Below are 144,179 nucleotides of genomic sequence, written 5' to 3' on the forward strand. Positions count from 1 at the left end.
TTAACCAGGCCCGAGATGCAGACTCGCATTCAATGCCCGGGTTGAAGAATGAGGCAGTCGGGAAACAAACACAAGAGAGCTCTCTCGCGCCTGAAAGTCGTTTTAGCAAACACCGGACATCCAAACACATTTCGAAGAGAAGAAATGGGTACTATTATAGATATAATGTTCATCAGTGATACCTTAACTATTCAAGGTTATGTTAGCGAGAATTACATGCATAGGAATCATCAAGTGATTATCTTTTAAATGAGGACCACCATTAGATCAAAGCAGCGTAAAACTCCAGACATGGACGTCCAAAAAGCTGCTACAAGCTATAAATTTGTCAGAAAATGCAATGGATATGGCTACGCAGATTTTGGAACGGAGGCCGATAGCTTGTGACGTTTTTATGGTTTCTGGTTGAATACTGAAATCAATGAATATCGTAAAGTTTGCTGAAATGCGAGAAGGCGATATCAACGCCGCAATATGAGGAGCTACACAACTATACAAGGTTTCCAAGAAAAAACTCTAAACCGCTATAGCTAAGAGTAATCCTATGCACTTTAGGCAGCTCTGCAGGGAAGTCGACTGTGATGTCTGGGGTGGCGGAGTAAAGCGACGTCAGAGATAAGCGACGAATAGGTATTGAAAACAGAAAAGGACATCAAAAGCAAAAAGGGTCCCAATTTAGATGGCGTGCTGAGCATAGCTGTGAAATTCCTAGTAGGGATTGACTTTGGCACAAGTATTTACTGCCTGCTTGAAAGAAGGTATCTGACCCCCCCCCCCCCCCCGCGTCTCTGGTTTTAGGTAGATAGCGAACCAGCACAGGTCTAGCTGGAATTTTTTCTTCCTCATTGAGCTGTTTTCCATACTTGTAAATTTCCCCAGGTAATTGGATAATTTTTCAAAAACGACTTCTTAATTTCTTCAATAGCGGCAAAATTTAACTTCTGTGTGTAAAAGTAAACTGTTGTCAAGACAGCTTTGTGGAACATAACACTTTTTTACAAGGCCGCAGAAAGAAAATCCGGGCCCGGGGTGAAAATTATGCGGAAAGAGGGACTGGAATGAAAATTATACGGATATGGAGTGAAAATTATAGGCACCCTATTTCCCTTTTTTCACTTAAATTTCTATTCTGAGCCCTTAACAAACTTCGAGCCCGGGGGGAATCTCTCCTCTTAAACCCGCTGCTTGGAGTCCTGCGTCCGCATCCAATTGATGACGGGCCGGACCATTTGTGAAGCAACTTGCCTCTTCTCGTGTGGTCCACGGATTCTTCTTTTTGGGTTAAACACCTGAGTTTCTTGACTGACGGTTTCATAAAGGGCAGAGGCAACTCATCAGATGCTGCCTCGCCTTTGGAGGAAGTAAGTTCCCAGGTAGTCAGGTGCGTCATCAAGTGGATGCGGACTGAGGCATCCTCAAAAAAAAACTCACTTCGGCCTGGTCTAGGTTTGAACTTAGGACGGATTTTACTTCAACATAATTCGCACTCATGCCGTGTTTGCAATTATACATAAATGGAGCGATTACCACCTGTCGCCACTTTCAGGCACGCTTTTCCTAAGCTAGAGGTGAGACAGCGCCTGATAAGTTGCCGCTGCCTTAGACGAAACCGCCAGTAAGATTTTTGAAAAATTTTGGAAAATGCTAAATGCTTGGAAAATCTTCTATTGTAAAAATAAATTTTTCGAGAATAATTTTGGGAATATTGTTTCAGGCGCCACGGATGGCTTCTGTCAGCTACGTTATGTTTGTACACTGCTTTATATTCCAGTAAAGTTTTCGTGCTAGGATACCCCAAAGATTTTCCATGGGGTTAACGTCAGAAAAAAGTTCTGGCCAGTCTAAAAGGGCACAGCTTTTCTAGGAAGCTATTGTTTCATTGTTCCGGAGATATGAGCAGCAGCGCCATCTTGTTCAAATATGCAGCTATCCCCATAAATTTCTTCCAAAAAAATCGATTAGAGCTGAATCTAAAAGTTTAATGTACTTTTGGGAATTCACCCGACCATTGATTTTGCATATTGACCTCTTGCCACTAAATCCAATGGTGGCCCACGTCATCACTGTTCCAAAATTTCGACCTATGGAGTGAAAATCTATAGTCTTTTCAGGTGAAAAGAAGTTCAATTTTGATGGACCGGACGGTTCTAAATGTTATTGGCACGATTTACTTTCTGCTCGCAATCCACTTACGTTACATTTTTTTGCTTGACGGTAAATAGTTTTCATCAATTACAACGATATAAACAGGTAGGAAAGCCTCGAGACCGTTTACTACCACTTGGCAATTTGGCATATTTTTGACATAACGGTAAGAAGGAAACGACCGCATTTTTGTTAGTGGCGACTGGATTCTCCATTATGATAACGCCCCAGTACACTCTTTGAATTATGTTTTTAACAAAAAAAAATGTCGTACTGCTTCGGCACCGTACAGTCCCGACGTAGCCCTCTGTGTCTTTTAGTTGTTTCCAAATTTCAAAGGACATCAATTTAATGACAAAAAGACGATTGACGCTAATGCGACTGAAGGTCACAACTACAACAAGAACTAAATTTCAAGACTGCTTTACTGTAGGGAATATGTCATCCAATCAAATGGGGACTACGGTCTCGCAAAATAACGCTAGTATGGAGATATGAGACTTTGTCCGATACCTTTCGAACAGACCCCTTATATATAATACACTATTATTAACTTTATTTGAGCATATATCCCAATGGAGGATATTTTGAGGTCTAGATATCATACAGAGGCAACAATCAGATTTGGTAAAAAATATTTTACACCTCCCCTCCCTTGCATATATAAGGACTCCGATTATCTCTCTCTATTATCTGATCCAGAAAAAAAAACTTGGAGGAAATAAATGAGCAAATTTCAGTGTCGAAAATTCCAGAAGTTCAGACACATGGTTCATTCCACAACATAGATTCCTTGTTTTGGTACCTGCTGCAGCTGGCGCATATTAACACCAAAAGTTTGATTCTATGGATCCCGCTTCCTCATTACAGGATGGACAGGTATCATCTTGAGGGATTCGTATTCTGATCTAATTCTCAGCTAGTAAATTACGGCTATTTAGAATGTCCACAATTTTGCAAGTCTTCAGGTTTGTTGCCTGTTGATGTGTCTAGCAACACTAAGTCTCTGACAGCTGCCCTTGTCATAGATTTCATTTCCCTACACTGCACAGTGACCATCGCGTTATCCCCTTTCAAAGTTGCAGTTTCTACCTTCGGAAGCAAGGAATGAAGAGCAGACTCACTGGGCGCGAGCCTCTGCAAGTTTCTAGCGGCGTACCACCTAAAACCATCATTTGGAGAATAATCCTGTATAGATACGGAACCTTTTTCTACGCTGACTCAAAGAACATTTCACAGCGCATAAACCGGAGAGTCATTAGATAGTAGAGTGTAATTTAATGAGGAAACACAAACGTACATATGGAATCACATTAACTTAGTGAAGTGATTGCCAAGGCATGGCTCAAAGCTACGTATGTTGGAACTACTGTCAGTAGCTTCAGACAGAGTTACCAGAATTATTCGATTTGACTGGAAAACGAAACCAGGATACGTTTCACCACTTTGGAAACGGGAACTTTTGAAAGAACAACGTTGGTAGCTTAGAAGAGTTATTTCAGCAAAAAACTGTTCTTCCAACAATTCTGGGGTTCTCAGCACTTGACAACTCCTATGCCAAATATTTTTGAAGCCCATACGTAATAATAAAAATTCAAAGAATACACAACGTCAGCAGCTTCAACAGTACATCGGTGAAATATCACCGATTTTCATTACACCAGCACTTTTACGGGAGTACTTCCTTTTTCCGGTGCTGGTGTTTTGAACTCTATTTACGAGGTCGGAAAGAATAAAACAAAGCAAGATATTTGTCCAAGAAGTTAAAAGACGGTTGTAAAATTAACCGACGACAATTGGAGCGATAACGACGATCAACCTTTCCGCGTAGTTCAGAACAATAATGATGACAGCAATAACAAAGCTATTCAACTGCGTTTTGGGTTAAATGGAAACAATCGCCACATGAAACATTCACCATGTATAGGAAGAAATTTAAGCCTTGTTTACGAAGAAAATTGTCGAAAAACAACAAGGATCTAAAAAGAAATGAATGCAGCATCTTTGACAGTCAGCAGGCGTCTATACTAGGGTAGCTAGATACGCCGATGATGATGACAAAGGAAATTACTTATTTTACAAGTTTTGTTAACACATACGAGATTTTTATTTCTTAGTTTGTGATTTACACTTCTCAAATTCCCAAGTTGCACCATCTGTTCATCGACTTTAAAGCCGCCTATGATAGCATAGCCAGGGTAAAACTGTACACGGCCATGAGAGAATTCGGTATCCTGACGAAATTAATAAGGCTGACTCGGCTGAGACTGACCATTGTGCGAGGCCAGATAAAAGCAACAGGATCACTCTCAAGACCATTCAACATCAACAACGGTCTACGACAAGGGGATGCCCTATTATGCGTCCTCTTTAACCTGGCCCTCAAGAAAGTGATCCGTGATGCTGAGGTAAATGCAAGAGGTACGATCCTCTTCAAGTCCACCCAACTACTGGCCTATGCTAAAGATATCGACATCATGGGAAGAAGGACCCGAGACGTACAAACGGCTTTCATCCAGATCGAGCAGGCGGCGCGAGATCTTGGGCTGCACAGCAATAAAGGCAAGACAAAATATATGGTGGCAACGTCAGCACCGAAGACGAACCAACCAACAACATCAAACCGCACTGGTCAAACGGGAAGAATAAGGATAGGAGAATACAACTTTGAGACCGTTGAGAATTTCTCCTATCTAGGGTCGAAAATCACAACCAATAACAGCTACGATGATGAAATCCGCGCACGGTTGTTGTCAGCCAACAGAGCCTATTTCAGCTTACAAAAACGTCTCAAAGCTCTTACTGTACAAGACTATGATCTTGCCAGTCCTCATGTATTCCTCGGAAACTTGGTTTCTTAGCAAGAAAAATTGCGAACTCTTGGCCGCGTTCGAGAGAAGAATCCTCCGAAGAATTGTTGGCCCCCTACATGAGGATGGACGATTCCGTAGACTACACAATGACGAAATCTATGAGCGATACCATGACCGTCCGGTTGTGGATAAAATCCGGCTCAATAGGTTACGGTGGGCGGGTCACTTAATCCGTATGGATGAGGACGATCTAGCCCGGAAAGTCTATAAGGGCAATATCTATGGTAGAAAAAGAAGACGAGGCAGAACCTGCCTAAGATGGAGCGATGGCGTAGGCCAGGACGCCAGACAGCTTTTAGGGATATCGAATTGGTGGACCTCGGCGCAAAACCGGGATGTCTGGAGTTCCTTATTAAGGCAGGCCTAGACCGGATACCGGTTGTTGCGCTGTTGATGATGACGATTCGCCGACAGACGATTTCAACTGGACCATGTTACCAGCTCTCCTCAGATTATTCTCACACTTCTTTTTAATCAGCGCTCTTTGGGAAACGAACCCGATTCTTTGCTGGAACGCTGGTCAAAGCGTGACACTGACTTAGCCATCTAAAATTTCAACAATACCCTTTATTTGACACCATTGTCTAGAAAACCAAATTAACCGGTTAACGGCTATTACAAGTCCTCATCATCTAGGAATATAAGCAAAAAGCGAAAGAAACCTGGTACCTGCATGGTAAATAAATTGTTCCATTAGGGTTAAAGATCAATTAATCACGACATCAAGAAGCCTCTAAAAAGTATGAATAAGGAAATCTAGCGAATCAAGCAGAGTTATCTCAGAGGTGGGAAACTTGTAGGAATCCAAAAATAGCAAATCAACATTCGTTGAAAAGGGATATTTCACTCGCGACCCATTTGAAAATATTTTCACACCTAATCCAATAAAAACAAAGCACAAATTCTGCAGATTTACCTTTATTTGCAAAAATGAGTAACTGCTCGAATTATCAATTATCTTAAAATGCAATTACAAATAGTGTCGTCGGTTCCCTTCCCATGCCATTAAAAATCTAACGAAAGTTTTTAACGCGATTATGGGTATTGGTTTCTTTCCGAATGTGTCGAATTTCAATAATTATTATCATTGCAAAACCGTAATAATTACTGAGATCCAACGCAGATATCATTGTACAGTTCGATGAGTCTAGTTTCGTTTGTCCCTAACCAAAAACAAAATAATGCACCAATTTGGCTTCCGAGAAAAGCATGACAAACCAGATCAAACTTTTAACTAATGCAAATATTGCACGTCTATCTCCCTCGACATTGCTCAAACTTTTAATGGCATAAACCAAAAGAGGTTATTGTACAAAGTTACAAAACTTCTACTAGGAAACTTGTATAGTCTTGAAGTCTTATAGAGAAAAGTGGTTGGTTTGACTGAAACACAAAAACTTTTTATCAAAAGATCATCTTATCAAAGCTTGTGGTTCCAAGAAAGCGTTTTGTATCCAGTTTTGTATCTGATATTCGTTTTCGATTCGCTCGGGGACAACACAGCCATCCTTAACTCAGCAGTCTAGAGAAAGTCACCACATCTTTGAAACTTTATCTTAAAAAAACTAGAGCAATGGAGAATATGTACTAATAGAATCAAAAGCTGAATCGAAAAATGGGCGGTCTCTCAGCCTCCACTGCGATCAACGTTTTGCTTGGGAGAGACTCATCGAAGCTAAAACAAAGCGTGTCCCCCAACTATGCACTTGAAATTCTAGCTAACCCCTAACCAGACACTACAAATTGAACCAACCTGAACCTGCGAAATTCATTTGCGGAAGGCAATCAAAATTTCTAATATCGAATTACTCTAGACATCCGCAATCCGACAATACGGAATATCTAAACAAATTGAAAAATGTCAACAAATATTTAAAAATCAATAAAATATTCTTTACAGGAATTTGTTATATAACCATCATTGACATTATAATATTAAAGTAGAATACCGCTCAAGGCGTTGAAAATTCTGAGCACAAGGAAGAATTTATATCTTTTTACCCAATACGGTTTGAGCTTTGAAAGCCGAAGATGCAATAATAAAGGAAGTTGTTGTAAATGCATTCCCAATGTCTTCATATGATAAGGAAGAGTAAGCCTACCAGCCTACCCCCAGTGTACCAGACTACGATATCAATTTAGTCAACACCACACCCCCTTTTCCGCAAAACAAGCAAATGTTTTATAAAGGCAATTTTATCCACACCAAATGTCTTAACTTTGGTAACAAAATTAGATTATGTACGTTGTTGTTATTCTACTATCTAGAGGTTAGAACTTTCCTTGACAAATAAATTCAATCGACATCTAATGCTACGAAATAACCCTTCTGTCTCCACAAGAACTTTGAAGTAGATGACCTAAAAAATCAGAACGCGCCCATATAGCGAAAACGTGATTTTTAAACGTGCTGATTGATAGCCTTCATTTCAGGACCCAAACAGCGTTTACATCGTAATCGTATTGTAAAAACTTCCCTTGAATAAACCATTTCCAAAATATACAAAATTCCCAAGAGAACGACATTCCTCGCCATCTTCCTCTTTAACTGCTTACCATTTCGTGATCAATTATATGTAAATCAGGTAACACTGTCCGCGAAATATTCCAGTGAGCTTATTCGACTAAATCGCGCCTGGTCTTTGCGCATGCAATTCCACAGAAAAACAACTTCTCGGTCAAAAGTCTTTGTCCACAAGCTGAAAATTATTGCAACCATTTTCCTTCCACTGATCCTGTTTTAGCTACAACTGGAACTGCAGCAAAAACTGCACTCCAGAAGGTGCAGGACACCTTCTCCCCAAGGTCCTGTTTGCATGCAAACCACGCGTCCAGGTTGTTCGCCGGGGATGGTAGAAACACCGTCCCATGCTCCCCCCTTCAGACTGCAACCCATATCGACCCATCCCATCCAGCTCTAAGCGGTCTCATAAATCCCCATTGAACCGACATGTCGGCTGCTCACCCTGGACCAATCAAAAAGGCATTCCAGGATGATTAGGGCGACGCATGCGTGCTCTCTACATTCATTGGCCCGTGCATACGCCATGCTGTCGACGTAATGGGAGGGGGCATCTTCTTCACCCCAGCGGGTGGTGTTGTGCGAGTAGCACATTTTAAAAGTATGGTGATCTCGCTTCCGCGCGTGCACGCGTACGTTGAATTGTGTGTTGGTCGGTGGGACGAACTGGTTCGACCGGATGCTGGGCCGATGGGTGGGTGGTTCGCATCGACCGAATTGAATCGGAAAAGCGAAGGCGAACAAAGGGGCGCGCACGGACCAGCGTCGAATGAGCGCGTTGACGTGACTGACGCGGACGGCAGTCGTTAGTCGATCGGCGGACGTTGGCGTGTTTCCATTGAACGTTGTTGTTGTCACGTGTTTTCGATGTATCGACGTCATAGTGTTCTTAGATTCATCCAGAAATCGATAAGCAAATTCAGGTGCGCTGCACTGTTTGAATAGAGCTTGCTGGTTCGGATTGTGCAATTTTCACCTGAAAATGATATTTACCATCCTCAACGCAGACTGTAAAACCTTACTTCTGTGATTTTGCGTGCACCGGAATATTTCTGTTAATCTTCCGGTCAAAGGGTTTTTCACCAGAACGTGCCTTTAACCGGAGCTATGAATATTTCGTGCAATAATTGTGACCAAAATACCATTAAGCAAAAAACAGAAGCTTCCCGATGAATACTGGGCCAACAGTGGTTGCAAAACTTTCGTGCGTGTCAGGTGACGCTTTAAACTCACCTTTTGTGTCCCTAATTGAATTGAATTGACCCGGTTAATTACAATAGTGGTGGTGGTAGTGGCTGTGGAGCTTGTTCGCTCGTTGCTTGTGCGGTAGTGATTTTGGTGGACCACAGACCCGTCGGCCGGTGTTCACTACCCCAGTTTTACCCTACCCCTGTCTGGCCTCTGGCATATATGGTAATGGCAGAGATCGGTGGCCATTTGGCACACCAATTACCCCTACACAATCACAATCAACATCAGAGTGGATTAGTGCAACCGTCGTTGGTTATGAACCATCACCTGGACGTGGATTGTCATGGTCACGAGATTCATCCTAGTAAGTTTGGAAATTTATTTTGAATAGTTTTCGGCATTTCGAGGTCACATGTAGCAGACTAAATTCTTAGAGACATAAAAGATAGGATTAGAGGAATAAAAGTGTAATAACAAAGTTACTCTCAAAATCAGGTGACGTCACCATAAAAGAGTTGAAAGACTTATCACCCTTCACCTTTTAGCCATATATACGTATTTATTACTAGCACACAGAGTGCATCGAGCTTTGATTCTGTTAGCTGTTAGTACACTAGTTCAATCGAACACTGGGAGGATTTAAATACAATTTAAATTTTTCTACAACAATGCAGGATTCTTTTCGATTCGCGACTCTTTTCTAACTCACCTCTCTTTTCCTGGGTAATTGAAAGAAGATTTGGATCCAATAGACAAATTTGTCGATAAAGCCGGTAGTAATAAGATTGAAATGCCAGTAACAGAATCATAAATGCTGGTCGGTAAATTTAAGGGAGACAGGATGACTGACAATTTTGATTTTCTTCGATGTACCAACATCAACAAAATAACAGTTTTCAAAAATAGATGCTTTTATAAGTTAATACTTTTTGATCCACAATAAAGTAATTCTGATCGTTATATTTAAACTTCAAAGAAAAGTGGTTACGTTTTTTATATATTCCACTGGCTTCGTTTTAAAATGTAGCTTTTCAGAAGATTCTTCAGAAATTAATAAAATCAATTTCTTGAAATTTTAAGAGTTGACATAATAGATACACTTCGTTTGGAATTTTGTTGATATTATCAGTACAACTTAAGATCTTTTCACCGGTGAATGTACAACTTTTTACGGAGAACCAACTGACTAAGTCAATCCGTTGATCGTTTAAAACTTGGAAGCCTCCTCCCGCTTCTTTTGAACCCCGGCATAATGCTCTGGATTCAAAGTTTTGAACCCCCAATGGAATTTTTCCTGTGGCAGAACTATTTGACTAGACTATTAATGCAAATATACAGGAATCTGAGTTTTCTAGAATTCCTACTGATCCTCTTAGTGGTTCTGCTCGTCTGGCTTATCATTAGTATAAAAGAATAAGAATCTTGGTGGTATTTTGCCAAAAATTAGTTATTTTGCCAAAAATTAGTTCTTCAAAGAATTGGAGCTTGCAGCGGTGGAACCCGGATTTACCCATACTAAGAATTAGAAATATTTTCAAGTACATTTCCAATCGATACGTTTTGTATTAAACCAATTTCTTCCAAATCAGTGGCACTTTTGTGGATTATCTTTTCGAAGCGAAAACGCGGCGACCGGTGCGACCGTCCGAATATTTGCCGCTGAATCGAATTCTGTGAACGACTTAATTTTACTAAGATATGTTTTCCTTGGTTGAAACCGCTCTGTCGGATAGTGCAAGATAGATCAACATTCCCTTTTATCGTCTTTCTTTGTTCGCCCAGAAGGTAAAAAGGAAAACACAATGCTATTTAAATATTATTATTCGTTCTATTATGTAATACCTTATTTCTGTCATTGTTAGTTGGAAACCATCAAGTAAAGGTTTCTCTTATAAATGTGATATGTTCTGTGTAAAATATCAATATTGGAAACAAATCGCCCAGATAGGACCTTTTTTCCAAATATAAGTATCCAATGCCATTGATGCCCACCAAAGGACTTCGAAAAAATTTTGCAAGTTTAATAGAATGAGTCTGTGCTTTGAAACATTTGTTTAATTTTATGTAATCATACTGAAGACTGAAAGAAAATCCATAGAATGACGCTGATCACAGATAGAGTTTTGCTAGGAAGTCGATCCGCAAATTTCGATTAGATAAATTTTTGGGTTCGTACCTTTGACATCGTTTCCAACCAGTGTCTATAATTTTTTTTCCAATAAATATCCACATTGTTTCACTTTCCACAAAATTGATTTGTGCACTGAAACGAGTGATCTTCCGAGCACTGTGTACAAAAATCTTTCCCACATCTATGATTTTGTTCTCCGATTCCAACAAAAAAAAAATCAATTCTGATGTTTAGTATCAATGCGACCGATAGCATCATCGACAAGTAAAGGAACGGAAAGACACTTATTGATTTTCTCTTTGAAAGCTTTTTGGGCGATTGATCTTAAAAGCTCGAAGCGGATTGGTTGATATTGTGTACCGTAACTACAGCTTCCGGGATAATAACTGCTTTTTTTTTTGGTATTAACAGTCACCATTGCACCCAAACTACTCTCCACTTCGGCGTATCGATGAGACATAATCCCATTCGCTGTATACTTGGACGTAAACCATAGCTTTTTTATGGGGATGTACTGTAATAATATCCTGTTGCACCGTTTTGCAAGAGATGTTCGGCGCACAGGGGTTGTTTCTCATTGCTTTAATTCTGTGATAGTTCTTAGTGATATGATAGTCACAGTATTTTCTGAGAAAATCAGGGACTGCTTGGGTAGTACAGATGAAAAATTTGAACATGAATAGCACCAAATATCTACCTAAAACGGCACTATCTTCTTCTTGTTTAGCCTTTGTCTCGTTCAATAGGAAGGTCGGCTCGTCCCGATCGATTGCGTCACATTTCTCGGTTATAGATCTAATCTGGGCGAAGTCGAGAGGCTTTCAAATCACTAGTCGGCCTCTCGGTCGTTTCCCTTCGATTACACACCAATATTAGCAAGTATGTTCAAGATAGCGCAAATTATACGACCATACCATCGGAGATGCCTCTCTCGAAATTTTCCACGATCGGTGTAACCCCATATCAATCGCGGATATCCTCATTTTGATGTCCCGATCATGACGAGTTACGCTATTGACCCAACGCAAAATCTTTGTCTTCATTACCGCGAGGTGCCGTTCTCTTTGACAGTCGGTAAGCACTCAGAGCCATACAGGGTAATACGGTTGATGACGTTGTGGTAAATGTTGGGCTCGAGTTGATACGTTGGTCACAAAGAATGCCAATTGTGGAACGCCACTTCATCCAAGTTCCGCTGATTCCTAAAGCAATTTCAAAATACAATTCATCCTTGGCTGACAGCACTGATTCAAAACTCGCTCAGCTCTTGGTAGGTCGTTATTACTGACAGTGATAATACTTGTTTCATTAGGGCCGGTCGGTAAACATTGCGTTTTGTTTGATGCTGCATTAGGCAATCATTACACCTTCGAACAAGTTGCTCGAGATAAAATTTGTTATAAGATACTAGACAAATATTATTCATATATAGCACATGCCATAATTTGAACCTCACTCTTGCGGTTGAGCAACTTAGCCCAGCGGATGAGTTCCTCTGGCATTTGGTGTTGCTACAAAGCATACCAGATGAGTTTGTGTAGCACACGGTCAAACACCTTCTCTATATTCAATAATGCAATGTAGAGGAGGCGATGCTTGACATGGCAATTCTCCATGAGTAACCACGCAGCGTGCGTCAGTAGTTCCGCAGTTCTTAACAAACCCGGCTTTTCCTTTCTTTTCCCATATAGGAATGGTCTTTTTTGCCAGTCAGATGGTATTCTACCCTCTTCAGTAATTAAAGATCTCAATGAGCCAACGTGTTGGCTCCTAGCATTTCGCTTCCCATAGCTCAGCTGTAATGTTCTCAGGTGTTGCTGCTTCCCCCAATTTCATTTGTTTGACTGCCTACTCCAATTCTGTGGCGACGACAAGTGGAATTGCTGCCAATGTCTTCAGATGCTTGTGAAATTGGTGGATAAGCAATTTCCTCCATTTAAATCTACTCGAAGTGTTCCCGGCATCTGTCCTTCCTAACTCTTCGATCGGTAAGCAAATAACCGTTTTCATCATTAACACATCTGTATCGGCTTTTGGCGAGTCGATACAAATCTCGTTTTCTGATTGAGAGCCCGTTCGCCGACCAAGCTCTTCGTTATTTATTGCTTTAGGCTGGAATATCCTGCTGACACTTCGTAGACATGAACTGTTGGATTGGAGCTTTCGCCAGTAACTTTCCATATACTCCTCGCATATAATAGTACAATGAGACCACTCGCGTGGATCTGCCTCAAATTGATGTTAGTGTTGAAATAGTTGCATTCCAAATTTGTGTCAATGCGTCCGGCGACATCAAGTTCGGTGTTGTCTTCCGGTGAAATAATCCTTACTAAATACACTAATTGACTAAAATTTTCGATGTTCTGCCCATTAATACCAATAGGAAGAATGCGATGACCAGTGAAACAACAACTCTGCTTACCTCCTTTCCGAGGCCATTTCACCAAGGTCCATGACTCCATCAAAGAGCCAGAAGATGTCATCAGCATAAATAGCCCATTGAACAGTCTATTGAATTCCTCAACTTTCTCCATTTAAGGCAGCATGACGAACAAACGACGAACGATAACGAAGAGAATAAGCATCGGTGACAAGATGAAATTCTGATGAACTTCGCGCTGCAAAATTCAGAGCAGAAGCCCGCTTCCTCCCTGTCGATCGAGATCGAGATAATAGTCCCTTTTGGGGCCGATGTCAGCGCCTTTTTTGTTATACACATTCAGAACTCAACTGCTCAATCTACTGTTGATGCTATATGGTGAATCTGATTAGATGCTCGTAGCTGGTTAGTCGAAACCCAATTTGTGGCACGCCCTGTGCTCGAATGGTTTGTTATCGTTGACGCGACGGTGAAAGCTACAGAAACTCACAAAATCCTCCATCACATATCCGACCAAGGTACTGTCAGAGTCCATCTTGGCATTCAGAACACCCATCAGGATCACAATGTCACTTTTGGGAAGCCTCTCCTTAAATGCTTGTAATTCTCGACTAGGTCGGAAGTTTCGATGTCAGCGTTCGGGATGTTAGGTATAAAAATGATATAGAGGGTTGGAGCGAAAGCGGATTCTTTCCATATTCCCGAGTTTACTAGCAGAGCGGAAATTTCATTTCTCTCGTTAATAAAGAAGTCCTTATCCTCAATTCTAATCATCTGGATGAGAAACTCATTTTCTATTAAGTTATAAATGAGTCCGTTTATCCATATGGAGCCGCTAGCCTTTCCTAAATACAATGCACATGCTATCGTTGTGACGTTAAACCGGGCGTTTATGATGCCTTGGGCGTCGCTTAGAGCGCTCTATATTCCGTGTTTAAACTAGAATCCAAACTGGAGGTTAGGAATAACCATAAACCAGATCGGGTTTGTCAAGAACAGCAAAACTACTAAACTAAACTACGCTAAGTGGAGAAATACCCCGAGAAGTGGGAAAGTGGACGGTGAGAAAGTAACCACTTCTTAGATGGTTATTAATAAATTCAGAACATGCAGGAAGCTCGATTAAAATTGTGGGATGATTCTTGATGACGAAATAAGAAATTTCGTCAAGCCCAACCATTTAGATTTTTGGTGAGACGTCTGGGTTGTGTTAAACTAGTAAAATCGTAACCCCGTGGATTTGTCGAAGTATTCTTTTGGAAGAAAGCGAGTTGACGAAAAATTAAAATTATATTTATATGACGGAATCTATCCAAATCTGCAGTGGTCCACAGCAGCAAGACTAGTGAGATTTCCTTAAATCCCCATTCCGGATAGTGTGTGTCTGGTGAAGTTAACATTATGCCAACTCTTTACATGACTCTCTGAATCGCAGCAGTGTGATGTGCCCACTTAGGTTCTTGGGTATTCTCTATGGGAAATACACTGAATACAGCTGTCTACGATGAAATCGTTCTGGGCAATGTGCCTAACTTTCGCTGAGGCGATTGGATTACTCGCTGTTATTAGGCGTGGATAACTCCTTTTCCATGCCCTCCTCTTGGTCACAGCCAGAGGAGCCTTTCACTTTCGCCGCTTACTCTGTGACAGTGCGATGATTGAGTTGATTGAGTGTCAGCATCTCAATCTCGTAGCACTGCTTTTGAATCCCGGTCGTCATAGGTGTGTTCGTTCGTCTTTTGTAACATATCCGATGCTGTTGATTTATCAGTTGCACAGCATTAAATGTGAATAGGGAAAAAGGAATAATAAAACAAAAGCGACTGTGTTGATGCACGAAAGAATGAAAAGCAGTCAGACCCTTGCTTTGTGGCATTTGGAGCCCTAAAACGAATTATTCATTCTCTAAATTTAAAACAATCGTATATAAGAAAAAACTACAGAGCACGATTGGGAGACAAAATCTGGCATACGTACGTAAAAGTTCCTGCTGCAGTCTATGCCTCGGATAAGTGAACAGGTTTTCGGCAAAGCCTTTTAGAAATCGTTATTCCTGGTGGTGAAAAAATGGTTTTGTACAGAGAAGCTCAAGTTAATACTTACTGAGTAGACGAGACAACCTACATACTTCCCTGATTGATTGAAGTAGAATGACTAGCGCCTAATGATATTTTATAATTCATTGTATTAGAACCCAACTAGAAATTCAAGTTCGATTTTCTTTAGGTGGGAGTTCTGTTGGAATTGTCATCAAGTGGATGCCGGATTCAGGATTTCCTCAATTCCTAAACAAATTTCGGTTAAATTCCTTTTTACAATTCGTCAATTTCGATTATGGTTGTCTACAAACAGGATAGTGATATTGCCTGTTCCGGTTTTCTTATATGCGTCATGGTTTTGTTTGTATTCACGTATGCCAATTTCGACTACAGGTTGCGGAAGCCACTGATTGCCCATTTTTAAAGAACAGCGTCCTTCTAGCCATTTTTGCATTTAAGTACTCTAGTGCTCTCTCGCTCTAGAGTTTTTTGCTACATCAGAATCTGTTAGAAGATCTTTTTTGAGATTTTGGCTATAAGTCCTAACGGATGGGCATTTCAAATAGGAACATAATGTTATGTACGACCAATACTCTTGTTCGAAGTTCGTAAAAAAATTATGAACATTAACCTTGAATTAGCAGCATTTCGTCTCTACTTGCCTTACTGCCAAAAATTGGGTAATTTTTGATCTATCACTTTGAAAATAAATTCCAAATTACTTTTTCTACACATATAGTCTGATTTTACCAACTCGAGTCACTCGGGATATTCCTGGGAAAATCCGTTGATCTTCAGCAAACATAACTTTGGTGAAAGAAGTTTAATGACGTTATCAATTTTATACAGAATGAATCAAAATCTCTATAGGCTACTCTCAAAGCTTTATTAAGACCATACCCAATAGAATTTTCAAGACGGCAAATTGTTTAAACAGGTCAAACAGGTCTTATAATTATTTGGCAGTTACTTCTCAAAGCGAATTTGTAATTATTTAAATTATAACGAAAAGTAAATTCTAGAAACTATTTGATCTGTTTTTGAATTAGCTTTTTCAACAGATAATAATCACTGCGTGACTTATTTTCATTTTTTTTTTTTTTTGAAGGAATTAAACAATCATGTTGTCTTGAACAACAATAAATGAAATATAAAAGCCGCCCATCTTATGTGGTGTGAAACTTAAAAATTTGTAGCTTACTGCACTGATTCTGTTACTGTCAAAACAGCATCATTGTAGAAGTACCAGCGCCTGTGTGAATTTATTAGATAACGCAATTGCTTAGCAATTGTCATAAATAAAGACTATTCTATTGCTGAAATCATCTAACAATATTACTTATTTTTATTAAAATTTAACTCAATAAAACTTGATTTTGCCAATAATGCAGAATACACACAATCAATCTTCTCTGTTTGAAAGTTTATGGAACACAACTTCACTCAAATAACAAATTTAATTAGTAAGTTTGTTAATAGTTTTGATTCAATTTTCTATATAAAGATTCAAACTGTTTGCTAATGTCTTGTGAATATTATCAAAAGTGCACTTCAATTTTGTTGCTTGCAGCGTATGCATGTGCCGCTACCGCTATATACATTCCTAATAAACCATTCACACGTTGATCTAAAAGTTGCACGCGCTGTGAGAGAAACAGCACTTTCTTCGCATTCATTCATTAATTTATTAGAGTAACTATCTGCAACTTATTGATTCTAAATGACAATAATATTCCTCCTGAAACGATTAAAGTAAAGGGTAAGGAGAAAATTAAACCGACTTTTCCCCGAAAAAAACTTTTGTTTCGCTGAGCACGAAATTCCATTCCTTTCTGCTTGGAAAAATTGTATATCTTACCAAAACAACTATTATGATATTCAACTTTTAGTACTAGTATCAGGACTAAACTAAAAGCTAATAGTAGGATTTCCAATAAATTTTATGTTTTGTGCTAGAACTGTAATATTCTACGGATCCGGGTTCACGTGTTCGTGGATGTACCAAAACCGCTTCGTGTCTCTGTCGGTGTTGTTATGGACACGATCACACGGGACATCCAATGTCCAGCGTTATGAAATTGCTTCACGTATTAGCGCAACCTGGATGAAGTGGTGTTTCACAAGTGGTGTTCTATATTATCGACATATCAATGGACGTCTAAAATTTAAAATTTGCCGTAGTATCGTCTGCCCTGTTGCCCTATATGGTTCTCTCTCTCTATTGGCTAACTATAAAAGGCAAAGAAACGGCATCTCGTGGTAATGAAAACAAAAATATTGCATCGATGTAGCGGCGTAACACGTCTTGATGACATCCGAAATGAGGATATCCACGATCGATATGGGGTTCCAAGGATTGTGGAACGATTGCGCCAAGTTTAGTCTGAACTTCGAAGTCGATGTTAAGCAATCAAAAGGCTGGCTAAAATAGCGATAGCTTGATACGCTGGATGGGGTTTTGAAAGCCTTGCGAGTGCATCCCGACCAAGCCTTTGACAAAACAAAATGGTGTAACTAATAACAACGAGTCAACTCTGCTTCTGAACAGGACAAAGGTTACAGAAAAAATTATTATTAACTTTATTTGAACAGATATCGTAATGAAGGACCCCGCATTCCTCGCCTGTGCAAGCATTGTCACAACTAATATATGCTTGGAAAAATAATAGTCGACACCTTCCATTTGATATCACATATCGGTATAATCGGTGAATCGGTTTTTACACTCATCTTTTAGGTATATGAACACTCCACCCCCCTCCTTGTAGGGGCAGCAATGTGATTCACCGCATGTATGGGAGTTCACACAATAGGAATAACCGTTTCTAAGGAAATGTGTATGACGTACAGACAGACAGACAGTGAACCAATTTTAATAATGCAAATCACATAAAAAGAAAAGCTAATTTATCATTGTAAAAATATTGTAAAAATAACTCAGATTTTTCGAAAAGCGTTCTCACATTATCAAGTTCCTAAGAAAAATGAAAACATGTGAAAGTTCAAGATACTACCTTCAATATTGTAAAAAAAAATTGTTTATGGCGCCTAAATAATTACTACGTCATTCATTTTCGATCACGTTAGCCAGTAAAAATTGAAGAACTTAAGATCGAATGGTCTGATTGCTATTCACTTTCATCTCATTCGTTCTGTGATGCCTTAAGAGGCTGATCATCAACCTTTCATTCCGAATACCTAAATATTTATAATAGTCAAAATGAAAGGTTTCTCTAAACGTTCAGACATAAACATTCCATGCGTCTACACATCTATACTCACACTCCTCTTCAACAAAAAACAAAACTATTTATAAACAAACCGGGGGCCAAGCGAAATTAGATGAATGCATCAATTTAATGAATTGATAAGGAGTTCATTCCATTGTGTGCTCACGTACATATATGTATATGTACTTATGTATGCACATATATAATAGTATAATAATGAGCATATTCATAAGCTTTAATCAATCGATTAAATATTTAAAAAGGTTTGTTTCATGAAATCAACAGATTTAATATATTTAGATGAAATGCAAGTCTTCTCCCTATATTGCCTATGCAAATTTCTGTCAATTTATGCAGATATCTTCAAATATCACCATCGGCATTTTTTAATACACTGCTGGAAAATATAGCTAAGAACAAAGGTTTGAAGTTTATGAAATCAATCAAGCAACATGCACATTTTGACAACGGCATTAACAATAATTGCGAGCAATTACGTTGATAATACATAATTAAAGTAAATAGTAATCTATTAAGATGGCACCCCAATGTGATTTATTGCAGGAAATTTGAAAGGAAACTATGAAATCGCACACATATACAGTGATTAACACAAATTTGCGTGAAGTTTAAAAGAGGCTCCCCATAGATGTAAGGAGTCAATAACTCCTAATGAATTACGGGGTATCAAATGAAAAGTCTCAAATAGTACTTTGATAGGTAGAGGGAAGAGCGGAAAAGTGCACACTCAAAGTGAGGCAGAATTCATTTTCGGAAATGACCCACCCCACAAATCTGATAAAAAACAGCATAACGCGCATAATACCATAGAAAAAATATGTTGACGACATAAGAGTAACATTCGAAAGTTGTATGTGTGTATGAAGGAGTTAGTTTCCCCATTCCTTTTTAAGGTTTTATTTGTAAAACAAAACCTCATTAAAATCGGTTCAATGTTTGCCTGTATGTCACACGCACGTTTCTCAGAAACGGCTATACCGATTGACATAACATTTGGTGAGAAAGTGAGAACTGTAACGCCCACACATGCAGTGACATCCTTCTTCATTGTCTTTAAGGAGAGGTCTTCATGCATCCAGGGGTGTAAAGTTTTTTGTCACCGAATATAGTCATATTGGATATCAAATGGAAGGTCTCGATTAGTACTTTTCGAAACTAGTCTAAGTTTTGACATTTTTTAGAAAGGCAGCGAGGGTGGGGGGTTGAAAGTGATGATTACTTTAATGGACCCATTCTCAGAAACTATCCAACCGAATATTCTGGGAAAATCGTGAACCTGCCTCTTTATGGTATTCAGGCTTCGAATACTTTCCACATCGATATCTACTTAAATAAAGATAATAATAGTATATTACTATGTTTTTGGGAAATTGACTAGAAGGCCCCTTAAGGTTATCCTAGAGTTATAAAAATTTGCAGTAATATGGACTATAGTATGAAGCATGATATCCCCAATCCAACAAAATCGTACTATAAAAAAGATAAAGTTATAGTAGCTCAAAGTTGTGTTTTCCGGGTAAATTAACTGCAACCCAAAATACTAAATTTCAATGTCCCATTAAAGTGAATAGCATTCGGTTGATGATACTTTAATTAAGTTGATCTATGCTATGCTAACGCAGAGAGTGTGATGAGATGGGTTTCGATCGCTACCTAACAGCACGAGCAACGAAACGGTGCTCAAGGAGGTGCACTATTGGCACTTCTGTAGAGTATGCTGATCGACTCACTACTATGCGAACTACAAAAGTTGGCAGCACACCCTCAACCTTACGCTGATGACGTGACTGTGCCAGTTATTGATCGGTATGTCGGAAGGGTGTGTAGAAATATGCAAATAAATAAATAAATCCAAATAAAACCACTTTGGTATTATTTACAAAAAGGAGAAAACTGGATGGACTTTACCCCCAGAGATGAGGGGTATAACAACTCTATAAAAAAATGAAATATCTGGGAATCACTCTAGATAAAAAGCTTCTTTGGAATAAATATGTAGAGGTAAAGATGAAACGAGCTCTCACAAACTATGAGCAGAGGCCTTATGTAGTAATGTACGTTACTATCATGGGGCTGATGTTCAGATATATTTATTCAAACTACTGAAATGAGAGCAGCTCATAAACTAATTCGCTCAGATCGATGGGAAAACAACTGAAGGTGGGGGCACACAGATTAAGAAGAGTTATTGGGAGAACTGAATCCAATTCTAACAATGATATTTGACACTCGGGTGTTGGTAGAAGATATGAAGTTATCCTGAAACGTAGGGAAAGCTGAGAAGTCCTAGAGCAATATGTGGCGGGATATACAGAAGTCTTCTACACAGATGTCTCAAAAACAAAACAGGGTTCCGGAGCTGGAGTCTACCTTTTCCTTTAAATAATATGCAACGGTTTTTCTGGCTGAAGAGTCTGAGCGATCCTGAAGGGAAAAAATCTTAATGATTTACGAGTGGTTGAAGGGCAAGCGCATCGCAATATCAAAAAATCATTCAGAAATGTAGAAATCGATTGAATTTTATTTCTAGATTCAATCCGGTTGTTACTCTGGATACGTGGCCGCTGTGGTGTAGAGGGAAATAAAATATAAGATATTTTTGCAAAAGATTTAAGGTTTAACTTCCCCATGCCGGGACCAGTAATTGGCGTATCACTACCATTGGCTAAGTCTGTCTTCAAAAACTGGAAACCAGCTTCCAATAATCATAGGTGGTAGAGCCTAAGTGCTGCTAGACACACCAGTCTGACTGGCCATAATTCACAAGCTGGACAATAGGAATTGCACAAGATGATACGAGTCCCTCCTGTGATGAGAAAGCGGAATCCACGAAGCATTTTCTAAGTGAATGTCCCGTCTATGGACCCATCAGATATCAGATCTTTGGTGTTAATGTGCTCCACTTACAATGGATAGCATCACATCTACTAACGGAAATCCTGCCATACATGAACAAATCCAGGATCTTACGTTAAACGGTGGAGTTGAGTACACAAGCCACTGCGGTCTGAGTACTCAGAGGCTATACTTCTCCCATACCTTAAACACATACGCACACATGAACACGTGGAACTGCCATGCACTCAAGGTTGCTTGCATAAGAAAACACAAAAAACTTTTATTCCTGAGGAGTCCAAGGTCGAAAAGGGTTCTTAAGGCTCGGGAATTAGTTCGTCTCTTGAAAGAAAACATCCTTAATTAATATTACTCCTTCTCCTTCTTTTTAAGGTTTTATGTTAAACAAAACCTTATTAAAATCTGTTTACTGTCTGTCACACCCACTTTTCTGAGAAACAGTTGTATCGACTGATACAAAATTTGGTGGGAAGGTAGAAACTGTGTTATATAGTTCTATGTAGAACTTAAGGGGTCTCCATACATGCAAAGCGCTGGTGTACAGTTTTTCTCCACCAAATATAGTAATATGGGGTATCAAATGAAAGATCTTGATGAATGCTTTTCAATACAGTCTTGATATTTAAGGGGAGAGTGCGTGAGCTGGAAAGTAAACATTTGTTTCATGGACCCATGCTCAGAATCTACCCAACCCGCAAATCTGGAAAAAGATCCCAAAGCTATCTCTGCACGGTGCCTAGGCTTCAACATACCCTCCATATCGAAATTGTTCAAATAAAGTTAATAATATTATTTAATTTTATAATATTATTTTACTTTTCGTGTACCCCCCCCGGGGGTACACCAGCGCTTTGCATGTATGGAGACCCCTTAAGTTCTACATAGAACTATATAACACAGTTTCTACCTTAAGGGGGTTAAGGTCATGTTAGAATCATAAAATTTTACAGTAAAATAGGCTGTATAGGATCTCCCAATAAGGATTGATGGACATTGCGCTATTACTAACAAAGTTGTAGTAGGTTAAAGTTGTCGCTTCAGTGCAAATTCTACGACTTTGAATGTCAATATCACGCTAAATTGAATATTCTAACGTAATACATTACATGCTAGGTACAAATGGAACAAATATCCACAAATATTCTTATATAAGAAATACACGAAACCTTTCATACCTGAAGCGTGTAGCTACCGGTTTCACGACTTCCTTACATATACATATATTTTTTCGTGATCTTTGTTTTTTTTTTTAATTTAGTTTAACTCTTTTTAATTGGACCAATTAAGCAGATATCATTCTGTATGAAGACAGCCTTCTTCTGCTGTCATCCTCCCGTCTTATAGCGGGAACTACTTGTCTAAGTCAAGTTCGCCGTCTAAACTTGGTCGAGGTGAAGTCTAGAGGTTATTAAATCACTATGAAGTGTATCAAGTTACGTCTAATCGAAGTCCTCATTTTGGTTATGGTTACCACATAATTCAGGTTGACGCCTGCGAGTCCAATACCGCGGGGCAGCATTCCGCAGGATGAATAACATTAGCAGATTTTGAGGACTGATTTTTAAGGTTTTCTGTAAAACAAAGCCTTATTAAAATCGATTCAATGTCTGTCTGTCTATCACAGCCAATTTACTCGAAAACGGCTGAATCAATTGTCACATGATGAGGTGTGGTTTATGAATCTCTTTATATATAGCGCGAAAGGGAGTGTAAATTTTTTTTCGCAGAATACGCTCCCATGGGGCGCCAAATGGAAGGACTCGATTAGTACTACTCGAAAATGATTTTATATCTAATATTGGATGAATGAAGGGTAAAAATGTGGGCATCAAAAAGTCAAGCAACTCTCGTTCTCAGAATCTATCCAACCGAAAGGCCTGAAAAAATTGCGGTGATGCATCTATACCAAATCTAGGCCTCAAAATACATCCCGTTTCGATATCTGCAGAAGTTCATAAAAGTATATTACCATATTTTGGAAATGTACCTGAAAATCCGCCTAAAGTTCATCCTAGAAGTACAAAATTTGCATCAGTGGAGGGGACAATATAGGACATAGTTTGAAGGCAATCCAAATTGTAAATTTATTATTCTCTAAGACGATGCAGGACTGAAGTGTGGTAATTTGATGTCATACGATTTCTTTTAAATCATACTTTTCAGTCTACAGTTTCAAAAGGTCATGTTGAATTTAAGTCCGTTTTAAGTCGATCAGACTGCTTCGGAGCATCATTTTTGACAATGCAATTTACTTGCGCGGCAGTTATTAGACTATTTGTGGTAATAGTTGTCAGTAAACATGATATCCGAATGGTGAAGGACCTTCAACTTTCCCACAACTAGGATTTCATTAACTTTAGAAAAGGTTCGCATACGTGATTTCATATCGCTCAGCTGCTTCCATTTTTTTTAAACTCTACTATATATTGTGCTCTTCTTGAAGTGTCTCTCATTCGTTATCAAGAGTGGTCCAAATTCTCAAGTTTCCATGACAGCTATCAAATTTTATGAGTTAATTTTCACGGAGAAGTGGAATATGAATTAAATAGTGCTTATTACCAAGCGAGCCTGGATTTGCATCCCTACTTTTGAGATTTGGGAGACAAAATTTTGGATCAACTCTAAATAAACGCATTATTGAAAAGCCTCATGTCATGAAAATTCGTTGATATTAACTGGGTGCTACACGTTATATCGTGAAAAAGTTAGAAAATTTGGTGGTTTGAGTACTAATAAATATTTATAGGTAACCTATCAATTGCACTTCCAAGTTATCCAATGGAAGTTGAAAGTTCATCAAACAGGATTTAGATTATTGAAAATTGTGTTACTTGAAGTTTTTTCAGGTTTGGTTTAAAACGTTACCTTATTCAAATCGGGTTATTGTCTGTTTGTTCGTCACAGGCACTTTTATCTGGAACGGCTGCACCGGTTTAAGCAAAATTTGGTGGACATATGGCAACTATGAAATCCCACGTATATGTATGAATGAGTGACGTAAATTAACGTGAAACTTACGGGGGGGGGGGGGGGGGGGCGGGTTATTTTAAAACAGGCAAAAATATGACATTCTTTAAGACTTTATGTTTTAAATATATATTGTACTGAATTAGGAAATTTTCAATTTTTGCTTGACTCTTAAAAACATAAAATTCGCACATGCTTCAAGATTTAATTTTTGTCCCAAACAATTTAATTTAAATATGTGTAGTTTCTATTTGAACCTATGAAATGTTAAAAATTTTCAACATTCATTAGAAATCATGAAAAGTGCTTATTTTCCAGTAAAAATTCAGAATATTATGCTTTAAAAAAATATCTTCTTTTAATAATATAATATATACAAAAGGTGTATATTTTTTTAATTATCCTGCAGACCAACTTGAAAAACACTATTTTGAAAAAAAAACACGCTTAAAGTTTCAATAACGGTGGTTGCCAGTGGTAGGCTAATGGGACAATATTTATTTTTATTTTCCGAACTGTCAAAATCTCGGTAGATGCCGGATTTTGCCTAATACTAGCATTAAGTGTGCATTTAGGCTCGGACGATCCTACCTACTTAAAAGATAAAGGGGCTCTGGTGGTGGTGGCCGGTAGGTAGATTGATGGCAGAATCGTGGAGGACTCCCTGCAACATCGAGAACGTCTACAGAATGGTGAACTTCTTAATGATTTGAACCAGACTGTGAATTATTTCAATTTTGATTGAGATTTTTACTGTTATTGTTGTGAATAAAATTCTTTTTATTTTCTTTTTTGCTTTTGCTTATAAAATTTATTACTTTTCCATATAACCTTCAACCCTAATAAAATAGTTTTTCCCATTCTATTGGAACAAAAACGTCGGTTGATTGATTCCTGGTGCAGTTTCGCGAAAGATTGAAATTTGTTGCTAGAAGTTTTTTAATTCCGCCCTTAACTGATGTTGAATTCCTCAGCTACTTTCATTTTTGAGATGACGGGTCTCCTCGATTTTAATGTTGGTTAGACTCTTCCCTGGCGATCGTGGCTCTGGTTCCAGTTCGTTTCACATTCCATTGAAAATTCTTAGTATCATACAAGTGCCTGTTATTATATTATATTAATAAAAATCCTTCAAATATTCAAATTTTTCGATGTAAGCTTTGGATGTATTATGCATATTTGGATCATTGCACTTGATAGACGTACCTCTGAGTATTTGAACATACTTCATTTCAATGCCGTCCATTTATTTGACATTGAAAATTGTCCCGACAACAAAATCAACCTCACGCTATGAGACATGTAAATATTATGGCATTGCAATATCACCAGACCATTAAACAACCTTTTGTTTTACTTTTAATACATTAATTTCGGTGATTAATGCAAAACTAAATCTTTTCATCTGCGTACAAAGCCACACTGCGACACGACGACTTGGTTGACTGATTCCCGCGAGCTTTGCACTTTCGGCTAATCACCTCTCACTGGTCGAGTCATAATTATAATTAACCATCTTCGTTAACTGATGGATTATAAATGGAGGTCTTTGTGTCAAAAAATGCAATCAGATCTCATTAGCTTGAGATTTTGATGATCCAGAGCTGTTTGCGCATAGGCGGCAATTACGTACTCAGGTAGCGCACAGGTGAATCTTAAAAACGATCATAAAGTCGTCGCCGTACTTCACTACTGCTATTACGGGAAAAGACCGCACGGAACCATTGCAGCTACTATGCTAAATAACAGTCTTGAGTGGTCAAAGAGACAAAGAGGTAAGTGCATCGACATTTACTGCTGCGCAGGTTAATATGAGTAATGACATCCGTTTTTATGTTTAATTAAATTTTGTAAAGTATTCTTTGTTGGCATTCTGTCGGTACTTTGTTCTGGGTGAAGCAGAGTCTTCCTCTTCGTATGTGACCTTCACTGTCTTTTATTCTTACGGTTGTACATCAATAGGGATGGCAGGTAAGATATATAGAAATTATCAGGATTTGACTTGAGAGCACTTGTTCTGAGTTGAGTATGCTTCACACTCTTCCTATTCTGCATAAATAGTCCATCTGTTTTGAACTGAACAAACATACTTAAACTGAAAACTGCATGATCCTGTTTTCGAAAACTCTTGCAAAGAATTCAGACTTTCAGTCGACTTAAATTCGGTAGCCAACGAATAATCTCTGATTAGCAAACAAATTCAAAGCGAAACTGGTAGCAGTCATAACACTCATAAAGTCTATCAACCGTGAGGCGCTCAAGAAAAATGATAAATATCATTTACTAATTGGCCATCGTAACAAATTAATTAGTTTTGGGAAACGGGAGACTCGGGTAACATTTCAAAGGTGCCACACCCATGGAGAGTAATGCTCATAAGAAATGGCTCCCTGCGGATATCACCTGCTGTGATCTAACACCTTGAGGCGTTTCAGGTGCTGTGAAATATTGTCGGCAGGTAACCGCGCCAGCACAAGTATGACCGCCTGCCATGTGCTCTAGAGATTTCATTGATGATGTGGACGATGATGATGATAATGACGATGATGATAGTGCTTGACAACATTTAATACTACTACGAAATGGTTGCTTGAGAACTATGTTTTTTATTCAACTTTTTAAACTTTCAATGTTTTGTGACATAATTTGATTGATTTTGGCTCAGTTTCTAAGCGTTGCTCGGACATTTGTGTCACAGATTTGGCCACATTAGATGTATCGCCACCTTTTTAAGGGCATTCATCTCTGACTATTCAACACTTCAATTTGTTTCCTATTTCCAAAGTTTTTATCTGAAACACAATTTTCCCGCTCGATTGCCTCGACCATCAAATCTCGATGGTATATGAGCGTGTTGTCTAATGATAGCGCTGTCTCGTAACATTGCATGTAACCTTTTGAGCTCGGCCTGATCATCGTCTTGGTCATACCATATTCTTCTCTATATTGTATGTCGCCGTGTCGGGCCTATTTTGATGGCGCCTCAAGACCAAAATCTTATCTTGACGCGACAATTTTTTTTCTTCATTCTTTGATTCCATATACATACCTTCCTGTGACTCCGGTAACTATACGACGTGGCTCACTTGTTACACACGAAGAGACTGTAACCAAACCGATATACCAGCAACCATGGACACAACTGAGTTGTATAAATTTTCGTAGATAGTCAATATGGCCATTGAAAAATGCACAGAGATCTCAAGAAAAAAGTTTTATCACATACTGACCACATTATGTCCAGACGGCGAGCCTCGCCCTACTGTATAGATATTTTATGAGGGTCAGGATTGTACGAGTGCGGTACGCTAGAGAGACAAGAAGAAGGTGCATATTTTAGTCTGATATATGCTAGTCAAAAGAGTGGAATTGTTGAGGAAATATTCGAGGTGCCTTACATAAAAAATAACACAAAATTCAAGGTACTAGTATAGTAAAAAAAATGGAGCGATTTGAAACAATGCCGCGACTTCAGAGGTAATTTGAATTTGTGATAAGATTGCCTCAAATTAGTGGCGACAATTCCCAGACATTGAGATTTTCCTAGGTCTTATTGGTTCAGATTTTAGTTTCTTTTGGAATCAAATTTTATGTCCGTGAAAAGATTCACAACAAAGGTGACCAACACTAGAAATTCGAAGTATTGATATTCAGTTATTTATTTCATGCTTCATTAGCTGCATTAATTCTTCATTCGGGAAAGGTTTTTGGATTTCTGTATCTACGGGAAAGATTGACGTTATTGCATATTAAACGATGCCCATTTTTCTTCGCAAGAGGAAACTTCAATAGATACACTACGTGTAAGACGGTTCGACATAGATATCTGCCGTCTACAAAATAATTGGCTCACCTGAAACTAACTAAACTTCGGTATCCCAACGAAATTGATAAGATTGACTAGGATGACCCTGACCAATGTGCGAGGCCAGATAAAAGCAGGAGGATCACTCTCAAGACTATTCGACATCAACAACGGTCTAAGACAAGGGGATGTCCTATCATGCAACCTCTTCAACCTGGCCCTGGAGAAAGTGATTCGCGTTACTGGTCTATGCTGACCATATTGACATCATGGGAAGAACTACCCGAGATGTACAAGTTGTCTTCATTCTGATCGTGCAGACTGCGCGAGATCTTGAGCTGCACATCAATGAAGGCACGACAAAATACATGGTGGCAACGTCAACACCAAAAGCTAACCAACCAACAACATCAAACCGCGCTGGTCAAACGGGAATAATAAAAACAGGAGACTACAACTTTGAGACCGTTGGTAATTCCTCCTATATAGGATCGAAAATCACAACCGATAACAGCTACGAAAATAAAATCCGCGCACGGTTGTTGGCAGGCAACAGAACCTATTTTAGCTTACAAGAACTATTCATCTCTTACTGTACAAGACAATGATGTTGCCAGTCTTCATGTACTCCTTGGAGACTTAGTTTCTTAGCAAGAAAAATTACGAGCTCTTGGCCGGGTTCGACAGAAGAATGCTCCGAAATTTTTTTGGCCGCCTACTTGAGGATGGACGATTTCGACCGTCAGGTTGTGGATAAAATCCGGCTGAATAGGATACGGTGGGCGGATCACTTTATCCGTATGGATGAGGTTGATCCAGCGCGAAAAGTCGATGGAACGATGGCGTAGGTCAGGACACCAGACAGCTTTTAGGGTTATAGAATTGGTGGACATTGGCGCAAAACGGGGATTTCTAGACTTTCTTATTAAGGCAGGCCTAGTCCGAATACCGATTGCAGCGCCATTAATGATGATGAAAAATCAGACTGAAGCATAGTCACGCGGCGGTAGAATGCAACCCTGTCAGATTCTGCATTGGACTTGAAAATCTTTTGAAATTTTACCTCGATGCAGCACATTTTCACTATCGTCAAGGCTCGGGAAATGAGATTTTCTTTTTATTTTAATTTAGAGAAAACCAACCTATCATCATGATCAATCGCGTCGAAGCAACATGGTCCTTTGATGACAGTTTTTGGTTTTTTCGGAATGTCTTTGTTTCGTAGAGCTCTCCAGATGTACTCCATTTTTAGAACCGATAAAGAACAGGTGAAGCGGTGTGTTAAACCCTACACGTACAGGAGGATTCAGCCTACTTTTTGTCGATCTGGAGTGCTCCACGCAGCAAAGAGCATGCAAATATTCCTCCGATCTTAGCAAACATTCTCTTCTCCTAGTCTTTGGAACAGATCTCAGATTTTTAGATGTATGCAAGAGGCAGTTCCCCAATTCAAGTGCGTCGGATCTCCTCTGTTTTAGCACATCGACAACAAAGATGATGGAGCAGCTTGTATTCACATTCCTCATTGCCATGTGTTCCCCTCACACTTTGTTACGATAATGGCGTTCAATCGGCGCTCAACCATATCCGCAGCGAACAATAGAGGTTTCAGCAATCAAGATCCTGTGAGAAGCCAGCCCCCAAACCGGCGGTAGTTATCACCATCAGTCTAACACCATATTCGCGTTTACTACCATTAAACTTATAGTGCCGAAAGAGGAAGAGGGGTCACTCCAGATTCACATCACCTCACCCCGTTTAGATTCAGAATCTGAAGCAATATCGTTGAAATTCGGAATCTAAAGGTGACCATTCTGGAGACATTCAATGTCGTTATCGTGGAGCGATCTTGAATTCCAAGAACCAACCATAAACCGTTTTCGATAACCGTGGACTCAGTTATTATATAAAGAGTTCACATTTCGAGGACGTTTCCCAATTTTCAAATTGCAAGCCATAAATTTCTAGCCTTTCTAGTCGCCTAATCGACAACCAGGAAATGTATTTTTAGGGAAAGTTTCTGCTCCAAAATTTGATAAAAACATACTTCTTTAAGATTTTTTTTGCAAAACCTCTTATATGTATTTATCAGCAACAATTTTCTTGCATGTCATTAAGAATATAATGAAATATAGAAAAAAAAATTTGTTTAACAGTTTTAACCCCTCTCGACCGTTGTAGAGTGCGTGTCCCACACACTTTTCTCAGGAACGGTTACACCTACTATCATGAAATTTGGTAAAAGGTTTGAAACTGTGAACCCCTCACATGGAGGGTCCCTATACACGCAAAAGAGGAGTTTAACATTTTCTGGCATGAAATGAAAGGTAGTACTTTTCGAAGCAAATAACAACAAAGATATAGTAGGTCAAAGTTGCCTCTTCGTCGTCAAATTACTACTTGCTAAGAGATAAAATGTCAATACCACATTGAATTGAATATCGAGTAGATTCCACTTATAAACACTATAAGCTATGCATAAATTGAGCCATTGCGAACTCAAATATCTTTACATAAAAAATCAATAAAGCCTTTTGTACCTGACACACCGAAATTTCCCACTTGTTCTAACGTTATTTTAGTTTTGTGGGTGCAATTCTCTACAAACAAAAATAGGGCAATGGGCACTCATTAAATTTTTAGAGGTTTATTGTCTAGTTTTCATGACAAGGAATTTAAGTTTTTTTTCGTTTATAAAATTCGATCGAATAGGATTCCCAGAAAAACGTCGTTCCAATTTGATAAACGTAGTTTTGAGAAAAATGCCTTTAAAGTTTTCTTTATTAAAGTTTTTCTGTATGCACTGCACTGTATGATTAGACTTTTTTCAATTGTAAACGGTCATTCTTGGCCAATATTGAAAGTTCCCACTCTCTGTCAAAGCCATGCTTTTCCCTTCAGAATTCTACTCCTTTTTAATTACTCGCTGCTTCTCCTGTTTACTTGCGCGACACGGTACTCGTGGATTCTCTTTGACTAAGCCGTTGCCGTTGGGTCAAATTTATGGTCAGATATGTTCTTGATCCTTCATGAAAAGCGCAAGTTACAGTCGAGGAGGTTACTTCTACATCTTTATCTGGCAGCGATTACCTTGACTTTCTATAAAATGAGCACGACCCTGAGGTATAACTTTTGTTTGCAAACAAAACTTTATTAAAATCGGTTCAATGTCTGTCTGTCTGTCTGTCTGTCACACGCACTTTTCTCAAAAACGGCTACACCGATTGGCACGAAATTTGATGAGAAGGTGGAAACTTTGAACGCTCAGGCATGCATGAGATCCTTCTACTTTGAGGTTAAGGGAGGAGGCCCCCATACATGCAAAACGGGGGGTAAACAATTTTTTTCACTGAATATAGTCTGATTGGGTGTCAAATGAAAGGGGGATTAGTACTTTTTGACGCCGGTTAGTTTTGTCATTTGTTGGAAAGACGGGGAGTGGGAGTGGCGAAAAGTGATGATTTCTTTAACGGACTCATTCTCAGAAACTACCCAACCGAAAAGTCATGAAGCTGCTCCTATGTGGTGTCCAGTCCTCAAAATACTCTCCATATTGATATCTGCTCGAATTAAGTTAATAATAGTACATTACCATATTTTTTTTTGGGGAAAATTGAGTAGAACCCCTCCTTACGTTTATCCCAGAATTATAAAAGTGTGTAGTAGTATAGAATATGAAGCATTTTATCCTCAAGTTTGATCAAAATCATACTATCACTAACAAAGGTTCAAATTTGAGTATCAATGGAAACCGACTTCTATTCAAACCGCTAGCTTTTTCTTCACAGGTTTTATAAACTTTGTATATTTGTGGATATCAGAGAACTCAGCAGTTGCTGTGTAACATCCGTGAAAAAGCACGTGCTCAATTTTATTGGAAATTAGTTGAAAGCTCGAAAGCGGTGAAAAAAAAATGTACACCCCCCTTTTGCATATGTGGGGACCTCCCTTATATCTCAACGTAGAAGTATATCACTCACCGCATGTGTGGGCGTTCACAATTCCCACCTTCTCACCAAATTTCGTGTCAATCGGTATAGCCGTTTCTGATAAGTGCGTGTGAGAAGCAGACACACAGACAAACGGACATTGAACCAATTTTAATAAGGTTTTCTTTTGCAAGCAAAACCTTAAAAAAGGAAAAATAGACTTTTGGAGAATTCTGAAACAGAAAATTCCCTCAAACGAAAACCCATTGGGGTTAAAGATCTCCCAAATTATTGCCTTCAAATGTTAGGATATCCGTCCTTTATTATACAGCATGTCCAGTCAGGAAACGTAAATCTGAGATTTCGACAGCAGCTATTGGTCAATATCATAACTTTTTTCCCAATCCGACTAAATTCTTTTTTCTAATTTTTTGACAATGGGTGCTTTGGCGACCAGCACTTGACATAATTTGTTTTGGTTCGTATAATTTTATTTAAACATCTAATTATGCACTTTGAATTCAAATTCGATTTCATGAGACGACATTCTGTTTATTATTTCCTATCCAATATAGAGAGTATTTCTTGCCTCATTGCTAATGAATTGCTCCCAGCGAACTACAGTATTAAATTTTACTATTATCTCCTCTAATTGTACTTCAACGAAAATATCTTGCGCTATTTAGATTGAAGTTAGTTATAAAATCCAATAAAGACCATCTATTTTACCTTGCTTATGTATGGATAGACACGTAAAAATCCTTAACAACTCTCTAATCATATCTACGTAAATACTATGTCAATGTTCTCAGTTAATCTTCTTACCGCCATACTGACTAAGAGGATGTGTAGGCTCACACCTCGTCATTTGATATACTCAGAAACTTTGTTACGGTGGCGGCTGGTAATCATCACGAAAGGCACACGGCTAATTCACGTAAATTAAAATTGAAAAGAAAATGAAAACGAACACTGGGGCTGTGCATACTTACACACGTGCAGATGTGGAAATTAGCAATGTTTAAAACCTAACTGTTCGCCCCTGCTGTTGGCCTGTGCAATTTTCACGTCTGGTTCTTATTAACTTATTCAAATCCGTCATTTATACGTTAGTTGCCGAGTAGTTGATTCCACATGAGATACTCGAATTTATGTGTGGAAATATTGCGTGACATTCAAAGATGGCTGGTGTTTGTAATTAAGTGTTTGAGTGGGCTCTTACAGAGAATTATAAAGCAATTTTATTTATGTATCTATATATATATACATGTATATGTATATCGAATACGCAAGGCTCAACAATAGGTACTGATAGACAACTTCTAGAATTTCAGAAGGAATGTATTAAAATTAGTACTATTTCTACTACTATTAGTACTATTCATATCCATATATTGAATTGTCATTTGTCCAGCAGTTCCTTCTTCAGCTGAATCGATGCCAGACCCATACCTTCTTGTCAGAATCATACAAACAGCGTTTTCATTCATAAAATTCTCTGGCAAATAAAACTCTTTTCAAGGCGCCGTGCAGATATTTCTACCTTAAGCCTGAGGACTGAGGTGTTCACACTAAAAGGCGTAAAAGTAGCCAAGAAAAATCCAAGACGGTCTCACCAAAATCCCTGCTACCACCAACAGGTATGTACATATATATACGCTGTAAGAGCCTCAGACCCAATACCTCGTCCGGGTAATTGGATTATAGTAGATAAAAGTGCTGGAAAGACAATCAAGGTTTGGCATCGGCAATTGGTGAGCATTTTTCGGGTTTTAACTTCTCTAATGACCCACATCGTAAATGCACTTCGGAACTAGACACGTAGATCTTGTAATTGTCATAAAGTAGACGGCAACGGCCAAGAGCCAGTCGACCAGTTTTATGATTTTTCGGCTGATTTCCTTTAAGACTGGATGGGTAGTATGTAGTACTAAAAGTAAGACCTTGAGTGGATTTGTGGTTAATTCGGTGATAAAAGCTGCTTGTTTATTTACATGACTCATACGCACAGGTATTTATGGGATGGAACTTGTACGCGACATTCTGCTGTAACTCAATGAAAAATATAGACGAGCACGAAGCCGTTGCCTGTAATGAATATAGCGGTATGTAGGCATTTTTCATGTCCTATAATTTGCTGTCTTCAAAATTAGAAACAAAATCCAGACTTGTTTCTGCTGAAAATATTACGCCACCAAAACTGGTATACCAGGTCGTTGTTCAGCCAAAATGCCAAATGATCGAAACTAATAACTTTGATTTATTGATTACCTTGAGCTGAAATATCTTGAAATCTTTCTATTGTGCAGTATTCATTGAGTAATTACTTGCTAGAAGATACATAGCATTCATAAATGCGTATCCTCCGGTTCTCATGAGCACATGTTCGTTTTTGGAGTATTATATTTAAAGAATGTGCATATATTTTTCTTGATTATTGTTACATTGGTAAATCATAGGCTTGTAGATGCGAAGAATGGTACACAGCGACTCACAAGGATAGATTACTTTTAATTTGTAATTGCATTTATGGTGTCAGAATAATTTCCATCATGCGTTCCATAATATTTCCAACATGTGTTAGGTGAATTTGTTTATCCTTTCTAACTTTTTTCTGTAGATATACAGTTCTTGTGTACGAGTATTTTCCTCAGATGGGACAGATTTTAGTTGTTTCAGAAATAGGTGGATTATGGCCCAGGCCCATTGAAAAGGAGAGAAGAAGAGCGCTTTTCCCCCGGGTCGAACTAGAAACATTTCAACAAAATTAGAGTAATTGTGCATTGTCGGGAGTAGGGCATAATTTTTACCTTGAACCTAGAATTTCTTACTATGATCTGGTATTATACCCCAAATAGGTGAGACACCATTTCGATTTTCTCGGGGTGAAAACATAGGAAGTAGTGGCCCGTTAGAAGCCCTACTAGAGTTTTTAAGTTTCCCACATTCAATCAGGTTTCTCGCCAAAAGTCCGGCAGATCTTTAGCGAATGATTTTTCTGACCTTTTTTTATTTTTGAATATATGTGGGGGAATATATCTGGGGCCAAAAAATTAGCAACACCCGTCGTATTATTGTTTTTGAATAATATTATTCAAAATCAAATGTTTGCTTATGGAAAATTATTTTTTTTATCGTAGGAATTAGTCTTGCATGACGAAGATAATTCTATCATCGCAAATACTCTAGCTTTATCTCCGCAGATAGAATTTAATGCCCTTCACTCGAAGACCTGAAGCAAGAGGACAACCAACAAAAATGTCAAAGACAGGCAAACATCTCTTTTGCCGTCAAAAATGTTCGCTCTAGTCTCCAACAGACTTACTAGAAAAGTTCCACTTATGAAGGAAATACGCCTAAAATATTACAAATTAAGCATGATGATGGTATAGTAAGATGTAGGGTTGTTTTCCTTGTCCAATGATAAGTCGAAGTACTCCTTCGTTAAGAACAACCAGTGCCTTTCCAAGGGCTACGTCAATATCAATTGCAGCTATGTTAGGTACAGCCATTTAAAAACGGACTACACATATATGTATAGAATGTGGAATTTACGCTGCTTCTAAATTGCAGCGGCTTCACTGGCTCGAAAGATTTCTCCAGAAGTCTGTTGCATGATTCAGTCTAAGTTGTTTTATCAATTTGAGTAGGTGAGATTTTCATAAAATCGCTTTGGGGTTTTCAAAGAACAAGGTGATTTCTGTTCTTCGCTGAGTCCTCTTGTGATACCTGCTGTTCTGATTAGAATATACTCCAAGTGTATGCATCACGAGAATGTCAGTGCTTGCGATATTATTGTATCTGATGACGTCCGCAGCACATTTGTACTCCCTCGGTGGTGGGTTTACAAGCTCTTCTATTGTGATGCAACCAATTTCTTTTCTCGACTTTTCAGTTCGTTAATTGAGTCGACACAATTATTGCTGTTGTTTGCTCTAAAATGTTGATTGTCATCATCATCAACGGAGCAACAACCGGTATCCGGTCTAGGCTGACTTTAGTAAGGAACACCCCGGTTTTCCGCCGAGGTCCACCAATTCGATATTTCTAAAAGCTGTTTGGTGTGCTGACCTACGCCATCGCTCCATCTCAGGCAGGGTTTGCCTCATCTTCTTTTTCTACCGCAGATACTGCCCTTATAGACTTTTCGGGCTGGATCATCCTCATCCACCGCAACCTACGGAATCGTCCATCCTCATGTAGGGGGCCAAACATTCTTCGGAGGATTCTTCTCTCGAACGCGGCCAAGAGTTTGCAGTTTTTCTGGCCAAGAACCCAAATCTCCGAGGAATACATAAAGCTTGGCAGGATCACAGTCTTGTACAGTAAAAGATTTGACCTTATGGTAAGACGTTTCAAGCGAAACAGTTTTTGTACGCTGAAATAGGCTCTGTTGGCTACCAACAACCATCGTCATAGCTGTTATCGGTTGTGATTTTCGACCTTAGATAGGGGGCGTTTTTAACGGTCTCAAAGTTGTAGTCTCCTATCTTTATTGTTCCCGTTTGACCAGTGTGATTCGATGTTGTTGACTCATTGTTCTTTGGCCCTGACGTTGCCACCATATACTTCTTCTTGCCTTCATTAATGCGCAGACCGAAATCTCGCGCTGCCTGCTCGATCTGGTTGAAGGTAGACTATACATCTCGGGTTGTTCTCCCCATAGTATCAAAATCGTCAGCATAAGCCAGTAGTTGGATAGACTTAAAGAGGATGATGCCTCTTGCATTGACATCTACATCCCCTTCTCTTAGACCATTGTTGATGTTGAATGGTCTCGAGGGTGATCCTGTTTTATCTGGCCTCTCACACTGGTCAGGGATATCGAATTCTCTCATGGTCGTGTACATTTTTACCCTGACTATGCTGTCATAGCCGGCCTTGAAGCCGATGAAAGAATGATACAAGTGATGTCCTTATTTGAACAGTTTTTCCATTGCTTACCGCAGAGAGAAAATCTGATGTGTTGCTGATTTGCCTGAAGTGAAGCCTCAGCGGGACCGCCAACTGTTGATTGAGCAGTCGAATAATTTTAGCCGACGCAACGTAAACAAGCTGTAAATCTCTGGCACAGTAATTCCACAAGCGGTTATCCAAAATTCTATCAACGGCACCACAAATCTTAATGTTGCTACAGTAAACTTCAGTTTCTGGATCTTTGGCCTGGTGTCTGGCAGAACCACTGTATATTCTGTGAATGCGACATAGAATTCGAAATGCGATGAAAGCCTCATTATAGTCAATATCCCCAATTGCTAAGTTTCTGAATATTGATTCCATAAAGTGCCGTATTCGAAATGCTTCTTTGATTTGTCCGACTACTTGATGATTCTGCAACGAACTTACGTGAAGCTTCATAGAAGACCTGTTGTCTAGTTAAAAGGGCAACACAATTCACTATCACTATTAATTGGTAACGTGGACGGCTTGAGGACAGAAACTGGCTTTGATCCTAACATTGTTATATTCAGTTTGTTGCTTTTTATAGACATAATTAAAACCAATCTGCAGTTGTTTGAAATTCTCTTAACTCTGGTGTATATTGACTTTAGAGTCATCTCAAAGTGCTTCCAGGGGTTAAATTTAAAAAGCCAAAATCCTTGGAGTGAAATTCAAAAATCAAAAACTAGCGCCCATTTTGGAGTCGATGCCAGGTTGCACATATTGAAAAGATAAATTGGTTCTCACATCGTGAAATCATGCCTTATCCATCTGACACTGGGTTCTAGTTTGCACCCGCAAAGCTCGCCATAGTCGAGAGACTCATCTTATGACCTTAACTTGAAAAAGCCGCACAGCCAATTTAGTTAACAAGAAGTCGGAAGTCGCCGTTTTAGGTGCGAAAAGTTTTATGGATTTTTATGTTAAAATATTTGGGTACACAATGCTAACGATATTCAATTCGAAGTGGTACTGACATTTTAGGGAGTGAGGTAGCGTTTCTACCAAACTTTCGAGAATGATGCTCTATATGCTCTTCTCTTACTGCATTTTACTACTTGCAGTATAATGCATTTTATGGAATTAGCATGAACTTGAGGAGGGTTAGGAGTAAATTTACGAAGTAAAATTATATATTTTTATTAGTTTTACTTGAGCAAATATAATAAACAAGAGGCCTGCAGGCCATGTGCATGGACATTTTTCAGATTTAGTTGAGTTAGGTATTTTCTGAGAGTGGGTCCTAGAAATAATTGACTCTTTTGAAACCTCGCATTCCTCCTCTTTACAACTAATGTTAAAACAATCTGCTTCGAAAAGTACTGATCGAGACCTTTCATTTGATACCTCACATGGCTATATTCGATGAAAAAAACAAAATCCTCTTTTGGTGTCTATGAAAACCTTAAAAAAGTACTGCCTATATGAAACCTCTTTTTCTTTCCACGGGAAAAAGAACAATTTTCTTTAATATGTTGGAACTGTCAAGATCAAAAACGATATATTTCATTAAATGCTAATAAAACTAGTTGAAATGGAATCAGTCTTAATAAAATGTGGAATCATATTTTATAATTGCCAACTCGAATGGTATAGCAAACTAGGGCTACTCTTCCTTTATATTTCAGCACAATTTTAAAATAATGTTATGCAGTATTCCAGGAACTCGAGCTATTCCCTGAGGCAGAAAATAAAGCACGTTTTCTTTAAAAAACATTTTGATCTAATTCCATCCTTAAAATTGGTCGGGCATTTGTGCAATGAGGGCGACCTTTAAAGTGGATTTTTTTATCGGATGATTTTACAACATTTTTATCAGTTTTACCCGTAGGAAGCAGCCAGGTTGAGTTTTAGGACAGGAATTCTACTACTACTACTCTTGGGGTGTCCAAATAAACATTTTATAATAACATCCTTGCATACTTTGAATAGTTAAGTTTTTCTGGGCAAAAAACAGTACTTTCTGGCTTCACAGTTGAGATCAACCACTTTAAAAATAAGAAACACAACCACGAAATAGTTCACATCACCTGAAACTGCCTTAGTTTACTGACTCGTTGGGCGACGCTCCTAGCAAGAGAACGCAGTATTACGTAAATTTTTGCAAATTATGAGCATGTCTTTGATATTCCTCTTAAGGGGGTCATCCCGCGTGAAGGCCGTTTTTTGGCCTTTTTTAGAAATTTTTTGTGAAGAACTGGATATAGCTACAAATACGATTTTTTCACCATAGATTTATTTTATCTTGAGCGTGCATAGCAATTTTTCCACCCCGATCGCATAGTTTGTTCTGGAAATAGAGGACAGGGGTGTATACATTTCCAAAAAAAGTGTTTTTCTACTGGCACGCTAGAGGGGGCTGTGATTATCTTAAAGAAAAAAAGTAAAGGGCATTTTAACGTACAGACTTAACTACAGTCTGCAAACTAGGATTATTAAAAAATATTAAAAGCTAAATTTTTGGTGCCATGTTAAACTTTTTTTTATGAATTTTAGTGTTTTTTCAAGGCCTTTTCAATGAATAAAAAAGAAACTACTGAACGAATCGCAATTATCCTAGTTTGCGGACCGTAGAAATATGTTCTGAATTAGTCGTGAAAATTTCAAAGAATTTCGTTGGATAGATTTTGGGCTATGGTGGCAGCCGATTTTCAACAGCCAGTTTCGAGAAAAACGCATTTAAAAAGTAGAATGCGATTTTTAGCCATAAAACCTTAATTGACCATTAATTTGCTAGATTTAAATCTAACTATATCCATAAACTTTAGGTTTCTTGAAAAAACATATACAGTCTTGGCTTCAATTTTTAGCGAATCCTTTTAGCGAAGTCATTCGAACGTCATTAGGATCGATAAATACCAGCTTTATTACGACGATCGACATAAATCTGGCATGTGACTTATCACGTGTTTAACACTATAATTTCCGAACGACTCCGAATAACAAAAAATCACCTTGCCCATATATTCTACACTATATCTAGATATAATTGATGCCAAAAAAAATTCGGTTCCGCGAATGCGACACACGGGATGACTCCCTTAAACATATGATATCTATAAACCACATCAGGTACCGTGCATTATTCCATCACAGATTGTGCAATATTAATGTGGCCATGGTACAGAGGTTTGGAATAAAAACACTTCAGTCATATGATAAATACAGAATCTTGATGAAATGGTCTTCTGCTTCCTCAGCTTGTCATCAATAATCTAATTTTGCGAGTGATAACTCCAAGTCATCAAGTTTTTTTTGGCGACATTTCGCCACGAGTAATGTGACTCAAGTCCGAGGCGAATGATATGTTTGCAACGACACAGAACTGATCAACATTTTCCAATGAAGGAATCAATCACTTAGAAAGGTAGCTCTTCCGTTGCAGCAGGATAGAAGTGTGACTCAAACATTCCCTTGGAATTAGTAGGTCCAGACACCGATGATCTCTTTGAGTGATTGCTCACAATATGACTCATTTTGTGTAAACACAAAACCTTATTAAAATCGGTTTACTGTCTGTCTGTCCGTCTGTCCGTCTGTCTGTCTGTACGTCACACGCATTTTTCTCGGAGACGGTTATAGCCATTGACACCAAATTTGGTAGAAAGGTGGGAACTGTGAACGCTCACGCATACAGTTAATTACATCCTTTTACGTCGAATTTAAGGGGGGGTCCCCAAACATGCAAAAGGGGGGTGTAAAATTTTTTTTCGTCAAATATAGTCATGTGGGGTATCAAATTAAAGGTCTTGATTAGTACTTTTCAAAGCCGATCTTAGTTTTGACATTCATTGGAAGGGTGGGGAGTGCGGGGGGTTGAAAGTGATCACTTCTTTAAGGAGGCCATTCTCAGAAACTACCAAACCGAAAAATCTGAAAAAAATCAGGAGGCTGTCACTATATGAAATACCTTCCATGCCGATATCTGTTTAAATAAAGTTAATAATAGTATATTACTACAATTTTTTGTAATTGGTAAGAAACCCCCCTTAAGTTCATCCTAGTACCATTTTGTAGTGATATAGCCTATAATATAGAGCATGATCTTACCAAGTTTGGTGGAAATCGCACTATTATTAACAAAGTTATAATACCTCAAATTTGTTGCTTCTTTGAAAATTGAAGACTATGAATGTCAATATCAGCCGAAAGTGGAACTCTTACATAATATATGGATATATTACGTGCTACGTACTAGGAAATACACAAAACCTTTCGTACCTGAAGCGTCCAGCTTCCGGTTTCCCGACTTGTAATTTATTAGTTAGAGGAAACGCAATTGAAATTCTGTTTAAATCTAACTATATTCAGAGCTCTTCTTCATATTGGGATGTTTGACTGCAATCATGAAATCACTTATGCTCACGGAAAACTAGTGGGTAAAATCGTACTTCACAAGTTGCCCCAAGTCAAACAAGGATACTATCTGAAATAAATGATCGTTTTGAACGAGTAGCTTGGATATTTTTATTCATTTTTTTCATCAAAAATCGAGTTACCAATTAAATTTGGAGAGAAGCACATTTTCCAAGTGTAAGTTGTATTAACACAAGTAGACAGAAGGGAGCAATCGTTATTTTGGAATGGACTCCTGAGGTATTCCGGATTTTGGAATTTGGTCGACCGCCGGTTTAGCTTGAATACTGATTTCCATTTACCCCGCAGAACTTATACTTGCAGAAACGATAAAACTGATCCTGAGCCTGCTGTATTTGGTATTTGGTTTAATAGTAGCTTATGCTAAACGTCGTTAAAAAATTGATGAAATGATGATGGTTTGAAGGATGCAAAACTTAAGCATTTCGATTTTCGTACTTCTTGCGTCGAACTCAAAATTCTGTACGATGGTACCTTTTCTTTGCTAAGTTTTCGTTGGCCTGTTATGTAAAGGTTCTGTATACACAATCCTTTTATATGAACTTATTTTTAATAGGATACTATCTTGGCAGTGCCGATTAAACCACAGATAAGGAAGCACCGGTCTTGTATAAAGGCAAGCAGTGTTTTATTACCGGTGATTAAATTACTATCAAACAAGTATTTGCAAAATTTCCCATTTTATTGATGTTGATCGAAAGAGCGATAAGTGTATCCGACTGTGTTTAATTGCCGTCGTTTGAGCTACTGTTTTTCAATTTGAAATAACCACCTTTATAGCTGCATATCATCCCAAAAACATGATCAGATGAAACTTTTGAGGCTCAACACAATAATAAATTAAATTCAAAACTTTACAAAAAAAACCAATCCATCGTAGGTTGGAATTTTTGATAAACTCCTACACTACACGAAATTTTTTATTTTCGGCATTAAAATCATGTAGTACTTAACTGAAACAATATTGGAATGATTGCGTTCCTACCTCTTGGACAAATTCTGTACATATCACTTTCAGATTAGGCCGGTTCGCATGAATTTATTGATCGACATTTGTTGAGTATATGTATGTATCTTCTGCGACACAATTTGACATAGCGTACATACATATTATATATGACCCGTGAAATTGTATGAGATGAAATCGAGCTAGGCCTGGGCGTCGTGAAACGTTTACTTGCAAATTAAATGATAGTGACCACTCGAAATGACAAAATTATTTGTCAAAGATACTGTCATTGTTGTAGTCTGGCACTCTAAAATGCGATTGCCCGTCAAGATAGTAATCCATTATGTCTGATTGTCGCGCGAAAGATCTGGCATTCATTGCGGATTGCCCGATCTATTGAGTTGATTGTGTTTTATACAAACTTTTCGTTGACTAGATCTTAGACAGTCTCACATTCCGATTTGCATATATGCAAATATCATGAGCAACCTGTATTTTATTTTTAAATATGATAGTATATTAAGGTGAAATTTGAGTGGTGTTACCGGTGTTCGGACTACAAGCAGATACTTTGGCTCAGATTTAGCCAAGAAGGCTAGGCATTGAACGATTGCACTCGCTGCACCAACTGGATCAAAGCATGACACCTTCATCGTACTATTGTTGATATTCTGATGATTTTTTTCATTTGCACCTCATCTAAAGTTATAGTTATCAATGGGTCGTTTTCACGCTGCCAAATAATTCTATCTTCTTCCTAACTTTCCATTCTGTCTTTCTTCCTTCTACTGTTCCGTGACGTACAGTTCGTGCTTCCCTTCGGGTATTAAATAAATACAAATACATACCAATAAAAAGACGCATTTGAAGATTATCCGAAATATGATCATAACACAACATTTGAGATGTTTTCAACGAAACAAATTTCCAGGTGAGATGCCTGCTCACAACAGTTCAGTAGGTGTGAAATTCTTACCGTTCTGGACCTGATTACAAATTCTGTCTTTGAATTTCAGAAATAAAACATGCGACCGACAAAAAGAACTACAAAAAAACCGACGATAAATGAACTTGTGATGTGTCGATGTGATGTGATGAGATGCACAGACTTAAATCTTTTTCCATGAGTGATTATCTCATGTACCGCAAAATCGTGTTTTCACCAAAAAACGAGCATTTAGATGGTTTACTGACCGGAGGTAATTTCAGTTCTTTTGGTTTCATATTTAACAATCTTTTATGAGGGCCATATAACTTCCACGCAGACTCCCTGGTGGGTATTTTAAGATGCAAGTGAAATTAATCTCCGCAGCGAGGTGTGAATATCGCACATTTATAAGCTGCTTTTTGAATATTTTATAAGTTGCCACCGAATTACATCATTTCAAAATACCTAGACATTTGGTATGGTCCTGATTTTAAATCGGGTTTAATTTCAAGAAAACTAAAAATTTCTTCTTTTTATGTGTACTCTTACGTTACTGAATGAATTCTGTTTCTGACAAATAAAAATTGAAGCATGTGTCCAATGCTCATTGGCGTGTAAGCTGTAATCTTAATGCATAGCGGCAATAACAAAATATTCGTTGCTGCTGAAAGTGAAATTAAACAATATAACCCTCCCCTTTTTCGATAGAACTAATATTACAACATTCCAAGCTAAAAACACCATGATCCTAGTAAAGAATAAGTCCTTTGGAAAAAAAACATCACCGACGGAAATTGAGCAGATATATATATACATATATAAACGCTATATATCGTATACGTCCCTAGTCACAGGGGGAAAGAAAGCCAAGAAGGGATTGAAAGTTTCGAAGTTTTTCGGAGCCTAGAATAAAACTGTCAATGAAAAAAGACAATAGAGACCGTATAATTTTTACCCTGGGTTCAGTCTTACGTATAATTTTCAACCCACATTTTCTCTCTACGACCTTGACACGGCCTCAGTTTTCTGACGTCTGCACACTGGATAAAGTTCGGTAAAGAACGAAAAAGAACTGGGAAAATTTAATAATTAGTAGGACAATGGACAGTTTCAGTAGTAAAATGAAGAAAGTTTTGGGCAGCCGCAAAAGCCTTCTCTAAATTCAGGAACGCAATATAGAGACGATGATGTTTTTCCATGAGTGCGTCAGTAGTTTCGCAGTTCTTGACAAAGTCAGCTCATTTGATTGTAGTTGAAAAATGTCGCAAATGCGGTTGTCAAGAATGCACTAAAAACTCCTTATGGTATGGAATAACAGCCAAATTGAACGGTGATTTGAACATGCCGTCAGACTCTACTTCTTTTTCAATATTGAAAGGATGGTGTTTCCTTGCCAGTCAGATGTTTTACTCTAACTAATAGCGCAATTGAAGAACTCAGTGAGTCAATCTGCTTGGTGTGCTTCACTTTTTAATACTCAACTCCAATGTCGTGCTTTCTTGCCAATCATATTGTCCTTTTTTGTCAATAAACCAGTCGAAAAACTCGTTGAGCCAGGATGTTTGAATTGCTCCATCTGTCATAGTACTTGCTAAAGCGGTAGATGAAGAAAATCTTCCGTTGAAATTTGCTCAAAATATTTTTTGTTTTGTGGAGTATTTACTCGCCTTAGCAAAACTGCCGGAAGTATGTCTTGTTTCAGTGTAAAAGTGATATAATGGTACCTTATATTTATTCATTTTTATCTTGTAGTCACAAGTTACACTGCATTTTCACCGACTTAAAAGTAGAATATGGTTTTGGAGCCTCAGTTCTGTCGGATATATACAACATATCTGAATCGTATGGTCTTCCAGAGTTTAACAGAGGTGTGCTCCTACTTCTAAGCGAAATATAGTCAAGCCGTCATCGATGCTGGAGAGTTAGCTATGATATGCTCCCAGCTCGTGATTCAATACAAAGGACAAGTGGTTGTCTCTGATTTGGGTTTGCGAACACAGGAATAAGAGGGGAACTAGCCGGTGGACGAGTTAGCTAAAAGGGGTTCCACTCTTAACTGATCGCCGGCGGGCATTTTAAGAGTACATCATTTTGAACCAATACAAATGATCCTATCCAGTATGATGCTGTGAATTTTGGCGCAAATCCTACTACCACTGACGAAATTATAGAAAGTCAACGATTTTCGTGTGAATTCATTGTCCTTTAAGACATCAACGATTTCAAATTAAAGTCAATATATAGTTGACATAAATGCACGTCTACCACACCTGGGCGCCATCGCTGTCGGTTCCTGACAATGAGTTTAAACTGCCCAAAGACAGTTCGAGAAGCTAGCACATCTTCTAATATCTCGCACTTTTCAGCCCTAGGGTGGCACACTCTTCGGCCATCCTAGGGCAGTGACATAACTCGCAATCGAGTTGCCGCCCTTTCCGCTGTGATCTACTCGCTGCTACTTTCGCCTTCTAACTAACATGTCGAGAGTAATCTGGTCCATAAGCTGGGGAAGTTCTTCATTTCTTATTGTCACCCGCCAAGGGCTCTGATCACACGACGCAGATATAAGTTCATGAAAACTTAGAGCTTCCTAAAAAGAATTGTGGGCACTTCCTATATAGTATTTCCATTTAGCAGCACAAATAGAAGGTTGGCTTGGTACTTGGTACTGGCGTTGAAATAACTACATTTCCAAAATTTTGGGCAAAACATATGATATAATATGATATAATAAGTCCGGTGGTTCGCCGCCCTCGATATCCTGCCCACTACTGCAAATAAGAGGGGCGCAATGACAATGGCACGTTAGACTGAGAACCTTTATTTTGGGTTCTTTAGAATTTATCGTCAGTTTGACTTTGCGTGAACCTTTCCCCAAATCCAGACCTATTTAACGACTGTCCATGCATAGAACATAGCCTGGCTCATTAAAGGATACAATTTAACTGGATAGTTGCAAATTTCTGGACAACTAGGGGTCTACAGTAAATTAACTCAATTAACTTGTTGAAGAGATATCGATATGAAGCCTTTGCTGATGCCTAAATTCCACACATGGGAGTTTCATGGTTTTTTTCACATTCTTCGGTTGGCAACGACTTCTTGATTTATAATTCCGTATTATTATATAAAATAGTCATATCTCCGTGAAACAGGTTTTGCTTCTGTCTATCTATAAAAATATTTGAGACAGATTTTCTCACGTTGATTTACTTGGCTTTTTTGCCGAATTATTTGATTGGGCTAGACAAGTTTTCTACGAAAATTGGCAAAAGTTCTTAGAAACGGTTTGAGTGGATGCCTATAAATGTATAATTTAAAGTTATCAATTGTTTTTACACCTTTCGCTTTGCCTACAAGCATAATTATAAAAGTCTCCTCTTTTATGTTGTGTGGAAATTGGCGAAAACAAATGACCTAAGAGCAACAATAAAACTAGTCGGAAACCGGAAGCTAAGCGGTTCCGGCATGAAAGAATTTATGTATTTTACATATGAGGGTATTTCGATGCACAACGCTTTGTGCGTAGCTAGTAGGCCCCAGTTCATCATGTGATGCTACTAATTGCAAGATTATTTCATATTCCTTTTTAACAAGAAAATAATACCAGGTCGTTTTTAAATTTTAATATGATTTTAATGGAATCTTAGAATATTCAAAAAGGAATTTCCTCATTAATTTATCTACGTTTTTTTATGGCCAAAGTGGATTCCTTGAAAGAAATATGATGCCGTTTGCAGATCAACTTTTTTGTTGGTCTGAATTAAAAAAAAAGTCTGTGGCATAAAAACGGTGCACCACAACGCTAATTAGGATTTTCTCCAAACTTTATAGTATCACGCTTGATACTATAGTCTGTACGGTGGAATCTCAAAAATTCGTGCTTCGATTAATTGTATTATATTTCCGCCTAATTCGTACAAATTTGCAGGTTTCTGAGTTAATTTTCTTTATTTTGCACTCCCGATAATTAGTAATCGATGTAACCACTTCTGGGTGTGATAAATAGACAGACGAATAATGAAACCATTTTAATCAGGATTTTTTTTCCACAAAAAAAGGTAAAGGTAGCACATGACCCTTTGGAGTACAATTAGTTCAGACGAAAAAGGCAACTGTGTCATACTGTAACTTCAAGGAGTTCATGCTTTGGTAATTCAGTAATCCTGGGATGAATTTAAGGATTTCCCAGTAAATTTATACTACCATTAAATTTATTTTTGCAGGGATCAAAATAAGATGTATTTCGGAATTTAGATTTTATATAGGGGTGATTATTCAGATTTTTCTGAGCAGCACTCTACTACTTCCATGCTGCCCCCCACTAAAGTGCTAGCAACTTGTGACCAAGCTTAACCTAGGTAATTAAACGAGGGCCGCTTTTCTCTTGCAATCTCTCTTATGCTAATCGGAGTCCTTTCAATGATTGTGAAAGAAATAATTGGCCAATAATTTACTGTTTGTAAGAATACTTTCACCGTATGGCAGTGATCATCGTAATTGCTGTATTTGACTGATCCAGTATGTTAGATTGATGGAAATTTTAGTAACTTTCTTTAGGGAAATACCGGGATTGGATGTATTTGGAGATATATACCTAGATTTTATATAGTTGTATCATTCAAGCAGGCTGACATTGAATGTTTAAAACCTTAAAAATATATTCGTATTGTTGTTTGGTATCCAAAAATTATCTAAGATGCTACTGTAGAATGTATGGCATGGTGTGAATTATTTGGGCAATTATAGAATGTATGAGCAGCAGTACAACAGGTACAATTTGCGCCCCTTTTACTTTTCCAGATAAACTGTGTAGGTTATGAATTCTGTAAACGCAGAAGAAATCCTGGAGGACTTGACTAGAAAGTAAAACTATTTTTTCCTTATAGAATTTCGTAGTAACATTATGCTTGTTTTAAGTCGAAATAATTCGAAAATTCAAATTATCATTCGAGCGATGATAATAATATTCCATAATGGTAATCTCCGATTGTATATTTTCGTTTTAATTCCCAAAAATGACTTAAGATTTGCAATAAAAAATCTGATTGGACATCTAGGAAAATCTAGGAAGTTGACGTCTCGTCTAAGAGGTACTTTAGTCAGGTATTAGTGGAGAATTCTGTTTTCATTACAAAATAAATGAGTTTTTATTGCTATATTTGACACTACTATTCTGCACATGAATCTTCGAGTATGTGAAGTAAGTTGACCGAGAAACCAATCTCTCAGCTTGAAACAATGAAATATAATACATATAGGCAATAATAACAAGTTATTTTCAACCGCCAGTAGAGCAGATGCACTAGCACACAGCTTTATGAACATATATACATATTTTAGCTAGACTTGCTCGATTTAAACATGTTTTTATTGCGGTGAACTTGAATATCTTTATTCTGCATAAAATAGTAAAAACAAAGACATACAGTTTCAGCTTGCTCTTCTAAAAATGAATAAATAACGAGAGCAAACATAGCAAGGCTCAGGCATCGTCGGTTTCTTTGAAATTTTAATGAATCCACAAACGAATCGATATCTGAACTATCCGCGGTGAAATTTTTGGTACTTTTTTGATAAAGCTGAAATTCGTCTCGACTTTCCTAATTTTTTTTTTTTTGTGGTTGCTTGAACTATATTCAAGATACTGCAAACTATTACAATGTATTTACCATGAATCTGTAGGTGTTAGCTATTCGTGCATTGGAATATTTATTCCAATATACGAGTCTGTATGTATTTCATAAATAATTCAGGAGCAATTCATAGCAACAAATTTGCTTGTACGATGGGTCATTGATATATTAAACAAAAGCCAATGTTCCTTTCTTTCAATCTTACAAATTACAACCTGTGGTAGAAGGAATCCGGTGAGTAGTTTATGTTAAATATACATTTTTGAACGATGCGCTAATTTATAGCCTTTGTGTGGCAGCCGATACAAGAAAACCTATCGTATGCAAAGACCCGCGTTGATCGCTTCTGCCTCCTCGTACATTTTATTGGATTCAGTCCACTTGTATTTTATTGATGGTATGGACCGGTAGAATAACATTTAGCATACTCGTAAAGAAAGAAAAGAATTTGTAATTCGCCATCCATGTGCTGGAAAAAAATTCCTGGGCTCGTGTATTTTTCACGTGTTCATAATGAAGCACAAAACGAGTGGGCGAGCAGGAGGTCCACACAATTTCTACTTTTTAAAATTTCCGTTCGTTGTTCTTCTCCCCTCTTAATAATAGTATTATTATCATTTTTGTACTATGATTGCAACCGTTTGCAAAAATATAAGCATTATATAATAGCAAGACAAATGTAAGACTCATTCAACAATGAGATTGGGGTCAGACGCTTTTGCTATCAGCAAGACCAATCATCTACTGGTATCGTGATTCCTGACTATAAGAACGGTATCCGATTGGAAGGAGGAAATAAAAAAATGAACAAATGGCCCGATTATGATATATTTTTGCGACTTTTCAGACATGAGCTGTTGACGAACTGCCGTGGTCTCTCGATCTGCGTTTGTTTAATTTCTTGTACTTTCACAACTGCTGTGTTTGTTGAACAGCGGGATGTTCAAACAGGGAGTGACATAGTGTCGGGATATAATTTTTTCAAGAACTATCCTTGCTGTAAACCTGAATATGAAGGGCAGCGTTTCATCTGCGCCTTATGAGAGAAATGCTTCAGCGTAATAGAACTCCAATCATTAGCGATGTATTATATTTTAACATAAAACAACAGAAAATCTGAAATTCATTAAATGTTCTCCCACTATCTGCTTATGCTGTAAGTTCCTATTTCAAAATTTTATTATAAGCACTCTTCTTCTATAAACATTACAATTCGAAAATGACATTAATCTTTCATAGACACGTTGTGCTACAAGAACCCTCCCCTGAATGCACAGGAGATATCGTAAATAGGTTCAGATAGCCTAGCAGCTACTACTAATTGTCTAATTTCGATTACTTTTCAATTTTCTTGGATTTTTTGGTCACATCGATAGAAATTTTCATTTATTTGAGCTCCACATGCAGTTTATTCACAGCATTTTCTGCGACTTACACTACCTCCCTTTGTTATCCGTTAAATGAAAGATGCAGTAGGGTTAAAAAAAAGTGGAAGCAACTCATTGATATGAAATTCAAAGGTTATAAAAAAAAGCAAATATTTTTTGGTTTCTTTTTTTTTGTATTTTTAAGTTAATAATGTTTCTGATTGAAATTTTAAAAACTTTTTAATTTGTGATAATCAAAAAAACATTTAAATTGCCTTCGTAAAATAAATCAAAAATCGAGGAGGTAAAAAAAGGGGACAAGTTTATTAAATCCACATAAATAATAGATTTCAAACTTTGGATTTTTTTTTCTATTAATATATATGTACTTGCATAGCCCTTTGTCTTTAGCATAGGCTGGAATCTGCAGGGCATCGAGTTTACGGGATTAATTAGGACATCAATCGGGGTCTGCACACATTCCCTGTGATACAAACGTTAATTTCGTCGTTTCAGAAAATATCCTAGTACGAACACGTCGATTTAGTCCTTCCCAAAAATTCAAAATGGGGTTTAGATCCGATATCTGGGATGGCCATACAATTCGTTTATTTTTTTGGGTCAATCTATCTTGAAAGATCAGTTAATTTGTCATGAGTGTACCGGAACTTACTTTGTCCAAAAATATGACAGTAAATTTGGAGAAGGGAGTGTAATTTTTTTTCACCGAAGATAGTCATGTGGGGTATCAAACGAAAAGTCTCGGGTAGCGCTTTCCGAAGCCTGTCTTAATTTTGGCATTTAATGAAAAAGTAGGGACTGTGGGACCTCGAAATTGATCATTTCTTCAACGGATCCATTCTCAGAAACTACCCAACCGAAAAATCTAAAGCTGCTACTATATGGTGCCTAGGCTCATACCGATATCTATCCAATAGTAGTGTATTTCCCCAATTTCTAGTAATTGGCTGCAAAACCATTCTTAATTTAATTTGATTTAGAATTTAATTAGAATTAGAATTTAATTTAGAACCACGGCTATAATATAGAGAAAAATCCAATCCAAAAATCAAATCCAACTTTGGTGGAAATCGCACTATTAATAACAAAGTCATAATATGTTAAATTTGTAGCTTCTTTGCAAATTCAAGACTTTGAGTATCAATATCACACGAAAGAGGATATTCTGACATAGTATATGCACATATTACGTGCTAGGCACATCTACTTCAACTTGTCTACTTCAACTTCAATATTTTTCTATATTATATACCATAGTGCGCTGTGCCCTTTAAAGTTCCTCCCCTTGGCAATGTGGCCAATGAATTTGTGGTAAAGAATGCAAGTTCCTAATTTAATCCAAGCTCATTTCATCGCACTTTTTTTCTACATAGCGATCAATTGAAGTTCACCTACAATCATGTAGAAATTTAGAATAATTTTCAATATTTTTTAGTGTTTAACGAAGTAAAAACAAAGAACAAACTGATAGGTGTTCCAACCACAATCCTTATATTTCAAAGACGACAAATTGTTGTAGAAAATGTAACTGCCGACGGCATAACTTGATCGAATATCGTCACCTATACACATTCACTTTAGTTTATACATACATATATTACATACATTGAATGATCTTCCCGCGTTGTGCGTTTGATCCGAGCGGATCATGAATATGTTAGATTGTCACCAGTCTGACGTAGATAAAATGATACTGATCTTAATCACATCCCTTTTCTGTTCGACAAGTTTTTTTATTAAAGGTGATCAGCGCTTGTTTTCGTACGCCGAAAAGGAGAGTGAAATCAAAGAATTCGAGCCGATCCAAAGAAGTACGTGGACATATGCACAATAATATGATAGTGAAGATCATCCAAACTCCGGGCTACGGAAAAGAAACAATACCTGAATGATCGTATGAATAATCCCGATGAGTTTTACATAATGATTGCAGACAAGAGTTGCCATGCTACTTAGTAAGTTTCAAATACAAACTGCATAGGCTTTCCTGACGTCTTTTAAAAATATAATAGACACTAATAATAGGCTATCATTTCCGTGCTTTACATTGGACTTATGTGCGAAGTACCATTATACAGTAAATCATTGAATTACCATCTTCAATCTACGAGGTATAGAAAAGGAAATACGGTAACTCTCCTGTCAATGAAATCTGGGAACGAAACGTTTGCTTCTTTCAGAACGATAGGCAAAATCTCCAATGGCTGCATGTAGCATAATCTATAAGGGATCATTAAGGAAGTTTTAATACGGCGGCGCCGCCATTCTATTTCAGCACCTCTCTGAAGGAAGATCACCTTGTTTTTAACTTTTCGGTGTTTCCTTTTCATGGCAATCGATTTTTTTATGTTAGAAATGCTTTCAGTATAAAGACTTTTGTATTCCTATATATTTCAAGGCAGAGAAATGGTCACACGGAAATCACGAATCAACAAGATACCGGCCTCTTTGAAATAAATTAAAGTAATTAATTAAAGAATTTCATTTTTTTTATAGTGGGCTACAATATCACAGTGCTTTTATTCAATTGATTTAGAAATGAATTGTTTAACGTTAATTATTGGAAGGTCAGCAAGAAGCGTCAAAACCTTGCAGGCCATCAGACACTTGTTGAAGAAAATGGTACTTGTTCGAAGTTATTGAACGCCAATGCACATAAAAACGTTGAATTCTTCAAAACTCTTCTTATAGCTCCAATCGAAGTATATATGACGGATGGATTTCTAAATGGGTGGCTACTGAAACTAAATTAAATTATTTAAAAAAAAAAACCTTCAACTTCCCCGTAACTTTTCACCTACATTCACATATACGTTGACTCGTCCCCAAAATTCTTAAGATCAAATGACCCGCCAAATCAGTTAACGAGCCAATTTCAAACCTTCCAATTTTATAGATCTCATTAATATAAATTTGTCTCAAAGAAACTTAAAAAGAGAAGGAGACACAAGCAGAGATGCTACACACGACATAGTTACTCCACATGTACACCCGGTTTCGGCTCCTTTCTATGTAAAATAGAAACGAAAGAAAATCGAAGGAAATTAATTAACAGAACGAAGTCGATTCCAGGCATCTTCTTGCATTGAATAATTGAACTGAAGGTGAGATCATCCACGAAACTAAAACAAATAAAGCCGATTGGAATGTTAAATTTTGGGGCTGGTAGTAGTATATTTAGGTATCGTTGGATCTTTAATTAAATTATTAAATTAGGCTCTCAAATGATTCATTATATACTATTTATTATTCATTGCACTCGTGATGGATTTCTGGTTGGGCGATCGCATCGCATTTACATATTGTAAATGTTGGCTGAAAGATTATCTTATTGTATCAAAGAGTACTCACTATTGCAGTTAGTTAGCGATCCTCTGAAGGTAGAGAAAGGAAGAAGCCTTGCTCGATGTTAAAAGTAAACTTTTACATACATTCCTTCCTATCCTTCCTCACAAGAAAAAAAAAGAGAGTTTATACATTTCATCATACTCTCTCTCTTAAAATGATTCCGTAAACTCGCCAAAAGATTTAGGCTTTCTAAATTTACGTTGGTAAGATATAGTACATTTTTGAGGGACGATTCATTCATAGGATTATTGATGATATTCAATAGAGTCTCTGTCTTATTTCCACTGATGATGGAAATCAGTTCTAGACCGTTTCTGAAGAAAAACTGTTTTTTTTTTTAGATTATAAGTATTTTAGATTTCCACCAAATTCAAACGCATTGAAAAATCCGCGCTATGTTGTGTAATGTCAGAAGTCAAGTCAAGAAACTTCAGTAGACCAGCAGCTGGCAGTTGCTCATGAAAATATCAAAACGTCAAAGTAATTTCGGTGGTGAAATCTCAAGAAGGACGGTAAAACATGTGCCTTGCTGCACAAATAGCTCCACCAAAACCTCACTGTTAGGTTTAGATTGGGAGAATCATTTCAATATGAGTTAACATTTTATCAACTTAAACTGCGTTTTTAATTAATTATATAATTAATTAATTATATATAAATTATATATATAATTAATTATATATAAACGCAGTCATGTTTGAATTATACCACAGAGAGATCCCGCAAAATATTCAACCTGCTCAAGATTCGAACCCCACTCAATGCGAATCCATTTTTTTGCCGCTCATCCAAAAACTTACATTTTTTCGCACCCCAGTTAAGGCGTGAGTGAAGTTTCTTGTGTTCGGGCGTTATTGTCGCCGAAACAAACATTGTCTTTGCGCATTAACTACACTTTCCTCACTGCATTGTCTCTATAACTTTTAAGCTAAGACCTATAAATCAATTATGTAGCATTTGCTTTAATTTAACTTCTCATACTGTAATGTAATGTTTGAAACCATTCGTGGAAACATATATTCGCGTCAACTAATGTGCATTAGAAAACATACTGACCTTTCCGTTTTTGCACTTTTAGTTTCGCGGATGTTGCATTTGTTGGAAGCTGCTATATAGTTTGATACTACCAATGCCGAAACGTAAAGTTAAATTAGCGTAACATTTTCCCTCCTTTCTGTTAAAACTAATTGATTACTTCAAATTAGCAAACACTAAACCGTATGTTTTGACGTAGCTAAGATTCCAATTGCTCGCGCAGTCACTTTTTTATTTATTGCCTTGTGAGAATTCGATTTTTAAACCATTATATGTAATTAATAAATTAACGTTCCGAATCTGTTTTTTTCAACGGATATGCTAATTGGACAGGTGAAAGTACCGACATAAAAACATAGCATGGAGTCCATTCTAACGAGCTTATCAACCAAAGATGTGATTAGGGCATCTGAAACGTATATGCCATTTCCAATATGAAGCAGATTATTTGGGTAACATTCCCAATGAATATTCTAAAATTCTACAAAGTCCAAACGGTAACTTCATCTTCGATGTTGGCAAATATTAAATCTATATTGCAGTCTTCTAACTAAAGAGGAATCCTTTCTCATATTTGAAATTCGGGGAATAATGCAACTACCAAAAGAGAAGTTAATTCTCTCATGAGAGGCAAAGATCCGAAAGGGCTAAAATTATTTTCCACAAACGTAAGGTCCTGACAAAAGTCACACCAAAGAGTTTTATCAGCAAACGAAACAGTAGATGTGAGGTGGCAGGTAATACCGACAAAGAGAAATAGATTGGCCATGCGAACGACATCAGAATGCCAGGAGGATAATTCTCAAGTTATTCTTGAAAAATAATCTGATGAGATTGAGGCGAAACAGAAATAGAGAGAATTTATAGAATTACAGCATTACAACCACGAGATGCCAACCTATTAGAAAATGTTTTAAAGTTCCAAATAGCTGAAAATATCTCAAAAACAATAAATCAGTTCTCTTTTCGGCGAAATTAGGAAAAATTAGGTGCAAAGTTTCGTCATATATTTAATTTAGATTTAGAAAAATTCAGTGTAATGAGAAAATAAAAAGTGGATTACCTTGGTTGTACTCGATCATGGTTTTTTTGAAAGTTATTAACTTCATCGGATGATGAGGTATTGATTCCAAGGAGAGTCCCAGAATAGCCACTGAACTTGAACATACGTTACACTCACCCTGGGAATATGCAGTACCAGTGTTGAAGAACCACAGAGGACACAGGCAAGTCAAGACCCAGCTAAACCTAGTTGAAATGATTGCAATTAATTTTATCTGCTCGTTTTCTCATTGCTCTATAGGGACGTATCAAATCAACGCTTTGAAATTCTATCTGTACTTCACGAGTTCCATTTAGTTTTCACAGACCAAAGTGTATATGTGCTTTTTTAGAAAAGTGAAAGCATTCTTTTTTGAGTTCTATGATAATTTTGTCATAAGATGTGCCTGAATGAATGCCTCAAATCCAAAATCCATTGCTATTGCTATCGCACCCAATGTGGCGAATTTATGGTCATATAATCCGCGCCGCTTTGCAATTAAGCTGGAACTATAATGGACATATCCAAGTGTCGAAATTTTCACGAACGTAAAATAGAGATTCGTCTAAATTCAATTTCGCCCATAATGACTCGCTTGAATACTTCTCATTTTGAGTTGACGTTTCGGACATCTCGTTTCTCACTTGCTTACATTCTGTCATAGTTCGATTGCTACCAAATTGCCTACGCTTAACGGACTGTTAACAAAACTAGCGGAGGAAAACATAATTCTAACAAAACAGCATAATTCTATTATAGGCAGTCCCATTTAATTCTCATTGACCGATATATATATATATATATAGTACAGTATATTACCATTATATGTAGTTCCGGCTTTAGTCAAGAAATACTTTAATCGGTCCAAGCCTATGACCTCTGCACAATGGGAAAGAAGACAACGATTGAATTTAGCTTAGAGATACTTAATCAAGTGTCGCGTCTACTACTAAAGGACATACTACTGTGATCAAAAAGTAAGGTGAGTGTGTTTATAAAATGTAAATTCTTTATCTATTCTTCCAAATCAATTTCATTCCCTTCAAAGTAATCCCCGTCCGATAAAACGCACTTTTGCCAATGCTTTCCAGTCCTATAAACAGTGGGAATAGTCTTTTTTCGGTATAGCCTTCAAGACCTTGTTGGATTCGGTTTTCATCTCCTCAATCGTGTCAAAACGGCGTCCCCGCATTGGCCTTTTGAGTTTGCCGAATAGCCAGAAGTCGCACGGAGCCAAATCAGGCGAATACAGCGGTTGCGGAATGATGTGAGTCGAGTTTTCGGCAAAAAAGTCGCGAAGAACCAAAAAATCAATCCAAAAATTGAGCGATTTTGGCACCAATCGAGACTTGACACAATGGTTTGGGCTGAGCCAAATTATATTCCAACACTATCAACCAGGCCTCTAATTGTCAATAGGTGATTTTCAAGCACCATCTATTTGATTTTTTGGACGTGCCCTTCGTCGGTAGACGCTGATGATCGTCCAGAGCGCGGTTCGTCTTAAACGTATTCTCGGCCCACCTTGAACTCGTTGTACCACTTATAAACAATTTTTTTGTGCGATCCTTTGATCACCAAAAGCCTTCCGCAACATTTTCAAAGTGTCCGCACAAGAATATTCGTTCCGCAAACAAAATTTGATGCAAGTTCTTGGTTCAACAAAATCATTCATTGTAAAAATCGAAATTCACTTTTGGTTGTTTACAAAAACACATGTAACTCGGAGATAATTAAACCTTTTGACAAACAGACGGCAAAGGTTGTATCGACTTGCCTTCCTAATGCCCGGGAGTTTTAATTTCAATTTCACCTTACTTTTTGATCACAGTAGTACCTTAGAAAAACTTTCGATGATGGCCGAAAATTTCTGTTAAGTTCACTTTAAAGGTAGAAACGAAATATGAGCTTGTCTGACAGAGCATGTGAAGCGACTGGGCTACTTGGGTGCAACAAGATAGGAAGGGACACGATGAACAGCATTGCCGCATCTATGAAGTTAAGATAGAATTGAGTACTATTTAAAGGTGTTGTTTATCAAATTATACTTTTTTTTCCCACTGCTAACTTTTATAATCCTTTCTTCAAAATAATGTAGGTTCGATTAAATCCACCCTTTTTTTAAGAGTTTATGTACAGCGAAACCTTACTAAAATCTTCTGTCTTTCTGTTCGTCTGTCAGTGTGTCTTGATTTTGGAACTGTGATCCATCACGCATGCGAGGAATTGACTTATTTTACTTTGATTTTAGAAGGTGGGAGGTAAAAGATCTTATTTATGCATTCCAATGCAAGTCTAAGTTTTGATATTGATTGTAAAGGCAGGGGAGTAGCGGTCGGAAAAATGCAGATACCCTTAAGTCATCGTAGAAGTACAAAATTGCGTTTTTATACGCTAATGAACAGTTCACTTCATACTGAAAAATTCCAAGAAAATTTTGCTATTATTAACAAAGTTTTAGTAGGTCAAAGCCTCTTTCGTGTAAATTGACTGCAACCGAAAATGTAAAATGTTATTAAGTGAATAATTTGACAAATGCATGCGCATTGTGAAATCAGTTCAAAAAATGAACTTTCAATTCTCTTCCCAATGAACGCATTATTTATGTAAGCTTTCATACAAATAACTCTTTAAAATCGATACATTTTCCCGTCCCCTATGTTTGTTAACAGACACCGTTTACTGCGTTGAAATCATTAAAAAAAGTGAAGAAAACTAGATTATACTATCGCAAAATTTTACATGGCGGCATGTAAGCTAACAAGATCTCCAAAAAGGCCTAGAAAATCGTTAAGTTGCAGTTTCGTCTGATGTTAGCATTTTGAAACGATGATGCTGCACATCTGGACCTCAAGCGTTGAAAGAAAAAGTCGAACTGTATTCTCTTCTCTAGTTAATCTCGGGAGAATTAACCAAAATCCCAGATCAGTGCGAAAAGATGGCAACATGAGACATGTTCAAGCATTTTGTCTTGAAGATTGCGAGCAGCGATTTTCCGACAATTGTTGCACTTACCATCGTTTGCTACAACATCAAGGTTTCTTAAGTTGCATTACTAGTTTTATTTCAGATTATCTAGTATTTCAAAGTGTTTGTAACATGAAGCTATATCTTAGCCACATATAACGTGCGTAGTACACTCAGGAATCGGGAAGTGTGCAGGTGATTGAAAAATAAAAGTGAAAATTTGCAGATCATGTTGTAGTTGTTGGATTTTATGTTTCAAAATGATGTGCAATGTCTTGAATGTTTCAGACGGAGCGCGAAGTCATAGTTCAGGAAATGTTGAAGTGATGCTATATGAGTATAATCGAGAATGTTTTGTATTGGAAGGGGTGGTTTATGAGGTTACGTATGCGATATTTAAAATTATGAAGTAGGGGACTAGCACTTAAAGAGCCTCAGTGTAATTATTTGCTGCGGCTTTAGCTCTCTAGTCAGGTTACCCGAAAAATCTGTTCTTCTTGACCCTACTGGGAAAATAAATTTCATTTCTTACGAATCATTTCATGTCAATATCAAATTTTAGCTTCCAAGCATTTGTTTTCCTGTAAAATGAGCCTGACTTCCACTAGCAATGATATTCAGTTTATTTATCCTACTCTACCATGGTTGAGACACAGTCGTACAGCTTATGCTACTGTAAATTCCTTACATCCATGGGTCCATATTTCGTAGTTACTCATTGATTATATTCTATCGCTTCATTATTTTTACTCATATCTTCATATCAATCGCAAATATCAAAATCAAATCGGCGAAGTTCAAATTTAGATACACATAAAAAGACCGTGCACAATAACTGACTTCAGGATCTTTGGCACAGAGGAGTAATTCCATCTTATCATGTCCCGTCTGCTTGCAAAAAAAGAAAGGAATAATCAAATAAGGGAATTGAAAAACTCTTCAACAGATATAATAAAAATGGCGAACTTCTGCATGATCATCGTCCACTCTTTAAAGATTTCCGACAAGATAAGGTGGAAAATGGTTACGTGGAGTCTGATCGCGGTTTTGTTCACCATTTCAATCCTCTTTTTTAACATGAGTGCTGCTGCCGTTGCTGCTATTTGAAAAGGTTCACTAATACCTTTCAGGTTTCACCATCTTATTGTATGTGCTGTTTTTGTTGCTGCCGTATTTTATTTTCAAAATCTATGGTTTATGGTCTTGGGTGAATTGTATTTCTTTGTTTCAATGGTCTTGTTTATGAGAGTTCATAAAAATGGCGTATTATTTAATAATTTACTTTTGACTAGTTTCATCAACCCCCTTCGCAAAATCTGGCTATAATATTGTGTAATACATTTTTCAGGACCTAGCTTTCAAAACTTATTGTAAAGGAAATAGAACGACAAACCAATAGCGTATTGCCAAATAGTTAACCACCTACTACTCCAAAACAAAAACACTCTATTTGGAAACCTAGCCTTTATTATACGAATTATGTTTTTAGTTATCTCAAGACTCCAGAAAGTATTATTATTTGATATTCCTAAAGGCAAGTTGCATGATGGGATCATGCTCCCACCTTACATTCGAATGCACATTATAAAAATATGTGAAAAAGCCAAATAAACTGCAATAAATACAAAATATCATCTGCCTCATCCTTACATTTTCATGCAAATGATAAATTGGCTACCGGTGCTGGCCATTTCACCCATTGGTAAGTTAATTGGCAATTTGCCTTTTGGTTTTCGAAGTTGATTTGCACGATTCGGACTTCATACTGGTTCGGTCAGTATCTTTAATCGCCAGTTATTCTCATCGCTTTCTTTTTTTACAGCCATGCGCATAGGTAATTAATTTTATTCGCCTCTAACAATAAACATGCCAAGAGTTTTTCAATGCATTCTCCTATTCTTTTCAAGTAGACGAGACAATTTTTACATATTTAATAAGGGGCATGTGAACCTGATTTATATTATATTGTGGGAAGATTAAAGTCTTGCAAGTACTATTACAGGTTTGCGAAGTCGCTTCAAATATAAGCAATGAATTTTCAATAACAATATTTGGAGTTCTTAAGCTAACTTCTTAATCGTAGATATGTATTTGATCGCATCTACACTAGACTCTGTTTTAGGAATAACGGGAGATCTAAAATTTGAATGAATTTCCTTGCACAAGTGCCTCGCGCAGTAGTAGTTGAGGTACTGGTTTAAGAGTATTCGATCGTGTTGCAGTTGACAACATTAGAACAAAATTGGATATTTTTTACGAGCATTTGAAAAAGAAAGTTGTAAGCTGTCGTGTTGTTTTTGAAAAGAATATCACAAAGAAATGAAAATTTTCTATTTAAATAAATAAAATTTCCAATGTTTGAATAAGTCATTTATTTTGTGAGTATCTAACTAGATATTAAGCATAAATATTCTCTTCTTTCAGGTAAGTACTGGAGTAACATTGCAATGTTTTTGTTCGAGTAACAACACACCCTTCGTGCGTAAGTAAGCTTAGAATTGATTTGACGTCTTCGAGATAATTTCCTATGTCAAAGCCCAAGTTGGCATCAATTTATTGATTCCATTAATCGGTTAATTAATCGACTGATATTTTAATAAATTAATTTGGATTATTTGGATAAATTAATTTGGACTAGTGCATTGATTAATTTGTGCATTGTTCAAGCACTTAATTCGGAATCTGTTTATTTTACATACATTACTTTTACTGCCTACTACCACGTTTTTCGGAAATGGTTACATTTAACGACATAAAAATAGGTACTTGGTGTCACTTTACGTTAAATATTGAATTTAATCCACTGATTTTAATTTGTATAAATTTGATGCATGCTTGGATGTTCATCAAGCGTCATACATGCGACGTGGGTGATTAAAAAAGCTTCGGAGAGAATCTAATGTATTCTTTTGTTCTTAATTATCGAATTCGCTTATACTCTGATGGATACAACGTATTTACATAAATCTTTGTGATTATCTTTTGAATTTAGTTTCTTTTAATTTTTAATTTTTATTTATCAACCGCTTCGTTTAACTTATCCTATATATAATATGTATGTGAAACAACGTTATTCTTTTTGAGATTTTAAATAAATTAAATCCTAATTGAAGTCGATTTGCTGCCTGCCTAAATGTCCGTTTATCCGTCTGTCTGTCACCGCAATTTATACGGAGCAATATGTGGTTTAAACTATTGGCATTAAATTTGGTTCGCTCTTGTAGTGAATGGCGTGTAGAAGTTTTTAACCTAATAGAATATATAATGTATATTTTGCGATTCAGATTTAAGTTTTGATATAATTTGTAAAGGAGGGGAGCTACAATGGTTAAGAATTGTAGATGTGAATTTAGGACTCATTCTCATAAACGACTCATCAGAAGAATTTTGACAAAGTCATGATGCTGCCCGTATGTCATCTAGGCCAAAAAATTTACTGGAATCCCCCTTAAGTTAATCGTAGAAGTACACTGATATAGGCTAGGGTAGTTAAAAGATATTCCTATTATCAACAGTAGGTACACGCAAATTAACTGCAATCTAACATAGGACATGTGGCACGCCAATATCGGACTAAAGTACATTCTCCGACATATTGAATGCATGTACATTACGAACTATATAAGCCTAAAAATTCTTATATACAAGTCAAGGAATCCGAAGTTGGGCGCTTCAGGTATGAAAGGTTTTGTCTATTTCTTTTATTAAAACATTTAAGTGCACATTTGCACTAACTGAGACTTTCATTTGATACCCCACATGACTGGGTGGAAAAGAATTTACACACTCCATTTGCATGTATGCCCCCCCCCCCCCTTAATGCGTGTGACAGGCAGATAGACAGACAGTAAGCCGATTTTAATAAGGTTTTGCTTTACACAAAACCTTAAAGAGCTACCCTTTTGTCTGAATCGCCGAACTTTCAGTTTACGATTTGTTATTTGCTAGACTTTTCAATTTTCTGGTGGTATGCAAGTGGTATGCAATATTTATATGAAAATTTATATTCCAAATTTATTCGTTTCAAAAGTTTTGCTTCTTTACGCCCCGTATATTAAATTAACAAACGAAAGGAACTAAAGGCAACTGAGGTTTTTTTATGGGAAAATTGTTTAAAAAGAGCTTTCATTGAGAGTAACACTGCCTTTTAACCGTTGTTTCCAAAATATCTTTCATGAACCTTTACGGTTAATGCTAGGCAGAACAAAGTTTCACGTTGTCTGTTTAGTTGTAATTGGGATCAATTGTTAAATAATTTCAATTTAGTTCTACGTTTGTTTTTTTCTTTGGTTTAAATAAAACGGTACACCGAATTCAGTTAGTCATTAATATTAATTGAACTCGATTTCATAAAACCATTACACATTAAAAGAATACTTCGATTCGGATAATCAATGAATTTTGTTCGAAAAGAAAGCATGCTGTGCGTACTTGCCGGTGGTCGAGATAGAAGAAACCGGCTTATCTCCATGCGGTCTTTTCCTGTCTCAACCAACGGCACCTTCTCACCGCTAGTCCTCCACACCCGTGGCGAGTTCTAAAGAGTGGAGAGTTCGGCGCGCCATCTATTTGCTCGCATTCGCAACATTCGAAATACATTTCGAATGCTGCGAATCCTGCCGCGCCACAGCCTCTCTACTATTCTTGGTTGAGCAGTTCCCATGCGACCTAATCATCGGCCATTGCGGGGTAGTAGATTCCATTATATGGGATAACTTGTAATTGAATTGTCGCAAAATGTGCCCTACGACTTCTACCTCCTTCTTCTTGTGAACAGGAAGCGGTTCTACGTTTAATTTTATTTCCGGCTAGAGAACCCTGACACGGAACTTTAGAGCTTCCGCGTAAAAATAGTAGTCACTTTTCATGTACTATTTTCATATAGTTGAAATAGTTTTAACTTGACATTAATGTTCGGTTAATTACATTTTCAAATTATGACAAAGGTCGAACGCTAACGAAATATAAAAATTCCTCGGCGCCCTCGATATTCTGTCTATTAATGAAGAAAGGCAAAGTACAATGACCTAAAATATTGAAAAGGATAAACCTTTCCACGTTCTCCAATGAAAATAGCGTGAAGGATCTCTTTCTCATCTCAAATCCCTCCGCTGGATGCAACCGGTTACTATTAGTCATTTCACCTGACCGAGGTGATATGTACTGCAGCGCGAAGTTTATTAAGTCATCGGGGCTCCAGCAAGTCGTTTTTGGTCCTTTCGCAGCAAACAGAGAGTAAAAGGGTGTAGGGTGTTTATCTGTCCTGACATAAAGCTTTGGAAGTGGTGGCAAAATTCGAATTATGAGAGACTCTTTAAAAGTTGGCGTTGAATCAACTTTTTTTTTGGGTCTAGTTAACACATTTCCACTGACTTGACGCTTGCATCAATGTGGTTATTATCTGAATCCTCCTTTTCCTCCCGCTTTTTGTTCAGGACTGGTTGCATTACATATTAATGCTAGTCAACGTTAAACACTAAAACCATGCTCAACTTCAATTATGTTTGCGAAATCGAAATTAGAACAATAGTAGTTTTATTCAAAAGTGTATAGCTTTCGTACGGCAAAGATGATTTCAATAATTCAACCAGGTACACAGATATATAGCATATATGTATGTTATATATTATATAAAAATATTCGGAAAAGTAGTCTTTGATAACGTAAAAGTCCTCTTTTTGGAGTAAGGTAAGTGAATGTGTTTAAACATAACTTGTTGGACTCCCGCCCCCCAACTAAAAACCTCCCTATCATCAGAGAGCTAGCTTGGAACCGTTTGACACATTACTTCGGGCTAGCCCTCCCGCTCTCCCGACTTTGGGAGCCTTCAAGTCAGGGAATCCCTTTCAACAACGAGAGGGGAGGGGAGGAAGGGAGTTGTTAATTCAGGGAACTCCTTACTATCCAGTCCCTACGCCGATCGTAATAAGAAGACCCCGATTCCAGCTGTCAGCGCTCTTCAGCATCTCTCTGACAATGTTGTCTGGAGAGAGCTCCCTTGTGTCTGCATAAAGCTGCTGACGAAAGACTTCATTGCAGAACACACAATGAGGAGATTGCGCCTTCTTAATCCTGTGCAGGTAAAACTGAAAACCTCCATACCTGCTTAGAAGTTGGGTAAGGAAATAATCAATCCCATCGTGCGTTTGATTCAGCCATGGATCTAAATTGTCGATGAGCCGCGTAGTTCATCTTGGCTCATTTCGTTAAAAGAGGTGCAACTCGGTAAGGATGCGTTGGCGTTGTTCACGGACAAGCACCTCTCTTAAGTTCTCGCCCTTACGGTGGTAGATAGCTTTGCACTCCTCGGCAAGGAGGGCAACGGGGATCACTCCTGCGATCACCATCGCGGCCGGTTCGGAGACAGTGCGATAAGCAGTCTCGTAAGCAAGGTGCTTACGATGCATTTCCTTGTCAAGGGCATCAGTCCATACCTTCGCACCATAGAGCAGAACCGACTGTGTGGCTTCCATAAGGAGACGTCTCCTAGTAGACATAGGGCCCCTAACATACGTCATTAGCCGACTCAAGGCCGGGACTCCAGCTGCACCTCTGCCCGCTTCTGCTTTGATTTGCTCGAAGAAGCTCATCTTCAAGCCCTGCAGTAAACCAAGGTATTAAACCGCTGGTTTTGACTCTAGTCAACTCGACGATCGAAAAAGGGCGCAGGGTCGGGATTCTCCTTCTGGTGAAGATGACTACTTCGGTATTTTCCAGCGCAAAGCTGAAACAGTGAGCAACCGCGAGAAACCTGTTCAACAGTACGTCCGGCAACAAGCGCCGCAACGTCATCTGCATAACCGACCAGTCGCGACTCTTTGGGCATGTCGAGTTTCAGCGGACTATCGTAGGAAGCGTTCCAGAGGTCCCCGAATGGATCCCTGTGCTACTCCCGATGTGATTTTCATCCTCCTCTGGCCCTCTAGCGTCTCACAGAGCAAGAGGTGGTCTTTCAGATAGTCCCTCAATATCTGCAAGAGATAGCTTGGCTCGTGGAATGAGTTTTCTAATGTGCCTGCATATCTATCCATCTTACGGATTAGGACCTGGCACCTTCTTGTTTTTCATAGTGAGAACCGCTTCTTCGAGCTCTCTCATTGTAAAAAAGGAGCAATCTTCGAAGCTTTCCGCGCTATTGACATCAACCCGCATACAATGCGATCTATCTGGTCGGTACTGAGTACGCAGGGCCTCCGCAGAGCCCCACTTTTTCGGGTGACAAGCTTATAGCCAAGTCCCCACGGGTCCTCATTCACCTCGTTGACAAGGTTCTGCCAGCCGCGAACTTTGCTTTCATTTATTATCCTGGTTGGCGTGCAAACGTTGTGCCAAACGGCGGAGCTTATGACACTCCCTCCGTACGTCAGCAATTTCTGCCGTCCACGAGTACATAGAAGGCTTGTCGCGACTGCGGCATCGAAGCCCCACACGCCGTCGGCGTATTGGTGATCACTTGCCGAGAAGTCTTCTAGGACTCGCCATCCGTCCGCCGATGATGAACGTAAAAGTATTAGGTACTACGCTTACGGCTCCCTATGGATTAAGAATTCCCCAAAGATTGAGATTATCTTAACATCTAAAGACAACGAATTTATTAGCTGATATGTTTTTAGTTTTACCCATATATTTTTAGCCTTCTAAGTACAATTTTTCTTATAAATTAAATCTTACTTCAAAAATCTTGTGAAGCGTTAAGTACTTCTTTATAATAATGCAAACAGTCACTCCCATAAATTATTAGCATTTTATAGTTTAAATTTGTTCACATTTCTTTTATGCCCTGGCTATAAAATATTAAATGGAATGGATTTAAACTCATAATAATTTGCCAAAATGAAAACGACAGTAGATTTGGTGAAAATTACCAAAATTTTTATTGCAATTTTATCATAACAGGTTTTATATCAACTTTATGAGTTCCTTGTTGTTGCTATTTTTTTCTGACGGTATCAATTTATTCACGTCGCCTTAAATAATTTTCTTGACAGGATCTCAAGACATAAAATAAGCACAAGGAAGGCAAACACCACATGATTTATGTACCCTTGAATTGAATTTTTGGATTTTCGGTGAAAATGCAATTTGTTTAATGAGAGGATACGCCAAGATGTTTGACATTTCTGGAAGATATCGTGAATTAAGGTCGTTGAGATTTAGTGGTTATGGGCGTGAGTCCATTGATTTGATTTAGCGTCTATCATGGAATTTTGAAATGAAATATTGGGGTACTAACTTGGGAGACTTTACTTTGCATTGCGCATTATACGCAAAAATAATTTCAATTCATCTTGTACTGTAGAACAAATCAATGAAACTTCTAAATATCCTCTTAAACTTTTCTTAATTTACAATAAAACTAAAGGAGCTGGTATTGAAGAATCTAGCACTTTTTATTGGTTTCGTGACAGCAGTGATTATATTCTTTCAAGGAATATTATTATTGTGCATAAAAAACACGTCTGTCGGTGCCTCCTTTGTGAAAAATTTTAAACTCTACGGAAATTCCAATTTTGATCACTTTTATTGAGTTTGATAGACATCGTGCTATTATATTGCAGTGCCAATTGACCAAGCCAATCATTCAATAATACAGGTGTTCCATTAACCACAAATATTCAATAATTATTTCTGAAAATTTGGCTAAACCGCAATCTGATAAAAGCCCACCATCACCTCACTCCATTATTTATGCTGATCGGCTATCAATCGTCCTCAGAATTCCTATCTCTACCGCCTTTGTATCCCTCGTTCATTGTAATTGTATACTCCAAAAAAAATGTTTGACATTGAATTTTCAAGTAGCTCCTCTGATAATGGTCAGGATTCCTGGAAGATGAAACCGTTCAGGTTTTTACGACCTTTAATGTTTCACCTGTTCAATATAGAAGTGAGTTTTAGAAAACGTCAAGAAAGCCTTGTTTGCATGTAACCGTGATGAAATGGCTCAACTTAATTTGCTGGGTATGGGGTGGAACCCGATCGTTTAATGAAGTAAGGCAGCATTTATGTGGTGCTTCTGGATTACGTCTTCAGTTGAATTTCGAGGACCCTGCTGTGTATGAAGCACGTGTCGAAAATTGCTGCTGCATACGATTGATTTATGATTATGAGGAAGAGGTGGTGTTGCAGAGAATATGGTACGAGATAATATCAAAATAATACGTTTCCAACAAATTTGATTAGTCATAAACGATTTTGACCCCCTACAACTTGTAATTTGGTGCTTGAGAATGTATGTATATTTTTTGAAAATTTTTTTATATTATGAAGTCTCAGCCTTAGAAAGTATAACTTTATGAAATAATTGCTGCTAAATTTTGAATGAATCTGCTAAATGGCTCAACTCAATTATATGTATGTATGTATTGGAATTTCATGTGAGTACAATATGTACATAAAATGCATATACGTATGTTGTTGAATATGAAATATCAAAATAATTGCCTGTGAAGTGATATACTATACTATATAGATGTCATTCCAATTTTATAGCATTTTGTTGAAAATTCTGATTTTCTTGTAGCTAAACTATAATTGTAATAATAACAAATGAAAAGTTTTCATTTATTCGTCGAAAAGTGAATAACTTTACTTGCAGCAGAGAGAACAGTCCCTTTGAAGGCCCGGTTAGCTATTTAATGTCTGCCTTCCGGTGATAAATATAGCTGAATAACAAAAGCAGATCATGTTGAAATTAAGGGATTGAGCCTCTTAATTCATATTTGAAGGACATTTGTCCCATTTGCCCCTAGCTCGTAATGTTTTCGCACTTCTTTTGTTAGACTATTCACTTTAATAGTATCACAGTCTTAGAATGCAACAAATTTACACAAAAGTGACAACTTTGACCTATTATAAATCTGTTAGCAGTATATAGTATATATAGTATATGTATATGTCAGAACATATAGGGGGCCAATATAGACTCGGATCACTATCTCGTTGTCATGGTGCTCCGAGTTCGAATAACAATACCACCTAGAATCCCCTCTGACAATCAGGTGAGAGTGAACACTGACACCACAACACAGCCCTCCGCGACACCTATAAGAAGGAAATGGATGCCGCAATAACCGCAGTCAACAGAGGACCTGGAGATGAAGCATATACAAATGATCTTCACAACCACCTGAAGAACGTTATTATGGATACGGCCACAAATATACTTGGCCCCAGCCGCAAATAGAGTCGGAACAGCTGGTTTGATGATGAATGTAAGCTAGCAACGGAACGGAAGAATGCCGCATACCGAGTAATGTTGTATTCTCAAAGAACGCGGGCACGCGCGGAGAATTATCACGAACTCCGTCGAGCGGAGAAGCGACTTCACAGACGGAAAAAGGAAGCCAGGGAGAACTAACAAGTATGTGAACTAGAGAAGCAGCGCACCAGGCGCGCAAGTTTTACCAACAAGTCAGCAGGATGAAGCCTTATAAACCTCGATGCTCATCCGCCGAGACAAAGAGGGAAATCTGATTTCCGACAGAATGGGCATATTGGAGCGATGGGTTGAGTACTTTGATGAGCTACTGAACAACCAAAACATCGGCGAGTTGGAGGTCCCGCCAACTGAAGACGACGGACAAATACTGCCACCATCAAGTTTAGGAGAAACAGTCCGTGCAATTTATCAGCTTAAAAATCATATGTCGCCAGGAGCCGATGGAATTACAGCCGAATTGGTTAAATATGGAGGCGACCAGTTACACTGACTGACTTCATCAACTTGTGCTCAAGGTATGGGAGAGCGAATCAATGCCTGACGATTGGCAACGAGGCATTATCTGTCTTATACATAAAAAGGGAGATATCACACAGTGCAGCAATTACAGAGGTATCACGTTGCTGAGTACCATCTCCGCTATCCTTGCTAGGCCGGATAGCCCCATACGCCCAGAACATCGTTGGCGCATACCAAAGAGGGTTCACTTCAGGCAAATCAGCAACAGATCAGATTTTCTCTCTGCAGCAAGCGATGGAAAAAACTGTTGGAATATGGACAACAATTGCACCATCTATTCATCGACCTTAAAGCCGCCTATGATAGCATATCCAGGGTAAAACTGTACACGGCCATGAGAGAATTCGGTATTTCGACGAAATTGATAAGACTAACTGACTAGCTGACTCTGACCAATGTGCGAGGCCAGATAAAAGCAGCAGTATCTCTCTCAAGACCATTCGACATCAATAACGGTCTACGATAAAGGGATACCCCATCATGCGTCTTCTTTAAGCTGGCCCTGGAGAAAGTGATACGTGATGCTGATGTAAATGCAAGAGGAACGATCCTTAAGTCCACCCAACTACTGGCCTATGCTGACGATATCGACATCATGGGAAGAACCACCCAAGACGTACAAACTGCCTTCATTCAGATCGAGCAGGCGGAGCGAGATCTTGGGCTGCACATCAATGAAGGCAAGACAAAATATATGGTGGCAACGTCAGTACCGAAGAATAAGGATAGGAGAGTACAACTTTGAGACCGTTGATAATTTCTCCTATCTAGGGTCGAAAATCACAACCGATAACAACTACGATGGTGAAATCCGCGCACGGTTGTTGTCAGCCAACAGAGCCTATTTGAGCTTACAAAAGCTGTTCCGCTCGAAACGTTTCACCATAAGGTCAAACTTCTTACTGTACAAGACTTTTATATTGCCAGTCCTGATGTATTCCTCGGAAACTTGGGTTCTCAGCAAGAAAAATTGCGAACTCTTGGCCGCGTTCGAGAGAAGAATCCTCCGAAGAATTTTTGGCCCCCTACATGAGGATGGACGATTCCGTAGACTACACAATGACGAAATCGATGAGCGATACCATGACCGTTCGGTTGTGGATAAAATCCGGCTCAATAGGTTACGGTGGGCGAGCCACTTAATCCGTATGGATGAGGATGATCCCCACCGGGCAATATCTATGGTAGAAAAAGAAGACGAGGCAGACCCTGCTTAAGATGGAACGATGGCGTAGGCCAGGGCGCCAGACAGCTTTTAGGGATATCGAATTGGTGGACCTCGGCGCAAAACCGGGATGTCTGGAGTTCCTTATTAAGGCAGGCCTAGATCGGATACCAGTTGTTGCGCCGTTGATGCTGATGGTTAGTAGTAGTATGATTTCCACTAAATCTGTTAGTATCGTGAACTATAGAATAGCCTATATTATTACAACTTGATGATTCTACGATAAACTTAAGGTGGATTCCCAGTCAATTTATACAATTATTAACTTTATTTAAATAGGTAAGAATGCAGAGAATTTAGAGGACTAGACATCAAACGCCTGGACCAACATACTTTCTTCAGATTTTTGGGCTGGGTAGTTTATGAGAGCGCGTCCTTAGAGTAAATGATCCTTTTCGGACTCCTGTACTCCTCCCCTTTGCAATCAATGTCAAAACTACGAGCTTCTGAAAGTACTATTCGAGACCTTTTATTTGGTACCCCATTCTCCTTTTGCATACATTGGGACCCCCTTTAACTCAACGTGTAACTATGTTACTCACTGCATGCCAAGCGATTCATCGATGCCAGTTTTCTACCAAACTTCATATCAATAGGATTAACCGTTTCTGAGATATATGGTATATAAACGGACAGACAGATAGTAAACCGATTTGAATAAAGTTTTGTTTTACACAAAACCTTAACAAAAAGGAGTAGCACATAGGATAAACTATGAATTTATTCGGGTAAGTCAAATCTTACTCTAATCTTTGAAGGCGAAATTCGCTTATCCGGGTCGCGATTGACGCATACCTGTGTGACTTTTCTGCTGATTTTCCTGATTTTGAATTTTTGCAATCACTGCCGCAGCCGTAGGTTTTGTTGTCATTTATACAGTGCTTTTGCATTTTCAAAAATCATCATTTCTTCGAATGCTAAAGGATATGAATGTCTTACTCAAGTTACATGTTCAAGGGTAAACAAAAAGGAAAAATATGATCTAATGCTTGTTTGCTATATGATATTACTTCTTTTTTGTGGATGGAGTTGGAATTCTTAAAAATCACTACTGCCAGGTTGCAGCAATGTATGGGATTTTCATCCACTAAAACCACTCCTACTTCCACTGTGAATTTTTACTTCGCGGGGAGGATTCTGCTTTACAACAACACGATTAAGTCATGTGTCCGTCGCTATTTCCGGACCCAGTTACTGTTGTGTTTATCGTACTCCAATTTGCTTCCGATCTAAGCATCTCCACAAGATTATGGGGTCCGATAATTATGTTGGGAGCGTCGCTTACCCTCCCTTTTTCAATTGCGAATTTCGGACAATGAAACGTAACATGTTCCGGATACTCGGGAGTGGAGGCGGATTCAGGACAGTCCGGGGACTCGTCCAATCTCAAGCAGCGGGAATACTTCCTGTATTCACCATATCTCGTAAGTGAATGTGTCCAGCGGCCTTTCCCGGAATTATCCCATCGTTGCCGCCATCTCCTGTACAGCGCCTTTCTAGTGGCTTATCGTAAATCCGCAGTCACATCGGGCGGATTGTCCCTCCTTCTCCGGTAGAAACGGTGTGCCTCATTCGCTAGAAGATTCAATGAAATCATTCCTGCGATGACACCCATTGCCTCACTACTGTCCTATATGCGCTGCACATCCTCAGCGGAATTGGCCTGTATAGCAGGATGGATGTCACCACCCCTGCGATAAGCAGCCGGCGACTAGATTTTGGCCCTCTAATATTAACCATCGTCCTTGCTAGAGATGAACTAGCTTTTGCTTTTTTTTCTCGTTCATTACCTCCAGGTACCTAATGATCGTATTGAGTTTAGAGTATTGTTCTTCCTGCGATTTTGTCCGCAAAGTCCAGTTTAACCGTGGTTTCATTCCACACAATATGAAGCCTTGGGCATCACCTGCTGTTACACATATATGTATGATAGTACTTATGAGAAAGAATGACGTATTTTGCGTAGAAGTGGATCGTGTTGTCCGCATAGAAGTAGCAGCAATTAATACTATGGATGAAGAATCTTAATGGTGTGTAGAAAGTCGAGTGAATTAGTTAGCAGTTTTTAGAGTTGAATGTGGAGTACATCAATTGCAAAGCATAGATAAGGTTCGAGATTTGTGTAAAACAAAACCTTATTAGAATCGAGTCGATGTCTATCTGTCTGTCTGTTACATACAAGTACCGGCATTTTTGTTTAGTTTAAGGGGGAGTTCCGCGTACATATGAGTGGAGGGTGTAAATTTATTTTTCACAGATTGTGGCCACGTGGTGTATCAAATGAAAGGGTTCAATTAGTACTTTTTTAAACTGGTCCCATATTTGATATGAAACGTAGGGAAGTGAGGGCTCAAAATATGACCCTCAAAAAGTGTAAGAGTTCTCGTTCTCAGAACCTATCCAACCGAAAAATCTGAGAAAAACACAGTGGTGTATTTAAACGAAATCGTGGCCTCAAAATCTATCTCGTTCCGATATCTACACAAATAAAGTGAACAATTGTATATAAGCATATTTGAAAAATTTTGCCGGAAACCCCCCTTGAGTTCTTTCCAGAAGCATAAAATTTAGTGATGGAATTTTTGGGAAATTTGAAGGAAATCCATCTATTATGACCGAAGTTATAGGAAGGTGAAACTTTTATATTTTGTGTAAATTTCGAGCATTCTAAAACGTGTATGACGTCATCATAACATTTCAGTTCGTCAATACCACAACAAAGTGAACTCACGGAAATAGGAAATCGCAGGGAAACATTACGTTTTAGTTTTTTAATCATTTACATATAGATCAATATCAATTACTCCAGACAGACATGTATATATTTATATGTATGTAAATGAAGCTTTGGGGCAGTGCCTAATTCAGATATATATGTTTGCGCATTAAACAAGCGGTATTCAATATACGTACTTTATATGTACATTAGCAATCCCTCTATTCTTAAACGAAGTTTTGTGTTAGCCACGGTCGGCTTAGGCTTAAAATTTTACAAGGTTTTGTGTTCAATATAATTCATACACAGGTCGTGTTTTTGAATTAATATAAGGGAACAAATATCACCTTGTATCCACTTCGGTCACGCTGCTCCCAGAGCAGAGGTGAGGCACCGTCTGATGAGTTGCATATCATATTTTGCAACTTGGGTGCTTGCCTAAGGATGAGGGTTCCGTGAACCACATCCGAGAAAGCATGTTGCTTTCCAACTGGTCCGGTAAGTGGATGGACTTAGGAATTCCTCGATTCTTAAACAAAACTTTCGTCTAACATAATAAATAAAACACCAATGACTAACTTCTTAGGTCATAAGTACAGCGCCTGCTTTAATTCCTTTTCTGTCTTACAGGAGGTGTATTGAACCTACCTAGAAATTTCATAACTTCAAATTCAATCAATATCGACTGAAAAATTAGGCAACTCTAATAGAACTTCCAAACCCCTAAATGTTTAATATAAAAAAACTTTCAGTTGTTTTTCTTTTGCATTTATTCGATGTGCTTGTATTCGCCTCCACATCCTATCATTTCAACGGGGAAAAGTTTAAAATGAATATTATTTATGGGGATATGTCACTATTCATTTTGTTCTAAAGCAATATTTTATCCAACATTAGCAATGTATCAAATGACAATGTCCACACATAAATTGTAAGTTTTTAAAAATGTTGACAGTTAAATCATATTTTTATTTTGTTTCTCGAAACAGTTAAGAATAGTTTACATTTCAATAAAAGTACAACAATGAGCGTGTTTCTAACACTGACGTAACTTGTCAAAACAAATTTGGAAAATATAGAACAAATTTTGAACTCCAATGATATAAAAATATACACGATTTTATATTATGTTTTATGATATGCAAGAATTCGGAAATTCTAGACAAATAATCATTTATGAATAAAAGAGGAACATGTTGGAGTGAAGATTGCCTAATTTTTCTTTTAATAGTAACTTTTTTTCATTTGGAAAAAAACTTTATGTAATACATTTTCATTTAAATAATTATGGACTATTGCAAGATGTTGGCTCTGTTTTAGAACTGATTACTATATTTAGGTATTATATTAAAGTCTAAAGTCTTTTAATGGGCATCCTGAGATACGACAGGATTGGGAGCTACTCAACACCAGAGTGGCTTTACCTCTTTGCACGTTTTGCCGATTATTCCTTCCTCCACCAGGGACGGACTACGAAAATTATATTGAGCCATTTAATGACTAATGATATAGTAAATTGTATGCCAAAGGCGAGGACGATCTTTCTTCCTTGCTAGACATCACCATCCGGTAAACTTGAACGTAGTAGATAGATCTTTCTATTGTAGGTACCTCTTAATGTTTCCAATTTTTTATTCCGACTTCTGTATGAACCTTATATCTTACAGTCTGTTCTCATTGCAAATAGTATGAGGCTGAATCAAAATCAGATCAGACTATGCTTTTTATTTATCAAGACTAAACTTTTTAGTTGTTCTCTATATAGACTTATGCACGTTCGAGTATCCCAGCAGTTTCGCATCTTCCTTTCTCATAGAATGATCAGCCGATGCGGGACCCTATCTTCATTCACAAAACATGCCACTTAAAGAAACATCAGACAGAGTATGTAAAGATGTCATTCATCTCCAGGATAGTACCAAGCATTGCCAGTAGTTTTAAGAAGGATAAAGTAAAGGAAATGTGCAGTTTATTAATATATGGTTTTGTAAGTCAAATTCGGATTTTTCTCAACCAATTCAGAATTTTCCAAACTAATCTCAGGAATTTCCAAACTAATTTCCGACTATTCGCAATCAGTTCCAGAATTTTCCATTTCAAATTCAGAATTTTCCATTTCCTGCATTTGTAACCAGAGTGGCTCTACACTATTATGTGTAGTATCGGTTTGAGGGAAAACACTAGCGTTTGGGAACCATTGCAGAAGGGTAAAGATCACGTATCGATTAGTGGCGCTAAGGATTCCAATAAATCTTTTGGTCTTTCCATATAAACAGCGCATACGAAAAAAGAAGAAGGAATCTACCTGAAAAGGATTCAGTATACCGAGGAGGATCAAGGCAATAATTAGTGAAGTGACAGTAATGGTGGGATGATTTCCAGATGGGGCGCTGAATCCAGGCACTGATTCCCCATATTTAGGAGTGGATTCAGCGAGGACACGGGAAAATGAACTAGCATTTGACACAATCCTTATGAGGGCATGATGATTACAGGAAGTTTATATACCGTTTCAGGTTGGATGATTTTCTTTTCTATTCTAAATGTGGTTCCATGAATGTTCTACTAACCGTGATTTTGCTCAGATAGGAGAAGCTTAGGAGTCAGCTTAACCCCGTAGAACATTGCCGGAGAAATGCCGATATCAGAAGAAAATTTGTTTGCAATGAATTCCATAATAAGGATTCAGGTAGGACTTTTCAAGGGGGCGTGCTCAATGAAGGCGCAGAATGGATTGCGTAATCGCTTAAAACGCAGTCTCCGACGCGAGGTAATGGGTTATGGAGGTTTTGCGGAGAAGAAAGAAGGAGAAATTGAGCGGAAATTAGTGAGTGAAAATATCATGAAAAGTAGACAGTAAACCGAAAATTGAAAGGAATAACCTGACGACATTTTTTACACAAGCGCGACCATCTAAAAAACGTGATATCTACTAGCAAACCACATGTGGTATCTACTAGCAGCCAAGACCCGATTAGGAAGCGTCAAGGATCCCAAGAAGAAAAACGTATTCTATCAGATAACCTATGCCAACTGTGAAATATCATATATAGGACAAACTAGAAGCTTAATAGCAACAAGGTTCAATGAACATATAAAGGAAGAAAATCTGGCCAAAGCAAAAAAAAAGAACCAACACATGTCCTCAAATCATTGGTAGCCAGAGACATCATCGAGGAAAGAAATGTAATAACAGAGGATAACCTAAAGGTAATTATACAGGTTAATGACTTCCGCGAATTGGATAGTTTCATCATCCACAAGTTACGGGAAAAAAAGGAATTAAGAGTGATTTGGAAAACGTCAACAGTTGGCATGTTCGGGTTAAACTCACTGATATCTTTTTCTTAATTGCTTCGCTTATTCTCGTTAGTTGTGGACAGTAAACACCCGAATCAATAGTTTGGCTAATCTGGAGTAGCTCGTAGTGGATGACTTCTTTATAGTCCCACCATACACAGATCATCACCTTCTGATTTGTCTATCCTGGCTTTACGTATGTTTCTGCATCTGCTGATCGCATTGTCCATGGCTGTTTTCGCTGTAATCCATTTCTTACCCCCAGTGGGCACTCTTTTCAACAGTTGCTTGTTTTTTGTCGTTTTCAGCAGCTGCACGAGGAAATTGGGTCGGTTAAATTCTTTGCATTCAGTTCATGTTGCACCTACTTATCGAGCTTCTTGACCAATCTATCGTAATGCAAATGGTCTAAAACAGTTACATGATGTTTATTTACCTCCTGAGCAGCCTCACGATTGATTGCATGTTTATTTCCAAGGCCTTCTTCCATTATTTCGTCAACTTTTCCCATAATTGGCCGTCCAGGGCGAGGTATACATTTGCCATTGAAATTTCCTAAAGGAAATCTCTTGAACCATCGTTGTGCTACACGTCTTGTTACAGCATCATCTCCATAAACTGAACAATTTTTTTCACGGTCCTCCGATATATTCTTGTCTTTCAGGATGAAAAACGAATTTTTTCGTTCGGAACAACTCCAATCAAGCGTTTGAGATCAAAACGATGTACTTTTCATTTGCAAAATATTCTACGAATTGTCACGTTGTCGAAATCAGTGCAACGGTACCATAAAAAATACAGTTCAGCCCCATCTGTCGACAAAATACGACATTACCTTTTTTACAACCTAATAATATAGTAAACGATTAACTCTTGATAATCAGAATGATCAATATAGTGTAACCTAACTGTAATTGGAAACAATTAATAATTAAAAATAATAATAATTAAAAAATCAGTCGGCAGAAAACTTTAGGGTGAAACCTGCCAACAGCTATTTGTATATAAATCTGCGTGAAACTTACATAAACTAATCTACATAGTGGGAGTATAGTGCTGAAAAACGATAGCCATGGCAATTCTTCGGAAAAGGAGGAAAATATTTTCTTGATTTTCCTCTCAAATGTGAAACCTCATAAAATTAAAAAAGAGAAATGATGGAGCGGAGATATTCGGAGTAAAGAGAAATATTGTATTATACACAAAAAATCAAATATTGGGTTGGGGAAAAAGAAATATCGTATTTTGTCAATAGATGGCGACACTTAAACACATCTTGTGTTGTACTTATCGCATCGGGTCATACTATACGGCGATTTTAAGACGACAATCTGTGCTGCAAGTGCCTCTTTGACAGTTTTGTGATCGTATGTTTCAGCCTCAAGTTATAACGCGTCAAAGATGGAGTCCACCAAGCAATAAATTCGTCATATTTCACGTTTTTACTACCTGAGAGGTAAAAATGCAACGAAGGCGGCCGAAAAAATTTGTGAAGTTTATGGGCCCGATACTGTAACGATTCGCACAGCACAGCGTTGGTTCGATCGATTTCATTCTGGTGTAGTGGATGTCGACCATACACCCCGTACTGGTAGGCCTAAACGTCGTAGAAACCGATAAAATCGTCGAAATCATCCAAGTAGACCGGCATGTGAGCATTCGCTCTATTGGCCAGGAACTGGGTATATACCATAAAATCGTTTGGAACCATTTGCAGAAGATTGGATTCCAAAAAAGGCTGGATGTTTGGGTGCCACACGAGTTAACACAAAAAAACTCTTGGACCGAATCAACGCCTGCGATGCACTGCTGGAACGGAACGAATTCGACCCTTTTTTGAATCGGATGGTGATTGGTGATGAAAAGTGGATCACGTACGACAACCGCAAGCGAAAAAGAAGCGCGGCGAGCCGGGACAAACCATCGCCAAGCCCGATTGACGGCCAGGAAGATTTTGCTGTTTGTTTGGTGGGATTGGAAGGAAATCATCCACTATGAGCTACCGTTTGAAGCAGGCGATTGACAAGAATTGGTCAAAAGGAATGGCATTGTGTTCCACCAGGACAACGCTCGGCCTCACACATTTTTGATAACCCGACAGAAGCTACGGGAGCTCGGATGGGATGTCCTATTGTACTTACCGTATAGTTCGGACCTGGTACCAAGTAATTACCATCTCCTCCGGTCCATGCAAAACGTTCTTGGTGCTACTAAGTTGACCTGCGAAAACTGGCTGTCTGAGTTTTTTGCAAATAATGAGGGGGGTTTGATAAGGGGGGGGGGGGGGGGGGGATAATGAAGTTGCCTTCTAAATGGCAACAAGTTTGCGAACAAAACGGTACATTTTTAACTTAAATCAGATAATTCTAACTATATTAAATAAACCGTCAAATTTCAATCACAAATACGACATTTCTTTTTCCCAACCCTCTTTTCATGAATGGTCTGGAAAATCGGTGCTATAAATTGAAAATGAATCAGAAGAACGGGATTTCAGAAGAAATGTTCAATATTTTTTGTGTAAAAAGGGAACCTTATTAAAATTGATTTATTGTCTGTCTGTCCGTTTGTCAAATAGACTCTTCTCGGAAATGAGACGATTTGGATATATGCACGCTGGATAATTAGAGAACAAATGGTGTAAAATTAAGAAAAGAACTATTACAAAAGTGTAATATAGAGGTTACCACAAGGACGGTACAAGGACTCTAAACAAATACTGATATTCATCTAGGATGGAGCTAAAAAACTTAAAAGAAAAGAATTTGCTTTTCTACACGAAGACGATGAAGTTTTATTTATAGGTGAAAATCAGTACAATATATTTGGTCAGGATGGTCCACCAAAAGTTTGACGCAAAAAGGGTAATGCATAAGAGACAAAGAATTTACGGAGCACCGTGAAACACAGCGGAAGAAATGTGCTTGTTTGGGGGAGTGTAAGTTGATCAGGGATCGATAATCTAGTATTTATTGATAGTAAAATAGGCCAGCATATATTCGTGAATATTTTGAAAATCATTTACAGGAATCTGTCAATAAAATGGGTTTGGGTCCGAATTACATTCTCCAACAAAACAAGGACCCCAAACATACAACTCGTATGGTACATGATTGGCGATTGTATAATGTTTTGACGCAATTGCGTTCACCGCCGCAGAGTCCAGACCTAGACCCAATCGAGCATTTGTGGGACTTCCTACAGAAGCAGATACACAAACACCACATAACTTCAGAGTGTTCTCTAAAAAAGGCTCTACAAGATGAATGGAAAAGCATACTTCAAAGTATTCCGCAGAAATTTGTGTTGTCTATGCCGTAGCGAACGCAAGCAATCCTGAAATCAAAGGAGGCCGAACCAAGTATTGATATTTAACCGATGGACAAATATCTCAGAATAAAAATAGTCGTAAATGAATGCAAAGTTCATTTGAGTTGTCTATATTTCAAGGTATCAACCCACCAAAAAACGGAGAAAATTTAAATGCTAACTTCGGAATGTCTTTAAAATAAACGTTTTACATTGCCAAAGTTGAAAAAGAAAGTTATCCGAAAGGAATAGATACATTATTAAAAATACTTAATATTGCATTTCCAGCTAAACGAAACTTTAATCTACCTAAATAGAAATGAGAATTTCGTTACAAGAAGCATTCAACATAAGCATTGTTTGACCCGAACAGACCAAAATAGTTGAAATTTACTCCATAGAAGTCGACAAATTATAGTTAGAAACCCAGTTCGAAAAAAGTGCCAAATGACAAGCTGCTTGGCTCTGTTCCGACTAAGTCTTTATTTTTAAATTGTGTGAAGGAAAGTTCCATACCACTGGTTTTTTCATTCACATAACTGGAAACCGGCTGCATAAATTTGTTCCTTGGTATTAATTAATTTTGAATGGTTCTTCAGTAAAGTTAAAATAGGATCGTTCCCTATTAAAATGTTTATAAAATATTTGACGTTTTTAAAAATATTGGCTTTCATTTTAAACAAATAACTAAAATTAAGCCAGTTTCGATATTGACTCCTCTGGCCTTAGGGTACTCAAGAGTACAGTATTTCATACGGATTTAATGGCAAGTGTTACTTGATCAAGCAAAATTTATAATTAAAAATTGTGGAATTCTGAGCGATTTAGTAAATGTGACTTGGTTAATATTACTTTTTCAAATTGTGTCTTGCAAAAGGAATCTTCGAAGAGTTAAGGATTACTGTCTAACTTCACCAGGTAAGAAAAGTAAATGAACGATGAAGAGTAGATCGAGCACAGTCCTGCCCCGAAGAGTCCAACTTACTGGAAAAGATCTCAGATTCCCAGGATTTACGAAAGTGTGGAAGTAACAACCCTACAGAAACTTCATGAGCTGCAAGGAACAATTCTGCAGAGAAACTGTCAAGCCCGTTGGCCTTACTCCTTTTGGGTTTATTAATGGCAAAGATGGCTTCTGTTTGGAAAAGCAATCCATATTGGCATGTCACGGTGGATTCGAAATTTGTAGATTTCTAGCCCAGAATTCATTTGTTTTTCCGACAAGCTGGAAATAATTTACATGTACTTTTAAATTTCACTTGACTGGGCAAATGGCAGATGTATTGTTTTAAAGTTTCCATACCTTCTGTGACATTCAATGGTACTGCTTAGATTCGAATGATTAATCTATTTACTTACGCTAGATCAGGTGTCCGCCTTACCACCTCGCGTAGACCGCATAGCTCGACTGTCATGTAACATATTACGATATCTAGTTTACTCTAGTGCTAATCTATTGTCCGATACTAGTCCTAGTCTATTTCTGTGCTCCCCTACCAGGGAATACCCAATAAATAAACCTACAATCGTTACCCAATGCCTTCAATATAAATCTTCTTAGGCCAGGGAATCATATCGCCGACAATTAACTGAGCAGAACAAAACAGTGAAATTTTGGAAAATATGACTTTTCGATAACTCAACAAAAGTGCTACCATCAGAAACATAAAAACTTCAAAACAGACTAAATTGGCCGATTTTCTGCAAAAGTTAATTACGTATTTTTACGATATTGTGTATGTGAACTCTCTAATAATTTTTCGGTTTAAACTTACAAACTCCACCGCAACTATAAACTGAGAAAAATTGGATAAATTCTGATTTTTTTCCAAACATTCAAAAACTAAAATGTGTAAATATTTCTGAAATCCCTTTAAAATTTTGAAATATGTAAATTAAATAACTGGGCAATGTGAAAAGCAACAGAAACACCGACAAAAGACATTTACCGAATCAGAGCAAAAACCCGCCACCATTCCTACCGAAAAATTCTGAATTGTATTAGAAGAGCAGCGTGGAAAAAGCAACAAAATAACAAAATGAAAACGAAATCTTTCAGGAAGGGCGGGTCTGCGCAAGTTCAACTTTTATCTACAGATACAAAGGAACACGATACGAATGTTAGCTCCTTAAGTTACAGACAGGGAGTTGTTCCCTCATTCCACTCATTCCCAATACCAGTGAAATTTCCACACGAGACGTTAGACTCAGAAATAAAAGCAAAAAAATAATGACAACAACAAAAATACGAGAAGTAGTAACTCAGCCCAAAGCACAACAATGCCCCATTGCCATTGAAGAAAAAGAAAAAGGGGGATCTCGAACTCGTGTGCTCCGCCTTTATAAATTATTCATGACAACGACGGTTAAACCAGATGATACAAGAAAGGTATTCACCGCCATCCACCACACAGTCGGAGCGAAAACTGGAAAGGAGGGCTGGGATCAGGGTGGCTGAAGGGGAGATGTTTGAAATGCTTTGTTTCCTCTTATTTGATGTAGCCTTTAGACGATACTTCGTTTCAATGTGGACGTATACCCTACAGCTGAATCTATATATACAGTATGCAAAATTCGTATTCGTACACCCATTTTTTTAACTATTATTTGTTATTTTTAAGTCAAATATAACATTAAGAGATAAATAAATTGTATATTATTATAGCAAATGAAGAGGTTAATTCATGTACATAATAACAAGTATAAAATATATTTTAAACTTAATAATAAAAACAGTAATTCATATAAAACTCAAAACAAAATTCGTATTCGTACACCTACAGACTTCAAAAAATGTGCTAGAAATATAGTGTTAGTACTTCGTGGGAAATCCTTTTTGTTTTATTATTGCTCTAAGCCTATTTGGCATTGATTGAACTAATTTTTGGGTTAAGTTCGGTGAAATATTTTGCCATTCGGTCTGCAAGGCAGTTTTCAGGTCTTCTTTATTCCTAATACTGTAATTTTTTAGATTCTTCTTGAAAATAGACCATAAATTTTCTATTGGGTTAACGTCAGGACTCTGTGGAGGCGTGTTTAAACACTTTCGACAATTGTAGAGTAGCCAAAGCCGCGTGTGAAGTGCCGTATGCTTCGGATCATTGTCCTGTTGAAATATATACTTCCTACGAATTCCTAAATTTTGTGCACTCTGATGTAAATTAGTTTTAAGAATTTGCACATATTGCTTCGCGTTCATTATTCCATCAATAAAATGCAAGTTTCCAACACCAGAAGCTGCAAAACATCCCCAAATCATCAACGAACCACCTCCATGCTTAAATGTAGGAAGCATGTTTTTTGGATATAGCCTCGTATTTTTTTCTCGCCATATACGAACCCGTCCGTCCGACAACTTTAGATTAATTTTGCACTCGTCTGAAAAAATTACTCGTTTCCAATAACGAAGATCCTTGTTTAGATATCTTTTTGCAAAGTTTAACCGTTTTCTTCTATTGACATTATTGATAAATGGCTTAGAAGCGGGAGTCCGGCTCTGTATACCGAATCTACGCAAATAATTCCAAACACTTTGGGGTGTAATTTTAATTTGGAACTGGTTTTGCAAAAGTCCTGCTAATTTCACTGCACTTATCGTGTTATCCTGTCGAACAACACGCCGAACAAAGGATTGGTGTCTCTTTGACAAAATTAATCTGTTTCCATTTCTTTTTTTCTTCTCGATTCTACCAGACGAATTGTAAATCTTTACTACAGATTGAATTGTCGAGTGACTCCTATGCATAATTTTTGCAATTTGTCTCAAGGATTTACCATCCTTGTATAGCTGTATCACTATCTTACGATCACTGTTCGAAAATTCACTACCTTTTCGACTCATTTGGAAAATTTGTTAAAGAATTAACTCTTTATTTGTAATTCCCAAAACACTTTAGCTCGAACTGTCAACCACACTTTTTCAAGAATTTACCGTTAGAATTTTACAGTGCAAAATGATTTATATCGTACAGGGATTGAGTTCAAGCCGCTAGTCGGGGTGTACGAATACGAATTTTGCTTCGATTGAATTTGGAAATTGTTCTCTTGAACAAACGGATGTAAATAAAATTTAAGATTAATGTTCTATAACAACTACATACATATTTATGTAAAAAATTGTTATATAAGATTGAACGAATTTTCTAACATTTCTCAGAAATAACCCAAAAACCCGCAAAATATAGGGTGTACGAATACGAATTTTGCATACTGTATTTATGTAACAGATATATATGCATGAACAACCTTACATAACTATAAGTTCTCCATATCTACACCTCAACAGTTAAGACACCTGAAAACTTTGTTGTCTTTTCGAATTCGATGAAAATTTAGCCGGTCTCCGAGAACGTTTGTTGTTTTTTGTTCTTCTCCTGGATATCGGCGAGGTTCCACACCATTCCAATTTGGCAATTTGGACGCAAGTCATCTACTGACTTTCGGCTGTTGTTCCATTCTTATCGCTGAGTGGAAGCGCCATGGCTATGATGGTATGTCGATAATGAATGGCTTGGAACCAAAGTTTTGATGCAACAATGGCGGCTACTTTGTTCTTCATACAGTTTTAAAGCTCTTGGTCAAAATTGAGATAAAATCACAGAGAAAATTGTTTGTTGATTTGCTTTTTTTAATCTATAATTTCAGAACTATAAAGACGTCGGTGAATGGAATTTCAAATGTGACTGCTTCACTAAACATGTTTAAAATGCACATAACAATAATTTGTACGCCTCTTCTGTGAGCTTGTGTTTTATGTGGTTTTAATTTGCTAAACATGTTGAAATTAAGATCTAAAGACTTTATCGTTGGAATTTCGAGCTTCATTCTGACAGTTATGATTTTTTTCAAAAAAGAGAACAAGGGTCCGATTCAGTAATTTGTTTAGAATAAATTCATCTAAGGTAAAGTTTTTAAGAGCCGTGGAAAAGAAACTTACTCGACCAGGGGTGGTCCCTATTCCTGTTTCACTCGCATGGGGAAAGTTCATACCTTTAGGAGTATATAAAGTAATAAAAATGGAATGGTCATAGAGAACTTCGAGCAGAGGCTTCCAGCGAACGGAAGAGCAAGCAAACGCACAGCACCCGATCTTTTCGCGAATCCCAATACTATGTGTTAGGGAAGAGGAAGAAAAAAGGGCAAAGGACCAAGGAAATATTTAGGCATGGAAAACTATATCTAAGGCCCTAGTTAATGTCTCCTCAGAAAACATTTCAATAAACATATTTTGATCCCAAGGTGATGAACGGCTCCTTTTTGGAAAACATTAGTATTTTGCTTAGTATCGAATATAATGGCATTGTCTGCCTTAATGAAGCAACTAAGTTGGTTATTCCTCGAAACGAAATTCCCTAAACTGTGGAAAGTAGGCAAAATCCAACTCTGTAGTTGCGAAATAAGGCACCAAATACTATGTAAACTTTGACTGCAGTTCAAGGTCTTCTTTCAATTTGCAATATCTTTGCTTAAATTTGTTGGTTTGAATCTGAAGATTAATGTAATATTAATCTTCACCTTATTATAATCATAATCGTCTTGAAGAAGCCTAAATTAGTAGCTTTCTTGCCAAGCAGGATCGTTCTATTAGCAACCAACAAACCAATCTTGAAACGTCGATATCGCATTGTGTTATAGGTAGCTATAAAGGCGTTGAAATGTGGCATTACAATTGGGTTTACATGCGGACCCTCAAGGTGTGAGTAGCTATTTACATTACATATAAACAAAGCAATATATTTATATTATAAACATAGACAACCCAAAATCTTTAAAATTAATATCCAAACCAAGCAATGCCTTAATTTTCATATTATGTTCATTTCAGAAAAGCAACGACTGTCTTTATGTGTTGGATGTGGTGGACAAATTCACGATCAATATATATTTCACGTATCACCTGATCTAGAATGGCATGGAGCCTGCCTAAAATGTCAAGAATGTCGACAGTTTTTAGATGAAAAGTGTACATGTTTTGTTAGAGATGGAAAAACTTATTGTAAGCGTGATTATGTTAGGTAAGTCCAGTAGCATAAAGTCTTCCTAAATCTAGCAGAGGTGAATATATTGTAATATTTTCATGCTATTATTCAATAATTTTCGCTACTCGTTGTTATTGCTGTTGTTATTTAGGCGTATTTGCACAAATAACATTCAATGACTAATATGTACGTGGATATCTAACCTTTCCTGTAAACTATTTACTTTGAAAATTAGCGCATATGTGATAATTTTTTGGATAAGCGACCACCAAACTTCTGTGCAAGGTTTCTTTTTGCTTTATGGAGAAAAGTGGAACTCACAAAGAATTTTTTTTTTTATTTTTTTTTCCACGTGCTACTATGAGTTTAGTCACAGTGGTTAGACAAACATCTTTTATGAGGGAACAAATTTTACACCTGGAAATGATTGTGTAAGAATGTCACGTTTCATATCGTAGAGATTTTTGAGGTTTCTCGTTATATATCATTTTTTTTCTGCAGCATTAAATCAAACAACGAAATAAATAAACTTCTGGCCAAGTTGTAAATAAATTAGAAAACTACCCAGAGGAGACAACCCTTTGAAATTTCAGTTTGATGAATAGTTCTCGTTTCTGCTCTAATGTGATTAGCATTTCATTCGACCTACCATAAACGCTAAATACATAAACAAATGAAGAATAAATCACACGTATCAAAGCTTTGTAACTACCTACTGGGAAAAAGACAGAAGGAATAGGTCATATGAGGGGTCTAATTCCTAAGGTCACATGTTCCAAAATTGCTGAAAATGAGTTAAGCGTGGTACTGGATAGTCCATTTCAAGCCGCATCAAATGGTACCTTTTTCTATACGGCTCTCCTTCGGCTATAGATATCCCAATAAAATTATTAGCATGAAAAGAGGTGTACAAACGATCAAGCGGCTCTTCAGAGAGGACTACTTTAAACTACGTGTTAATTGAACAATGTTTCCTCTTAGCCTCGATGAATTTCAAAATTTGTTCGGGGGATTCGAATCACTATCTCATTTCTATGCCGCTGCGGATTCGAATAACAATAACACCTCGACAGTCAGGTGAGAGTATATTGTAATGACCGCAGTTACCAGATGTCCTGGAGAGTAAGCATCCACAAATGGTTTTCACGACCACCCGACGAACGTTTTTGTTGGCACAACACAATCATACTTGGCCTTGGTTCGATGAGGGCTTTCAAGGTAGCAACAAAATGTAAGAATGTTGCATACTGGATAATGCAGTATTCTCAAAGAACGCGGGACCGCGCAAAGACTTATCACGAACTCAGTCGAGCGAAGAATCGACCTCAACAGGTTTATGAACCTGAGAAATGCAGGGAGCAAAAGTACCAGGAGTGCAGATTTCACCAGCAAGTGAGCAGGATGAAGCCGAAACAAAGAAGGAAATCTGATTTTTGATGGTATTAGAGCAATGGGTTGATATTTTGATGAAGTGCTCATCGGCCAGAATATCGACGATTTGGAGATCTTGTCAACTGACGGACAAATGTCGCCACAACCAACAGAGACAGTCCGTATAATTCATCGTCTTAGGAATCATAAGTTGTCGGGAGCCGATGGAATTAGAGTCGAACTGGTTAAATACGAAGGCGATCAACTACCCCAGGCCATCTATCATATCTACCTTGTTAGGCCAGATAGTCCCAGAACATTATGAGCCCCTACAAAAGAGGCTTCATTCCAGGGAAATCAGCAGTAGATAAGACTTTCTCTCTGCCGATAGCAATAGAAGAACTGTTGGAATGTGGCTACCAATTGCACCATCTTTTCATTGACTTCTAGATCGTCTATAATTGCATAGCCATATAAAATTGTACGTTTGTTTCACCGCAAGAAGATTGTTAAGCAAATCCGGCTAAATAGGCTGCGATGGGCGGGTCACTTCGTCCGTATGGATGAGGATGATTCCCACCGGAAACTTTATAGGGGCAATATCTATGGTGGAAAAAGATGACGTAGTAAACCTTGGCGAAGATATCAAGGATATTGATTTCATGGTCCTCCTCGCAAAACCCGGATATCTGGGTGTTCTTCACTAAGGTAAGCCTAGGCCGGATTTCCGTTTTTGCGACGTTGATGACGGCAAAAATAATAAATAGTGCAACCACCCAGTTTGAACCTAGTCTTGAAGCGTGGTAGATTACTCTGTAGTAAGGGTGCCCTAGGAAGTAATGTGACCGATATTATGCCGGTCCATGATTATTATTCTACATTGATTCAGATACTCATTCACAAATGATACAAATCTCCTGAAAATCTATAAGTCTTTAATCAGTTATGAGGTTCGAATCCCTAGACAATATTCAATTTAGGAACTCCTACAGACCACTGTTACACTTATTACGCATTCTAAGTCGCTGTTAAACATAGATGACAAATTGGCCTATCTCCAGGGAACAACTGTCAACCAGAGCCTGAAGTTGATTTGAAAATAGTCAATCCTCCCTCGTTGGGGCGGGAGTTATGTGCAAACAAAACTCGCAGTTGTTTGTCTGCCTTGTCCTAAAATAATTACGTTACTAACTTTTCATTACAATTGAAAAAAAAACATTTTTATGCCCATTTACTATCCCTGTCCGTAACGTATAGTATTATTCGGTATCAACCGGTAATCTTTTTTCATTGTTGTACACCACCTATTGTATGGAATTTGTTTAGTTCATTGATCATTGCGAATTGTGTGGGCTAGCAAACTGCAAATTTTCAAACTTTATTGCTACCGAAACGTTAACAACGCCCCGGATAGGGACAGACCTCATGGCGACGACCTTTGGCTTTCGAAAACGGATTATGATTGGTTTCTGGAATGCGCGCACGCTCATCGACAACTAGAGCGAGGGTTCTCAGAATACTCACCTTTTCCAACTTGAACGGGGATTCCAGAAATGTAGGCTTGACATTCTGGGCCTAAGCAAAATAAGATTTTGGAACTCTGGAGAGAACTCCTCTCCCTGTTGGGGTAACGTGCTTTTGTACTTTGGAAAGCCAAGTAGTAACCGACACGAATCCGGTGTGAGGTTGCTTGTGACGGCTACTGCACGGCGCGCTCTCTTGACCTGGAAGCCGGTTTCTGGCAGACTTCTAACTTGTAGATTCCGCTCCAGGAAAAGGAGCATCACAATTTATAAACCTACGCACCAACGGAGGCTTCCGAAATAGTGGAGAAGGATGCTCTCTACTAGCAATTAAACGCAGTTCAGGGGAGGCTTCCTGAAGGTGACATTGTGATCGTTATGGGTAATCTGAATGCCAAGGTGGGCTCTGACAACACTGCGTTGAAATGTGTTGGGGAAGCGATCGTAATGATAATTTTGGGCTAGTGGGTTTCTGCAGCTTCACCTTATCATTGGTTTGCAAATTGTTCTAGCATAGAGTCTGCCATAAGTTGAAACCCAACTGACCGACACTGTACAAGCAATCAGATCGACCACTTTGCGATTAGCGATAGATTTAGGAGTTATCTTCTGGATATGCGTGGCAAGAGAGGCGCTGATATCGGCGTCGAAAGGGATCAACATCTGGGGAGCTGCGACCCACTAAGTTCCACGCCAACCGCTTGTATGATCCAACGGTTGCTCGAAAGTGGGAGAGCTATATCGCTGATCGGACGGTAGATATACTGAGTAACCCACCTGAGAATAACGATGAGTATCAGACTGCCATTAAAAATGCTCTTGGGTGCAATGCAGGTCACCGACATTGTCCCGAAGGTCGTCATAAGGCTGACTGCGAAATCGTGGAAACGAATCAATGAGCGGAAGGAGTTGGCGGCTCTATTGACCACTGCGAGTGATGGCGGGCTTGACGCGTTCGAACTCCGATACAAAAAGAGCTAACATGGGGCCGCAAATCTTTCGATGGTCCTGTGGAGCACGTCAAGGTTCGACTTCTCATCCACAATGACGAGCAACTGAAGAGCTGGGAACAACATTTCATCACGGCTTTCAATTGTATATCAGGCACAGAGCAATAGAGGAGAAGGGCATTTCAAGTAAATGCGAGCGATGGCGCGTAAGGGTAATTTACACGCTATTCGCTACCAATTTCATTCACTGGTACAATTTTATCGATACCCAAGATTTTCTGCTTACCAATACATGTTTAATTAAACAGTTGTCAGATTGTACTACATTTTATAGCGGGAGCAGTATGAAATAGATTCGTCTATATTCTCATAGGAAAGGGGAAGTTGAGTATGAGACGATAAAGTGAAAGGACCAAAATATTCAATCCGCGTAATATAGTTCACAAAAGGAAAGAGAGGAAAACGAAGGATTTTAATGAAAATCAGATTTGAACTTCCACTTCAATTTTAATGCTATGTATGTAATAATCAGTGTAAGGGGGAAACTTCGTTCCTAGTTTGCTACAATGCCTCCCGGAAATCGTTTCTTGAGGAGATGTGACGCTTATGGACTTTCAGTTCGAACAGAAGCTCCAGATATTCAACCACGTTAAGGTTAAGCAGAGGGCATAGGGTCGGCGTGGGATAGTATAGAATAACCATTATTGTGCAGAGAAGGAGGTGTTCTTGGGGTAGTTGCCCTGCAGGAATGCAGATGGCTGTTCTACGGCTAAGATGATGTTTTGTCACAAATAAAGACACAACACAAACCCAATTTAACTAGTTCCCGGTTCCATGCTTGACATTTGGGTGTTTGTTAGATTTTTAAGCTCGATTACTACAATTTTTAATTTTCAATGTACACTAGTGGTGAAGGGGGTAAGTTGCTCCCGAAATTTTGCAAAACAAAACCTTATTAAAATCGGTTCAATGTCTGTCTGTCTGTCACAGGCACTTTTCTCAGAAACGGCTATACCGATTTACATGAAATTTAGTGAGAAGGTGGGATCTTTGGAGATTTAGGAGGGGTCCCCATACATGTAAAAGGGGGGTGTCCAATTTTTTTTCACCAAATATAGTCATGTGGGGTATCAAATGAAAGGTCTTAATTAGTACTTTCCGAAGCCGGTCTTAATTTTGAGATTTGTTAAAATGGCAGGTAGAAAGAGGGGTGGAAAGTGATGATTTCTTCACCGGACCCATTCTCAGAAACTCTCCAACCGAAAAATCTGAAAAAATCATGAAACTGCCTCTATATGGTGCCCAGGCCTCAAAATACTCTCCATATCGATATCTGTTCAAATTAAGTTAATAATAGTATATTACCATATTCTTGGAAAAATTTTGTAAAACTCTCCTTAGGTTTATTTCAGAATTATAAAAGTTAGTAGTAGTATAAAATATAATATGAAGGATATTATCTCCAAGTTTGATCAAAATCATACTATTAGTAACAAAGTTACAGTAGCTCAAAGTTGTCTTTACCGTACCGTACAACCCGAAGTAATAACTCTGACTAAATGCATATACTTAACTCACACAAAAAGCAAATAAAACCATTCATACCTGAAGCGCCCAGCTTCCGGTTTCCCGACTTGTTTTTATAACTTCGTGCACTTCACCCCAAATTTTTCTCATAATAATACTAAAGTTTCCTTTCATGCGTGTTAGCATATAGAACTGAAAAGACTGTACAAAGTAAGCCACGTTGTGCTGAAATGAGTGTTGATCGCTACCTGACAACGGAAGCGATGAAAGGCTGTCCTCAAGGAGGTGTGCTGTCGCCACTTCTGTGGAGTATGCTGATCAGCTCACTACTATGCAAACTGCAAAATCTGCCGATACACGTTCAAGCTTATGCGGATGACGTGGCTGTGCTGGCTGTTGGTCGAGATCTCGGAATGGTGTGCAGAAATACACAGCGCGCCGTTCATTTGATTGACAGTTGGTGTCTCAGGCATGAACTTTCAGTAAATCCAAATAAAACCACAATGGTATTATTTCTTTCCCTTCAACTCTCCGAAGAATTGAAATATCTGGGAGTTATTCTAGGCATGAAGCTTCTTTGGAACAAGCATGTAGAGATAAAGATGGAACGAACTCTCACAGCTCTATAGGCGGACCCTTATCCCGACAAGGGGACTTAGACCTCAGATAGTAATGTAGATATATGTTGCTATCATTAGGCTGATATTGGCTTATGCATCCGTAGTGTGGTGGGTTAAGGTGAAACAAAAGACTTTTCGCTGTAAACTAGCCATACTGCATAGAACTGTGTGGCTGGGTATCACCGGTGCCATTAGCACGACATCCGGCGCAACTCTGAATGCATTACTCAATTTGCAGCGCTTGGATTTGTTTATTCAGAGCACTGCAATAAGAACAGCCCATAGACTTAGGCAATTAGATCTATGGGAAAACAATGGGCGTGAAGGGCATAGAGCATTGGAAGAACTGAATCTAGTTTTCGCAATGAATTCCGGTTCTCAGATCCCCATACATCTGTTTGGTAGAAGATGTGATGTTATCTTGAAACGAAGAGAAAACTGGGACGAATCAGCAGAATACGTGCCAGGATATACTGACGTCTCCTATACCGATGACAGGTGGCGAAACCCTAATGCTGCTAGACCGACCAAACTTTTCCGGTCAGAACTAAACAAGCATACTGCAAAGTTTATCCTGTCGAAAAGCAGGAAGACTTGCAGAAGTATTGTGGGCATTCTGTGTATCCAAGATGATACGTGCCCATCCTGTAATGAGGAAGCGGAATCCTGCTATACATAAACGAATCCAGGATATTCCGATAGACGATTCCCCAATCGAGTACAATGGACCACTAAGGTCTGAGTGTTCAGAGGCTTTGCCTCTCCCCCAAGTTAAATATACACAAGCCGACACACAGGACGACTGAAAATATTGAGTCAAGTTAACTCTATTATTCAATAGTTTTGGTCGTCAATATCGTGGCTCATTTTCTAGTTTCTTTTTCAGTTCTACATTTTCTAAGGTTTTGTGTGAAACAAAACCTTATTCATTACATTTTTTATCGTACTTTGAGGCATTCCTAACTCATTTGTTACATTTGCCTGCGAATATCCCCTTTTATGAAAAGATATTACTAAATTTCTTTTCGTCAGGAATCTTTCACGTACTTTAGGCATAGTTGCATAATAAAACTTTCTTGAGATAATATTTCGGGGATTTCCGTTACTCCAGGAAACATTTGTTATTGAGTCAATATTTTTGTGTGTCCAATTTCCTGACTTGCGTTGAAATGTAATTTATTTTAATTATTCTCTGTGTTGCATTCCTGTTAAATTATATAGACTTTGAGATATGCATATCAAATCTTTTTAATATTAATGGTTTTTATTCTTTACACAAATTTTACTTATAAAATTTAAAAAGCTACCTCAAGTGCATTGATGAGTCAATACTTTTCGAATTGATTGTTTTATGAAAAAGTCATGCAGAATTTGTAATTATTGTAATCGCAAATTACTTTAGAAGATTAATCTTGAGTTAGAGAAAAGTAAGTAAGTAATCTCCATGCAAACAATCTGTTGCTGCTTACAGAACCTTCTTGTACGTTGTTGTTTTGTAATAATACAGGGAATAGCTCATTGACTAATGGAAGCATCGTCCCTTTTTATTTACATAGATGTTTGCCTACTTCCTGGTTATTTCCCAAATTATATCCGCAATATTATTTGCTGAGAATGACAACGAGAAATTAACCAGATTCTCTTCATTTCATCTTGTGACCTTGTTACTTGTAACATTTTTCCATGAGAAAAGTGCCAAACTACAATGCATTCCCCGTTACCAACTTGGTCTTCATTATCGTTTACTTCTTTTGTTAGTTCTGTTTAATTTTTTGACCGTCAACAAACCAATAATCACATTTCATAACCTATAAATTGTACAAATATGTGATCGTCTCGTCTGTTTGATTTTAAAATTCACAAGATGGCCCCGTATATAAACAAGAGATTAACGCTGAACAAAAATTGGTTGGCTGATCCAAAGATGTGTGGGAATTTCCGTTTAATTGTTACGGTGCCATTCACCAAGAAGAGTTGCATTTGCTGTCACAGAAAGCTTGTCTATATGAATGTTTAATTACCAAAAAAGTCTTCTAGCATGTTTGCTTACAGTCCGCAGAGAAATTTGAGAATTATGAGAATGTCGACTTTTAAATGATCTTGATCTTGAATTTTATGCAAATATTAACCATTTTTTCCAGACGTGCTAAAAATTAGATTTTCAAGATTAGTAAATGTGATCTTGATTTTTTATTTGTTTAAAGTTAGTTTATTTAATGTTTATCTTATCATTAAATTAATTTAATAAAAAATATACCGTTTATGTTTGTAGGTTATTTGGTGCGAAATGTAATCAGTGTGGAAGTTTATTTAAAAAAGATGATTATGTAATGCGAGCAAAAACGAAAATTTTCCACGTGGAATGTTTTCGATGTTCAGCATGTGCTAGGCGCTTATTACCAGGTGAGTTAGGCAATATTGATTTAAGTTTCGATAGTACACCTTGCCTGAATATTGCAATAAAATTGTAGTCACTTGAAACATTAATATTCTCTTTAATATTTTTCCATTTAAGGTGATGAATTTGCTCTTAGAGATGGCGGCTCATTATATTGTAAGATGGATCATGACGTTCTCGAAAAAACACAAAATAGTTTAACATCGTCGTTAGAAAATAATAACAATAATAATACAAATTTAAGTAATAACAACCATTCCAGTGAATTGGGCTCAATGTCGGGTAAGTTCAATTTCTATTTTATAAAGTTTATACTTCAACATGGGTGCAGATGTAGTTTAAATTGCATATTTACATTTTTCATATTTTTTAATAACCTATCTGAAAACTCTCTATAATTAGATCGTATTTAAGGTTTTGAGTAAAATTGTATCTGTATTAAAGTCGATTCAAGACAGACAGATGGCTGTCTGTCACATCCGATTTACTCGAAAATGGCTAAACCGATTGCCACGAAATTTGGTAAGGAATGGTCTGTGTAGCCAGTGACGCCATTTTGTGTTGAGTTTGAGGAGGGGCTCCCCATAGATGCGAAAGGGGGCTGTAAAATTCTTTTTTTAACTGAATATGATCATGTGGGGTATCAAATGAAAGGGCTCGAAAGCTCAAAATGTGTGCCTCAAAAAATGAAGTAGATCTCGTTCTCAGTACCTATCCAACAGAAACATCTAGAAAAAATTACAGTGATGCATCTCTACGAAATCTATACCTCAGAATAATGTTCCGATATCTGCACAAATAAAGTTAATAATAGCATATTTCTATATTTCTTAAATTTGCCGGAGAACCCCCCTTAAGTTCATCCTAGAAGTACAAAATTTGCCGTTGGTGTGAGGGATAACATAGGGCATAATTTGTTCCAGTTTGAAGGAACCAACCATTATTAACAAAGTTATAGAGGATGGAACTTTTCCATTTTTTTATGAATTTCGTGCATTTTATAACTTATATGACGTCATCATCACATATCAATTTGTCAATACCAGAACAAACTGAGCTCATTTGAATGAGGGGTCGCAAAGAAACATTTTTTTTAGTCATTTGTATATCAATATCAATTACTCCAGGCAGACATTTGTGTGTGTATATATGTAGATATGTGCTAATGAAGTTTTCGGGTAGTGCCCTATTCAGATAGATATAGTCGTATTTACATACATTTAAGCAGCGGTATTCAATATACGTACTGTATATATACATATATATGGTTTTGTGCAGGAAGTGAATCAAAAGTATGAGTACGATCAATTTATATGTACATATATATGTACAATATCCCTGAATAGGCAGTTTATCTTTTTAGGGTGAGCATTATAGTGTCCGGATAGCTGAGTGGTTAGAGCACAAGGCTGTCATACGGAAGGTCGTGGTTCAAATCTCACTGGTGACAGTGGGATTTGCATCGTGACTTGACGTCGGATAACAATCGACTTAGTTGTTAATGAGTACCTGAGTTAAATCAAGGTAATAATCTCGAGCGAGCGCAATGCTGATCACATTGGCTCCTACAGTGTACTGTACTGTCCCGTTACGGTCTTGAATGAAGAGCTCTAACACACTTCAAGGCCCTGATCCAATATAGATTGTTGCGCCAGCGATTATTATTATTATTATATCTATGTCTGTAATATGTTGCGTACGTGTCTTGTAATTTGGAATGATATGAAGAAATATGTTGGATTTGTACCTACTTATATACGGATGGAAAAATGTGTGTAGAAGATTCTTATATAAGATGAGCACAGAACCTTTATTTTCGCGAGCTTCCGGTATTCCGACTTGTTAAATATGTATGTCGGTTGTTTTAGTAACAAAATTTATATTCCCATTATTTGTTTGCGAAAATCATCTGAACCACGTAAAAAACCTTGAGGCTCAACTAGTCCACTACACTTGTTTTATTTGATTCCATTAAGGTCTTAGAATTTAATTTAATCAATTAATAATAGTTTATCATTTGAACTTTTTACCTTTTGCATGCCGTTTTAGCTTCCCTTTCATTGCCCGATGGAATCAACGTCGCGATTTAGAGTAGATCGAGCTATTATTTGAGCAATATTCTAATCAAACCCCGCATTGAAAATCAGCAAGAAATTTCCCACGCCTAAATGCAGTTAAATTCTCATTTGTCAGTATATTTGTGTGTCTAGTAATGACGAAAACTGGACTGAGGCGCCTAACCTAGTCAACATGGTCATACTAACTTCTATCCTTAAAGATCACCCTTCACCAATCTTCAGCAGACCATGAATGACGCGCTACATTCCGCCCATCTTGATCTGATTAAAGGGACGTTTGCCACACTTTTTGAGCTATGGAGTTCTTGTTCGGATTTGAGTAAATGTCAACAGCGCTATGGCGGGGTTAGTGTTTTAACACAAAACAATACTTTAATCGTGACACTCCGTTCTAGCCTGGTTCGGCCAGTTATTAATGAGCACCTGAGTTAAATCAGGATAATCATCCCTCATCACCAGATTGCCTCCTAGTCTACCGTTACGGGTTTAAAACTAAGTGTTCTAACAAGTTTCCATTATTGTTACTACTGATCAACAATATCTATTGGTTTATTTAAGGATTTTCGGGGGCTTCAGGTATGGCGATTACAAATGTACATAAAAGTTCAAAAAACTTCATGAAAGCCTTTCATTTAGTTCCAAAAAATGCGCCAAAAAAAATCAGATTTATTTTCGGCACAAAAATTAAAAGAAAAATATTTTTTACAAGTTAATATTTCGGAATAAAATTAAAATATTATACTGAATCTATTTTTTTGCAAAGGTTGTTCGGCATATTATGTTCTTTTCATTGTTAAAACACATCTTCATTTCACGTCCCATAAACTTATCAACAAATGTCTTAAGGCCTCATTAAGAATATGATGGTGGTTTGTTTTTCTTTAATTAACTTTGAAAGGTAGAGGCATTTCACTTTTATTTATTGAACATTTGAGCTGGTGCATGATCAGCAAAGTTATACTTGAACCATGTCCGCAGCAGTATATCTTAGTAAAAAACCCACTTCCACTTGAGGAAAGGTAGAGAAAATTGAGAAAAATTTGAATAAAGTACACCACGCATATTTAAATATTGTTATATTTAAAATGTGCGTTTATATTTTCCTGAAAGGAAGCATTTCAGGCATTACCTATTTTTTGCCTGTTAACCTTCAGATTTTTCATTGAAGTTGAGGGCACTTGCATACAAGGATGAATTCGTTATCATATCATCAAGTCTGAAGAATCTATAAATGTAGTTTATTTTGCTAGATTAATGTAAAGCAGGAAAGAGGCATTAAATGCATTCAGCTTTTGGCGGACTTTTGAGATTTCTAATGTATATATTATTCCTGTCGTGTCAAGTTTAACGCGATCCCGAGTAGGAGAGAACTAGGTGCCATATTATTTGGACAAATCAATATAGTTAATTTTTTGTTCATGCCTGCCCGAGTATAGATATTGACTTTATGAGACGCTCATAATCGGTTTTCCTGTCATTTTTAGGAAAGGAACGTTGTCAATGAATGAGTGATAGTGAAAACTGAATTGTCTTTTCAACCATGCGAAAAATTATCAGAAAAATTTCTCTTGGGCTCGGTGTAGAGTCAGCATTTAAATTGACTTGAATAATAAACCTGGAAGGCATTCCATGAACTCGGTAGTCAGGGCTTACTAACTGGAATGTCAGTAGTATCCAGTCTAGGGTTGCCTTAATAAAGAGCTTCAAACTCTCTGGTTTTGCGCCGAAGTACACCAATTCGATCTTTTAAGCCACTTGAGAGAGAGTCTGTCATGTCTTCTTTTGCGACCACAGGTATGGCCCCTATCGACGTTCCGGGCTGGATCGCCATCACGTATAGGTGTATGAGAGGAAACGCCCAACACAGTCTATTGAGCCAAATTTTTATCGTCGCGCAATTTTTATTGCTAAGAACTCAAGTCTCAGTAGGGCCTCCGATAACCCCACTGGGTCATATTTGTCTAGTTTTACCTAGATTCCCAAGTGTTCATTCTGGTAAAGGCCGAATCCTCGCCTATTTTATTTATTTATTTCTAATAATTGAAGATTTCCCAAAATAGTTAAATATGACCATCGAACATAAAGATCGAAGTATGTACGTTGTCTCGTGCGCAAGGATTGGCACAATACCCAAGCGGAATGGTACGATCGTCAAAAAATGGTTCCCAATTCCTTACAATTTAGTAAATCTGCTCGTTTTCTTAAAGTGATAGTTGGTGAATTATTGTGATGAGAACTTAACTTATTTATCAAGCTCTAATGAGCCAGTGAAACTTCTGATCTGAAAACCTGAGCTGATATCAGTTCTTCTGCTGTTAATATGTATTGTCTTATTTGAATATAGCTTGGATCTTGGGTTTTAGCAACGTCACGACGTTCATTATACATTATAAGGTTAAATACCTAAAAAAAAAAAAGATACTCGAAACTCAGCCAGAGAAGCAATGAATGTGAGTCATCCACCCAGTCCAATCTTTCCTTTTATTATTTATTTTCACCCTGTTTCCATTTCAATGAGACCGTGCTTCAGCTCCATTATCATTACACTTAATATTGTACAAATGATAAGTTCAGAACATGAGGATAAATACAATAACAAACAAGCAGCTCGCATGTTGCACCGTGAACCGTATATGCTTCTTTAAGCAGTCTTGCAATTAAACAATACTTCTATAAGCTGAGATTTACATAGTATTTCCGCGACTATGTTGAACCTTTTGTCACTCTCTGATCTGGTTCTAAAACTTTTCGGAAGAATTAGAATGAATTCTGCTCCCTTTTTAACGGCTCCATGAGAATGACAATTCTTTGGTATACAATACCTCTGTGAAATTTAGGGAAATTGGTTCCGTGAATATTCGAAACAACCTTGAATACAGAAATTCGTTGGGAGATGCCCACTCAACTTGTTCTAGGCAAATGAAATTCTATTGCAGTACACAGGATATTACAAAAGTACTGTCAATAGCTAGGAAAAGTCTTATAGATTCCAAAACCTAGAAACAAGATCTGAAGTACTAGAAAGTAATATTAATTTTATTTCTGAACTTTCCTCTATAAAGAAGTTCTTCCGAACGTGAAATGCCCATTTATGTCTTCCATTGTCGTTCCTCATTCATTTTACCACTTCATTCAATGCCATTTTGTCCATAGGCACGACTGTTCTCAAATAGTTGTTTCAAAGTTTAGCTATCAATGCTTTGCATTTCTGACTCTAATTTTTATTTTCTTCTTTGTCCATCATATTCCACTATGGATAAGGGTACTACGCATGGAGCAAAATTGGAACTATTAATTTTTAACTTCGATTTTTAAAAGAAATATTGCTCCACTCTTGGCACATCTTAATGATCTCAGTTCCAGGATGCAAACTACCAGCGACACGTTTCCTTGTTCATCCAAAGTCGGCGTTGAATTTTGCAACATTCATATTGCTGACTTAACAGACTTAGATTTAGTTGCAACATTCAAGTTGGCAACAGGTCGATAAGTTGAATATTGCTGGTTTTAGTGCAGACTTTGCAAGAACTTTTCTTACGTTTTCATGTTTTTTTGTGCTCTATCCCGGAGTGCGATACCAATCAAATCAGAAGAGTGCTTCCTGGCTTGCTAAAGTAAAATAATATTATCATCTGACTCCAACTTTTCAGTTTTTTTAACTAATCAAACGCGAGTTTGATAGTATAAATTTTAGCATGGCTAATATTGTATGATACTTTTCTACAATTTGGAATTCTGACCTGCAACTACGAGTATGTCACCAGTGAAGCATAAGTCACGGGATAATTGTAATCTAAACTTGTGGGAATTACTTTTATTTACTTTTTGTTCCATTTCGGTAACCCAGTCGTTCCAGCGTCATTGCAATATGATATTGTGCCTGCACAAGTCCGTACATCCCAAGATCAAGCCATATGAGTAAATTCATTTACTATATGTACCTCCAAGTGTGGGCTTATTACGATCAAAATATGCTCGTTGCTTCTCCAAAACCAACGGGATCTTTAACACAACAGAAAAAAATACTCTTTGATATTTACCGACCAATTCAGCAAATATTTGTCAACACTGTGTCCCCCGATACGATCGGCATTGATTTTTCAATATCGTCTCTTCTTCAGAATTTTTGCCTTTCTTCGATTGTGTTCTCTATTGTCAATTTGATTTGTTGTTCTTGCTTTTGCTGTTGATATTTTATTCCGGAAGAAGAGACAAATATTTTTCAAGATAAATTTTCGTCAGATAATACTGAGTTGGGGGAGGTCAACGCTATGTATGTAGGCTTGATACTGCTGATATCTAGAGACATTCAGGCTATACTTTTTATCTAGATTCCAACTTCGATTTAAATCAATTGATTTCCGTGATATTTGAGGTGATGTTTTCATGGATGGTGACGGAGAAAGATAAACACGAAACAACACAGCAAATTTGCAATGAAATCTCTGCACCTCTCTGACTATAATATTGTTTAAAATATACTTCATTATTTAGTCTCGTTTTCGTTAGTATTTGCATCAAAGGCATTCGATACTGCACCTGAGTCACGATTTGTTGAACTAGTCGAACAAATTCGATTAATTCGGTAAACTAGTGATTTAACAAAATAAACGATGTAATACGAAGCAACATTTTCTGATAAGATTAAAATTTGTTGACTGCCTGCGTCCGACGTTCATTTCAGTCTGGAGCATGTTCACACTGTCGTCATACCAAGTCTTGCTCATTTCTTTTCAATTGCCGAACTTACTAATTTCCAATCAATGTGAAGGAGTACCTTTAATTAGCGGCGTCTTTTTATGATTGATTGTTTGTATTTCCATGTTTTTTTTCTGTTCGTCCATTGCACAGTTGTAAGCTATTAAATTGTTACTGCAAAGACAACTTGAGCATCTTTAAAGAAGCCGCGCGACATTTTCTACTACGTGAACTATTCGACTGGGCTTGTGATCTCACCCTTTAATGACTTCTACTTGAATAAAAAGTCAAAACAGCGAGGCTGTAAATTGAATATTATGATATTTGCATGGCGATTGTCAATATTTGCTTCAAATAGTACCTGTACCAGTAAATGCACTTTGCTTGCATTCTGGGTGGCGCATGATGCAGTCTCGATTTTTTGCGTATTTGTTACCTATGGAACTTAGAGAATGATCCTCGACGAACTTTGGAATAAATTGCGAAATTTCGCAAGTGTCACTCAAGCTATTGACTTTCAAATATCAAGCCATATTAATTATTGGGAGGTCAAGATGCACGTAAATTTGTTGAAGTTATTGAGGTAAATATTACACAGAATGAATCAGTGAAACCTTCCCTTCCATTCTTGTAGTAGCACCTGTTGCAGAATTAATATCTCATGACTTGTAAATCCCACCTTTATTGACAACTATCTGTACTAATCAAGATTTTCTCTCTTATCAGATTCGGGTAGTGAATCCGGTTCTCATAAAAGTTTACGTGATAAGCGGCCTTCAGGACCATCTGGAGATGGAAAACCCACGAGAGTGCGGACGGTTCTTAATGAAAAACAACTCCATACGTTGAGGTAAGTTAGCATTTCATGTATTCCATAAATATTATACAATCGTCCAAGCGATTCACGCAATATTATTACCCATTTAAGTGATAAGGTGTGCCTAGTCATTCTTTTTCTTTAAACCGGGACCTAATCCCCTGGTTACGCGAATTATGTGTATTTTCCACACATTGATGAATTATGAGTGTGCACATTTTTGATTACCGATGCAGTGGCTTTCATGTTCTTGTACTACTAGCGTACAACTCACCGTTAACCACTTTTTCCGGGCGTAGAGGCAATGCCTGGAAAAACGAAGTAAAATATGAATTCCGCAAGTCGATGATTATGCATATAACAGTAATTAATAACAGAACAAAGGTTTGGAATGTATAATCCTGGATTATTTGCGTGGCCGATTGTCTAATTAGTCTGTTAGGACTTCCTGAAATATATTATTAATTTTACTTCTCATCATTTTTCCATTAAAAAATCTAAAATTGCAGCATTGCGCCTCTTATTTATGGTTTGTCGTTATTTGTAAAAATTGTCGCCAGCAAACGAAAATACAAATTTAAATATATTAAAATTACACATAATTACCTACCAATAGTATGACATATTAGCACAAGACAGAATTTACAATATGTAAAAGGTTGCCATTCACCGCTGAATGGAGATATAGCACGTCAATCATGCCTACACGGCATCGCTGACGGTTTGTTGAAATGCGTTTCAGCTCCCTTAGGACGTCCCGAGACGTTTGCACTGCTTCTCCACTGTTCTATGCCATGTGTCCCTGTGGTGACCCACTCGTCGAGCATCTTGGAATAGTTGACATCATTCCATGGTGTAGCCAGCAATGGAGTTGCTTCCCTTCGTTAATGCGTGATCTAGCCACTGCCGTTACCGAATTCTGATCAATGGATCAGATCAACTGTTCACAGAAAGAATGTTAGCACGGAGCACTCTCAATTTGATTTTGGTGTTGATCTAACTTCATTTCCAGATATTGGACAAAGTATTATAGCAAAGGCGCTGTTAATGTATGGAGCGACATCAAGTTTGGTACCACCGTCGGCAGAAAAATGACGTTTCCGAGATATACAAATTGATCAACGCCTTCAATGTTCTGTCCATTAATGCAGGTGGGAAGCGTGGGGTAACCGGTCAGACTGAGAACCTTGATTTTGTTAGAATTTATCTTCAGTCCAACTCTATTTGTTTCTCTTTTCAAATTGAGCGTCCCAAAGTGAACTAGTGAGGGAGCAATCAAATGTCATCAACATAATCGAAGTATCTGAGGAATGATGTCATGGCCCATTGAAGCCCACCACGTTTCTCGACTAAGACACCATGAAGAATATCACACACATGACAAGATGGAAAAATATCTGTGACAAGGTGCAATCCTGGTGGACTCTGCTTTGGACTCTGGGATTTTACCTGGGTGCACCACGTAACAGAACGTGCTATCATATGTCACAAGTACTCTAGATACATTACCTGGTGATGTCATAGAACCTTTTTAGGAGTCGATAAACAGCAGGTCAGTCAGAGATCTGAACACGCCGCACCGCTCTAAAATAATGCGCGGAGTGTTAATGTGGTCAATGCAGGAGGATCCAGAGCAAAAACCAGTCCGCTTTCTGCCGATCACGCTTTCGAGATATTCTTTGATATGTTCCAGGATTATGGGTTGCTGCTACCGATATTATTTCTTCTTATTATGGGTGACTTTCTTCATGCTGCCTTGACCGGAGGACGTGGAGGAATTCAATATTCAATGACATCCTCAAACACTCCAATACCCTGATGACAGTTTGCTGGCATGGTGCAGAACATACAGGTGGGTCGTCTCAAGGGTACTTGGCGCAGACAAGTAGAAAAGGAATCCAGGCGTCTCAGGAACTTGTGGGGGAGCTAAAGCGCATTTCAATTTAACGCGCTATATCCTACCAAGAGGTGAATCGCAACCATACATCCCTATATTTTTGCAACGGCAGAGAGCACCCAAATACCCCTCCACTCAAGACGGGTGCCCTGTTTCGGAATCTTAATAATCCTCGTCTTTTGGAAAGGTCTGATTTTGAATAAAGAGTCGACCGTTTACGCTCCTGGCAGGAAAATCGAAAGATTTGCGACAACTTACAAGTTCTTTCGTGATGCGAAATACAGTTCTGAAATCATTGCTTTCTACGGCGGTTTCTGGTTCCCTGAATAGCGCGATAATAATTTTCCTTTTGTTACTTCATGGGCTATGCTGATCTTCCCGGGATTTCGTAAGGTATCAGAGTTCCAGCGCACCATACTCGCCACCACCGGCAGCGATCATTAAAAATGTCAATTCCTTCTGTTCACCGATCCGCTCCCATGATTCCGCATTCAGCCAGATCTTGTGACGCTCTTTCAGGACGTGGTCAACGAGCTGGGTAGCACCTGACTAACTTTACGAGAAGTCTACTTGATAAACGATCTCTGACTATCATTCTTTAGAAATTTTATCCTATCAAAGTAGATATCATTTCTGATCCGTGTAAAGTTTTTAAATAATAAAACCTTCTCTTACAAGAAATTTCTTACTCGTATTATGCATAGACGTATATATTTCGAGAGCTTCATCAGTGCTTTCTTCAGGAAGAGGGCAACTATAATAATAATGGCTTTGACGCAACAATCTAATTGGATCTGGGCCTTAATGTGTGTTAGAGCACTTCATTCGACACCGTTATGGCAAACTTCAGGGTTATGGTATACTGTAGGAGGCAATGTGGTCAGCATTGGAAAGCTTATCCGTTCACATCATAGATCCTTAACATCTGGGGTGTATGGATAAACTCCTCTAATACATTCACAAAATCGGTCCATTGGCTGTGGGTACTACTTGTTAGATGTACTGTGGTCTCAACATAGCTTCTTCCGACTACGATTTATTCCGGTCTATGCACAATGCATCGAAAGATGAAACCTTCCTCGCTTTTGGGATTCGCAAGCTGACCGATAGGTGGTTAAATATCATAAATAACAAAAGAGATTATTTTGGAACTAGCATTAATAAATATTGAAATTTATCGAAAAAATGAAAAAATGAACTTGTGTGTATACACTTAAATGCTGTTTTATTCTAGACTGGAGTCTAGAAGTGAAAATTTTACTTGCACCTTCGTCAGGGTAAGAAAAATGCCTTGTAAATTATTGCAATTCTTGAAGCCACCTTTTCTTGAGAGCATGACCATGATTTTTTTCCTATATGCTTCTATTAGAGCTGAGTTAAAGAATGGATTGTAGCGCTCTGATCGTCTCAATGTCACTCACTTTGAGAATTTCTGTTGGTATTCGGTCAGTACATGGTCATAGCGCTAATATTTTCGACATATGTAGGTAATGCCAGCTGATGCTGAGAAATCCAATATTATGTAAGTCGAGAAAATGGAAAGTTAGGCTTTGGCGGTAGACCGTTGCCTTAATGATACTTGCTTCTGATGACCCTACACTGTGCGAAAGAAAAGCTTCGTTAAAAGAGCAGACATTTGATTAGAATTAGAAAGGCGCGAATAATGCTCCCTTTTACAATACATATGTAGTTCCTTCCATACCGCTCCGCAACCACACATCATTCAGATAGCAAAGAATATTAAATCTACACGTAAAGCCGGGATTTTGACATAGTATCAGCAATCCAATTAAAATTAATTATCAAATTAATATCAAATCTTATCCCCATTGTTCTAATAGCTATACAACATAACATGCAATAGAATTTCAAATGAACCAATTATAAAAAGTCTATAAATATTGTAATTGAATCCAATTTATTCATTCCAACGCTTTCGCTGAATTGTTTAATCATCACGCAATAATTAACTAGATTTTTGTAGAAGATAATTATAACTAGTTTTTGTAATGGCATATATTTTGAAATAAAGAAAAGAATCCTAACTGCTATTTGTCATATAATTAGCATCTATTTTTTTTATTTTAACGACATTAAATAAAAAATATTCTTTAAAATATAGACAAAATTTGCTGATATTCAAAGCTCCCGCAACTTGTGACGTGTGAATTAATTTATGGTTCACTATTTACGGAAACGATTTGGCGATCCATTGTTTTCATAACAGTATCCTTATATTCAAACTAGAAGTGGACCCATTGTGACACCAGACTGTTGAGTAATAAAGTTATTGTCAACTAATTGCTATACAAAACTTCCAATTTTTACTAATTGTGTTACTATGAAGCTGGACTTGCGGGTGTTTGCCATTGCAAAATAGATTGTTTGCTACCAGTTCATTTGCACCTTTGATCAAAAAAGTAAACATTGTGGATTGGTTCCGAACATATGTACCATATGTGGTTTTAATTTAATTAACGTGGTTGGTTATAAGTTATCAACGCGACGGCTCGCTTTTAGTGGAAACAAATAAAATAAGAGCCCCGAATTTCGAAATATTTCTCTTTCGGTTCCTTTTTAGTATTTTTTATCTTATTGGTGCCAACGAATAACGTCACCTCACAATCGTAGCTATTGCATGAGTATTACTATAGTGTTTTGTTGCCATACAAATTTTGATCAGGGAAAACGCCACGAAAGTAATCAAATATCCGGATCAATCACCCTTGATTTCAATACTAGACATTAATAATTAACTTTATTAACGTTAACTATTAACTGATTGATTATAATCACATCTAGTCCTTGGTGTTAGTCTTTTTCGTTTTTCTGCTTTTCTGAATTCCCAGTAAATCTGATTTGTTGGTAAGGAAAGGGAAAAAACTTTTTTTTTGCAGAAGAAGGTCATGTGGGGTATCACACCAAAGGGTTCAAATAGTACTTTTCCAAAATTATCTTATTTCAAACATTCGGTTAAACGGAGGGAAGTGAGAACTGGCAATGTGTGCCCCAAAAAGTGAAACAGTCGCTCTGGTCTGACAATGATGCACATTTACAAATTTAGGCATAAAAATACATCTCATTCGGATATTTGCTCTAACAAAGTTAATAATAGTATATATTACTATATCTAGAAATTTACCTGAAAACCCCCTTAAGTTTATTCTCAAAACCCAAAATTTGGCATCCGAATAAGTGATAATATAGGCTATAATTTTGGAAAATTCAATCCAACTATTACTACTAAATTCATGCAACAGCGTTGACAAAAGTTTTCTATATCAATAAGCAGCAATATGGAGGCCGAGTTGAATGACCACTAGCCTAATCATCCAACGCCTGAGTTTAAATTTTCGTTCCGCTTTTTGTTTGCGTTTGTACTTATGCATAATAATAATAATAATTGTTGGCGCAACAATCCAATTGGATCAAGACCTTGAAGTGTGTAAGAGCACTTTATTCAAGACCGCAACGGTACACTACAGGATTATAGTACCCTGTAGGAGGCAATGTGGTCAGCATTGCACTCGTCCGAGATTATTACCCCGATTTGACTCAGGTACTCATTCATAGCTAAGTCGACTGGTATCCGACGTCAAATCACGATACAAATTCTACTGCCACCTTATGTATACTTATTATTTATGTAAAGCTGTCGTAAAACTATATGTGGAACATAGCGCGTGAGCCACACCTACACGCCCCTTCATTTGTCTGTGCCACAGGGTCTAGGATCATCCATCGGTCAGTCATCCTGGGATAGTTGGTTCCATCAAATGGCATAATCCGCTCTTTCTCAATGATCACTCCCATTTCTGTCTTCTGTATCTGGCTCGAACGTCGACGTGATTCTGCACTAGATATTGCCTTGTTGACCTTGAACAGTCTCAACTTTAATGTTGGGGTTCAGATTGCTGCATTTCCAGATTTTGAATAATTGATATGTGGAGGAAACAACGCTACTCAAATATATCGGCCGTTCGATGTCTTCAATATTCTGCTCATTAAAGTAAATAGGAGTGGTGAAATAACCTGCCAGACTGAAAACCTTGGTTTTCTTTGTATTTACTTTCAATTCGTCTCTCTCTCCCTCATTTGACATTGTGCACTACGCCGCTTCACGTCCTTCAACCAAGACAGTCTGAAATTATTGGTCACAATAAGGATCGGTAATAGAAAAGGACCATGGCGGACTGGACTTCAAGTTCCTCCAAGCTCTCACCTCAACGCAGCACGTCCATTTTGCGTGGTCATATATTACTCTGATAATATTTGTTAGTTTCTCTGGAATGCCCTTCCTACGTAAAGCATTGTAGACACACTCCTTGTTGATACTGTCGAAAGCTTTCTCGAAAGCGATGAAGAGCAGGTACGGCGATTGTCAAAACTCCGCACACTGCTAGATGATTATAAGAAAGCTGCTAATGTTAATGTCAAGCCCTCGAAGTGGTTCACCGTTTTGCATTATTCGCAATTTCTAACCACCACTTTTGATTCTCACAAATACATTATTTTACGAATTACTGTACAAAAAGCCTCCACCAACTGTGGCGGCCAAATCTCATACATCTCAAAACTGAACAAGCTTATGGCAGTTGACCTTGCCGCTATGGACACGTTTAAAGAGAGGTTAAACGACTAGGGATGCTCTTAGGAACATTTGATAGAATATTGGCATTGATAGCTACAACTGAAAGGATATTTATAGTATTTCTGGAATCGGTAGGCTTAATGTTTCCGGGTTCGAGATTTAGAACTCCACAATTCATATTTCTATGCTCTTTAATAAAGCTGTTTCAGCTGTGTTTCAGATTATTTTTTACCCGAGATCTACACCTTTTGGACTTAATGCTTTCCATAATACTTTATGCAAAGTATCTATTCTGCCAGCTTAATTGATAAGAACTACTATGGTGCAATTTGAAAAATTACCAAAAATATATTGTTTCTTCTTACAGAACATGTTATAATGCCAATCCGCGACCTGACGCTCTTATGAAAGAACAACTTGTAGAAATGACTGGTCTCTCGCCCCGTGTAATACGAGTATGGTTTCAAAATAAGCGTTGTAAAGATAAAAAGAAAACAATACAAATGAAACTTCAAATGCAACAAGAAAAGGTGAGGGTTTCAAAATTAAAAATTCAATGAATATGGTTTTGTCAGTATTCACAGTACTGATTGAACGCTTTATCTTCCGTGAATTACTCCCTAATATTATCATAACATAGTTTTTAATAGCATTCCTTTAAAATTATAAACAGGAAGGCCGAAAACTTGGCTATGGTGCTATGCAGGGAATACCGATGGTAGCGAGTTCGCCTGTTCGTCATGATTCTCCGCTTAATTTACAAGGATTGGAGGTGACAACATATCAACCCCCGTGGAAAGCATTGTCTGATTTTGCATTACATGCGGATTTAGATAATGGATCTGTAAATACACATACTCCGGCGTTTCAACAGCTTGTAAACCAGGTGAGAACTTTCTCCCCATTCAATTAAATGTTTTATATTTCTCCTGTGGATCGAATTAGTGCAATTGACTTGCCTATAAATTCCACGGAAGCAGAAAACATTTTCGGTTTCATAAATTCAAATGTTCCTTTTGAAATCATTTGAGCGTTCAGTATCCTTTTTGTAGGATCTTTTTTTTAAAAAGGCATTATATTCTACCGAAATTGGTACGTTTTTCCATAAGGATATAATTTATTTTTATTCTCATGCTTTAGATGCATGGCTATGACATCGGAGGTATGCCACCTGTGCCTCAAGGACCACCGCCTCAAATGAATGGACCCCCTATGGATGTTGGATCTCATCATCATCCGGACAGTACGGATTCATACGTTACCTACTTAGAGAGTGATGATAGCATGCAAGGTAGTCCATAGAATCAACATCACCATCATTCATTCAACCATAATTTCAACAAAGCCTTGCAGATAAAGTACGAAATTCTTACTTAAACTGGAAAACATAATGGGATACTTTGATATCAGATAACTGGAGCTAACACCACAAACAAGGAGATCAAAATTTATTTCGGGTAAAGCATTATAAACATATGTTTTTTAATAATTGAAAATTTCAAATCTTCATTCGTGTTGGTAAGCAAATTTCTAGGCAATAGATTCGATATTTTGGTTTTGAGGTTTTCCAATGTTTTAAATTTACTGTTTCTGCTGAGAATAATTTTAAAACTGTCCTTGAAAATAACTTCCCGAACTTTTTGTTCTACAATTATATTAACTGTAGAATTAAATATTCGAATTTCATGAATGAATTTTAGAGTAGGAACTGAGTTTCCTGTGAGTTCTTTGAAATGTCCCTTTGCAATACCATAGAAGAAAATACACTTGTAAATAGAAATCTGAATGTGACAACAAAGTATTAGTAAAAGAAAAAAACTTTGAATATGAAGGCCAAACATCCATATTTAAGGGGAATTCAAATAATTTTTCAAGATTTTGTAAATAAACACTTTTTGGTCGGATAGATCACATCACCAATCTGAAAACAACGGAATGTTGCAAATGCAAAACAATATAACGAAGAAAGGTAGATGTACAATAAAAATCTCGTAGAAATTTAATATTTGAGAATTACTTACATAGTTTATAAGTGTGGTGAGCATTTCAAGGAAGAAATATTACGAAAGAAGAGAACAACGCAGTATAATGTAAAAATGACAAAAATGTATGATTATGTTTAATATACAACTAAATTATATTTATAAATATTTAAAAACAAAAGAAACCGTAGCATCTATAGTTAAGAAGAAAAAAACAGCAATTATGTTAAAATTGTGTAAAATATTATTATAGAAATTTCAATGTATTATAAATTGTAAATTCGATAAGATGATCAAAAGTATAGAAAAAATGAAAACAGAAAAAACCGAAAAAATAAATGCAAAATCTAATAATTTTCAATATATGAACGTAATGCGATTTTATATGCTGGATTTTTATTTCATTAATCAACTTTGGCTACAGATACTATCGGAAAAAACGGCCTCTCTCATCTTAGATGTTTTGTTGATGAAATTTGTGGTGGATTATGATTACAATTTTTTCCAATCTGTTTTGCAAAAAAAACGTATGGTCTAGCAAATGCAAAAGAGATTTTGCTCAATGCGCAATGAAAGAAATTATTAAGATTACTACTTTAGATGTCATAGAAGCTGCCATCTTCACAGTAAATCCGCCCTATGTTAAATAGGATTCAAAGTTGCATCTTATCGACCCTTTTAAGACACACCCGAAAGCCTTAAAGTCACAATTCATCATCATCAACGGGACAACAACCGGTATTCACTCTTGCCCTAATAAGGAACTCCAGGCATCCCGGTTTTTTAGCCGAGCTTCACCAATTCAATATATCTAAAAGCTGTTTGGCGTCCTAGCCTACGCCATCGCTCCACCTCAGGCAGGCTCTGCCTCGTCTTCTAGATATTGCCCTTATAGACTTTCCAGGCTGGATCATCCTCATCCATACGGATTAGGTGACCCGCCCACCGCAACCTATTGAGCCGGATTTTATCCACAACCAGACGCTCATGCGATACCATGACTGTCGTTATGTAGGCTACGGAATCGTCCATACTCAGATCTTTGCCAGGCTTTCGTGAATCTGAGAACATTCCCCGGAGGCAGAGAATGCGCCGACTTTTCGTTGTAGAAAACGTTACCAAGGTATCTTCGCCTGATATCTGAGAAGACTGGGCAGCTGCATACTAAGTGTAGGGCCGCCTTTTCTTCCTCCTCGCATTGGCTGCATATGACCGAGGACCACCACTCCGATTTTTCCCATGTGGTAGTTTAAGGGGCAGAGTCCCGTTAAAGCTCTATTTCCCACTTCTTAAGGGACAACAAAAATGCCGATCTAGTGGCCGCGAGTTCCTTCACAAAGATTGTCGCCTGCGGTAGAAGTTCAAATTTCTCTATTCGGCGGCGTGAATCCTTGCTATTTCCACTTTCAGAGTAACTCATGGATTGGCATCTCTGTGGATTTTGCATTTCTGGTAGGCATGTTGCCTACAATGAAGTGGCCACTTAAGAATATATGTATCCCATAAGAACCGATCTACTAGTCTTTCCAGTCTTGCCTGGAGTGAAGCCTGTTTGGTATGGGCGTATGGGGCTATCCGATCTATCAAGATAGCAGAGAACACTTTATAGATAGAATTCAGTAACGTGATACCTCTATCATTGCTGCCCTGCATGATATATCCCTTTTTATATATGGGACAGATAATGCCTCGCTGCTAATCATCAGGCATTGATTCGTTGTCCCACATCTTGAGCATAAGTTGATGAACCGCCTGGTGTAATTGGTCGCCTCCATATTTCCTCCTCCACGAATACCATATTAGGAGGGAAATATAGATACGAATATGTACATCGATATTTTAATCAAATCCGAATGCCAGTGGTGAGAAATTGGATATTTGTCAAACATTCAAGATACGCCAAGATACAAGTGGTAGCGTTCAATTGTCTGAAATAACTCAAAATTTGTCCACATTTTGCGGACTACGTTATTATTGAAAACCTACGCGATTATGTTGACGATAGGTTTCGCCAAGGTCCCATTTTGAGCAAAAACTACTTATATGGCTTGCGGTTTCGTCCAGGGCAGAGCCATCTTATCAGACACTGCCTCACCTGTGCCCTGGGAGCAGCTCCCAGAGTATTTGCTCCCATATATTAATTCAATAACACGACATGTGTATGAATTATATGTATATGCCTAATAAAATTTTTTAGGCTTAAGCCGGTCGAGGCCGAGGTTTTTGTTTAAGAATTGAGGGATTCCTAAGTCTACCATCCACTTAATCGGACCGGATCAGTTGGAAAGCAACATGCTTTCATGTTTGTGGTCCACGGAACCCCTTTCCTTGGGCAAGCATCCAAGTTACAAAATCTATGACTTGCGGTTTCGTCGGAATCTGGATGCTTGGAGTATAAAGGTTTTGTGTTCATCTTATATAAGAAGTTTTCTATGTACGTTATCCCATTCGTACATACCTGAAAATTCAAAATATTCCTTGACGTATGTATTTCCAAACTCCAACTCCGCCATGTGGTGATGACGTATACGCGTTTTAGAATGAGATAACTTCACGTGCAATACGTAACTTTCATTTGCCATAATATACTATATTATTACTTATAATGGTACCAAATTTTGTACTTTTAGGACGAATTTATGAGGGACTTTTAGATAAATTTCTAAAATATGATAATATACTATTATTAACTTCATTTGAGCAGATATTGGATCAAAAATAGGGTCAGTTTAGAAAAGTACTAATCGAGTCCTTTTATTTGGTACCCACATGAACATATTCTGTGAAAAAAATTATACACTCCCCTTTCGTATGTAAAGACCCCCTTTAAACCCATTGCAAACATTGTATGCAAAGGGATTCATCAACTACACGCCCTCAATAAATTTCGTGACAGTGGATTCATTCAAATCATTTAATTTCGCAATAATTAGAGATTATATATACATACATACTCGCATATATGTATGTATATACTTCATTTTCAAGTAATTTTCTGTGCAAAGCCATTCAATAGAAGAAAGGCTGCAATGCTACCTTGATCAGTGGCTTGAAAAGCCAGCTACCGAAATGCGCATTTTCGAGAAGAAATAGAATTAATTGATTCAAAGAAAGAACTTAAAATCGGTTTACCGTCTGTCTGTCTGTCTGTCCGTCACACGCATTTTTCTCGGAGACGGTTATAGCGATTGATACCAAATTTGGTAGAAGGGTGGGAACTGTGAACGCTCACTCATATAGTGAGTTACATCCTTTTACGACGAATTTAAGGGGAGGTCCCCATACATGCAAAAGGGGGGTGTAAATTTTTTTTTCATCAAATATAGTCATGTGGGGTATCAAATTAAAGTTTTGACTTTTGTTGAAAAGGTGAGGAGTGCGGGGGGTTGAAAGTGGTCATTTTTTAACGAACCCATTCTCAGAAACTACCCAACGGAAAAAACTGAAAAAAATCAGAGGGCTGCCACTATATGGTCCCTAGGCTCCGAAATATCCTTCATATCGATAGCTGTTCAAATAAAGTTAATAATAGTACATTACTATAATTATAGGTTCACTCTAGAATCACAGAATTTTGCATCAATGTAGGCTACGATATAGGGCATGATGCTGCAAAATTTGGTGAAAATCGCACTATCACTAACAAAGTTATACTAAGTCAAAACTGTCGCTCCTCCTGTTATCTTCTCCTTGATCACAGTTAGATACTAGACAGCTGCCTCACTCCCCCTTGCCCCTCAAGGGGGGAAATCAGTGCGAGTAGACACGATTTCAAATTATTTTGCCCTTGAGCATGAGCGAGATGTACCGAAAACCCGATCAGCTGTGTTTGACATACCGCCCGGACTTGCCAATGTATTGGTGAGATTGGCAAGTTTTTGCTTATGTATAAGTGAATACGTGAAACAACTTTTTGCTATATGGGTGAGCACGCCGTAGTACCAGAATAGCAAGAGCTCACCGATCTCTCTCTTACCAATACGATTTGACGAAGATTATGCCTTTTCCTTGTTTAGCGTCGCTGATGTGTACAGATAAGCTTCTGCAAGCACATTTGCAAGTGGGGCCATTTTTGTAAGGGTACTGCCTATAGTAGATCTACTGTATCCTTGATCATTCTCCCACCGGTATATTTTTCTCTTCTAAATTTTGGGAGTTTTTATAGGTATCATTTTGAAAAATAGCCCTGGCTTGACAATATTATATCTTTTTAATTCATTGCGCAATCTGAATAATTTTCTCGGAGGTTTGGCCAGGCTATTTACAGTTAGTCTTCAACTGCGATTGACGATTCCGTGGCGTACACGAAAACGTTGAATCCATCCATTAGGGCACACAAAATCTGATTTAGCCCATTAGCTTTGTAAAATCGTTCGTACCGATCTGTCCTAATATGTAGGGGACATCGTTATATTCGATATGAGTCATGTAGAAATTGACTGGGATAGGATTGGATTGGTCGTAATAACTGATTTGCATTGCTTTTAATATAATACGTTTTTCAACTTTTTTATTTTGTTCTACCGATAATTGGCAATTCCAATTATTCGTACCAAATCGTCAGTCCCTTGACGACACGAATTATCGGGGTTCTGCTCTATATGAATGCTTTCCTTATGACTCTTTTAATGAATGTTTGATTGTATATAGCCATGGAAATCACGTCTTCCGAAACCAAATTAATATAAACTCGTTGCAAATCCAGGCAGATATTATGTATGCACTATTATATGATGTTACTTTCATGACTACTTAGTTATGATGCTGAAAGTTGGAGGAAATGTCACTTAGAGACGTAGTAACAACAGAACGCAAGTCGAGCGAGTATAGGGCGTTTTATAACTGTAAGAGCACCCCTGACTTGGGCTATTTAACCTTTGGTTGTAATCAAGGCTAAATGATTTTTTTTGTTGGCGAAGAAGGACCTTCTAAAATTTTAATTCACATTACCACGCAAAATTTATGAGCAAAAGAACGGAAAAACGGTAAATATCGGCAATTCGATCAGCTCATAATTATAGGACAACTTTTAAAAACAAACATTCAAACTAAAACAATAAACAACAATAAACATTTATAATTTGTGTGTTTTCCACAAAATTTCTCATACTAACGAGATTTGGATAATTTAGGATTGGATAGCACTCGGGGGACCCGAGTTTTAAGATCTTTAACGATTGATATTGCATGTTGTTCTTGCAAATGTGGTGAAATATAATTGTCTAAACATTCTGCATAAGGTTTATGATTGGCAAATAAACGGAATATGGCAAAACGTTGACTTGTTTAGCAGCAAGGCAATGCCAACTTTCGCAACTTATGTCAATTTGAGCATTATCTTTCTGGAAGGGTAACTCAACTAGAGGAAAATGATGAATGTAAGAACGCAGATTCTTTGGGACGAATTTCAACTACTCATATGCGCTGATGCATTTTATCATATAGTGGAAAAGCATTACCACGCACTAGAATGTAAACAATAAATCATGGGTCGTAAAATAAACTTTTTGGCCTTTAAAAAAAACTCAGATTTGCGCACCATCTTTTTCCCATTGTAGGTTTTTTCTCTGATGAAAAAAAGTTTAAGTTATCGGTTACAACACCAAATTTTGTCATCGCTGAATATGTTATAGTCCTCTGATATTGTTTATCATTTCCTTACATTCACTGCAAATTTAAGATTCTGTTCATTATTATTGCGTTAGTTTGATGTGAACTGATTCTTTGCAGTGTCCCACTTGCTTGGCCAGCATAAATCTAACGGAGAAACTTTAGACAATCGTCTTTTGCTAAAGTTACAACAACATATCGTATCATAGCATTATTGACTTTAAGACTCCAGAGTGTTCCAAGCGCGGAATACTACCCAAACCTAATGATAATACCAAACCTCGTTTATGTAAGAAACCGCATTTGCTAGCTACTCTGGAAAACTCACGGATTATTAATGAATATTTATTAGTCATTAGTTTGGATTTTCCATCATCCATCCACCATCCAGCCAGCATTTCGTTTAGGTTACAACGATAGGTTAAATATGCCAAATTAGAGGTAATCCTACAGTTATGAAACGGATTATAACCTATGTTAGTAGTGTTAATAAAGTGTTATAGAGTAGGTGTTATAGAGTAGGTGTAAACCGCTCCTCGAAATGATATTGTGACACATATGTATATTGATGATTATATTGAAGCTTTCAAATTGTAAGTTGATAAGGTGAATTTGCTTAAAAAATACGTCCTGCGGCTCGAGATTGCCAAGGACGAAAGGCAACACTTTGTATCAAGCTGAGCGCGGTTTGACATGAAGTGAAACAAGTGGAAAACCGGAAGCTCGGCGGTTCAGATAAGAAATTTTTTGTGTACTTCTTGTGTAAGAATAGTTGAGTGCAGAACTGTTCCATTTATACGAGGCTCGTAATGTGTATGCGTTTAGCATGCCAGATTTAGTGCCATAGTGACCTTACGTGTTTTGGGTTACAGTAAATTTACACAAATCACTGAATGCAGTAATCAAGACCTTTCATTCGATACCCTACAAATTTATATTTGATGAAAAAAATGTATTTCCTCCTTTAACATGTATGGGGACCCGTCCCCCTCCTTAAACTCAATGTAGAGTAATCTTACCCAAGGCATGCGGGGGCGTTCACATTTTCCACGTTCTACCATATTTCGTGTATTTCGTGTCAATAGGTGCTGTAGCTTGTGAGAAAAGCAAATGTGACAGACAGACAGACAGGTGAGAATGCAGACAGATAATGAACTCTGTAAGGAGTTACCAGGTCTCCCATCGTGCGCGCCTTCAGGTGGCGGATATGGGCATACGTATTGATGTGCAAATATGTTTTTATGTCGTTTTTAAGGTTTTGTGTGAAACAAAACCTTATTAGAATCGATTCGATGTCTGTCTGTCCGTCTGTCTGTCTGTCTGTCTGTCTGTCTGTCTGTCTGTCTGTCACACCCGATTTATTCGGAAACGGCTGAACCGATTGTCACGAAAATTGGTAGAAGTATGTAATCTGCCGTTCCTTTTACATGCAGAAACTGACGCAATTTTCTGTTAAGTTTAAGGGGGGGCTCCCCATACATGTGAAAGGAGGCTGCAAAATGTTTTTTCATAAAATGTGGCCATGTGGGGTATCAAATGAAAGGTCTCAATTAGTACTTTTCGAAACTGGTTCAATATTTGATATTGGGTGAAACATAGGGGAGTGAGGGCTCAAAATATGCCCCCCAAAAAGTGTAACAGGTCTCGTTCTCAGAACCTATCCAACCGAAAAATCTGAAAAAAATCTCAATAGTGCATCTCTACGAAATCTAGGCCTCAAAATATATCCGGTTCCGATATCTCCACAAATAAAGTTAATAATAGTATATTTCCACATTTTAGAAATTTACCCGGCAACCCCCCTTATATTCATCCCAGAAGTACAAAATTTGGCATGCATAGAGTAAAGAGCATATTTCACAAGCTAGTCAAGTTTGAAGAAAATCCAACTATTATTGACAAAGTTATAGGGAGTAAAACTTTACCATTTTTTGTGAATTTCGGGCACTCTTCATGCATGACTGCATGACGTCATCATCACATATCAATTCGTCAATACCACAACCAAATGAGTTCTTATGAATGGGGTCCCAAAGAATTATTTTGTTTTAGTTTTTTAGTCATTTGTATGTGAATATCAACTGGGTATGTAGGTATATAGTATATGCGTGCTAATGAACTTTGTGGGTAGTGCCTATTCAGATAGATATAAGAAGTAAATCGGAAATATGGGTAGGATCAATTTATATACGTGCATATATGTGTACAGTATTCGGTAATAGGCAGTTTGTTTGTTTAGGGTGAGCGTAATATCTATGGCTGTAATATGTACGCATGTCTCGTAGTTTGGAAAAATATGAAGCAATATGTTGGGTTTGTAGCTATATACGGATAGAAAAATGTGCGTTGAAATGTCTTACATAAGATGAACACAAAACCTTTATACCCGAAGCGCGAGCTTCCGGTATTCCGACTTGTTCTTTTTTAACTCTGCAGAGGCACGTATTTGCTCATCTCTGGCGCGTGGACCAAAATGGCTATGGGAAAGACATCCAGCAAATGAAGTCAACATGGAAGAACTAAGGAGTAAACTTACGATGCTGGGCCTCAGTAACGATAGCTTTTGGGAGTGCGCAAGCGAGCTCCCGGCTGTCGATATCCTTTCGCGGCCGTTTTTCGGTGGTGGACAACTTGGTCACCGTGATATCTAATGTTGCAAGTGTTTTAAGTTTGGAGAAGGAGGTGTCCAAACGAAGGACACACAGGCATAAAGGCAAAGCATGACAGGTTAGAAAGAGATGGTTGGTGAAACAAACCAATTCCAACGCCCACCACATCTGGTCAAGAAGTACTCCAGGACGAAAAAGTAGACCCATTAAGAGGAAGTCTCCTCCAATGCCAAAGTCATAGTGTGTAGTTAAAATAGTGGAGCTGTTCGAATTTAACAAGAACAAGGACAACATGTAACAAACCATTAAGAACAGGGCGCTTTGTAATAGGTCAGAGAAGGAAAGAAGGCCTAATGGAAGGTCAAAACCTGCTGTCCCAACAGTGTCACAGCCGACTCAAGTGACACCAAAGTATAAAGTTCTCTTCCTCCGGGAAATCTTTAGCAAATCAATAGGCGCCTAAAAGGAAAAAGGCATTCTGATCAGTTCAACAAACGGAAGTAATAGTTCAGAAAATATACCCAAAGTGGAAATGTCGCCATCGAAGCGAAACCTAAGGACAATAAAAACGGTGAATGGACTAAGGTCGTAAACAAAAAGAAGAAGAAGAAACCAAGGATGAGTATCCCCTATCGTATACGGAGATAATAAAAAAATCAAAGTTGACCCCAACCTAAGAGACCTAGGCCGAAATGCGAGCAAAATTCGAAGGATTAGAGAGAAGATTTCATGTTTGAGCTAAAAAAAATCAATATGGGAAACACCGATGGTTTTCATAACCAAGTTATAAACTCGCTTAGGGAGAATATCGTGTTACGTTCCCAAAACAATGCAAGGATCTCGATGAAGTGGCATCCAGAGGAGAAGTCTGCCCTACCTTGAAACAGCAATTCAAGTTGCAGGAATTCGGAGAAGCATCCATCGTGACTATAAGAAAAGCTTATGGCAGTACAATGCCACAATGCGACTACCAGTGGAAGCAGCGCAGAAGCTGTTGGCTATATGTAAAGATAGGTTGTTTTGCGTTTAAGGCAATAGATTTCCCTAAAGAGGTGCTTCAAATGCCTGATGTTTATATACTTCGCGAAGGCAAACAGCGGCGGCATCGGTTGGTCCGACCGATGCAGAAGATATGGAGAGAAAGGTCATATTGCCAAGGAATGCAATAGGGACCCCCAATGCTTATTGTGCGAAGGTAAGAAGGGAAGGAATAACCGGCATATTGCGGAAGTAGTAAATACCTGGAATTTAGGAAGGCGTTAACTTCAATTAGAAAATGAAGTTTATTCAAATAAACTTCAATCATTGCAGGGTTGCTCAGGGTTTACTTGAGCAGACCACCCACGACTCTGATATCGAGGTTTCCATCGTAAGTAAACCATTCAGGAATCTTCACAGGGCGTATGGGCCACAGACTCAACTGGTGGAGTGGGCTTACGGTAGTTAAGCGATGCAACGCACTATGAGTTAGTAGGCCAATGGCTTTATATGGAAAAATTAAGCAGTGTGTCCGTGTACAGCTGCTACGTCCCATATTGTCTGAGTTTGCAGACATGTTGGACAATCTCGATAACGACGCAACGGGATGAACTTCGAAGGTGGTTTTAATGCGTGGGCCCTTGAGTGGGGAAACAGAGATGATAATGAAAAGTGCCAACGTCTATTAGAATCTTTTGCACAGTTAGATTTAGTTCTGGCTGACGAATGTAATGTACCTTTCGAAAAGGAGGGTCTGCTTCAATTGTAGATCGGACCTTTGTTAGCGCTGTGGATGCGTTGTATGGCCTGGCACGTTAGCAAGGACTACACCCACAGCGATCCCCAGGCAATTATTTTCGATCTAGGGAGATAGCCACACGTTAAGGAAACTATATACACAAAGTCCAGACATCAGGCTCGTTTACAAAAGCACTGGATGAGCAAACTTTCATGGAAGTGTGACTAGACCATCCTGCCATCCTGGGAAAACTCTCTATGCAGTACAGTACATCCCCAACGCATGTGACGCGTCCATACCTAGGAGATGCATATTCCCCAGTAGAAGACCCAACTAGAGGTGAAATAGTGAACTGCCCGGCCTTGGATCAGCCTACCACCGAACCAAACAAAAGGAGCATGCATACAAAGACACCCGCAAAAATCTCAACTTGGCTATCCAGCAGTAACCAAAGATGAGCTGCATCAGAATTGGTGACAACAAACCTCCGGGCCTGGATGGAATAACAAAGGGGGCTTTTGACTCGCCATGAAATCTAGACTAGATAGGTCCGTTGGGTTGTTCGAAACATGCATGCATGGCAGAAGTTGGTAGAGAACGGACGCTCTGGTGTGACACCGATGATAGACCTCAAGAGTACGTTGTGTCGTCAGGTGTCCCACAGCTTTCCGTACTGGAACCGTACTACGGAACATCATATACAATGATGCAATTAATTATCTGGCTTACGCCAAAGATATTGCACTGGTTGTGATTGCAAATTCTCTCAAAGATGCTGAGTTGTACTTATGCCAAGCAATCAATGCTATTAAGGCTTGGTCGGCAAGCGTTGCGCTGGCACTTGCGGAGGGAAAGACAGAAGCGGTCCTCATCACCAAGCAACGAAAGAGAAATTTTACCCGCATTAGAATTGGGAGTCATATCGCCCCTTCCCAGCCACCCATCAAATATTTGGGAGTGATGATAGATGCAAAACTTAATTTTAAGCTGTGCGTAACATATACTTCCCTGAAGGCAATTGCCAGTATGGTTTTGGCAAGAATGCTGCTTGTAACCAGCTATATGCATGTTGGGAAACAGCGTTGCACATTTTATGTAAAGTACATAAACCGATTACGGTCTACAGAAGAACAGCCTGAAGGAAGAGTTAACGCCAAGTCCATCTCTACTTTATCGGAAACGAAAAAAGGCGAAAGCGAGAAATCTAGATAGCAACAGCGAATGGATCACTCAAAAAGGGGCGTTGGACAGACAGGGAGTAGCTGGAGAGAAAACATCAGAGGATCAATTGTAATCTCACCTATTGTCCAAACAGCGCACGCATTCTTCCAATGCGCGAGGTTCGTGGAACAAAAGAGGAACTTACAAGGGACTCTAAGTGAAATGCTATCACTGGAATTTTTTTTTTTTACGCAACACGTTAAAATAGGTGAGGTGAAGAGCTTCGTGAAGATCCGCTTTATAATATTACTTGATTCTTAAATCCTTCAAGACTTAGGGAGGCATTTAGGGGTTAAATTAAAATGGAGAGAGCGTGGAAAAAAGTGAGAAGCTAAATCTAAAATTTAAAGATTGGCTGCTCCTCATAAATTCATTGACTAGGACAAAGTTTGTTAAGAATGTACAATCAGGTGAGAGTTCACAATGAAGCCATACACAACACAGCCCTCCGCGGCGCCTATAAGAGGAAAATGAATGCCGCAATAATCGCAGTCAACAGAGATCCTGGAGATGAAGCATCAACAAATGATCTTCACAATCACCTGAAGAACGTTATCATAAATACGGCCACAAACATACTTGGCCCCAGCCGCAAAAAGAGTCGGAACGGTTGGTTTGACGATGAATGTAAGCTAGCAATGGAACGAAAGCATGCTGCATACCGAGTAATGCTGCATTCTCAAAGAACGCGGGCACGCGCATAGACTTATCACGAACTCCTGCGAGCGGAGAAGCGACTTCACAGACGGAAAAGAAAGCCTGGGAAAACCAACAGGCCTGTGAACTTGAAAAGTACAGGGAGCCAACGGCAGCAGGCTCGCAAGTTTTACCACAAGTCAGCAGGATGAAGCCTTACACACCTTGATATTCATCCTGCCGAGACAAAGAGGGAAATCTGATTTCTGACAGAATGGGCATATTGGAGCGATGGGTTGAGTACTTTGATGAACAACCAGAACATCGGTGAGTTGGAGGTCTCGCCAACTGAAGATGACGGACAAATACTGCCACCACCAAGTATAGAAGAAACAGTCCGTGCAATTCATCGGCTTAAAAATCATAAGTCGCCAGGAGCCGATGGAATTACAGCCGAATTGGTTAAATATAGAGGCGACCAATTACACCAAGTGGCTCATCAACTTGTGCTCAAGGTAAGGGACAGCGAAGCAATGCCTGACGACTGGCAGCGAGGCATTATCTGTCTCATACATAAAAAGGGAGATATCACACAGTGCAGCAATTACAGAGGTATCACGTTGCTGAGTACCATCTCCGCTATCCTTGCTAGGCCGGATAGCCCCATACGCCAAGAACATCGTTGGCGCATACCAAAGAGGCTTTACTCCAGGTAAATCGGCAACAACGGTCTACGACAAGGGCCCTTGAGAAAGTGATCCGTGATGCTGAGGTAAATGCAAGAAGTACGATCCTCTTTAAGTCCATCCAACTACTGGCCTATGCTGACGATATCGACATCATGGGAAGAACCACCCGAGATGTACAAACTGCCTTCATCCAGATCGGGCAGGCGGCACGAGATCTTGGGCTGCACATCAATGAAGGCAAGACAAAATATATGGTGGGAACGTCAGCACCAAAACCCAACCAACGAACAATATCAAACCGCACTAGTCAAACGGGAAGAATAAAAATAGGAGACTACAACTTTGAAACCGTTGATAATTTCTCCTATCTAGGGTCGAAAATCACAACCGATAACAGCTATGACGATGACATCTGCGCACGGTTGTTGCCAGCCAACAGAGCCTATTTCAGCTTACAAAAACTGTTCCGCTCGAAACTTCTCACCATAGGGTCAAAGCTCTTACTGTACATGACAATGATCTTGCTAATACTCATGTATTCCTCGGAGACTTGGGTTCTTATGAAGAAGAATTGTGAACTCTTGGTCGCGGTCGAGATAAAAATCTTCCGAAGAATTTGTGGTCCCCTACATGAGGATGGACGATTCCATAGCCTACATAACGACAAAATCTATGAGCGATACCACTACCGTCAGGTTGTGGATAAAATCCGGCTCAATAAGTTACGGTGGGCGGGCCACTTAATCCGTATGGATGAGGATGATCCCCACCGGGCAATATCTATGGTAGAAAAAGAAGACGAGGCAGACCCTGCCTAAGATGGAGCGATGGCGTAGGTCAGGACGCCAGACAGCTTTTAGAGATATCAAATTGGTGGACCTCCGCGCAAAACCGGGATGTCTGGAGTTCCTTATTAAGGCAGCCCTAGACCGGATACCGGTTGTTGCGCCGTTGATGATAAATATTATACTGTATACTTGAAATCTCTATGAATCTATCTGTGAATGTTCAAAGCATAACACTTACAATATTTTGCATCCAAGGTATTACACCCAAACTCATATTTAATGAACCCATAGTAAAATTAAGCTAAAAATGACGAATATGCATCCGGACGCGTTTCTGGTAAATGACAACGACCATGTATAAGAAAATAATGCATTGCATTCTCAAATTAATTGTATGTACGTGGGACATCGAACTATTTGATTATGTTTACCTAGGCAAATAAGTAATTCATCGCATAAGCAAAGTTTCTGAATTTAAGTAAGTTTGAGCGAAAAATAAAGCTAATGTTAATCAAGCAATCTGAAGACACTTTTATTTTAAAGCTAGCGATAATTCTGCCCTAGCCCTTGATTTTCATTCATTGGCACTTTTGCCAGTTTTGAGTTTATCATATTAAATTCAGACAGAGGACTTTAAACGGCGTTTTTTGGAAATCATTTTTTCCGAATCGGCGTGCAAGATTACTAAAAACTAGTGAACGGATTTGCCACATATAGTATTCATTTTAAAGGGTATAGAAAATTAGTCTATATGAACTAGGATCTTTGCAAAATAAACATTCTTAAACCATTTTTAGCGCATTTTGTCTAAAATTCAAATTTTGTTTTTAGGAGCCTGACTTTTGTAGTTATTGTTCGAGTTTCGCGAAGATCCTAGTTCACCGACAGCAAAAAATCCAGTTGACAAAGAAAATCCTTGGCTTTATGATTTCAGATGAAAATTGCTGCCGAGATCGTGCATGCCAATTAGGACTTCTGCGGCTACGCGTACGTACTTTTAAACATCGTCCGCCTCTCGTGGGTCGTTAGCGACTTTTAACGGATCGCTTACGATACGGGGTGTAACGTCCCCGAGGTGCCCGAGTAAGTAGTTCTGCCCCATAGCTGGCAGCATACCTGTATCTTAGGTAGTAGCCTCGAGAAAACTTCTCGGTGAAGAGCGAACCGCGAATGACCGGTACACGTCGGGACACACTGGGAGTCTCCGGAGCCGTCGACAACTTTCTGTCGGCGTCGACGGGGTGATGTGAGCGTAGCTCTGCCTTCGGGACACTGGTCGGGAGGTGTGCATTGAACCGGTGTTAGTAGATCGCGTTGCCCCGAGCGAGCGCTGATCCGTCCGTGAATTCCGGGATCAGCTAAGCGTAGGTCAGGCCTCAGCGAACTGAAGTGGGGGCTGTGTCCCGGAAGGTATACCCGTTCCTGACTATTGCGGCCCGCTCCCTTGCACACGATGCGCTGGTCACTTTTTCATGGAGAATATACATAAACTTATAAAAAAAATCGACGAAACAAGAGGGAAGGAGGAAGAGCTGAGTGCGTTTGGGTGGAGCACAAAAATGCGTCGTTCACCGCAGCGATCAGCGAAAGACGCAACGAGGGCTGACATACTCGATGCGACACCGCCCAAATAAAGAGGAAGCCTCATCAAGTGGTGCGACTGACCGTGCGGAGATGGCAACTCCAATGTCTTGCAGTGCCCCTGTTCTGGAAGTAAGCTCAGTCAGAATCGCTAGTCCTGAGCAGATGGATTCGGGCACAAACCGAGTGGAAGTGCAGTCGACCGTCCTCGCTAGAGCCAAAGAGGAAAAGCTCATCAGTGCGCGGCAGTGATGAAGCGTATGCGGTCGGTAACGTTCCTCCAGAAGAACGTCAGCAAAGGCGTCAAAAACGGGCTGATGGAACTGGAGGAACTACTGGACCGCATCTCCTTCAATAGGCGAACGTGAAGAGCAGCGGAAGACGATTGGAAAGCAGAGTCGCACTCCCCGCTGAAAATGCTGATTGCGTCAAACGGACTGCAGATAGCCCTTTGCAAAGCGAACTGGGGAAAAAGCGGAAAGAGACGCGCCCGAAGGAGACTTTATCGAAGTAGTTTCCAGGGCCCAAAAAAAGAAGGCGAAAAAGGAAAAAAAGAAGCAACTGACTCCGCCGCCAGAGACACCTCTGTTCAAAAATATGGAGGCTACCAACCAAAAGCCAGGAGCAGAAAAGATGAGGAAGCGAAGAAGGACTAGAGCGTCGGCTCTGTTCATTAAGCCGACGGAAGGCAAGACATTTGCGGAAGTCCTTACTGAAATCCGCTACAGGATGAAACCCGAAGAGAACGGAGCAGAGGTGTCTTCCATACGGAAAACGAGGAGTGGTGGAGTTCTCGTCGAACTGGTCCCAAACACGACCAACAAGAGCACGTTCTGCGAAACGGTCAAGGGGCTATTGGGTCAGAAGGCTCCTGTTTCCAAACTAGAGCCCACGCGTTCTCTAGAAATACGGGATCTTGACTGCCACACAGAAAAGGTCGAAGTAGAGGAGGTGCTAAAGCGCGAATGTCCAGAGGTAACCGATGCGGTATCACCTCTGTAAATGCTCAAGGCCAAAAGCTTGCCGTGGTGGAAGTCCCCGAGCAATATGCGAGGAAACCCCTTAGCAGCGGGAGAATCAAAATCGGATGAGTAGTACGCAGGGTGCGAATGCGGATAGTCCCCACCAAGTGCTACAGGTGTCTGGACTATGGACACACGTCAGCAGCTTGCAGGGGTTTGGACAGGAAGACAGCATGCCGGAGATGCGGCCAAGTGGGTTATCAAGCGAAGACCTGCAAGAAAAGCGAGAGTTGCGTTCTCTGCAGGGATCGTGGCGTATCTGGTGAAAGCGTCGCAAACACTACGGGCTAGGGACGGTGTCCGATCTTCAGGGCGGAATTGGAAAGGGCTAGGGTGCGAGCGGCATCATCCGCATTTTGCAAACTAACATGCACCGGAGTGCAACCGCTCACCAGTTCCTAGCACAATTCGCTGCGGAAGTAAATGCTGAGCTAGTGCTTATTAGCGAGCAATACCGGAACAAGGACTCGTCCTCATAGCATCCCGACGTATTAAGCACCGCTGCCATCCCGTTTCGGGACAACGTTCGACTTCGTGTTCTTGTCGAAGGCCGGGGAACGGGTTTGTCTGGATTCAGTGTTTAGGGATAACGTTTTTTAGCGTTTACCTGACGCCGAATGAGACGATGCCGGTCTTTCGGCGCCGGCTTGATGCTCTGGAGGACGCCGTTTCGAGCACAGAGGGACGAATCCTGGTTAGCGGTGATTTTAATGCCAGGGCTCTTGAATGGGGCAGTCCTCAGTCAGCCTCCAGAGGGAAACGGATTCTGGAAATGGCGGCGAGAACCGGGGTAGTTTTAAACACCGGATCCACACCAACGTTTCGGCGCTCAGGCTGTGAAGGAAGCATTCCTGACATCACTTTTGCGTCGGAATCTCTAGCATCATCGGTGGACGGGTGGCGAGTCCTAGAAGACTCCTCGGCAAGTGATCATCAGTACATTGCGTTCGAAGTGGTTGACGCTACTTGCCGGCGAGCACCAACACGACGCTCCCCCTGCGTGTGGAATGTCGCGAGGGTGAACATCGGGAAGTTCGTCGAAGCTCTTGGAACAGGTAGGGCCGCGTTGGGGGCACTCCTGAGGGTGGTAGTGTCGCAGCTGACACCGTCGTAAATTCTGTGATGAACCTGATAACGACGACGTGTGAGGCTTCCATGTTCCGGAGGGGCCCTATGTACTGGTGGACGGCAGAAATAGCCAACCTATGGAAGGAGTGTCACCGCCGTTTGGCACAACGTTTGCACGCCAACGAGGAAGCACGTGCCGTAAAGGCACAATATAGATCAGCAAAAAGGAGACTCCACAGCGCTATAAATAAAAGCAAAGTTCGCGGCTGGCAGAACCTTGTTAACGAGCTGAATGAGGACCCGTAGGGATTTGGCTATAAGCTTGTTACCCGGAAAATCGAGGCTCTGCGGAAACCCTGCATACTGAGCATTGTGCGGCCATTGTTCCCCAGACATCCTGTATGGGTTGATATAAATAGCGCGGAAAGCGTCATGGATTGCCCCCTTTTCACAATGAGAGAGCTCGAAGAAGCGGTTCTCACTATGAAAAATCGGAAGGCGCCAGGTCCTCATGACATCCCGGCGGAAGTTTATAAACTGGTGTTCCACCAACGGTCAGAATTGCTGCTTGAAGTGGTCAACACCTGCTTGATGGAAGGCATTTTTCCTTGTCGCAGGAAAGTGGCCAGACTCGCGTTGATCAATAAGGGTAAAGGGGATCCGCAGCTTTCGTCTGCATACCGACCGCTGTGTATGCTTGGCACGGCCGGAAAAGTGCTCGAGACGCTCATGAGGGGTAGACTCGCTGAAGCGATCCGTGCTGCCGGGAACTTATCCGCAAAGCAGTTCGGGTTCAGAACAGGGAAATCTACAGTGGATGCTGTTATGGAGGTCGTAGATGCGGTTAATCGGGACGATGCACACAGCCGCCAATTTCGACGGATAGTGCTCCTCATAACGCTTGATGTCAGAAATGCCTCCAATTCCGTAAGATGGACAGATATGCGAGGCACACCAGCGAACGCCTTTCATGTGCCAAGCTATCTCTTGCGGATATTGAGGGATTATCTGCAAGACCGCTCCCTGCTCTATGAGACGCTAGAGGGCCAGAGGAGGATGGAAACCACGTCGGGAGTAGCACAGGGATCCATCCTAGGGCCGGACCTCTGGAACGTTTCCTACGATATTCTGCTGAACTTGGATACTTTGGGTATTCTCGGTAAAGCATTAAAATACATTCGAATCCCAGAAGTTAGCCGTTAATTTCGTAGGTAACTGTACGAATTGGAAAGTTGTATGCTTAGAATCCGCGAAAAAATTGTGGACTCCTCAATTGTCCACGATGAAATTTCCCCTAATCAGAAACTTAAACACTAATTTCTTACCTTCTATTGGCGGATTCTTGCAGTCTCTGGGCGGAAGTTGAAAAATCATTCAAATGACCGAAACATGGGATTGAAACCGACACATTATTAACAGAGTACACACAATGAATTTACTGATCAACTAGGCCGGGAAGCGCTAAAAAAACATGCCGATCTTGTGTTTAGTCTATGTTGACTTAAGCAGGGTAGCGACAATGCTAATTTTTCCCGCACAAACGGAAAAGTTTTCACCCGAGGAAATTTCTTGGCGGCCATTTTCTGCATTTCCGTTTCCGAATTGCACGTTCCTTCGTCGCCGAATTTTTCCTGCGACTTATTACTATTACTTTACTCTTTTAAGCGGTTTTAATTGTAATAAGATTAACATCCACTATTTTATTTTAGTTACCAAAAATTAACTACCAAACACTTTACTTACAATTTTAGTTACCGGACTTCTTCGGTTACACAACGACATCCTTCCGGCTTGTTCGCAGGTCTGAGGTTGTTCCTTCGTACCTAATTGATTGGGTTCTCAGGAAAGCGGTGTAAATCTTCACTGAGGAAACTGCATTGCCGTCGAGGAGAGTGGCAACCCATTTTTGGTGCAGTGGATGAGTGAGGTTGTGACAGTTGCGGATAACCTCAATTTAGTTGTTTTGGTTGGGGCACGGGTTTCGATTTCTACCGGAATGTCTGCCTTAAAGCGAGTTCAGGTGAATTAGATATTTTCCTTGTGGTGACTTTTCAATTTAATGAGTGCTTGGTGTTTCAGCAATGGGCGACGTTTGCTCGGACGTGGCACGTTTACGACTGTACCTGGCAGAATCCATTCCAATCTGCACAGGTTATCAAGAAACATTTGATGGGACTCCATAAGCCGATTTACCACCCAACAAGTAAATTTTCTAATAAGTACTATTTAAATGCTCCATTCAGTTCTGAGATGTGCCTTTCCACCTTGGTGCCAGTTCTGCTTCAACTTTTTGAAATCCTATTCAACGCAATTGAATGCTAGATTGTTGATTTCCCAACTGGAAACTGCGGCGCGCGAACATTTTCACTACAAGTTTTTTGTTATGATTTTACGTAATGGTTGCGGGAACCAAGTTAGGAGATATAAACGCGCAGTGAGCAAAATTGAGCACCGTCGTACGAAACTATAAGTGCTCAGAAAGGGGGTAAAGGGGGTTGTATATGTTTTGTTTTTTTTATAAGAACCTAACGTACAGTCAGATATAGTGCAAAGAAAATTAACGAGAAAGGGTCAAATAAAGCTCTTGCTGGGGGCGAATTACAAAAGAAAGTATTGCCGTAGACAAAATTGATTTCCGGACTGAAAAAATTAAGCAAACTAAAAAAAGACTAGTTAATACTGCGTATGGCGATTTTTAGTATCATATACAGTGGCGGTAAAAAAAATAGCAACGCCGACTTCATGAACTGTGAAAGGCCAAAGATGAACATCAAAGTTTAATTAAAATTAGAATATAGTGATAACACAATAAGCGTAGTAAATAGTTGTGTAGTAACCGGACCCCCATGTTGGGCACCACCTCTGTTATGATGGGAGTCCGGCGTTGCATCACCTTGGTACCAACATGGTCACCAAGGCTGTCAACCAACCAAAGTCCCCTAACAAGTTTGCAAGTCGTGAGATAATATGAGGAGCCGGACGGCATGTGCTGGAGCTAATCCGAATGCTAGCAGTCCGGCGAGATGAGTGCCGAGGTTCTTGGTATCCAAATATTACCTCCCTGTCAAGACAGAGATTTTACAACGTGGCTTGACTCAGGAGCCAACAAAACTAAACCTACCCAGGGTAGGGGACGGGAAGTCTCGAGGCGGATTAATACCATCGAAGATTTCATTCAATTCTAAAGGAAGACTGCCAAACGGCCTAATAAGAGAGGGACTAAATCACAAAAACTTAACGCGCGCGGGATGGACGGGGGAGGATCAGCTCTGAGCGAACTCCGACATCTACGCGACGAGTGCCCCCCTATTTCCTTTCCTCCTCATGGAGGTCAGATGATATGGTGGCCCTGCGGCGGTCTACCCTAAACTACTCTGCGGCTTCCAAAATAATGCGCAGGGGGGCTATGTACATGGGAGGGTTGACGCTTTCCTGGAAGGTTAGAGCAAAATCAACTCAATTATTCATAATGAATTTTATAATCTTCAATTACTTTAGAATAAATTTTTACTGCGCTGAATGACAGCTTTTTGACAGAAATTAATTTTTTACAAAAATTCTGTTATAGTGTGCTGCTGTAAATATAACCACTTTGACACTTCGCTGACAGTAACATTTAAAAACAGAAAAAAATATAAAAAATTGAATATAAGATTGTATTGAGGGGAATTAATGTATGATGTCACTGCTATTTTCTTGCCTCCACTCTAAATCTGTCACTGGTCAGTGGCATGGTAGCAACCACTCTATCATAGCACTTCCCTCGCCAAGCATTTCACGTATCGCATGGAATAAATCTTTTGCTCTTTTTTTTTCTTGAGCCTTTGTCCCGTTCACAAGCGGGGTCGGCTGGTCCTGATCGATTGCGCCATTTTGTTCTATCAAAAGCGTATCAAGCCACCGTTGTTTCGGCCGACCTTTTTGGTCGCTTACCATCGAGTTCGACGTTCAGACTGATCTTGGCGAGTGAGTTTTCTTTTCGTTAGCGCTAATTACGTGATCATACCATCGCAGGAGCCCCTCCAATTTTTCCATGATCAGTGCAATTCCATATCGATTGCAGATATTCTCATTTCGGATGTAATCAAAGCATGTTACGCAACTAGTCCAACCCATGTTGGTGTCTCCATTACCGCAACACACCGTTCATTGTCTTTTATAGTTGGCCAACCTTCAGAATTATAGAGGGTGACAAGGCGGTTGACACTGCGTTAAATTTTAGATTTGAGACGTTCGGTGATACGTCGATCACAAACAACACCAGTTGTGAAACGCCACTTCATCCAGGTTGCGCTAATGTATGAAGCAATTTCACAATGCAGTTCTCCATTGACTGATAGCATTAACCCCCAAGATATTTAAATTGTTTTCTGGGCAAGTTCAACATAGTTCACTCGGTACAATGGGATAAACTCTAAGACCCTTTAAGTCCAACATAGTTCAACAAAGTCTTCCCTGCTTGTGACGACTAAAAGGATAGTAATTCGTGGGCTAGCAACCTGCAATTTTGAAACGTTATTGCTACCGAAACGTTAACGGATAGGGGCGGACCTTATGGCGACGACCTTTATCTATCGAAAACGGACTACGATTGGACTTTCGATACCATTCCACATTCCAAAAGTTCCACGTTCCAAAAGTGGAATGGTATCGAAGGTCCTCAGAATACTTGTCTAGGCGACTTGTCTAGACTGTCTAAGCGAAGTTAGATGCTCCGTCCAAATAGGAGCAGATGCGAATCCAGTGTCGAGCTGTTTCTGACGGCTATTGCAAGGCACACCCTCTTGATCTGGGAGCCTGTTTCTGACAGACTTCTAACTGGAAGATTCCGGTCCAGGTCAAGGAGGATCATAATTGTACTATGCATCAACAGAGGCATCCAATACTGTGGAGAAGGATGTTTTCTACGAGCAATTACCCGTAGTTCAGAGGAGACTTCCTAAAGGTGACATTGTGGCCGTGATAGGTGATTTGAACGTAAAGGTGTGCGCTGACAACACCTTCCTCGGTCATGTGTTGGGGAAACATTGTTTTGACGACCGTAATCATAATGGTGGAAGCTTCGTGGATTTCCGCATCTTCCATCGCCTCGTCATTGGTGGCACATTATTTGAGCCCAGGGCATGCCATAAGGTCAGTCTCGTTTCAACTGATCGACACCGCACAAGCAAACAGATCGACCACTTTGTGATCAGCGGTCGATTTAGGAGTTGTCTCCAGGATGTGTGCAACAAAAGAGGCGTTGTCATCAGCCTCGAAGGGGTGACCATCTGATAGTCTTTTAATTCCGTTTCCGTGTTGCGTCCGCCACTTATCCCCCAAGCTCAACATCGACCGCTTGTATAATCCAGCTGTCGCTCGACAGTGAGAAAGCTTTCTTGTTGATCGGGTGGCAGATACACTGAGTAACCCACTTGGAAATATCGGTGAGCATTGGGTTGCCATCAGAAATGTTCTTTTTCGGATGCTGCGGAATTGTGAAATAATAATAATCGTTGGCACAACAATCCATATTGGATCAGGGCATTGAAGTGTGTTAGAGCACTTCATTCAAGACCGTAACGGTACACTACAGAACACTGTAGGAGGCAATGTGGTCAGCATTACGCTCGCCCGAGATTATTACCCTGATTTGACTCAGGTACTCATTCACAGCTGAGTCGACTGGTATCCGACGTCAAATCACGTTACAAAGCCCACTGTCGCCAGCGAGATTTGAACCGCGACCTTCCGTACGACAGCCTTGTGCTCTAACCACTCAGCTATCCGGAATCGTGGAAGGGGAATGATAAATGGAAAGCTGTATTGACTGCTGCGGGCGATGGCGGATGTGATGCGTCTGAACCACGATACCGAGCGAAATCCCGAGAAGTTCAGCATATAGCCGTGCCGTGAGAAAAGGGACTTCGCTATTGCGCTGGTCAGGGGAGGGAGCGGAAGATGCCGCAAAAAGCAATGATTTCAGAGGTGTATACCACATCACAAAAGATCTTTCGATGGTCTTGTGAAAAGGCAGACGGTAATAGGTGCCATGGGGGAAAGGGGTTCGGAGCGCGCAATGAAGGTGGCGGGCGTATAATCGATTTTGCGGACACCCATGACCTTGTACTTATGAATACATGGTTTATCAAACGATTGTCTCATCTTCCCACATTTTATAGTGGGAACAATAAAACGCAAATCGACTATATTCTCATAAGACGTCAACATTTTACCACTGTCACTGATTGCAAAGTCGTTCCCTATGAGACCATCGCACCTCAGCATCGGCCGTTGATTGCTGTCCTGCGAATTAAGGCACCGATAAAACGGCGTGAGGAACGCAATGAAGAAACGGTCTCACTCATACGATTGCCAACCATTACGAATGTGGAAGAATCATGGAACCAAATGAAAGACACGATCCACAAAGCGGCCTCTGCAACCCTCGGGGTCATCAGGCCGGGTAAGCGGTACATCAACCGAGATACTTTGGAATGATGATGTTGAAATGAAGGTCCGTGAAAAGAAACGCCTCTACCACAAATTTCTCGACGATAAAACGCCTGCTAATTGGCAAATTTATAAGAATGCCAACCGGGAAGCAAAGAAAGCGGTCGCTGTCACCCGAGCGAACCATTTCAAAGATCTTTACGATAAACTGGACACTCGGCATGACGAGAGAGATCTGCATCGACTTGCTAAAAGCCGTGATGAACGCACACAGGATATCGAACACTTCTGTTGTGTTAATGACAAGAACGGTACTTTGCTTACCAACCGTCGAGCCGCAACGGATAGATGGCGAGAATACTTCGAGCAGATTTCAACTGAAGAATTTGCTCATCCTCCACTTCCACAATCATTGCCGACATTTGGAGCAGTTCCACCAGTCAGCGCAACTGAAGTCGAGGAGGCAATAAAACAAATGAAATCGGGGAAAGCAACAGGACCTGACGACATCGCATCTGAGCTCTGGAAAGCGAAGAGCTGGGACCCAACACTGTGGCTCAGTGAATTCTTTAATCGGGTTATTCAGGAAGGAAGAACACCATCTGACTGGCAAGAAAGTACCACTGTTCTAATATGGAAAAAGAAAGGTAGCCCAGCAGAATGTTCAAATTACCGTCCGATCCGGTTACTTTCCCATACCATGAAGATTTTTGAACGCATTCTTGACAACCGTATTCGCGAAATCGTTGAAATAACCGTGAATCAAGCCGGATTTGTCAAGAACTGCGGCACTACTGACGCAATACACGCTGCGCGGTTACTCATGGAGAAACACCGTGAGAAGCATCGCCCTCTTTACATTGCCTTTCTGGATCTAGAGAAAGCGTTTGACCGTGTACCACACGAACTCATCTGGTATGCTTTACGACAACACTTCGTGCCAGAAGAACTCGTGCGCTGGATTCAATTGCTCTATCACGATCCGAAAAGTAAAGTTCGAAGTATGGCGGGTGTATCAAAACCGCTTCGTGTCTCTGTTGGAGTTCATCAAGGAAGTGCCCTCTCACCACTCCTCTTTGTCCTTGTTATGGACACCGTCACACGGGATATCCAACGTCCAGCGCCCTACACACTGCTTTATGCAGATGATGTTTTCCTAGCATCTGATAGCAAAAATGATCTCGAGCAACTTGTTCAAAAATGGAATGATCGCCTCATGCAACACGATCTCAGATTGAATTTAAACAAAACTGAATTTTTGACGACCGATCCCCATGAAACAGGCACAATCACTGTCAGCGACAGTGATTTGCCCAGAACTGAGCGATTTAAATACCTCGGGTCAACGCTATCAGCCAATGGAGAGCTGCGTTATGAAATTGCTTCACGCATTAACGCAACCTGGATGAAGTGGCGTTCCACAACTGGTGTCCTTTGTGATCGACGTATCAACGAACGTCTCAAATCTAAAATTTACCGCAATGTCGTCCGTCCAGTCGCTCTCTATGGTTCTGAGTGTTGGCCGACCATAAAAGACAATGAACGGCGTCTCGCGGTAATGGAGACGAAGATGTAACGTCACACGTTTAGATCACATCCGAAATGAGGATATCCGCGATCGTTATGGGATTGCACCGATCGTGGAAAAGTTGCGAGAGAGGCGTCTTCGATGGTATGGTCACGCAATTCGTGCAAACGAGAATTCACTTGCAAAGATTGGTCTGAACATCGAAGTCGATGGTAAACGACCAAAAGGCAGACCTAAGCAACGGTGGCTTGATACGTTGGATGGGGATTTGAAAGCCTCGAGATTGCACCCAGATCAGGCATTCGATAGAACCAAATGGCGAAGCCGATCACGACGAGCCGACCCCGTTTGTGAACGGGACAAAGGCTGAAGAAAAAGAAGAAGAAGAAGAAGAGCAGCTGAAGAGGTGAAATGAACACTTCACATGAAATGGCTACCGTAATATACGAATACGTAGTGTTCCTCCAAGCAGAAGAGAAATCATTTCGGCCATCAGTGCACTCAAACGGAGTTAAAGCCCCAGGCCTTGACGGTCTCCCTGCATTGTTATTTATCGCTGCACCTCCAGTATTACAGATCTGCTTCTTCCATCTGGACGGAAATCTTGGGAATCCGAGACCTTTCCCATAGAGGGGAAGAGGGGGATGATCGTTAAGATTCTAGACAAGGGCATCCGTTTTTAAGTGTGACAATTAGAGGCGTATCTGGTAATCCTAGGATGCATTAAAGAACATCTTGAAAGCTTGATCGACTGAGGGCAGGCTGGTTTCTGTTCCAAATCCTCCAGTATTGACTACATCAACACCCTACGGATCATTTTAGAACAGTGGGCGGAGTTTAAATTTGCGGTTCCCCTGCTCTTCATCAATTTCAAGAAAGCTTGCGATAGTGTGTAGCAAAATTTCTGAGTATTATAAGGTCCAAAGCGGAGTTCGCAAGGGTTGCATCTTGTCACTGATATTATTTCTTTTTGTTATCGGTACGTTTTTCATGCTACTTTGTCTGGGGGACGTGGAGAAATTCAATGCACGATTACATCTTTCCTCAAACTCGGAAGCTCGGTTTTTGCTGACTTTCGGCACCGAATTGGATGTTGCCCGACGCATTAACAGCGTTAGATCTGCTTTCGCTGCCTTGTCTAAAATCTGGAAATTTTATCTCAACACCAAGATGAAGCTGTGTTATGCAGGAGTAGAAATTCCACTGTTACTCAAATTCTCCAAGGCTTCGTTAACAACTGCCAGCGTCGTATCATCGGAGAACGCTGGCCAGATACTATCGTAAACGACTAACTGGCGCTCGTATGAGCTGTGATCGGAAGGCGGAAGTGGCAGTGGGGATCTCTAGGATAAATTTAGCCAGTCAATTTCCTAAAAACCGAGAATTATATTAACCTAATTTGAATAGATATCGACATGGAGGGCATTTTGAGGCCTGAGCACCGTATAGAAGCAGCTCCTTGATTTTTTTCCAGATTTTTGGGTTGAGTAGTTGAGAATGGGTCCGTGCCGCACTCCCCGCCTTCCGAACAAATGCCAAAACTAAAATTAGATTCGGAAAGTACTGATCCAGGCCTTTCATTGGATATATTTGGTGAATTTTTTTTATACTTCTAGCTTGAGTGAAAATATCACCTGTCATTCATGACCACCTGTTTCCCATATAATTGACGATTAGGTATTTTATTTCGTCGAAAACCATAAGATCTGTTATTTCTTTATATTATTGAAACTTCAATTTGCTGAGCCAGCCAAGTTGGCTCCAATCATCCAATTTGCTACGCTTGCCTTCAAAACATCTATCTCCTTTTTGCACTAAAGTTCCGTTTGGTAAACACTTCCAAAACAGATTGTTTCCATTTATATTTTTAGCAGTGGGCTCATAGGAAAAAATTGAAAGAAGTTCTTTAACCCGGTTCTTGATTGCTACACTTTCTTCAGATATAATTTTTTCATAGATTCCATTTCTATTTTTAAATCGTTATAACTAAATGCCTCCAGCTTTCGAAGCCAGACGATCCAAGCTTTTTACGAATTGTAGGACTTTTTCTTCGAAATTCGGCAGGCCTATGGGGAGATTGCTTCTGCCCAATATACTAAACTATTCAGAAACAGGTTCATCAACTTTTTGGTATTTGTATGCTCTCTTCCTTTTAACACTTACGCTAAAACTAGCATTCCCAAATCTTCTGTCTTTATCTGTCCAAATGGGAGGTACTTTTGTAGAAACAGACAAAGGTTTCAAATCTTGAAAAGATAAAATTGAGATTTTGAATGGATGTATTCTAGATAAAACCACTCAAAATAGAGACTTTATGTGAAAATTTCGTACGCTAAGAGGTCAGAGCCGGACCCGGGCTGAAAGTCATACACAGAACCTGGGTCTGGGGTGAAATTTGTGCGGGTCCTGCCATTGTCCCTTTTTCATTCAAATTGTCCCATGTTAGTTTGTGAATATATACCCACATACATGAATATAGAAAGATTTGTGTGGAATCGATCCTTCGATTTTAATTTAAAGGAATTATAATGTATGAAATATTTCCCCAAAGTTACAAACTATGCTTCGAATAAGAGGGATTTTCGACTTGGAGGAATTCGATTTGTGGGTTGAATTTTTATATATTTTATTATTTAATTCAGCTTAGAGGAATTTCGACTTAAACTAAACATTGAGATCAGGTAACTGAACTAGTGGTGTTACCAAGTGAGGGCGATTCCATATGAGCCAAGGTTAAAGAAAGCTCGATTCACGGTTTCGGTCGTTATCATGATAAAATCAAAAACCACCCCTATTCCCAGTTTTTCAGCACTCGGCCAGAAATTTCTTTTCAATTATTAACCTACGAAGTTTTGTCCACAGCACTTTCTATAAACTCCAAATTTCCAAATCCTGACGTGCGGACTCAAATCATAGCGCTACAATCCCTATGCTTAGAGTTTTATTTTACAGGTCAGTATTTGGCTTGCGTCATACATAAAACTGACCTTCGAAACTGAAAACGTTAAATTTGAACTCGTAACTTGGACGCAAAAGCCAGTGTCCCTAATAATGCATCATTATAAAGGGTCTTTTCATTGCTACTCTACCATTAAAGTTATGTCTCCGGAGTATTTGGCGAATGGTTTCTCAACTACAAAACGAACCCGTCATCATCAGCAACGGCGCAACAACTGGTATCCCTAAAAGCAGCTTGGCGGCCTGGCCTACGCCATCGCTCCATCTCAGGCAGGGTCTGCCTCGTCTTCTTTTTCTACTATAGATATTACTCTTATAGAATTTTCGGGTGGGATCTTCCTCATCCATACGGATTAAGTGACCCGCCCGCCGTAACCTATTGAGCCGGATTTTATCCACATTCTGACGGTCATGGTATCGCTCATAGATTTCGCCGTTATGTAGGCTACGGAATCGTCCATCCTCATGTAGGGGGTCAAAAATTCTTCGAAGGATTCTTCTCTCGAACGCGGCCAAGAGTTCGCAATTCTTCTTGATAAGAACCCAAGTCTCCGAGGAATACATGAAGCCTGGGAAGATCATTGTCTTGTAGAGTAAGAGCTTTGACCCTATGGTGAGACGTTTCGAGCGGAACAGTTTTTGTAAGCTGAAATAGGCTGCCAACAACCGTGCTCGGATTTCATCGTCGTAGCTGTTATCGGTTGTGATTTTCGACCCTAGATGAGAGAAATTATCAACGGTCTTAAAGTTGTAGTCTCCTATCTTTATTCTTCCCGTTTAAACAGTGCGGTTTGATGTTATTTTTGGTGCAGACGTTGCCACTTTGTCTTGTCTTCATTTATATGCAGCGCAAGATCTCGCGCCGCCTCCTCGATCTGGATGAAGGCAGTTTGTACGTCTCGGGTCGTTCTTCCCATGCTGTCGATATCGTCAGCATAGCGCACTAGTTGGGTGGACTTAAAGAGGATTGTACCCCTCGCATTTACCTCAGCGTCACGGATCACTTTCTCGAGGGCCATTCTAAAGAGGACGCATGATAGGGCGTAGACCGTTGTGTTGATGTCAAATGGTCTTGAGAGTGATCTTGCTGCTTTTATTTGGGCTCGCACATTGATCAGGGTCAACCTAGTCAGTCTAATCAATTTCATCGGGATACTGAATTCTCTCATGACCGTGTACAATTTCACCCTGGCTGTGCTACCATAGGCGGCTTTAAAGTCGATGAAAAGATGATGCAACTGATGTCCATATTCCAACAGTTTTTCCATCGCTTGTCGCAGAGAGGAAATCTAATCTGTTGCTGATTTGCCTGGAGTGAAGCACCTTTGGTATGGGCCAATGATGTTCTGGGCGTATGGGACTATCCGACCTAGCAAGATAGCGAAGAATATCTTATAGATAGTACTCAGCAATGTATGGGACAGATAATGCCTCGTTGTCAATCGTCAGGCATTCGCTGTTCCGCACCTTGAACACAAGTTGATGGACCACTTGGTGTAATTGGTCGCCTCCATATGTAACCAATTCGGCTGTAATTCCATTGGGTCCTGGGGACTTATAATTTTTAAGCCGATGAATTGCACGGATTGTTTCTTCTACACTTGGTGGTGGCAGTATTTGCCCGTCGTCTTCAGTTGGCGGGACTTCCAACTCGCCGAAGTTCTGGTTGTTCAGTGGTTTATCAAAGTACTCACCCATCGCTCCAATATGCCCATTCTGTCGGAAATCAGATTTCCCTCTTTGTCTCGGCAGGATGAGTATCGAGGTGTGTAAGGACTCATCCTGCTGACTTGTGGTAAAACTTCCGAGCCTGGTGCGGTTGCTCCCTGTACTTTTCGAGTTCACAGACCGGATGGTTCTCCCAGGCTTCGTTTTTTTGGCTGTGAAGTCGCTTCTCCGCTCGAATGAGTTCGTGATAAGTCTTCGTGCGTGCCCGCCTCCTTTGAGAATGCAACATCACTCGGTATGCAGCATTCTTTCGTTCCGTTGCTAGCTTACATTCATCGTCAAACCAACCGTTCCGACTCTTTTTGCGGCTGCGGCCAAGTATATTTGTGGTATTTATGATAACGTTCTTCAGGTGATTGCGAAGATCATTTGTTGATGCTTCATTTACAGCATCTCTGTTGTCTGCGATTATTGCGGCATCCATTTCTCTCTTACAGGTGTCGAGGAAGGCTTTGTTGTGGGTGGCTTTAGTGTTAACTCTAACCTGATTGTCAGAGGGGATTTTGGGTGATTTTGTTATTCGAACTCGGAGTACCATGCCAACTAGATAGTAATCCGACTCTATATTGGCCCCCTATATGTTCTGACATTCATTAACGCTGAGAGGTGGCGGCGTTCGATCAATACGTGGTCAATTTGGTTGAAAGTGGTCCCCTCTGGAGAGGCCCACGTTTGTGGACCGCTTTCCGCGCAAATCAGGTACTTCCAATAACCATTGCGTGTGACACTGCTAATTGAATAATCCGCAGTCCGTTATCATTTGTACTTTGTACTTGGCTGTTAAAATCCTCAAGTATGATTTTGATATCATATCTGGGGCAGGCTTCGAGGGTTCGTTCTACTGCCTCGTAGAAGGTAACGCAAACGCAAAGTGCATAGCCTTTCGCTTATGTTTTCAAAGCCGATAACATGGTTTACTGGATGACCGCTATAATATATGGTGTAGCGACTTTTCTCCAGGAAACCGGTTCCTGTCCAACGCATCTCCTGCAAGGGTGTTACATCAGCCTTATATTGGGACGGGGTATCGGCTAGCTGCCTGGCAGCTCCATCTCGCAAATCGTTATCTCGATATCGTTGCTGGGTTCGTCGTTGTGGTATCAGTCCAGTCTGAGGCTCCTGTTATGGTTTCGTAACAAGTTGTTTTCCGTGTAGGGTTGTCATCCCTACACAACTTCCAGCCTGGAGGACCAGTTGTACAATTTGTCCCGTTTTTAGGCGCGGGAGACTTGCCTTTGTCCTTCTCCATCTGCAGCTTTTCGTTAAGAAAGAGCTCTCAGCGGTCACCACGTGGAGGTGGAGATAGGGTTTGGTAGTAGAGCTGTTGGTGTTGGTTCAGCAGGCGTTTTCCAGGTTTTATGCTCCATCGTAGGTACCAATCCACGCCACCTTAGGTGGTAATTTTTGGAGCCTTTATTTTTCTGAAAAGAGGGGGGGGGGCTTACATTTGGTGACGATGCCCCAAGTCAACTGCTATGCGAAATGAAGCAATTGTCCTTCATCAAAAGGCCAGCCAAATCTGGCAGTTGTTGGGCTTTGTTTCCAATCAGCTGAACCCCGCACAATGGTACTGCAGGGACATACGATTGTGAGTTATTAGTCGTGTATCTTGCAATTAAATACTTCCGATATTGGACACATGCCGTTCACATTATTCACGGACCATAAATCACTCATCTTTAAATCAGACAAAGCGAGTTTCGCTTCTTGCTTTGGCATCCTCAGCCCTTTATTGGAGGATACACCTGTAAAATACTATAAAACTTATCCACATTATCATTGCTTACTACGTAATATTTTCTCCCATATACTGTACATTCATATTTATCTAAAAGTACAGGCCTACTAAGTATATGCAAATTTTGTATAAATTAGGAAACATGAATTGAGAAATACATAGTTCGTCAGAACTATCAAAGGTAAACACGACGAGTTTAATTCTTGAGGAGTTTAAGCAATTGCTGCTCCCAAAGTCGGTTAGCCTGGAGTTTGGCACTTTTGCTTCTCCGACTTTCCATAAACTCTAATAGAGAGAAGGTAAGGTAAAGAGGCTGGGATCAGAGGAACTATCAGTGGACTGGCAACATCACACCCCTTATAATGAGAGCTTAGCGGGGTCAAAAAGGAGGGGGAAAAATAGAGTCCTCAAATCAAAAGAAATTTTCCTGAAATCAGAAATAGCAGAATACTAAATTAAAATCAAAGTGAAAGAGACAATAATTCATGTGAAAGTGTTACGAGGACAAATAATGAAAAAGAAAATAATAAAATAATTATGAAAATAAAAAAAATATAAAGAAATATAAAAATAATGTAGAAAAGTAAAATCAATTTAATATCAGTGTAAGACAAACAAAACCGAAGAAGAAAAAAAAACATTTTAATACTCTCATCAGAGCTGTGTATGATGCACATTTTCTAAATAGTTTCCTTTTTACATGGGGTACTAAAACATACCATTGAAAGGAGTTCAATGAATCAATAACAAGAAAGAAATCAAATCAAAACTTCGCTTGCTCCAGAGAAACTGAAGATTCTGTTCAAGTTCGGTATACAAGAAAAGTGAGAAAAGATGGATGTTGCATATATATAACGCAATTCTTGTCCACTGAATGTCACCAATTGGTAAGAAAAAAAAAATACAATGTTAGGCACCCGTGTTTTGAAAAATTTTTACTTTTTAAAGCTTCGTCTTTTCTTGATCACAGAAAAATAATCTACTCATTACTGCCATCCCAAATTCAATTTCCTTGTTCTTTTCACTTTTGTTTTAGCTCGGTTCCTTCAAAACCCAGACCGTATTCTCCTTTCCCCGGAAGACAAAAGCGATCTCCCCTCGAACCCAGCTGATCCAAACTCCAACCTCATTAGCCGGTCTAAGTTCCGCTAGATTCCCCTCTTGCTGACCCCGACCCTCAACTTCAAAATTCAAAATCGGTGCAGTAAAAGCAACAAATACATCAAATTTCTAACAGCACGCATGTTCGTCTCAGCGGAAATCAATCGATTTATCTGCATCCAATAATATGTAATGTGAGCAAATTTATGCACAAGCTGAGGGTGGATGAACATTTTGCCCTGTCAATTCTCGCTTGCGCTAGTAGGAAATTATTAATAAATACAAATTGGAATTGCTCAACTGAAAAGGAATTCTTGGGTTTAGGGGAAAGCGACCAATTGTTAGGTTTTTTAATAATAAGTAAAATTAATTATTTTGAATATTAGATGTTGGATATAAATCTATGTCGGTATAGGAATTATGAAATTGAGAAGGGTAATTGGCGAAGCTAAGCGGTGTTAAAATGAAAAAAAAAAGAATATTGCAAATTATTGAATGCACTCTCTTGTCAGATTGACCTTCGAATGAAATATCGCAAAGCCGCGCACTACAAAGAGCAATATCTATGGTAGGAGAAGAAGACGTGGCAGACCTTGCTTCAGATGGAGATATCGCGTTGGTAGAGATGAGGATGTTCCCTGTTACAATGAAACAGCTCCGTTTAAGTTGGTGGTCATTCAACTGTCGAGGTCATGGTAACCTCCCCCCTAAACTTATTCAACTAAATGGAGTCTTCCGGGGAAGATTTCATGAGCATGGGAAAATGGTTAGTTTTGCACAAATTGTACTTGCTGTTTGTAAGATGCACTAAATCGGTTGGGTGTCTAGTAGAACTCTCGGGATAATTACTCGGCTCACTAGTTCCAGGTTGCAGCTGATGCGCGTTGGGTGACCTTTCTAGAGTGGCTAAAAGGTTAATATCCTAAGCCAGTTGACATTGGGTAATTGCTGTGCAGTTATTATGGGGTTGATTAAGATGAGGAAATATGATCCTATGAGAAAGACTTTAACTAAAGATAAGATAGTTTCGGCGCCGGCGAAATGGAAATGCACCCCCACCCTCTTCGCATAGTCTTCTTGTCTCCTACGTAAAGAAACATAAGTTTGTTGATAATATTAGGATTCCCACCTAACTTTCCAGTATAGTGCTCTTCAATATTGGGTGTATTTTTGCCAAAATCTACTAATTTAAGGGAAAAATAAACGGTGTTCTCAGTGAATTGAATATTTTCTTCAATATAATATGCGCCTTTCAAAATAATTATTCTTCTGCATTAAATGGTCCTGTTTCGGGACTGTTAGATGTCTCTATCTAGCCCATAGGGTTTGCAAT

The 144,179-nt window shown here is 39.0% G+C and overlaps 2 protein-coding genes across 3 annotated transcripts in view; both read left to right on the plus strand.

The window, feature by feature from the left end:
- Positions 1–8,363: 8,363 nt before the first annotated feature.
- Positions 8,364–110,764, plus strand: LOC119656148 (insulin gene enhancer protein isl-1). 2 transcript variants are annotated; one of them, XM_038062482.1, is made up of 9 exons: positions 8,364–9,094; positions 85,815–86,004; positions 94,232–94,362; positions 94,475–94,639; positions 101,860–101,983; positions 108,806–108,968; positions 109,112–109,324; positions 109,579–109,729; positions 109,784–110,764. In XM_038062482.1, exons 1-9 carry the CDS (start codon positions 8,950–8,952, stop codon positions 109,813–109,815), a joined length of 1,314 nt encoding a protein of 437 aa, XP_037918410.1. In that variant the 5' UTR covers positions 8,364–8,949; the 3' UTR covers positions 109,816–110,764. The 2 variants fall into 2 exon arrangements, with proteins under 2 accessions (XP_037918410.1, XP_037918411.1); XM_038062483.1 differs by having other exon boundaries at positions 8,950–9,094; positions 109,579–110,764.
- An 18,487-nt stretch (positions 110,765–129,251) lies between these two features.
- Positions 129,252–144,179, plus strand: part of LOC119654486 (39S ribosomal protein L13, mitochondrial) — a 15,494-nt gene continuing 566 nt past the window's right edge. The window contains exons 1-2 of the mRNA XM_038059908.1: positions 129,252–129,381; positions 129,441–129,564. Coding sequence (XP_037915836.1) covers positions 129,280–129,381; positions 129,441–129,564 — 226 coding nt within the window. The 5' untranslated portion in view covers positions 129,252–129,279. The remainder of the gene's footprint in view (positions 129,382–129,440; positions 129,565–144,179) is intronic.

This window comes from Hermetia illucens, chromosome 4, assembly GCF_905115235.1.
Source record: "Hermetia illucens chromosome 4, iHerIll2.2.curated.20191125, whole genome shotgun sequence".
In the NCBI taxonomy this organism is placed as follows: Eukaryota; Metazoa; Arthropoda; class Insecta; order Diptera; family Stratiomyidae; genus Hermetia; species Hermetia illucens.

Excerpts from the sequence above, each read along its gene's own strand:
- LOC119656148 (XM_038062482.1), top strand. The coding sequence starts at position 8,950 with ATGGTAATGGCAGAGATCGGTGGCCATTTGGCACACCAATTACCCCTA. Across the intron at positions 94,363-94,474 it reads TGCTAGGCGCTTATTACCAG|GTGATGAATTTGCTCTTAGA; the intron begins GTGAGTTAGGCA and ends TTTCCATTTAAG. Across the intron at positions 109,730-109,783 it reads GAGTGATGATAGCATGCAAG|CCTTGCAGATAAAGTACGAA; the intron begins GTAGTCCATAGA and ends ATTTCAACAAAG.